This window comes from Oreochromis aureus, linkage group 14 (genome assembly GCF_013358895.1).
Source record: "Oreochromis aureus strain Israel breed Guangdong linkage group 14, ZZ_aureus, whole genome shotgun sequence".
In the NCBI taxonomy this organism is placed as follows: Eukaryota; Metazoa; Chordata; class Actinopteri; order Cichliformes; family Cichlidae; genus Oreochromis; species Oreochromis aureus.
In genome coordinates, this window is record NC_052955.1 from 6,730,612 (window position 1) to 6,853,979 (window position 123,368).

The 123,368-nt window shown below is 39.3% G+C and overlaps 9 protein-coding genes across 11 annotated transcripts; 4 read left to right on the plus strand and 5 right to left on the minus strand.

Moving 5' to 3' along the window:
- The first annotated feature begins 1,972 nt into the window (after nucleotides 1-1,972).
- On the plus strand, nucleotides 1,973-16,106 carry rasgrp4 (RAS guanyl releasing protein 4). The gene is made up of 17 exons (XM_031760385.2): nucleotides 1,973-2,471; nucleotides 8,175-8,350; nucleotides 8,949-9,060; nucleotides 9,264-9,326; nucleotides 9,433-9,564; nucleotides 9,721-9,862; nucleotides 10,743-10,916; nucleotides 11,056-11,172; nucleotides 11,750-12,025; nucleotides 12,119-12,199; nucleotides 12,470-12,574; nucleotides 12,704-12,813; nucleotides 12,924-13,074; nucleotides 13,180-13,216; nucleotides 13,571-13,702; nucleotides 13,815-14,008; nucleotides 14,492-16,106. Exons 1-17 carry the CDS (start codon nucleotides 2,455-2,457, stop codon nucleotides 14,597-14,599), a joined length of 2,127 nt encoding a protein of 708 aa, XP_031616245.1. The 5' UTR covers nucleotides 1,973-2,454; the 3' UTR covers nucleotides 14,600-16,106.
- Nucleotides 15,569-24,927, minus strand: hnrnpul1 (heterogeneous nuclear ribonucleoprotein U-like 1). Its single transcript, XM_031760384.2, has 16 exons — nucleotides 24,796-24,927; nucleotides 24,039-24,318; nucleotides 23,523-23,813; nucleotides 22,987-23,197; nucleotides 22,814-22,887; nucleotides 22,363-22,502; nucleotides 21,826-21,925; nucleotides 21,627-21,739; nucleotides 21,177-21,443; nucleotides 20,879-21,001; nucleotides 20,634-20,762; nucleotides 18,432-18,600; nucleotides 17,433-17,696; nucleotides 17,070-17,218; nucleotides 16,774-16,980; nucleotides 15,569-16,463 (listed from the first exon to the last, which is right to left on the minus strand). The coding sequence occupies exons 2-16, from the start codon at nucleotides 24,274-24,276 to the stop codon at nucleotides 16,347-16,349; spliced, it is 2,592 nt and encodes an 863-aa protein (XP_031616244.2). The 5' UTR covers nucleotides 24,277-24,318; nucleotides 24,796-24,927; the 3' UTR covers nucleotides 15,569-16,346.
- A 300-nt stretch (nucleotides 24,928-25,227) lies between these two features.
- On the minus strand, nucleotides 25,228-28,728 carry opa3 (outer mitochondrial membrane lipid metabolism regulator OPA3). Its single transcript, XM_031760382.2, has 2 exons — nucleotides 28,557-28,728; nucleotides 25,228-26,163 (listed from the first exon to the last, which is right to left on the minus strand). Exons 1-2 carry the CDS (start codon nucleotides 28,696-28,698, stop codon nucleotides 25,835-25,837), a joined length of 471 nt encoding a protein of 156 aa, XP_031616242.1. The 5' UTR covers nucleotides 28,699-28,728; the 3' UTR covers nucleotides 25,228-25,834.
- On the plus strand, nucleotides 28,083-44,500 carry ppp1r13l (protein phosphatase 1, regulatory subunit 13 like). 2 transcript variants are annotated; one of them, XM_039622774.1, is made up of 14 exons: nucleotides 28,083-28,578; nucleotides 29,425-29,675; nucleotides 35,530-35,593; nucleotides 35,704-35,825; nucleotides 36,215-36,770; nucleotides 37,498-37,590; nucleotides 37,703-37,791; nucleotides 38,166-38,526; nucleotides 38,612-39,078; nucleotides 39,209-39,346; nucleotides 40,023-40,156; nucleotides 42,330-42,496; nucleotides 43,049-43,242; nucleotides 43,369-44,500. In XM_039622774.1, the coding sequence occupies exons 3-14, from the start codon at nucleotides 35,557-35,559 to the stop codon at nucleotides 43,402-43,404; spliced, it is 2,394 nt and encodes a 797-aa protein (XP_039478708.1). In that variant the 5' UTR covers nucleotides 28,083-28,578; nucleotides 29,425-29,675; nucleotides 35,530-35,556; the 3' UTR covers nucleotides 43,405-44,500. The 2 variants fall into 2 exon arrangements, with proteins under 2 accessions (XP_039478708.1, XP_031616243.2); XM_031760383.2 differs by having other exon boundaries at nucleotides 28,084-28,578; nucleotides 35,513-35,593.
- Nucleotides 44,501-58,313: 13,813 nt separating this feature from the next.
- tmem91 (transmembrane protein 91) lies at nucleotides 58,314-73,011 on the plus strand. The gene is made up of 4 exons (XM_031760375.2): nucleotides 58,314-58,831; nucleotides 64,957-66,570; nucleotides 68,660-68,806; nucleotides 70,741-73,011. The coding sequence occupies exons 2-4, from the start codon at nucleotides 66,133-66,135 to the stop codon at nucleotides 70,894-70,896; spliced, it is 741 nt and encodes a 246-aa protein (XP_031616235.1). The 5' UTR covers nucleotides 58,314-58,831; nucleotides 64,957-66,132; the 3' UTR covers nucleotides 70,897-73,011.
- Nucleotides 72,651-78,629, minus strand: exosc5 (exosome component 5). The gene is made up of 6 exons (XM_031760406.2): nucleotides 78,495-78,629; nucleotides 75,981-76,094; nucleotides 75,637-75,758; nucleotides 75,388-75,528; nucleotides 74,303-74,392; nucleotides 72,651-73,305 (listed from the first exon to the last, which is right to left on the minus strand). The coding sequence occupies exons 1-6, from the start codon at nucleotides 78,589-78,591 to the stop codon at nucleotides 73,210-73,212; spliced, it is 660 nt and encodes a 219-aa protein (XP_031616266.1). The 5' UTR covers nucleotides 78,592-78,629; the 3' UTR covers nucleotides 72,651-73,209.
- Nucleotides 78,630-80,163: 1,534 nt separating this feature from the next.
- bckdha (branched chain keto acid dehydrogenase E1 subunit alpha) lies at nucleotides 80,164-87,012 on the plus strand. The gene is made up of 8 exons (XM_031760395.2): nucleotides 80,164-80,461; nucleotides 82,070-82,246; nucleotides 82,354-82,440; nucleotides 83,057-83,165; nucleotides 83,938-84,099; nucleotides 84,227-84,433; nucleotides 84,534-84,675; nucleotides 86,064-87,012. Exons 1-8 carry the CDS (start codon nucleotides 80,348-80,350, stop codon nucleotides 86,404-86,406), a joined length of 1,341 nt encoding a protein of 446 aa, XP_031616255.1. The 5' UTR covers nucleotides 80,164-80,347; the 3' UTR covers nucleotides 86,407-87,012.
- Nucleotides 87,013-87,131: 119 nt separating this feature from the next.
- Nucleotides 87,132-91,294, minus strand: b3gnt2l (UDP-GlcNAc:betaGal beta-1,3-N-acetylglucosaminyltransferase 2, like). Of its 2 annotated transcripts, none has more exons than XM_031760397.2 (2): nucleotides 91,097-91,294; nucleotides 87,132-88,691 (listed from the first exon to the last, which is right to left on the minus strand). In XM_031760397.2, the coding sequence occupies exon 2, from the start codon at nucleotides 88,606-88,608 to the stop codon at nucleotides 87,343-87,345; it is 1,266 nt and encodes a 421-aa protein (XP_031616257.2). In that variant the 5' UTR covers nucleotides 88,609-88,691; nucleotides 91,097-91,294; the 3' UTR covers nucleotides 87,132-87,342. The 2 variants fall into 2 exon arrangements, with proteins under 2 accessions (XP_031616257.2, XP_031616256.2); XM_031760396.2 differs by having other exon boundaries at nucleotides 91,085-91,294.
- Nucleotides 91,295-112,310: 21,016 nt separating this feature from the next.
- Nucleotides 112,311-121,389, minus strand: napab (N-ethylmaleimide-sensitive factor attachment protein, alpha b). Its single transcript, XM_031760407.2, has 11 exons — nucleotides 121,154-121,389; nucleotides 119,641-119,720; nucleotides 119,415-119,531; nucleotides 117,329-117,375; nucleotides 117,105-117,182; nucleotides 116,916-116,971; nucleotides 116,239-116,323; nucleotides 116,025-116,129; nucleotides 115,864-115,932; nucleotides 115,399-115,449; nucleotides 112,311-113,509 (listed from the first exon to the last, which is right to left on the minus strand). Exons 1-11 carry the CDS (start codon nucleotides 121,249-121,251, stop codon nucleotides 113,408-113,410), a joined length of 888 nt encoding a protein of 295 aa, XP_031616267.2. The 5' UTR covers nucleotides 121,252-121,389; the 3' UTR covers nucleotides 112,311-113,407.
- Nucleotides 121,390-123,368: the final 1,979 nt, after the last annotated feature.

The window sequence follows — 123,368 nt, forward strand, 5'->3', positions numbered from 1 at the left end:
ACACAATGTTGTCAGCTGCCTCTACTGTGAATCAACTATGTAGGCCTCCCAAAAAATATTTTTTGCATTACACAAACTTGCCCCGGAAAAGCCATCTTTTCAGAAAATCAACAGTTGCTTTTGATTGAAACAGTGGATCTGCAGGAGCGTCCGTGGCACACCCCTCCTGACAGGCAGCAGGGATGCACCAGACAATAAATCTGGAAGTCTGAGTGCTGGGGGGTAGAAAAGCGCATCACACTCTCACAGCAACGGTGACCAGCCTTCAGACACTGTGCTCATGCACACATCCCTACCTCCCCTGTCTCCATCTGGCATCCTTGAGCATGCTTTCTTTCTCATCCATCTCCCACTGCAACCGCAGCTGGCAGCGGAAAAGCTGTTTCAGGACGCTGCTCGCCGGGACACAACTCCTTCCAGCGGATAACGGAGAGCAGGAGGAAAAGAGGCGGAGAAGAAGGCAATACGCCACTGAGGCGGAACTAACATGAATTCTGGGAGTATGAGTCTTGATTCAGAAGTAACCTGCTGACTCCCGTTTTCTGCCAACTCACGAATCGTGCTGGCTTTATGTGCAGTTGCTGCGGTACGCCTGAAGGGGGCAATATAATACAGAGAACTGATGGGACAAGGCTTTACAGGTGTCTCTCAAGCTAAATAATTAATTAACAATATATATTAGAGGTCATGACAGTATTACAGTTAAATTAAGGTAGGTGTTGTTTAAAGGAATTGATTAATTAACTCAAATGGAGTTATTTTACTGATTTATTGAAACCTGGTTAAAGCAAAGGGAGGAATCCCCTGCAAACGTGAAGTAATGAAACTTTCAGTTCTTCCACGTAACAGGACGGCTGCTCTGTAGACTGTAAGCATCACGTTTGGTGTTTTTGCTGTATATTTTCAAAATATGTACTTTGCAAACATAATAGATACAAAAAATATATAAAAATATACGCAGTGGTTACGACAAAAGTCTTATGGGGGCTTTAAAACTCGCACTGGATGTCCTGCAGGTAACGTCGCCGTGCCAGCATGTTGAGTTATAGTAAAATGGCACTAGCTGTTCTTTTGTCCAATGTTCTTCACCAGCTGAGTGGCGCTTCCTGTTTTAAAGAAGCATTGCTTAAGATTACAGTAAGTTTACCACATTGTCCGGAAATGGCGTGTTGTGTCTTTCTGCAACATGTGCATGAACTCCCCTGGAGCTCTTCAATAATCTAACTTCTCAGCGAAATCCAAAAGCATGTTAGGTGTTTTTGACTTGGCATGCAAGGTCTGCGGGAGCCCTGTGCATCTCTCTTTGCTTTTGAATGCCGTGTCGCCCACTCACTGTCTCTGCCAGCCACTCAGCTTCCTGCAGCAAAGAAGCCACCTCTGCAGACTTGGGGACATTAATGTCCCCTGTTTGGTTGCCTCTTCCTCCTGGGGTGTTAAAACAAGGATTCCTTTGAGCCTCCCTGTCCAGCTGCACAGCGACATTCACAAGCACAAACACTACCTCCCTGTGTAATCACTTGCTACCCTGAGAAATGACAGCGGCAGTTTAAAAAAAGAAGAAAAGGGAGAAATCAGGAAGATAGACGTGATGTGGGGGACCCTGGAGATCCAGTGGGGAGACACGTGTCCGGTTTCAACAGTGTCACCAGCCCCTTGATGATTCCTCCTTAGTAACTTAATTTTTTTGCCAGGATTTGATAGTGACACAGAAAACTGTATCAGAAAGAGGCTTTAAGGTGTGGCCTATTTTTTTTTTCCTGTGTTGACACTTAAAAAGAACCCGAGAGTTCCCCTCTTGAAGTACACTGATGCTCATATGATTGCTCATCACTATCTCTCTCTAACTCTCCTCCTCCTTCCTCTATTGGTACTCCATTTGTGTTCACAATTCTAACTCTCTCTCTCTCACTCGCTCTCCCCTCCCCCTTGCACACGGCCACACACACACACAAACACACACAAGCACACACACAGAAACTGATGTGAGTTCCCCTATCTATCAGAGCCAGTTCCTCCATTTAAGATGCTGACTTGTTTATGTTGAGGGGACGAGTGAATGACTGTTGCGAGTTTTTGCACTCTACTTCGAGGCTTCTTTGGGGCATTTTGTCTTGGCATGTCTGCTTTGTTGCAGGAAATGGAGGCATGAAGTCTGTTTTGTTACTGATTTGTGGTTGACAGATAAAGCGAGAAGGAGGTTAACTCACTCATAGAGTTGTTTGATAAGCAGGACTTAGGCGCGGAGTTTAGTCGATGAGTATAGGTGAGCAGCCTTCGACCTCTAGCAGCCCTCCCTGCTGTGCCTGCTCTTGCTGTCCAGTGCACAGTAACACATAGAGGACACAGAGGAGATAAAGGAGGAGCAAGGCCAACCATGGAGCTGTAGAGACGTGCTCAAATGCCTGTACGGATCACCAGTGGAGGAGGAGTGTTGCTGAGGAGAAGAACTCTGCAATGAACAAGAACAAAAGGTAATTAAATAAGAAAAAAGAGACAGTGCGTTAAAACTAAGAGTTTGCTGCGCTCAGAACCATTTGCACCTCAGTTTCTTAACAAGTGTAAGTCTAAGTATGTGTCAGCAGCAAGTGTTTTGAGTGCAGCAGTGATGTGTGAACATTGAGGTTGTAACTGAGATGTGGTGTGGTTTGTGCAAAGGCTCTTGACAAAGTCAAAGAGAAACAAGGACATTTATTTCTGCATCTAGTGTATGCCTCTTCTGCCATTTATTGTCATATTCAACACTGTGCACATGGAGGCTTTGGGTTAAAATAAAGGCTGCAGCTAATGTTTTGACCTGCATATCAGTGAAGACTATCAACTTCTCAAATTATTTGTGTGTACTGCACACAAGTGAGAGCCAACATTCAACAGTTGTGCGTGCCTGTGGAGAGCTGCCTGCTTGCCTTTCCATGGAAATGTGTTCTGCTTTTCTGTTCTGTCCAGTAATCTCCTTTTTCACGTCAGTGCAGTGACGTTTTTTGCATTAGATTTTAGATACAGCAGAGAACCTATATGTTTGTGTTTTCAGAGGCACTTTTTTACTGCTGCAGTTGTGACCACAGATCTTATCAGATTACCTGGAATGAAGGGTTGTATGTTAAATGTTGAGGTAGCCAAATGTGAGTTTTGTCCAATTAGTTACCTGACTTTGAGGGTATAGAGTTTCCCCTTCAGTGGCAGGGCTTTCTAGAACAGTCACATAAGGTCAGCATTGGATTTTAATCAGTTATGCATATGAGTTTAACAGTATGTAAGAAAATAAATAACACGTTCCTGAAACGTAGAAATCTTTGTAAAATCTCTAAAAAACCCCAAAGAGAAGCATGCAACAAACTCAACGTGGAACTAAATTGCAATAGTGGAAATTAGGGAAGTAAGTCACATTAGAATTATTGTTATAGGTTAAATATACATCTGTTTTTTACCAGAGAGAGAATTTCCAAAAATGGGAGAGAACATAGTGTAGTGCTTAGTTGAACAGGTACAGTACTGAGTAAAAGTCTTGAGCCACTCCTTATTTCTTGATATTTTGCTTCCAAACAGCCAGACTTTCTTGTAACTGTAAAGTGCTCTTGAACAGCGTCCTAAGGGTCTTTCAGCATTTTGGGGTTTTTTTGGATATTGGCTGTCTTTTACCTGAACATTTTCAGGGGAATATTTTGTTCTGTTTTTTGTTATTGTTATTTCTTCATTAAGCCACTTAACACCAACCTATGAATCATTCAAGTATAAAAAATGCACATAACCCAAGGAATGAATCCATTTTAAATTGTATATTTAGCCATTTTCCTATTAGCAGCCTGTCACCTCATCATTTATTCCCGTTTCTTTAGTTGAACTTTGACACACATAATATAGTATTTGTGCTTGATTCCCAAAGACCTAGTAAAAAAATGGCATGGATTGGCATTGGATTGGTTGCAATGTGTGCTTAGAAATTATGACAAATGGAGGACAAAAGAAAAAGTACCAGGACTAGCAAACTATCTACAGCAGATAAACATTATCTAAATGTCAAGTCCTTAAGAAATAGGAAGAAGAATTTTCAAAGATGTGATACAGGACATGAGAAACACATCTCACCCTTCAGTCAGTCAAGCTACTATCTGCTAAAGGTTCATCAGAAATGGTCTCAGTGGAAGGGTGGCTTTCAAGACACTATTCTTATGGAAGGAAACAGGGAGAACAGGCCAAATTACACAGGAACTGGAGTGAAAATTAGCTGAAGCAGGTCTTATGAAATCATGAATCCACATTTGAAAATTCTGGTTCAAATTGTCCTCAGTATTCACAGAGAAGGTCAGGAGAGAGGTACAACAGTCAGTGTCTATAGCCATCTGTAAAACACAGTGGCGGCTCTGTCATGGTGTGACGCTGCCTTTCTGGTAGTGGTGTTGGAGGTCTTGCCATTAATGACTTTTTAATACACAAAAGTACTGTCAGATTTTGATTGAGCATGCAAAGCATCTGAATATCAGGTGTTTCATTTTTCAATGTGACAATGATCCCAAACACACTGCCAATTCATTAAAAACATACCTGGATTGAAAGCACATAACAGAACACTATAGGTCATGGATTGGCCTCCCCAGAGCTCAGAGCGCAACATTATTGAGGGAGCATTGGAAGATCTTGACAGAGAACAGAACAAAAGGCAGCCAGCATCCAAAAATGAACTTTGAATGTTCTTGAAGAGGCTGCGTGACCTCTTCCTGAGGACTATTTAAAGGAATTACAGGAAAGCTTGCCTACTCATTATAATTGAAAAAACAGTGTTTCTACACTGTATCTCCACACACACTTGAATGTTTTAGTGAATGGCTGCCCCTAGCTCACATTTTCCTAGCAAAATATAAAGAATTTGGGGATGTCTCAAAACTTTTGCACAGGACTATATGATTGCACTATATACCGTACTGAGGGGGGGTCAATAGCTCCTTGCAGAAGATGCATCCTCTTGATGCAGAGGGGAACAAGAACATGGGTTGGGAGAGGGGAGAGCAGGGGAAAAGAGCAGTACACAAACAAGGCCTTCAAAGGGCCTGGGGTTCAATTAATCAATTAAGGAAAGAAAGAGAGGAATTTGCATATCCCCCCGCCAGTGTGAGAGCAAGAGCAGGAGCAAGGGGAGGGGGTTACTGGATCTTTAGCCAGGAGTCTCAACACAGATGGGAAAGAGAGTGAGGGGGATTTCCAGAGAGAAAAGGAGAAGCTGTTTCCTGAATGGAATGAATAGAACAAGGATGAAGGAAGAGGAAAAAAGTGAGCAAAGTAGGAGTTGGTGAGGAAAATGAGGAATGGAAGGTCTTCCTAAAAAACGAGTCAGTGATGCAATGGAGCAGGATCCAAGTTAATAAGTACGTCATGTCATGTCATGCGCACAAGGATTTTTTTTTTCAACACAAAAGGTGTTCCTATAGATGACCTGCTAAATAAAGGGAGTTCTTTTTATGCAAGTTGCCCTATGCTTTGGAAAAAGTCAATGCAAATTCCCAAACAGTAACTGTGTTCTAATTTGCATCCATATCCACTACACTCTATTTTCAAATAGCTCTCTGTCTTTGAAGGTGGTCAGTGTCACTACACAGACAACATATCTTTGACTGATGTTTTCTGTGTTACCTACTCAGCACTCGGGGGAAATTCCCTGAATAACGTTATGACATCAACAACATTTCCCCGTCAGCATTTCTGTTTGTAGTTGCCGTGTCTCACGTATGTGCAAGTGCTTTGACAGCAGGTGAATTCACTGAGTTAAAGAGAAAGGTGATATGTTGCAAAGGACATTGAGATTAGAAAACCACTGAGTTTTGTTTTTAAATTTACAAAATTAGTGTACATACTTCAATCCAAACATGTAAAAGAAATGACAGACTTTGAAACACTTGAGAACATAGAATAGGTATTGTCATAATTTATTGAGACTGTTAATGAATTAGGGGATTATTGGTTCATTTTCAATCTGGGTCAGGTAATACGTTGTTCATACTTTTAAGTCAGTGTTATCTGTATAGTCAAAATCACAAATTGCATTGTTTTTTAATCGATGGACTTCACAGTCTCTACAGAATGTAACAACTTAAAGCAAAGACTTTATCCAGCATGAGATATAAGTTTCACAGTACACCTTTGTATAAACCTAAAAGGCAGCTAAGTATAGATAAAATGACAGAGGCATCTTGATTTCACAAGCTTTCCTCTCCTTAAAATATATTAGTTCACAATGGTGCATGCTGTGCTGTTAATGTCAGTGTTTTGAATTCAGTAGCCAGACTGTGTAATGAGGCAGAGGGGAGGAGCACGAGAGGCAGATCTTTGTTGCCCAGCAGGTTTCCAAACCAGCCACCTGGAGCCTGAGTACGAGGAAGAAGAGAGATGGAGACTGGTTCATCACTGACATCCCCCTAATGTTTTGAGTCTAGATGTCTCTGTGAGCGAAATATGTTGCGTGATGACTAGATGGAACAGCACGTACAGGCAGCTTGTGGTATAAATAGATAAGTGAATGTCACCACATGTTCCTGTGTATCTATAAGTGTTCTGCCATTTAATATTTTTTTGAGTGTCTGGACAGTGGGTGCAGGTGTATGCTTAGTAATGCATAAACTATATGAGAATGTACCCATGTGGTGAGTGGGTTGGGGAAATAAGCTGAGTGCTTAGGTTAAGAGAAGGGGATGTAGGTCTGGTCATTCAGGGAACTTGTCACCAGTTCTCTGAACTCACAGTTGTTTCCTGGCAATTTCATCATATTATCTGCAGTATAGACTGACAGTTTCATATTGGTTACATACTACTCAGTGTTTGCTCAGATGCATGAGTACAAAATGTCTTAAGTGCAACACAAAGCTTTTAAAAAAATGACAGACACTCTTAATGGGCAGGTTTGTTGCAAAATGTAGTTTCATTAATGTTTGGTAATTGTGGATCTAGACTTCTCTTAAGTCTCTTGCAAAACTGAGGTAACTATACCAGTTAAAATGTAGATGAAAAAGCAAAGAATAGAAACCAATAAAAAAGTTAAGAATTTCACTGGCTATTGTGAAACACGGTCAGATATTGCACAACCGAGCCACTGATCTGAAGAGGAAGCATCAACATAATCATGAAACAGAAAACTGTTGTGTTTAAGCATAAAATGTAGTATCTCTCCCTTATCTTTGTTGTCTAAAAAGTTATTTTTGTCACCCTACTCGCACTCAGCATCAGTCCAGCTTCAGCGTAAAGTATGCACAAAGGGATGGCCTATATGCTATGACTAGGCTGGATTCTCCTCAGTTGCAAACTTCCATTGAAGGCCAAAAAAGGGAAAATTAGCATCAACGTTCTGCCACATCAGTAGCAGGACACCAGTCATCAGTGTATGATTACTAAAACAAATGGGTCTTGTGGTTACATACTGTATCTATAGGCTGCGAGGTGAATCAAAGAGAGATCTTCCGTTCTTGCCTGGTTTACTTGTGAGATGTGGTAAATCTATTTTGTATTCGACAACAAGAAAGCATAATTTCAGTGTCTTATGAACACTGATGGGTGATGTATTTTTATACTAACAGCATCCAAATATGTTTTAATGTTTTACTTTTTCAGACTTCTAGATTTTTTTGTAACTTCAGTAGCACTTATCAAAAACATAAGGACTTATAGCAGTCACTGTGCCTTATTTAATCTCTCATATTGTCTGTTCCAGATTTTCCGTGACATTAATAGGAGTTTAAAAATAAAAATTGCTCTGGCCTATGTCACCATTAGCACCTGCGGTTAAAGAAAAAAAAAACAAAAACCCATCAAAACTACTTCTTATAAAGTTTCTAAAAGCACAGGAGTAAAAATACAGTACAACATTTAAATGTGTGACACGACTGGCCACCTATCTAATGTCTGTAATGAAAAGTCCCCCACTGCTCCAAGTCTTTTACCTATTTGACAAATTTAGAGAAACGTCTGAGCTGTTGCGTGCAGTTAGTCTGCTTGTGCGTGATGGCTCAGACAGCAGCAGAGCTGTAGCAGAGCTTATCAGATGTGGGGAGCTGTGTTTCCTCTAATGCTGGCTTGAACTATCTCGTCACACATTGTTCTACTTTTTTAGGCTACTTATGCTCCCCTTTTCTCTCCCTCTCTTGCTCTCGCTTTCACTCTGTCTATCTGCCTTTCTGTCTGTCTCACTTTCTTAGGAAGTCCAATGTGGAGAGTCCTGGTGTGCTGAAGGGCAAAAAGCTGGTCCACCGGAGGAGGAATACATGTCCCAGTCCTCAGGACATCACCCGGGCCCTGCAGAGCCCCAGTTCTGCTCCCAGTGCCAGTGCTGCCAGCCTGGATGACCTCATACAGCGCTGCCTAAACTGCTTTGGTCAGTCTCTGTTTGCCATGTGGTTTTACACTTTAACAACAACAAGGTTATATAATTGAGGGATGAGGGAAAGTGTGGGGGGTGGGGGTGAGAGAAACTGACAGGGTGGGATGGAGAGAGACAAAGAGCAGTCTCATACAATCAAGCTTTGTTCTGTTGGGTTACAGAAGCTAGCCAGTCATTCCCATGCAATGTTAAACTATACAAATCTCTCTATCGCCTCCTCTGTTGGTGTATCAGTCAGTTCATTAAAATTACACAAATACATGTTTTGGTATCAAATGAAGATAAGTTGCAGGTCCTTTTGGATATCAACTGTTAAACTCAAAATAATGATCTAGTTAACTGGCATAAAATAAAGCTTTCCTAGGGAAATGTTAGGATAAAATAAAACTAGGTAGTTTGGTTGTACTGAACCTTTAAATTATAATTAATATATATTTCTGTTGATAAAACAGGCATACCTGGAGAAAGTCTGAAATCTCCATTCTACCTGAGCTGCTTGGTGTAACATAAACTCATTGCCTATTGCACTGTTTGTTGTTTTTAATCACATTAATCCTCCTCCTGTGAATCCACTGCTCCATTTTGCTTGCAGATTCAGAGGGCAAGACTTCCAGCCCAAGAGGGACCCAGTTGGTCCACATGACCCTGATGATGCACAGCTGGGTTGTGCCATCTGAGGCATTTGCCCAGAAACTTCTCACTCTATATCCTCCACTGCCACTCAGTGTAATACTCTGGTTCCACTGGTGCACTGCTCCCAATCACATGCCCATGTTAATTAATCAGATCAGGAAACAAGCATGGCTTTGTTTTGCACTCCATGTTTGCAAAGCAGATTTCAAGTATATATCCCTACTGTTTGGAATAATTTGCACAGTGTGTTTAGATCCTTGACTATTATTCTTACTTATAAGGACTGTCCCTCCGACAAGAGAGGACTCAGGCGGACACAGATCCGCCACCTTGCCAGGTGAGTAAGGACACTCAAGACCGTTGAATGATGGAGTGTGACGGAACTGGTTATCCTGCTCTATTTGCGAGTAGTAAACATGTTTTGTGTTTTGCTTTGTGGCAAGGCAGTGGATCAGCCAGTTCCCAGCGGTATTTGAGGTGGACCCCCACCTTGAACAGACCATGGGGGACCTGTGGGCACTGGTCCGGTCAGATGGAGAGGAGAAACACTCGCAGCTCATTGAAAACTCCTGCTTGTGAGTCATGTTTCTGTTTGATTTACCGTTGTACCCTGAAAAAACTGCATATATATAAATATGTCTAAAAACAGTTAAAAATATATATATAAACAATGAACAATTCTATAAATAGAATGACTATTTTTGTCCTGTTGCCTGGCTTCCCTTTCCTAGAAGCCCTCACCTGAACATATCACAGGCACCCTCACCTTCTGTGAAGAAGAGGAAGGTATCTTTAATATTCGATCACATGGAGCCAGACGAGATGGCTGAGCATCTCAGCTACCTTGAGTTTAAGAACTTCTGTAATGTATCAGTAAGTTCACCAAACAACTTCTCCCTATTTCTTAAATTTTTCACCCGATGAGACACCATCATGTTGCCATGACTCACAGAGATGTTCCTAGTCCTGAAATAAGCACTCAGAGTTGATGAATATGCATAGACAAGTTTTACTTTTGGTATTATTATTAGTAGCAGTACATTATGTGGTTATGATAATTAGTCCTCTAGTAAAAATGTTATTATAAGCTAGTAGCAAAATTAATGGATAAAACATAAAATGATCTAAGATTCAAGCTAAAGCTCTTTAGTTAATCATTCTTTGTCAGCATTTGAGTTTTTTTGCTAAACAGTGTAGTTTAATGGCATTTTCATTCATTCTAGACACAGCTGAGCATGAAGTATGTTAAAGTAAAAATATTATACTGTAAAAATGTTAAAGGTTCACAGTATTTTTGACAGACAGTTTAAATGGTGACACTTCCCATGAACATTGGTCATTTTGTTTTAATCACACTATCAGTAATATGTTACTTGTAAGAATAAGTTTTTCTGCCACATTCTGAGTAATCCTGTTGTGTAACTTGCACTGTAGTTGATGGCATTTCTAACTTTCAATAGGAAGTGTGAACACTTTATGGGAAATGGTTTCAGTGTATCAATTCACCTAATAGTACCTACATCTCAGTCCCTTTACAAAGTATTAGTAAATGGTGCCAAACAGTGGATAGTGGTCACCGTATCTTTTGGTTTTACTGACAATCGGGCTCCCTCCAGATGTTCCAGATGGTTTGTGAAATTGCAAAGTTGTGCCACAACTTTTTCTTTTACTCTGAGGTCACAATCAGAGGCTAAAATATTGCTTTATTTTTATGAATAACCTTTATTGCTTGAACTCTTTTCTAATCGGACAGTTCTTGGACTACCGCAGTTATGTAGTACGAGGTTCAGTCCGGGACAATCCTGCTTTGGAGCGTTCAGTGATGATGTGTAATGGAGTCTCCCAGTGGGTCCAGCTGATGATTCTTAGCAGACACACAGCCCAGCAGAGAGCCCAGGTCTTCACCAAGTTCATTCATGTGGCTCAGGTAAAGTACCTGGGGAGGAAACATCACAAGAACTGGAGAAAAGAGCTAAGACGCATTTTGGTTTGGCTGCCAAGAGGTCTACTGTTTCAGGTGCACATTTTCTAATTTACAGTTATTTCTTATGCTTTTTTCCCTTTAGAAACTTCGATCTCTGCAAAACTTTAACACTCTCATGGCCGTAACTGGAGGCCTCTGTCACAGTTCAATCTCCCGCCTCAAAGACACTTCTAACCTGCTGCCTCCTGATGTCACTAAGGTATTTTAAATATTGCGTGTAATCATGAGTCAGTGTTAGTGCCTGTCACGCCACAAGGGTGTGAATGTTTAGACATTGCTTTGCTTAATCATTGTAATGTCTGTTTCTTCACCTGCTAACCCAGTAAGTGGTGTTTCTGGTAATTCTTTATGCTTTGTTAGATACGGTGGCATTCAAAAACTGATTTTTGCATGTCCTACACATCGATTAAACTTACTGTACGTATGAGGAAGAATGTTTTGGGGCGTAACATTAACTCAGAGAAGTGTTTGGTACACATCACATTTTTACCTCTTGTTTTCCTGTGTGGGACAACACCTTCAACTGCCCTCTTGGGGTTGCTTTGTCATATCCTGACAAGATTTTTATAGATTTTTACATTTTTAGCTGTATGGTCTCATCACAGCTAGCCAGCTGTTTCTAGACAAACTGGACAAACGTGTGCATAGGTTTGCCATATCTTAGATTACCCTTAGACGATTCACTGTTTGCCACTTAAACAAAAAAAAGGCTTAATTCAATATTTTAAAAACATATATTTTTTAATCACCATTTGTCAATCTTTATTTTCTGCCAGGCTCTCAGTGAAATGACAGAGCTGCTCTCGTCGCGGAGTAATTACAGCAACTACCGTCGGGTTTACAATGAGTGCACCGGCTTCAAGGTTCCCATTTTGGGTGTCCATCTAAAGGATCTGATCTCGCTGAATGAGGCCTTGCCGGACTACATAGATGAGGAAAAGATCAACCTGAGCAAGCTGCAGCACCTCTATAGCAACATTAACGACCTGCTGGCCCTCCACAGCTGTACACCACCCTTTGAGGCCAACAAAGACCTGCTGCATCTGCTCACGGTACTAGAACAAGAAACTAGATGGGGATTTTTACAAAGTTAGATAGCACAAAGTCACAAACATCTAAAATTCTGTTCTGTGTTAATGTTTCAGCTCTCCCTAGATTTATACTACACTGAGGATGAGATATATGAACTCTCATATGCCAAGGAACCCAAGAACCCCAAGGTTCAGGTCAGTAGAGCTGAAGTGAACAATGCTCTTTGTAACGGTACACAGGTTCACACTTACTTCAACCTCTTCTTATAAGCGGGTGGACATTTGTGCACTTTCTGTGGGTGTAACATGTTCTTCAAAACAAAAGCAGAGACGCAGTGCTTAAATACATCAAAGTTAGCCACATCAAAGCGCTGTACGTTAGGGAAGTGTATTATGTGGTGGGTGTGTGCTTTCTTGCTTGTCTGACAGTCTTTGTGTCTCATTGCTGCATCTGTTTGTCCACAGCCTGTAGCTCCAGTTAAACCCCCAGTAGTGGCAGAGTGGGGTTCGGGAGTCACCCCCAGGCTCGACCCTGACACCATATCTAAACACGTCAAACAGATGGTGGATGTGAGTATGTGACTCTGCAACAACCTGCTGTCTCTCACTTCCTTATTACTTGGCAGCCTAAAGCAGAACTAGCAAACTGTTCCTTGACAAGTGGAACTAAATATCTGATCGCTCTGTTGCCCCCTGCAGTCCATAATGAAGAATTATGACCACAATCAGGATGGCTACATTTCACTGGAGGAATTTGAAAAAATAGCAGCCAACTTCCCCTTCTCCTTCTGTACTCAAGAAACTGACAGGTGAGGAAGCTGCAGCTCACACACGGGCCTCTTGTCATGACCTAAATGCAAATCAGAGAAAGGACAACTTACTTACATCTATGTTGTACTTTGGAAAATTTTCTGCCTAGGGAGGGACAAATCAGCCGTGAAGAAATCACCTCTTACTTCATGAGGGGAATGTCCGTATGTGCCAAGTTGGGGTACAACTTCAATGACGCGCATAACTTCCATGAAACCACATACAAACGACCAACATTCTGTGATATATGTAGAGGCTTTGTGAGTGTCATTAGCTTTGTTTGTTGTTTTTTGTTTCTTTCTTTCTTCTTGTTCTTTTGGGTTTTGTAGAAATTTAGTCAAATTGTAATTTTTCATATCTTGCAGCTATGGGGTGTCACCAAACAGGGCTACCACTGTAAAGGTAGGCTCAGAAACACAAAAATAAACCTCTAAGATCACAGATCTTAACCTTTAATCAACTGTCAAGAGTAATCAGCTTGATCTGAGCAAGAATTTGCCCAATAGAAAAAGACAGAGTTTAAGAGGACAATTCTCTGAACATGTGGCTTCTTGACATTTCATCTGCTATTGAAGTAATTTAGTTTGTAGCGCTAAAAGCATTACAAAATTACACGTCAAAACTGAAATAGGCTATGTTGTTCCAGAAACAATGGTCTGATTACTCTGGATAATCCACAAATGTTTTTGTAATCTGAGTGAACGAATCCTTAAAGTGGTAGTGCTTCAAAAGCTCAACATTTTCTCTGTGTTCCAGACTGTGGGATAAACTGCCACAGACACTGTAGAGATCTGGTGGGAATTGAGTGCTTGAAAAAACACAAAAACACGACCGGGTCCTGTCCATGCACCCCCGCACCTGATTTAAGAACCAAGGGCAACAGCTGGAGTGCGTCCTTTCTTCTTCATATACAGTCCGCAGAGCACACATTGTTCTCTGTCAGTAAAAAGTCTCTAAACTTAATTAATTATTTATTCATTTATTTATTTATTTTTGTCAGGTTCAGAAGAGGAGACCTTTGTTTTTCCCCCGAGTAATGAAACAGAGCACCACAAGGGTACATTGGACTGGAAAAGTAACACCAGTGAATCAGTACTGTCGGACCGCTCCACTCAGACGGATCCTGGAATTTGGACACCTGAGAAGAAGGACAAAAAGGGAAACCACCTTCACTCTCGTCCATCACTGAGAAAGGTGAGAAATGGTGCAAGTTCCTGCAAAGTGATTATTCAGAAAGGAAGGGTTTCTTAACCTTTTCTTCTCTGTTATCCTGTTTTTATGTCGAAAATGCCATGATTACATAAAATGAGCAAATATCAATATCCCTCTGCACAATAAAATATTCCAGCAATGATTCATTTAAGATTAAAAACTGAGTTGCTACCAGACACAGTACAAAATGATAACTCAATTAAGAATACTGTGAGCTTGGATATGTACAACTTTAAATGACTCCCTCTACTGTCGTTTTCATGCACGTTGTTATAAAACAGCAAAATAATTTGTGTCCAGCTTGTCCATCTGACTGCTGAGACTTTACGACCTCATATTTTAGGTACTACTTTCGGAGTTAAAGCATTACAAGTGCAGTTTAAAACACTTTGCAAGATTTTGTGAAATGAGAAAAAACAAACAGTGACTAGTTTCTTTATGATTAATTTGACATTTGTTTTTCAGGTCAGCACTCTACCACACAGAACCCGCTGCTCCATGCCTGTTTCCTTCCTGCAGGAGAAGATGGAGGAGCTGCATCTGTACAAAGACAAAAGCAGGGAGCCAGACTGAGCACTCATTTCCCCACATGGACAAAGCACAGACACAAACACATTTTTTGGACAAAGCCGTGTCTGACTCGTGTTGAACTGATACTATTTACTGGCCACTTATTTTAGAAGGCCAGCAAAGGACACATTTGTGTTTCAAGCATGGTTGTGTGATGTTTTTCATTTGATCTTTGTCACTCCTATTTTATTGGTTATCAGGCTCAGAAACATGGATTTTCCTACTGAGGAACACCTCGTATTGTTTTGAACTGGTGCCTTGGTTTTCTGGTGCTAAACCACCTTACTTCCTAATTTATGCCAACCTATAGGCAGGCTTTTCCTGATCATACAATATATACACATGCAGGGTAGGAAATTAACACTAACCTCAACAAAACTGTGGTTAATTTTAACACTGGCAGCTATATGACAACTCGTCAATTTGGAAAGAATGGAAAACTATTTTAACTGTTATTTATTTGGCTGTCGATTGGATACTTCATATACAAACAGCTAATGTATCAATTTATCATGTGTCAAAAAGTTATATTATTGAGTTTTACCTTAGCATCTGTTAGCCCAGTTGGTAATAGAGTTTTGCACATCAAATTCTATAATGGCAATATTGGATTTCATATGTTTTTTACTCAATTAAGCTGTCAGAAAAGGTTAGTTAAAAATCACAAAGTATTTGTTATTGAAACTTCATCATCTATATTGTCCACTTGAATAGCAAAAGGAGCTTGTTAAGCCTAATCGGCCATCATGACTACAACTTCAAATGTTCATTTCCTTCCCAATGTTTATGACTGCACATGCATATGGTCCAAACTTGGCGTATGATTTTTAGCTAAACGCTTCCTTTTGTTATGTCCATGATTTACAATTGTTGGGAAAAAAGAAGTTGAAAAACATATCAATGATTATTAAGACAGTATGTGTTGTGTCTGACTTCACTGAAGGGGGGAAAAAAAGGACATTAACAACTACAGGCATATACAACTGCATTTATTGTATAAAGACAAGAAGACAGTTTGCATAACTGATCAAAATCTGATTTTCATTTTCAGGTAGAAAACAAATGGTTTGAAAAGAACAGGATTAAACTACAAGACAAAATGCGCAATCACAAAGGGATGGAAAAAAAAACAAAAAAAAAACCCTGCACATAGAACTAGTCAACAAGAGTGGCAAAATATTTTTCTCAATCAAAGACTGGATTAAATACTACAGCATCAACACCTATTTAAAAAATGTGTTTCATAATGCTTGGTGTCTATTGCAGTAAATAAAATGTAAAATCGGTAACTGAAAATTAAAAAGCAAGACAGGACAGGGTCATGGATGTAAAAAGCATGCATTTTGTTCTTCTCAAAGCAAGCAAAAGTATTCAGGGTTTGCTGTACTTTTCCTGCCTTCTTCACACTATGAAATGTACAATTACCTCTTCAATCTGTAGTAAATGTGGATTTCATACATCCACACTGAATGCATTATCAATAACATTCATTAAATGTCTTGATACCTATCATCTACCACTTCACGGTCACTGCTTAGAATAAGACTTAATTCAGTAAAAATAATGAAAAGACATCAAACTGTATGTAATTTAGGTGTACACTGATTGGTGGCAAATGAAGGCTACTGTGTTAAATCAGATGGATGTTATGGTTGGAGACACAATGTGGGACTGTACAAAAATCAATCTTCTGCAGTTATCAGAGGTGTTCAGGACACAGGTGGATGCAGGTACAGATGCAGGAGGGAAGCTACTGGGAACCAGAAGATGAGCCTTGGCTGCCTTGTCCAGGATAGCTGCCATACTGGCTGTAATATTGATTCCACTGGTTCTGATTCTGGTAGTACTGCTGCCACTGCTGAGCATACTGTAAATCAAAGCAAGAAGCATTTAGAGGAGTTAAAAGTATGTTTACAAGTTTGAGATACTTCATCATCATCGTCATTAAACCCTTCCCAAAGCCTTAAAGGTGGAGAAAAAAAAAAAAAAAAGGCTGAACACCGTTTTTAAAGTTGTAAACTTTGTGATTCAGTTTTTCTACAGTGAAAACTTTGGATAAAACTCGGCCACCATCAGATCTATTACTACTAAAGTGAATTCATTAGGATTTCTGCCACTGAGCTCTATTAAAGTAACGGCCCGACTTCAAAGAACAATAAAATGGACGTTAGTGGTACCTGCTGATACTGCTGGTTGTAGTTCTGCTGTGGCTGCTGTTGTGGTTGCTGCTGTGGTTGCTGCTGCTGGTGGTGGTTGTACGTCTGACCAGTGGCAGGTGTCTGGCTGTAGCTCTGACTGTATCCTGGGTACTGACTGTAGTTGCTGTAGTAATTCTGGTTGTAGCTTCCCTGGTTGTACCCTTGATTGTAGCTCTGGCTGTAGCCCTGAGGGTGAAGAAGAATACAATGATATAATTTTTTCCTCCATTTTATAATTTATGGTGTTTTATGCATAAATGAATCGTATTAAGTACCTGGTTGTATCCTCCTTTGTTGTAAGGGGATGCGGTTCTGTAGCTTCCCCCTGACTGCTGACTGCGGTTATATCCACTTCGTGCATCAGAGCCTCCGTCACGGTAGCTGTTGCCCCACCTGCTCTGGTTATAGCTGCCACGATTGTAGCCTGTAAAACACAAAAAGATTAAATATCCTCAGAAATTTATTGAATAATTTTGTTTTGCAAAAATGTTGTGCCAATGTAAAAGCCAAAGGAAGAAAGCAGGCGCAACATTTGTTAAGCTGAGATCATTAAGCGTTCAGAAACATATTTTAACCTGAATGTTCCAACTTTCTAGCTTGAAATTATCAAAAAATAAATAATATTTAAGAGTTCTTACCTCCTCTGTATCCACTGCCTCCATCTCCACTGCGGTTCTGGTAGCCACCACGAGCTCCATCACGGTTGTCATACCGCTGGAAGCTACCACCTCCGCGGCCACGGAACCCACCAGACCTGTTATCGAAGCGTTTCTCAGGGGGTGGGCCAGCTTTGCGGCCCTCCTCATTGTACTGCTTCATCAACTTTTCAGCCTCGTCACGCTGCAGCTCAGCGTACGTCACGGCTTCCAGGAAGTCGCAAGGCTCAGGGAGAGTAAAGTTGGCTTCAAGAGTGGCAGTGATGACCACAGGAGAGGAAAGAGACAGCCCATCCAGCAAAAAAAAGGATGGGAGAGAGAGAAAGAGGGGTAGGGGGTTGTAGTGAAGACCGAAGCAGCCACACCACCGGAAGACAAAATGAAAACTAATTACTATTGTACAGGGGAAAAGTACGTCAGAGAAACTAAGAGCAGATAATGAGGCAGATGGTAGGGTAAAGGGAACAAAAATTACCTCCAGGGGAACATGGAGGAAACATTTGTTTAAACAGACACAGGAGAGGAGGGAGACTTCAGTAGAGGTGGGGAGGGGGACAAAGGACAACTAAAAAGTTGGTGAGAAGAGGAAACAGCTCTGCAAACCAAGGACAGCTGATGTAAGAGTGTTACAAATTAACTTACAGACACATATGCATGTCACTGCTTGTAAATGTGTCATTTGGAAACGTTCGTTTCATGGAAGCCAATTGCGCAGTATTGGTTCTACTATCACAAAGCCGAAATCTCAGTTTGCAGGGCATCAGAAGTAACTGAATGGCAAGTGGTAGATACAGGGCAAAAAATAAGAATCAAATTCATGTTGACTTTTTTAAAAATATCCAGGTCTGATATCTGGCCAAAGGCTATGATGAGGGAAGGGGGGAGGGGGCATCTTCCAAGTTTGATTTTAGAGACAACACATAGAAAAAAAGTAAAAAAGTAGATCTGGTGTTTTATTTATTGTTTCCACAGCATTCCTACCTTTCATTTCTAACACAGCATGATCGGGCACATCCTTCCCCTGCTCATTGGTTTGCTTTAATGTTCGTTCTTTTAAATCCTCGTCCGTGGGACAAATTACAATAGCCTTGCGTTGAAAACCTTCAAAAGGACGCATTTTTCGTCTCCTTGCTGATCCATAAACATTTGTCTAGCAATGGTGACAAGAAAGAAGTAGAAGCTTGTTTGTTATTGTTTATTTGTAATGGCTTTCCACTGGAAGGAAGCTGGAACCCTGCAATAATGAAGTGAGAGAGGTTTGGCTTGGACGTCAGTCTACGTTTTTACTCAGGTACTATTGGCCTCTCGTCACTCCACAGACTTACCTCGCGGTCTGTGTGTCCAGGTACCCAGTGACTGCTAAAGAAAGTTATTGTAAATAGAGGGACCCCACATTGACTAAACTGTCTGCTTTGTCAGCTTCATGACAAAGTCAAGATGCGCGCACTCAATTATGTTTTCATTCGATGACTATGTGCTGATTGTAAATATGCTTCAAAAGCACTGCTACAGTTACGCAGAGCAGTAACTGAGAGAAGATGTGAGGATTTTGTATTCACCTCAAACATTAAAGAACTTAAATATGCCCCAGATGAACAGTTACAATGATAAAACCAAAGGGCAATAATATTACAGTTACCATTTCGATTGACTGAATTGAAAATCAATTCAATTATTGTTCTATTACGATGTAGCGATTATAAATGTAGATAGTTTGCAGTAGTCACCAGGTGGAATAGCAAATACATAAATATTTCATATCTTGCTCTGAACAACCTAATTTCATTATTATACACTAAAAAAAGTTACATTGTTCTTCCATAACATTCCATAAAAATGATCTGCAGGAACGACTCATGGTTAAATTTCGCTTTGATGAATGTGCCAACTGTCAAATGTAGCCACACTATAAATCACATCTTCTTCATAATCCTTGCAGCATGTGTAAGAACTCAAAACCGAATGAAAACACTTCACAAATCCAAATTTCAAATCAGGACTTAATAATTACACTTTATCTAAATTAGGCTTATAGGTGACATTAAAACTGCCAAAGCACAACTATCAAACTGACCCATGCTATGACATTCAAATAGAAGACTTGCAGTTAAGACACTTTATTACTCTGTTTCTGGCAAACAGCTCACAGCATTAACTTCAAACAATCTCTCTGTTCATCCAGCAGAACTCAAGTGTGTTCTCCACTGACCAACAAACAAAGTAATGCCAATGTCAGTTAAATTTGTAATGAATATGATCTCACAATTTAACAGTGAGAAACTTATACAAGTTTTTATTAGTAACCAATTTACCTTTAAATATATGCCAAAAGCTAAAAATAAAAAATAGGATTTTTGTTCCTTAATAAATACACAAAGAAATCACATACCTCAAAGAAAAGATTCTGTGTCTAAAGTACCAGCTTTACAACTTTTATCGAGTATAAACATGTCAGAAACGCACCATTTACCAGAGCATGCTACTTCAAAAACAGCTTGCTAGTCTCACGGGTCCCTCAGACTTACCTTTACTCACCTTTTCTTCATACGAGCTCTCGTCCCATTCCAGACAACACATATATAACCTACCTGCAAATACTCACAGTTTCCAAGAAAAGCCACAGTCCACCATCAGACCCACCTACCTTTTTTTCCCACATTTCCTGAGCTCAAAGATCTGAAAATCTAAAAGGCTGTTAGTCAGTACTTACCTTCGGGGTCAATTTATTTAAAAACACACTCAAAAGTTCCATATATCTCACTTAAAAAATAGCTTTTAAAAAGCTATCAACTCTGTCTTATTAAATTAGCAACAGAAGGTGTTTTTCTTACTCACCAGTCAGAGCTTACTTGTTTCTCAACATCTTTACAAAGTCATGGTTTACTTGTACATTGTTGAAATTCACAAGACAAACAGTACTGTATTATGACAGGGAATAGCAAGTGCAATATACTGCGGGATGAAAACATAACATATTCTGTCACTTATGAGAGCCATTAATCATTTTCTTTTACAATCATGACAAGCAAGTGACAAGAGGGAGATCAATGCTTCTTCTACTCTATTATACACAGAGACCCCCTGAAAGATAAATAAATAGTCCATTAGAGAGAGAGTGATCATCAGGGCACATTGACTGACTGTGGTGAGTATTAAAGCAGAGTGTAACTGGAGGGGCAGTACCTGATCAAGAATGTAGTTGCGTCTCTTGCGGGCGGCGATCTCAATCAGCCGGTTCAGACACTGAGTCGCCTGCTGTATCAGAACATCCCAGCGCCCGGCGTAGTTCCTCTGGCGGCGCAGACCCATGACCTGCAGAAAAAGCGATAAATTTTAAAATCTTTGTTTGAAAATAAATAAAGACTTTGAACAGAACCAGCATTCACAATGTAATGAGAAAAAAAACCCCCACAACAAGCAAAACCAACCTTCATCTTGTCCATGATAGCATTTGTGCCCAGGATGTTGTACTTCTTCTCCGGGTTACTCTCTGCATGCTTTGCAGCCCAAGTGGTTTTTCCACAGGCAGGGAGGCCAACCATCATCAAAATCTGAAACAAAACTCTGATCAGTGCTGCATCAATTTTTACTTTTTGGTTACAATTAAATTAACAAATTGTGGCTAACTTACAATTAACAGTCAAGCATTTAGTCACCCCAAAACAACAACAAATGTGGGGGCAAAAACCTCATGTACTATATAGTACAATTTAACAGCCAACTTACCTCACATTCAGACTTGCTGGCAGGTCCTTTAGTACCTCTGATCTTGTCCTCCATGTCCAGATTGTGGATGAAGGTGTATCCTTCTTGTGGGGGGAAGTAAGGCTCTTGCTTCTGTCCAAAGTTGAACTCAACTGCACAATTCTTAACCAGGACGTGAGGGAACAGGGCACGGCCTGCCAAGGCTTCTTTGGTTGTCCGGAAAGCCACACCCAAATACACTCCATTCTTAGAGAAGCCCATCTCCACCTCGTCACCACTGTCAAAGTCCTTAAAGTGATAAAGCAAAGAAAACATCTCAACTTGTAAAATATGCAAAATGCGAGCATTATGATAAATTACTACCATAATTACTGAATAAAAACACAATAACTAAAATAAAGAATACATTATTAAAGAAATGTGTGAAATTCTCATGTGATAAGCTTTAGAGATAATTAATCGATTACTTACAATGTAACAACCGATGACATCATTTTCGCCAAACTTCTCACCAAAGTCTGAAAATTTACAGTCAACGGATTTTTTTCCTGTTCCTCCATATCCAAAGGAAAATGGCTCCTCACCTAAAACATTGCAGGATAAAAACAATTGTTTTATTATTTGACCAAGCAAACATCATGTTGAGTATTGTGACAGATGCTTCACTCACCAAGCTGAGTGCTGCAGTGGTTGAGAGACCACCCAATTCTGACCACATGGGGATCAGGCTCACTGCTGGGGAGGTGCTTCACAGGAATTTCTTCATTGATCTTTAAAAAACAAAAAAGTCAAACACAAGTTTCTCTTAAAGAGTAAGATTTCTGTTTGCCTAATACATATATGTGTGTGTGTGTGTGTGTGTATGTGTGTGTGTGTGTGAGAGAACCAGAAGGATTACTTGACATTAGTTAAAAAAAACCAAAACAAAAACAAAACAAAAGTTAACTAGAGCTTCTATAAAAATGGTGTTTTCAACTACATTGGTTTAAAGGCCAACAGGGTAATGCTATTCTTACATTTGACGATAATGCTTGTTAATAGTAAAGTTTCCCCATCCACTATATCAATAATTAACACAAAGTTTTCATGTATCAGTAATCATTACACAACACCAAATTGGTAGCATTTCATAAAATAGGTCTGACCTCATCAGCACAAATGTCTAGTTTTAAAACTACTAAGCCTTTGGAGAAACGCATCCATCTACCTTCATCTCATAGCACACGCGTCCCTGGGTGACTCCATGAGTTGCTCGTGCCCCAGCCCAAAGGTAAGCAAAGCCTTCAATGGTCAGTGGATAACCACTGTAGCGATCTCGGGAAACTTTGAAGTGCAAATCACAATTGTCTGAAAACCAAAGAGTTAAGCACATTTAGATAAAACATCAAACACATCTATATCAGCCATAAGATGGTAGTCTACATCTAGTCCGCTTTTCTGCAGCTATAGTGTGCGCTCATGATCATTGTAGATTAGAGCAGAGCATACATATATTCAAAATGTTACAGGTAATCCATCAACAAAAGCATGTAGTCAATAACTGACTCTTTGTCTGCTACAACAGTCCAACTTCCCATAGTCTCTGGTATTTATAAACAACCATAGACAGCACACTGATACTAGTTTTTTCACACACTATTTAAATGTACCATACTTACATGTATCAATTGTAACAAGAGTGTCGTCTATGTTCTCCTCTTCATCTTCAGCAGGAGGCTGTGGTGTTCGGGATCTGTATAATAACACCAGAGTATTTATTGTAGTACACTTTGTGTTATCCATTCCGAGTGTAGACAGTTGTGTTAACTTAGAAAACCATGTAGAAGTTCACCTCTTCTCCTCACGGTGCTCATAATAGCTGTAGCCCCTGTTCTCCTCATATGGCCTCTTACGTCCATAGTGTCCACCTCTCTCAGCTTCAGTTTTGACTTGCTCTGGCTGGCCCGTGGTATCTTCCCCATGCGGCTGTTCGTGCTGATTATCTTGTTGCCTTTCACCTGCACCCTCAGATTCATCTTCCATTTTGACCTCTACTTTAACTTCTATAATTAGACATGAACACACATAACACCTTTTAGCATGAAAACAAGTTCATGAAATTTTTCTACTAGGTATGAGAGCAGTTTGAGTGTTTGGTTTACATGTCTTTACTGTATTGCCAAAGTCCACAAGGAAAATTTTACACTACCTTTAGCATCATTTAGTTTAAGCAGATCACTGGGTCATTGTGCCACCTCTGCATGTCGGCAGTAAGTAACAGTAAAACGTTTGAATCTCTGAAAAGCGTTTCTATTCTCAACCATTGCCATCAGAGATGAATACAAGACTATAAAAATCAACTGTGTAATAAAAGTAATGAAAAATTACCTTGTCTATTCTTTTCATTCTCCTCCTCTTCATTCTCCTCCTCCTCCACTTCTTCCTTTGTTGCAGGCTTGGTCTCTTCCTCAGACATCATGTCAGTTTTCTGAATATCCTCATCTGCTGTGAAGTCAGGCACATTGTGGCCTGAGTCTGAAGGAGTCTGACTTTCATACGGGTTACCTTCTGCCTCCTCTTCTTCATAGTAACCACCTGAATCTCGGCCCTCATCTTCATCTTGAGGGGCATCACCTTCAGCTTCATCACCACCACCATAGTCCTCAGCTGCTTCTGAATCTGGAAAGGTAAAATTTTAAACTTAGTTTAGGTTTAGGTGTTCTCTAGGTTGTAAAGTAAAGAGTTTGTTGACATTTCCCAACTTTGAAACTTTAATTTATACTCAAGCACAGTGAAGTGCTTAAAATGTAATGCCAGCAAAGGGCAGAAATTGGATCAAAGTCCAAAACAACGTAATAAAACTAGTTTCATGGAAGTGAAATGTTTAATGAAATAGTACTTTACCCTGCTGCTCTTGTGGATCCGTTTCATCTTCATTGTCTTGGTAGTCATCACCGTATTCCTCTTCCTGCTGCTGATCCCCTTTATCCTCTTGCTCACCAGCATCAGCCTTAGCTTCAGCCTCCAGAGCGGCTTTCAGCCTCTCTACGAGGTCTGCCTTCAGGCCTCTGGTGTCCAGGCCACGGCGCTGGAGCTCTTCTTTTAACTCATTGACTTTCAGTTTCTTCACGTCAACACTCATTGTGATTTTAGATGTCTACTCGGTGGCTGTTGTCTTTATTTGCTACAAAAAATGGGGGGGGGGAATGGTCAGGTACTTCTAAAAACACTGCCTTATAACTTTCAAATGTTATCTGCTGCGCGGCACCGTGTCCACAGCCTGGCTGCGTTAGCCGTTTAGCTAAGCTAGCAACGCTGGACAGATTCTGTAAGACTAAAGAGTGTTCCACTACACGTCTGTGAACCATTAAACTCGTGTTTTATTGCAGCCGTTACCAATATAACCATTTGCAAGACAAAACTATCCCTAAAATAGATGCTAATGCTATTACTCGTCTGAAGATCTCGCTGAGCAGCTAACGTTCTTAGCCTAGCATTAGCTAACGTACCGACAGCCGCTGCAAGGGAAGAAACTCAGACAATAAGCAAGCTGCAACCCATACTTTGTCTGCATGCAAGTCCAGGAGATAATGCACTGTGCACTCCGCTTATAGTTTAGTACTGAAACAGAATATATTTACGAAACAAGGTTGAGGCCTACCTCCTTTCACCCAAGTTGCGCGGGCAAGTCGTGTTAGAAGACTGAAAGAGTTGCTACCGCCCCCTGGCGCCACAAACCTGACCAAACTCAGAACCGGAAGTTAAGCAGAGCCGGTTGGTTGAATTTATTATTCTGCTGCAAATGTAAAACACTGGGGTGCACTTCTTTGAGCTACCAAATAGCGCGAGTTTACCATTAACTAATTTGTACCATATTAATAATAATTAATTACTTAGATGAAATCAAAGAGAACGATGTTTTGTATGTTACGCGTTAAGCACTTGGAGCGTTCCAAAGTAGGAAGTGTTACATTGACGTCATCTTGGGTACTGTAGTTTTACAGTAATGTGAAGAAACGCGGGACATCATCCACTCTGGAGGTGCTTTCAGTTTTTATTCGCTTGTTTCGTATTAAACATGACAAAAACGCTATCAACAGCCAGCATATCATTTTATTTCAATTTTTTTTTTCCAATTGTCACCATACATCCAATTACAAACCAGCAATTACAACATGGAATTTTATGGACAGTACAGGGGCAGATTCTCTCAAAAACTAATCCACTGATATGAGCTGATTTTGTTTTTTGGTGTTTATATTTTTTTCCATTAATAGTAACTCATAATTAGTATTTTAAAAAAAAAATCATATAATTCAGCATTTCCAAAGTGATTAAGGTCTACGAGGATCACTGAATTACAAAGAAAGGAATATGCTGAAGCTGTTAAAAATATATATGTATATATCAACTTTAAGGTCACCACTTTAGTTTTTATATACACTCAGTCAACTTTACAATGAACATGCAAGGTCAGCCAGTGAAATTCACTATGAATATCATAGCAATTCCTTTTTTTTACAACTAGTTGCTCAGAACATGAGCAAATGACAGTACCCAAATCCACATTGCAGTGATATACTTATATCAACCTCTTCCACCCAGCTCAAAGCTATGAGGCTGTACATATACACGTGCACTCACTCCTTCACCCCACAACCCGACATTATGCCTTGCTGTATAGCAAACAACTAAATTTGTTACTTTTTGGTGGGAACAGGAAATGACAGCAGTTGCCTGTTGACCTCTCTCAGCTGCGCACTTAGAGTCTCTGTCGTTAGGGATAATTCTGCCAGTTGCGTCTGTAGGCTTATGAGGGTCTCGTTCAGCTCCTCCTCTTTACGGCGAGAGTTAGCCGCCTGCCTGCTGTACTCTAACACCATGCATCCACCACCAATGAGGAAGATGATTGCCTCCCCCAGTAACTCGGCGCCCAGCTCTGCTGCCGATTCCTCGTTCAGCGGCTTAATGGTGGCTCCCCTGAAGCCCATGATCCGCATCTTTGTTCTCATCTCAATCCAGTGATAAACTGTTGGAACAAGGAGCATACAGTATATAAGGAAAGAGTTGTTAGACTTTGAATATGTTTGGGTCCTGTTCACTTTTTCATTAAAAGGATCAGATAATCTGGTCAAAAGTTGTGAATACAGGAGAAACTGCATTTATGGTTTAAGATGCATGTCATCATTGCACTATAATTTATTATAATCTTCTACCCAGCTGAGATTCACGGTCTAGGCAGCACTACGTTTTCAGGAGGCTTTGTAACTTCAGGTGATGGACAATTGCAATCACTGAAATAATAATAAAGTAAAATGTATTTCAAGATGTTTTAGAGGAGAATTTCAGCCCAGCAGTCCATACCCTGAAGCACGGGAGAGGTTGTGTAATGCTATGTACAAGACAATAACCTAAAGGAGATCCACGACCTTAACCCTAGTGAGATGCTGTGGCTGAAAAGGGCCGTTCAACTAAAGCATCACATAAATCCTGAACTAAAACAGGTTTTGCTGGGAGTTGTCCAAAATTCTCCTTCATTGTTGTGCAACTCTTATAAGCAATTAAATAACATGCATACCAGAGACTGTGGCTGCTAAAAAGGTTTGTATGAGGAATTATATTTACATCTTCACTTACTGTTCTAGCTGCAACTGAACTTTTGTGCAATGAATAAAGACAACAAAGAAGTTGAAGAGTTTATCATTTTATGTAGGTTATATTTGTCTTCAATTGTGACATAACCTCCTAGGACCCAGCAATTACTTTTTTATTCAGTGTCCTTTCTAGTGGACAGAAGACTTACTACCTCTCATTCTGCTACCACACTTCAGGAAGCAAAGAGTAGGATGAGGCAGACAGGATTTTATTGAGAACTGCAGAAGGGGAGTCAGTCTTATTGCCGTGAGGAGATGAGCTGGGGGAATGCCAGACATCAGAGCCGAAAGTTGAAAGCTCAGAGGAACACATTTCAGTTTTTGAGGAGCCTGGTTGAAATAGGGTTAAAAAATTTTTAGAATGAAAAGAGGACAACGCTGCACACAACCACCAAACAGGTGATCCTCTGATTAAATCAAACAGAAAACAATGTCAGTGCTCAAAAACCAGAAGGTGGTGGTCATCTCTGAAGGGAAAGTAGCATTAATACCTTACTGAAATTGGGTTGAAATTGTTTTTAGCATAAAACATGAAAACAGGAAAGCACTGTCCAAAACCACTAAATCAGTGGTGCTCTTAATACATTACACAGAAATTAGGCAACCAGGTTTCTTTTTTCTTTTTTTTCAGGGCACAAACAAGAGGGAGATGCTCATTTTTGAATGTAGCATTAAAACTGAAACATTCTTCAGCATATCTGTGGTCACCACCTAACTTGGGATCCAAATTTACTGGTTAATAGTTCAAGATTCAGCAGTCCATCAAAGAGAAACATTTTCTTGATGCCAGTGATAAGTGGGAAAAGAATAAAGCCCCATGGAAAGTGAGAAGTCTCTTAAACAGAATGCAAGAAGGCTGCCATGTAAAGAGGAATCCCTTCACACTCACGGGTGTCCTGTATGGCAACTGAGAGGCCAAATCCCTCAGAGCCTTAGCTTACATAATATTTCTTGTCCATAACAAATTTTGTGTGTTGTCATTTTGCCCCTGCTCAGACTCCTCAAAAGCTGGTGTACTTTCACCTTATTGCTCTAATGTCTTTTCCCCCCTTCACCTCCTGACAGCTCTAAGTATGACTACACTTTCACAGTTTGGAGTAAAATCCTTTCTGCTTCACTCAGCCATCATATATGAAGACAAGACTACCTTTTAATAGTAATCAAACCTTTTATTGCATTTTATCTACTCGGTCAACAAATAATACCATGCCATTTTTTCCTCCAGCACCTTTTCATAAAAGCTCGATTTGATCCATTAATTTACTTAAAATTTCTATCTTTAACGAAAAACTGTAGCTTCTTTTTTATTTGTAGCCTTTTTTATTATCTGAAAATGAATGATGGAGCACACAATTACAAACACAACATGATATACACAGTAAGCTTTACTTGCCGCCTGCGAAGTATTCTAAATGACTAACACAAACAAGAGTCAGATATGTCTAAACAATAGAGCTCAGTGTCCACTTAGCATATTTCTGTCTAATTAAAGTCAGTGTCACATTCTGAATAGGGTGTTAGGACTACAGTTGTCCTGCCGTGCCCTCATTGCAAAGGCTAACACAACCTGTTCAATGACGACAAGACCCGCCCTTTTAGAGCTTGCCTGGCTGCTATTGGTCGAAGATATAAATTCTTAAAGATGATTGGATAACAGTCATTTCAGGTTCATTGTCATTGGTTGTTGCGGCTCTCCATGCTTATCAACCGTCAGAGGTGACTGGACTGAACTCTAAGCCATTAGCAGCCGTTAGCTCAAATTACTCACGCTGTGCCGGCGGCAGGCAAATGTAAGTTTTAAAGAACTCGCTCCTCCGGGCTCCAGCTTTTATCCGGTTAGCCACAGGCTTGCTCATTTGCCTCACTCCGAGGTAAAGGAGCTTGGCGATAGGGAAGGCACCGACAACCATCTTGGCGGAAACGCTTCTCAATGGGGCGGAGTGCGTAGAGGTTACGTGATGACGTTTATGATTGACAAGCCCAGTCACAAATCCGTCCACGTGTCCAAGTCTCGTGAAGTGAAACGCCCTGATTTCCTTACTTATTTGGTTATTTATTTATCTACGTATTTGTTTGTATTTGTTATCTTGTTTTGCTATTAGTTAGAACTCACTTAATGATAAACGTCCCGTCTTTCCCAATTTAAATAACAGCATTGATGTTTGACATTAATTTTCTCTTTAAAAATGAACTAAATAGGTAATTAATTAAATTAATAAAATGACAAACTACTTTTTACGTGGCATCATATTGCATTGCTGCATGTTAGATCATTTCCACACTGCACAACCATTATAAACTACAGTAAGATACTATTTTATGGTTTTATTTTTTTTTTTAAATGAGAGAGACTGGTGTATCGGAAGTTATATGCTAATGTATGTAGGCCCAACGAATTAAAACACAGTTATGTCTTTTTAAAAATACATAATTGTGTTTGTAAAACAATAGTCTATTATTATACATGTAACGTAGGCTATATATGGTAGCATATATATGCATATATATATTTCACACAGTTCATAAACTGAAAAAATATATGTATTTCTATTTAAAAGTGAGGGTGTGAATAAAAAAAAAAATCAACAGTTACCTGTCTGTGTGATACTAAATAATACGCAACTCCTCCCTCACAGATTATATACTTCACCTGGAACAGCTGTGGTAGAAACACCTGGCTCGGGTTACAGCAGTGAAGAAAGCCGAGGGGCTGGACTATCAGCCAAAATAACTCAACTCAGTACGCAGCTATGACTAAATGTCTGGAGCCGCCGCCACAAGAGAGCGACTGAGGCTGATCCCAACTTCAGGAAGACAAAAAGGGTTGGACGCAACGGATTCTCTTCTCTTGAGTTTAGGACAAAAGGACAGGCTCTGATTTTTTGAGGTATGAACTTTTAATTTGTTCCGTAATGCAAGTTTGCCCGTCTTAATGGTCGAAAACTTTAAGTTGCGTTTTAAGATGGTGCCTGGATTACGGTTTGTGTAACGTCGGATTAGTTGTCTGTTCGCAGCTCAACTGAAGTTGTGAAAACTCTTTTTCACATCGTATCTCCTTTAACTTCTAGTTGATTGCGAGGTTTCTTATATTTGAGGAGGAGCGTGTACTGTAATGAAAATCAGATGTTACCAACCGTGCCTGGCATGCCCCTCTGTCCAAAACCACAACGAAAAGCTGAAGTGCAAAAGCGAGCTGCTGACTGGACATTGATGTCCAACCAGTAAAACAATCGTTTATTTACAGTTTTATATATATATATATATATATATATATATATATATATATATATATATATATATATATATATATATATATATATATATATATATATATATATATATATATGTAGTCTAATACAGTTATACAGCCATGTAGAAACACAATATCCAGGGTGGCTTTTCTATCAGGACTTGTGAGGATTTGTGCTTTTATTCTTTTTAGTTTTTGATGTGCATTATTATTGGACTGTTCCACACTGGGTCCTGCCATGGATGAAATGTATTAATTGTTATTTTTAGTGTTAGGATAAGCAAGAAATTCATTCATAACTTTAAGTGTTAGTGTAACCACTGTTTCAGTCAATTTTACATCACAAATTCAAATGTGCCAATTTTTCTTTAATTGAACTGCATGTTGGATCTATACACAACTCTAACTTACAAGCAAAGCAAACCTTCCTGTTGGAACAGGGACGAAATGGCATTTATCCAGCATGTGTGCTTTAGATGGTTTCTCTATCAAAACAAGTTTGGCTGCATTTGTTGCACTTGCTGTAACCTGTTGCAAAAAATTGTTAAAACCAAGCAGAATTCACCAATTTAAAAAAAAAATTGTGGTCAAATTCATGTATGTACGCATATACCAGCTGATATTTACTTGGTAATGGCACTGCTTTGCACCACAGCTCAAGGATGTTACAAAGCAGGCATCGGATGGATGGATCTGGCATGTAACGTCCCAGAAATGTCATATAGCACTGAGAGATTCCTGTGTCATATGCTGTGGAGAACAGCATTATGCTAGAAGTGAAGTGAATAAGGAAGGAAAGTTATAGTCTTGTTCTGGATTAGTAATTGTCAACTCAGCATGTCTCTGGTCTATCCATAGTTTATGTGCTCTTGTGTCTGCAGTGACTGGCTTTTATCCCAAGCTTGAGAAGTATAATAGTCATGTATTGTGTAAAGTCTTTGGAAGTGACAGTTGCTATCGTGAATAGAGCGTATTAGTGTGAACGCTTGTTTGTGTAATTATGTAGGTTTGGCTTTCAGTGACTAACTAGGTCAGCAGTGCAGGTGAAAGCACTGTAAAAAAAACAAAAAAAAAAACAGAGTTCTTTGGGTGGGGTTTTTGCAACTCATTATCTTGTCCAAGTAGATGCCATGTTTTAATCAATGAGCCATTTACGATTAGTCTAATGTCAGCATGGGTTCATAGTCAAATTTAACTAAACTTCTCATGTAGCTAGGTCAGCACACCGTCATAGCAGTTTTTTTAATTAGTTTTACAAGCCTTGACATGACCTTTCACATAAACTGCTCATGTGTTGCTAGTATCTGTTGAGGCAATGATACTGATACTAATGATAAAGCCTATCAGTGCATGATGATCTCAGAATTCTGCAACACAGATTCCTGGTCATTCACACAGTAATTACACGGTGCCTCCCACATGGATCTGCATAATTATCCTTGGGTTTATTCTCCTTTCTCACCATGTTTTCAAACATTCTTACTACATGAAACAGTGATGAGCCAGTGTAAACATTATACTGGATGTTGGACTTTGGACTCTTGGTGTTTAAAATCTTACTATGCAAGACCAATTGAAAAAGCTTGAGTTGTCTTCCCCTGGAAGCTGACAAAGAAATCCTGTAGAGTAGTTCTGGAATATTGGCAGAAAGTTTTTATTTAGTTTGTGTTGCCTGTATGATGACTTACAGGTAAAGTTTGCTTTAGGACTCTATGATAAACAAAAATGAGAAGCAGGCCACAAAGGGAAGTTGTATAAAGGGAATGCTTTATCATGCTGTTGCAAGTTTTCTGCCAGCACAAAGCCAAAGTTCTGGAGGAAGGATATGAAGGAGGGACCGACAATTGTGAAAGAGAACAGTCAGGAAATTAATACCTAGATAGAAATATGTAGTTAGGATGAAACTAGAGAATTGGATGTGTAATCATGAACTTCTAGCGAAAGACATAAAAGGAGTGGGAAAGGGAGAGACTGCTTGTAGTCTTGGTTAGACACACCCTAGCATTTTGCAAAGCTAATGATTATTGTCTTTAATCTCTAAATTTCCATTGTGCTTCCCATAGTTTCTCTCTGTTTTTCAGAGTGTCCTAACAGAATTTTAACATTTTGCGCTGCCAGTAGTTTTGGGGACAGTAGTTTTGTCAAGTGCCATTTTATATTTTATTCCTGTGGCTTTTATGTTGGCTTCACCACTTGAAAGAGCTAATTGTTGCTATATTGTACTACATTCTAGTCTAAGCACTGGCAAGAAAATCAAAATGTGGTTTTCCAAGAAACTAACCGTGACAAAGCCAGAAATAGATGACAGCACCGCTGCAGTAGCCACAAGCTGTCAGTTCACTTTAAACGTTTAGATGATTGATGTTTTTTCACTTCTATATTTACATATGCTTCTATCTTTATTTACTGTAGCACATGTCTATTAAAATGTGTAACAACTGCTTCAAGAGATATTATATGTGATAACTGAAAGGATATTGGCTGTTCCAACAAACAAAGTTATTCACTATATACCTCTGTCTTCACTTGTAGAAACTTTTTTTTCTTTACACAGAGTTGTCTAGATTTTTTAGTATTTGTTTTAGATTCATACACTTGCATAAGACAAAAGTGATAAGTAAACAAAGGAAACATATTGTGATTAAAAAACAAAACAAACAAGGACAAATAAATTAAAGAGATTATCTCAAAATTAACACTAAAATAGCACAAAAACAAAGGCAAATCCAGAATCTAAATGTTATTATGATAGGTTTGTAATGGAAGATGATAGAACACAAAATAAAAGTAAAGTGAAAGGAGAGAAATAATTCAATATTGTCATTATATTAACCCCAGTAATGTGCTTTATTAGTTTGCAATAAACTAAGTTATAAGAAAAGTTAACATCATAAACACAACCAAAAGAGTCATTTAAATCATTTTAAAACACTGTTAAAAAAAACTGCTTATCCTTGCTTGTTTTCACTTCTAGTCGAGCAGCGTACCCTGGCTTTTCTCTACAAATACAGTCTTGTTTACTTTGTCTTTTTGGATCATTTTATGTATGTTTGTTGTTGATTTAGTGACAGATTTGTCCAGTGTATATTTTCTGTAACCTTGTACAGCACTTAGGTCAGCTAAGGTTGTTCTATATGGGCTAGAGAAATAAACTTTAACTTGACTTGTCTTCTTACATGCATCTAAAAATAAATTAAGTAACATCTAATTTTGATGCCGTTCTAGTTTTGGTGAAGTTAAAGTGTTCCGGTAACACAAAGCCAAAATTGTCGGAACCAAGAGAAAATAGCAAAGGTGCCAAACGGCATGCAGAGGAGTTTCACAGGAAGAAAAAGGGTGGGGTGAATAAAACTGGGCAGTAAAGAGAGAGTTCAGTGAATGGGTGATCAGCCTGACCTTTGTGAGTCACCGAGAGTGTAATCTCTTTATGTGTGAGCTGCTGTTGACAGTGGTAAGTGTTTCAGTGTGCGAATGTGTGAGAATGTCTCACTGGGAGGAGTAAGGAATGTGAGCCTGCACCCAGGCCTGACTGAGATGTGACAAGTTCTTGCTACAGAACAGCATGACAAATAGTATGAATAACACTTATCTGATTCTGCTGTAAATTTAGTATTTGTTACTTCATATAACCCTCGTTTGCTCTGGCCAGGGCTAATTTTCAGTTGGTATTCTAATTTGGTATATCAGAATTATGTAGAGCAGGATGTGCATTACCAGTGCTGGTTGAGATTGGTCCAGACAAGGTTTCTTTATATACAAACACAACAATATTAAACAACCGGGGGCCACGAAGATCAATCTCACATCACTCTTCATGCCTAGTTGAAGTGGCTTGGCTCCTTTAAACCACTAAAAGTGAACTGAGGAACCTTTCCAAAAATGTTTTATATTTTTTCCTAGACATTATATGTATTAAATTCATTTTCATTGTCATTGTCATGTACATGTGTAATCTGTATCTAGTCTAACACAATAAAAATCAAAGTATCAGGAAACAGCATCTAAGTGAAAGTGAGGAGATTCAATAAATCTGTCCTCTGTCACAACTTTTTTCCCCCATTACATCTAAACTAGGGATGTCGCAATAAACTGAATATAGGACGGTAAGGACAGGTAAAACTGGGTGGTTTGCAGTATAGTGTTACAGTCTACAGTGCTGTTGCACTGCCTGCAGGGCAAACTGGGTTCCATGGTCATAACTCTTGTAGGTCCTGGATAGCAGGAGAGACTTTTGCAACAGCAAAGATGTTGGTAGAAATGTATTGAGCATTGAAATGAAAGCTGATTTATATAATACTTCAAAATAAATGTCCAAACAAGCGCCCAGATGTTCTTTGGTAGGCTGCTTACTGAGAGGACTTGCTTCTTGAAGGTGTCACTAATTTGAATATACTGTAAGCCAGTTTGAACAATGTTCTTTAGTAACATCAAATTCCACCTTCATTCTAACTTTGTACTAGCTATGCGTTGGAAAGCAGCCATTGCGGCTCATGTAACATCTACTTGTCTACTGCAGAACATAGTTGGTTAACTATACAAAGAACAGTAAACCACAAAGGAAATCTGCTGGCACTCACAATAGCAATTATTAGATAAGGGTGATAAGTTAAGCTTTCAACATGACAGAGTTACTTTTAGAAATGTCATGAACTAAATGGTCTTCATAAGATTTCTACTACATAAACAATATTTACTGGACCTAAAGGCTGAAGATGCACTATAAATTTATATTTTAAGTTTACTCAGAAACGAGCAGTGGTGACTCTCAGCTTTTTATAGTGCATTCAAATGTATACACAAAAAAGCCTTTGCAAAGGCTTCTATGCAAAGTGGTTATTACTGTGCAGCTCATTGTTCATATTTTTTTATTGGCTTAAATTCATTAACAGAACAGCCCAGCCTGCATCGGTGTCTCTCTGGAGTGTTAGTATTACTATAATTTGTCACACACTTGAAGCTGTACTGCACCTGTCTGTCTGGCCTGTCTGTCTGAAACTGACACTCAAACATAAGTCATAAGTGATGTTAAGCTTGAGCACCTGGTATCTCAGATAACTTGGTTGAGTCAGTAGGTATGATGAACACCTGCAACCAGCACTTAAAAGGGTGCTCAAATGTCTATAATGTCACTATAAATGTTTGCAATTGTACACTATGTCATATTTTTGTTTTTGCACTTTCAGTAATCATGAAATTGTGGCTTGTTTAGACATGACAGGCATTTGGGTTATTTGGAAATTGCCTGAAGGCAATTTCAGCTTGCAGCTGAAAGGGAAGAGCTTTGCAAAGTAAATCTTGCATGAAATCCAACTTTCAAGGTTGATTTAAAGTGAATTAGGATTCGTGGAAGTCTGTCTGTGGTTCAGTATTAGGAGAAACATTTCCTGTAAAATGTTAATTCTTCTAAACAGATGATAAAGAGATTGTTAGCTGATGAAAGTGTTTTGTTTTTTGGGGGGGTTCTGTCCTAACAGGTGGCGTTTGTTTTCAGGAGCAAGTTATTGCTACCTGATGAGTCATGAGTTCTCAAACAAGCTTTGGGAGCAGCATGCTGTGTGAGTTTCCACTAATGTTTGACTTTTCCACTTGGCTCAGTGTATATTTGTACATGTGGGAATAATATCCTCTGCTAATGGAGTTTTGTACATTTGCGGTTTATATTCAGTCCAGACCATGAATGATGATCTGAGTGCATCACTCGCTACAGCAGACGAGTTATCCAAAGAGTTTAACTCCCTGCTGCAGGAGGCCTCCTCCAGCAACAACAACACAGCGTCTAAGTCACAGGTACTCACTCATACACACACACGTAGTACTAGCTTCCCTCTTTTAGCTGTTAATTTGCACTAGTTTATAACAGTTACATTTTGTAGTCCTTCAAAGTGTGCAACATGGGTGGAAATATCAAGCTTGCCACCAGCAGTGGTTGATTTATTTATTTTTTCCTTTCCTCTGTTTCTAAATTAAATTGTGCCCGTGAGGAGGTTTCCTTGTCCTGATTTTTCGTAAATTTGTGAACACAGACCAAAGTAAAAACTTACATTCAAATTCACTTGCACTCTTTCAAACACACCCTTGTTCAGATGTAGTTGAATACCAACAAAAACATGTTAATGTGTTTGTGTTTACAAACAAAATACAAAACTCCGTGATATCCATATCTCTTTTTTCTGAAGGCCACCTCCAGTATCTCCAGAGAGCAGCCTCAGTCCAGTTTGTATTCCAGCACTTCCACTACTAAACAGGCATCCGGTGGCAACAGTAATGGATCCTCCAGCTCTTCAGCTTACTCCACAAGCTCAGCATCCTTCCGTCCCATTGACTCTGTCAGTTCTAACAATAATAATACTAGATCGTCCCCCGTATTCCCCTCAAGCCCACTATCATCCCCAAAGCTCCAAAGAAGTCCACATGCTCCAGTCCGAGCTGGATCTGACATCGTCCACCATAGTTACAGCCATTCAGCTCAAAACATAAAGTATAATTCTTTGCCTCATTATGACAAGAGCCCACGAAGCTCAGTTAGCTCCACTGATAGAAGCCCTGCTCCAAACCCAAAGGCTGTTACTTTGGAACCATCTGCTTCAGCCCATTCCAATTTGCTCAGACCTTATGACAACAGCCAGATGGGTCCAAGGTCGCCTCGATTCGAGAGAAGCCCTTCTCCGTTGTCTGTCAATTATCCAATGTCCAGCACGCTTCCCAGAAATTTTAGCAGTTCCAGGCAACAAGGTAAAGGTTTTCATTTTCAGGACATTTAAACTTAATTATCATGAAATTCATTTTATTTTATTCCCTTTGTAGTAATTTTAATACATTTTATTAGGAAACTAGGTAAGCAACTACCCAACAAGTCAAATTAAATGATGTCAACATATCTGGATATAGTCAGGTTTTGAGATGTAGCAATTAAAATATTATCTGGATTAAATAAAGTGGTGAGTTGGGTAGAGATGTCATTAAAGTGTGGCTTAAAAAACTGCTACTCAATCAGCAAGATAAAATGCACTTAAAAAGTATGACTAAACGTAATTCTGTAAATACACAACTACTGGATTCAACTCATTTGTAAATAAATGAGTTTTTGCATTGCTAAACATGGTATTTTAGTAATGGTACATTATAAGTGCAGCTGCAGTCATGTCGTTCATACGTAGTCAAATGTTGATGCAACCAGGAACTTGACAAAAACAAACAGTATTACTAACAGTTTGATATTAGTATATAATAGTGTTTCATTTGTGATAGAAAATTAAGTACCCTCACTTTCTGAACATGAAAACAAATCTAAAAGTAGACGTTTCACAGTGTTCTTTCAGTTATAAAAAAGAAACTCATGAAGATAAGCTATTATAAAAAATAATACTGGTCCGTAAGCTAATTAACTTTCTAGCACACTTTCTCTATTTTTGTCTTTCCTTTGCTCATATGTTTGTTGCTTTATCTCCCACAATCTCAGACGAGGCTGTGCAATGGCAGAAGAGTCCTGGCAAGTGGAATGAGACAGATCTGGACATGTCTTATGAAAGGAAGCCTCACCACACTTATGACAGTTAGTGGTTTTATGACAATTTAAAGTGAATTTCTGGAATGAGTCTCTGCCAGTAATCTAAGCAAGTTTTTTTTGTTGTTGTTCTTTTTGTTTTTTAACCTTCCTGTTGCAGAGACAGAGTGGTTGCGGTCGACTATGCCGAATAGCAATTGGAGAGAATCCAACCTCGATGGCCCTTCTCCAGCTCCAAGCCCCATAAAGGTATATTAGTAGTACTAGTTGAAACTTGTTTGTGTGGCTTTTGTGTATCGCAACACTTTATTTCCAAGGAATCTGCTTCCAGACTCCCTGCAGTTCATGAGAAACTTCAGATATGCAAATTACTCTGTTTCCTTGTTTTTCCACAGAAAAGAAAAAGTTGATTGGAACATTAGTGAACAAGATGCACCTTTCCTAAAAATCTTGATCTCAATTCAGAGCATGTCTTTTGTAATACTGCATTTTTTGTCTTCTGTGGCACAGAAAAATGTCCAGTTTAATGAAAAAGAAATGCAACACAAAAAAACTAATTACTTCTTACATTGAAATAAAAGGGGAAAAAAAAGTATGTCCCTTTTTTGTTTCTTCTGTTACAGGATCGTCACTCTAATACTCTTCAGTTTTCCAGTGGATCACTCCCCCGCAATGCACGTATTGCAGTACCACCATCCCAGTCTCACTCCCCTTACCAGTCTCAGCCCATCTCCCGTATTTCTATTCCTCCCAATTCAACTCAGTCCCGCCAGCATAAACCCATTCCTCTTTCTGTCATCATGCGCCTTCAAAATCCTTATTGGGCAGCAATGATAGCCCCCCAACCCAGAGTGGTTGGAGGACAAAGTGACATGTCACCTTACCAACCTGCTGTGCCCATCCCAAAGGAATTCTTCCAGCCGCCTGCAGTTCAGCCACAGCTGAAGCCACCTGAGCTGTGGCAGCCAGCTCTATACAGTGACGGTAAAACACATTTAACATTAGCAAACACTTCCACACTATGGTTTATGAATCTTTGTGTTATAAATGGTGGTTTTTATCCATGTAGTGCTGAACCCAGCGGATATAGATGCAGAGTTAGAGCGGTTGGTGTCTGCTCAGCAGACCCCTGTAAATTTGGAGAATCCTGCCATGTCAGAGGGTAGTGTGGAGACCGAGGGCACCAATCAGCAACCTCCTCGACCCCTAAGCCCCACCACACTGCAACCAGTGGTGGCACCTGATGCCCAGAGCCATGTGACCCCTGTCATAGAGGAGGTCCTGCGCATCAGGGCAGAAATTCCCAGAGCCCTGAAGAGGCGGGGCTCTGTGAACCTTTCAAAGCCCCTGAAGAGGCCCTCGCATTACCAACCAAACCAGTACAAACATCTTATCAACAAGCTCTTTCGCAAGGAATACCATCACAAGGCGGACAAAGGTAGTGAGAGTAGCAGCTCATCAGATGGGGAGGACGCTGCTTTACCCCCTCCCCCTCCACCTGTGCCTAAGACATCCACTCTCATTAAAACTGACAAAGTAAGTATTTAACAACAATAACAATATAACAATTATAACAATAGCTTCTAATGTTTTAAAAGGTGGAATGCAATCTTCTGCAGCCAAGTGTTTTGCTTTATACAAACTGGTATTCTGTTTTTCCGTGCAGAATTACCGTTCAATTTTGCGCCTGCCTAATCGGAAGCGCAAAATTTCTGGCAGGCGGGCTCGGCTTAGCCCGCTGGTGCTTGTGCTTGATGGAGCTTTAGCTGGAGACCTGGAGACAGTGCAGAAAGCTGTCCAGGAGGTATGTATACTAGCTCTATCTCGCTATTGTTAGCTTAATTATGTTAAGAATTTAAAGAGAACTTCAGTTAGCAAAGTCCAGTCATGAACTGTGCAGGCTGCAAGGTTTGGATGTATTTCAAGAAAATAGCATGATCTCTGAGGACTGTCCATAATAGTTCTATAAAATCAAGGGCAACATCAAGTGAACAGAGTAATGTTGGTTCACACATTTAATACAAGTAAAATAAACTTTTCATTTGCCTTGAGTTTGGCCTAGTTTTTTATTACATCAGCAGCCTTTATAAATACAGTTTATTGACTGCAACAGTGAAATGACAGACTTCCTGCTCCAGTGCTGTATTTAGACATTAAGCAGTACTGAAAATTGTGAAAAAATGTTTTATGTTTAAGTTAAGATTTCTGAAGGAACACATGCTGAGTATGCGTTCTGTTGTTCAGCTCATCCCTGAGTCTTCCAGTCAGCACAATAGCTTCAACTTCTATTTTAGTAGTCGTGATAACAGGCTTGCTGAAAGAAATGCTGGCAGTCATGCTAAACGAATGTCAGAGTGGATAAACTGGTTACAACAGATGCAAATCTTATTTGTTTTATGTCTCCAATTCGTTTAAATGAGGGGTGGAAATGAATCACATTTTATCTGACAAATCTACTGTGTGTAAAATGCTTTCCCAAGATGAGTGATCCCAGCCAACCAAATGAAGAAGGCATCACTGCCCTTCATAATGCCGTCTGCTTTAGGCATCACGATATTGTGGACTTCCTGGTTCGCATTGGAGTTAATGTCAGTGCATCTGACAGCCATGGCTGGTAAATATTTGTTTACTGTTTTATACATCCTCTTTCTCTTATTTCCTCTTATGTTTGCCTCTTTTGTAAAGCCGTATTTGTGTAACCAGTTGCACAGTCATGTGGAAATAAAGTATAACCTATTTCAATTCAATTAACAATTTTATTTCAGATCACACAAAACATTACTCCTTGTTTGCACAGTCATGTGGAAATGGCGACAGTGGAAGAAAACTCCCTTTAACAGGAAGAAACCTCTCCGCAGAATAACCTATTTCAGTTGAAAGAAGAAAAAAGGATAAAGACATCAAGCCATAAAACGGGTCTTAAAGTGAGTGAGAAAGGTGACTAAAACTCAATGCATCATATTACATGCAGCAGGGAGATTGTTGTTAACTATTGATTTATTTTTAATCTTGAAAGTAGAAAACTCAACCAAAAATGCAGAAGCTGAGTTCAAAAACAAAGATTTATACACACCCTTAAAATTGGATAAATAATATTTCCATGCAGAAGGGCTTTAAGATGGCTTAAGATGGTAAGTAGCCCCCAGGAGCTGCTGATAAAATACATTTGATTAAGTGTGACCACCTCTATAAAAGCAGAGGTTTTGGCAGTTTGCAGGTCTGGTGCATTCAGGTGCGTGCAAGCCCATTCTCCTTACCGGAGTGTGCACCAATGATCTCAGCGAAGCAATTATTGTTTCCTACTGTTCTGGAAAGGGTTATGAAGCTATTTCCAAACAAGATGAAATCCATCATTCTACTAGGAGAAAGATTATTCGCAAAAGGAAAACATTAAAGACAGCTGCCAGTAAATGTTCCAGTACATTCACCCCAACATCAATGTTCAGACAAATTAAAATTGAAATATAAAAACAGCACCATTCAAAATACACCAGTCCTCAGCATGTTAAATGTTACATTTCATTCCTCAGCATGTTAAATGTTACAGTTCATGGCAGTACAATTGGACAAAGACTGAACAAGTATGATTGTTTTGAAGGGTTGCCAAGAGAAAGCCTGTTCTCTCTAAAAATAACATGGCAGCATGGCTTAGGTTTGAAAACCTGCATCTGAACAAATCACAAGGCCTCTGGAACAATGGTTCTCATTTAGTAACAATGCCTGCACACAAATTCATTCAAACATATCATGCCAGATCAGTCTTTTATACCAAATTGGTTCATAATTTATGAACACAGTTAGAACAAAATGATGAAGGCCTAACTTTGGAAAGCTTTTTCAACTTTTCTGGCTTTCTCTTTGGGTGCAATTGTTTCCATTTTCAGTTGGCCCTGCTTTCTTGCCATAGACGTGCAGACGTCTGTCTTGAAACATCGACCACCTTTCTCATGTTTAATAAATTCCATATTAATTTTGTGTATACACACAATTTTTGCACAAAAGAAATGTGTACTTGAACATTTTCATGCACATGTTAGTAAATAGCTGTCTAAAGAATATCTTTAGACAGACATGCTTAAAGTGGAGATGCACTGCCTCACACAAACACCTCATACCAACTGTCAAGCACAGTGATGGAGGGGTAATGTCTGGGCTGGTTTTGCAGCTACAGGACCAAGGCAACATGTAGTTTTTGAGTGTACTGTAAACTTCTTTATATACAAAAGTATTCTAGAATCAGATGTGAAGCATTTTTGACTAAACTTGGTCATCCGTCCTACAGGGCACAGATTCTAAGCATACTGGTAAATCGACAACAGACTGGTTGAAAAAGAAAAGAATTAAGGCCTTGCATTGGCCACAGCCTCACTGAAATGCTGTGGTGGAACCGTAAGTGAACTGTGCATAAATGAATGCCTGCAAAGCTCAATGAACTCAAGCAACGTTGCTAAAAAAAAGTGGGCCATAGTTCGACCATAATGATATGAGAGTCTGATAATACAGAAAAAGGTTAACATGTGGTGTGCTTAACTTTTCTTTTTTTGCATTTTGGTTTTGTTCTTATTAAATAAATATTTCCCTTTGACTGTGCTGACAAGGATAAAAGTTTTTCATACTACGTTATCATTTGATGAAGTTGATCTGAAGGACTTGCAAAGGTGTAGATGTTTTATTTGTTTAATATAATGTTATATCCTGGTACGCAAGCCCTGGAACTGGAAGACAGTGTACGGATATATCTATATCTATAAATACAACATAATAAAAGCTCTCTATGTGGCCCACAGGACTCCTCTTCATTGTGCAGCCTCTTGCAATGACCGTCCTCTTTGTGAGTTTTTGGTGAGGAGTGGGGCTGCTGTCATGGCCGTTACAGAAAGAGACAGAGCTACTGCCTCCCAGAAGTGTGACCCTTATGCTCCTGGATATGAGGAGTGCGAAACCTTCCTGAGGGGTGAGACAACAACTCCCACACGTAAACTGTACTATGAACTGTTTAATTAGTCAAATAGTACTTATAACTTATCATATTTTCTTATCATGTAATATTTTCTACTGACGAAATCTACTGCATGTTTAACCTCAGTGTCATTTGTTTTGTTAAGTAGCATTCAGCCATTCACAGACATGTACAGAATATGTATATATCATATGTTGTAATATAAATAATAGTAAGAAAAAAATAATAAATAGTTTTGTTCAAATTCTACACCCACAGAAATGTTAAGAGGACATAAATGTTGTCCTTGTTACACAAGGAGGCACTATAATTACAAGCTTTCTTTATTCTTTCTTTCTTTTTTTAAATTTAATTTAAGAATACAAAGTAGGAAAACTTTAAGAAGGGATTTTTAAATAAAGCTGTAGTGAACTATAATTTCTTTAATGATTATGAAATCCGAAGCAAATATAGTGACTTCTAGCCTCTCAATGAATACTATTCCAAACTACTGCTTTCTGGTACAGCAGTCTTTATATTTTTATGTATCCTGTTTTCTTTCTTCAGCTGCGGAGGAAGCCATGGGGGTGGACAACAGCGGAGTGCTTTATGCCCTGTGGAGCTACCCAGCTCAGGCAGCAGATGAACTGAGCTTTAAAGACGGAGACATGGTCACCATCCTCCAGAAACCTGAGGGGTCAGACTGGTGGTGGGCCTCACTGTGTGGCAGGGAAGGCTTCGTTCCAAACAACTACTTTGGGGTAAGACACCACTTTCTAAATAAAGAAAACATCAATTCAGTCCTTTTCTCCTGATTTCATGATTTTCATTTTGCAACAAAACATGACTTTTAATTGTTGTCATGTTTGTCTTTTTTCTTTTTCTAGCTTTTCCCGAAGGTTCGGCCGAAATCTCTGTGTTAAATGGCATCCTGATTATCAGGTTTGGTCAAACTGATGCAGGGATTATTCTCAGATGCTTTATAGCTTCAGGCCTTTAGTTGAACATACTGTGTCTGTACAACAATAAAAAGACTGCAGACCTAAATTTGTTTTGATCTGTCAGGGAAGGAGAGGCAAAGGGGAAGTCTCTATATTCCTTTTGGCTGTAATGACAAGGATAAATCTTTTTACGTTTGTACCGGCTCGGCTGTAGAATAATTATCTATGTTACAACTCTATAACAGATAGTCAAGTTTTGTTGTCTATCCAAATGTTACAAAGGGGTGAACGTCCATGTTGTTCTGATTACTTAGTCTTCAGTCAAAGGTTGACCATACAATGAGTAAAAAGTTGGTAAGGTTACTAATCAGAATGCAAACACTGGCTTTTGATGTTCAGTCAACTTATCAGCAAAGTCATTGCAGGTGTGTGAAATCTTGTGACTGCTCACTTTTGAAATGCTTTGCTTCAATCAAACTAAAATCTAAAATTTCATTCCTGGAAAAGTTTGCAGAAAGGAAGCACCACAGTAAAAGAGAGCAGTTAGCATGGAATGTTTCACTTTACATAATATTTCAGAAATGTACTCAGATATCACAGTCTTTGCAAATAGTTTCTCAGATATTAGTACTAGTATTCAACTGTAACTTTTTCTGGCTACAGTGGCTGTTAAATCCTAATAGCAACAATATTCTTGAAATATGTGTGATTTTTGAATGTCAGGAGTTGTGTTCTCCTATCAGTACGGAGGTAGTAGGTTTACCATAGTATTTTAAACCTCAGTATTTTCTCTTTGCCTTCAGTTTTGTGTTGTATGTTTATGCTCACTAAATAAGTGGGTCTTTTCTGAAAGTGTTTTCTGGGTGGATGTGCTTCTGTGTGTGTACTCACAGTGGTGTAGTGAATGTGATTTATTTTTTTCCTCCTGGTGACAAAAACTGATTTTATTATATTGTTTTTTTTGTTTCCACACAAGTTTCACTTGTGTTACTTGGGCCCTCTGTGCATCTAACCTTTAGGTTTCTATGGAGCACATAGTGATCAAATATTTGAATACTGAATAAAAAGATGAATATCATGTTTTTGTTTTTGCCTTTTCTTTAAAATGTGCTGTAGTTGCAGGTTTGTTACTTGAAAATAACATTTTGAAATGTCCCTTACCAACCAACAGATGGCACTGTATTATCAAGTATTTCAACAGCTGCATGTTTTGCAAGCAAAAACTGTATATAGTAACATATGAAAAAGCACCATTCAAGGCTGTTCTGCAGCATTATCCCACACTGTAAATTATACATGGAAAAAGATCTGCTAAATTATTTTATTTCTTCTTATTTGAAGTTGCGTTCATTTCCCTGATCTTTTTCAGTCTTTTTGCTTTTACACCACAGAGCACCCACAGGACTGCTGTGATATTTAATTAATCAGTTAACTGTACTATTATGGATAAGTGTAATTACCAAAAAAGCTACATGCACATTTTTTTAAAATTAACTCTGATTTGCATCTTTTGATCTACAGACTATCTGCACTGATATTAACACCAACGCTTGTATTTTTCAACACAATCCCTGAGGACAATTAGTGCCAACGCTGATTGAAGCTGACTGCTGTTCTCTTTAAATGTTTCATGTTATGCAGATTATACAAACATGATAATAATGACATACAGAAAAGTGGATATACGGCAACACTGTTAACTCACACACACACACTGGTGTGTAGCTGTGATGAACTAATGCTGTGTGTCTGGTGAATAATTCAGGTGATTTAAGTGAACTGAAATGTCCAGTGGCCTGTGGCAGAATACATAATGTTTCACTGAAATAGATCTTCGACTCAGCTAGAAGGCCGTGGTATAGAGCAGGAACACATGATGCAGTGGAAAATCATTTTGTCTTAAATTAAAAAATAAGAAACTATGTAAGTCAGCAACTCAATGAGGTAAGATGTTGTTTGAGCTGTTTCACTCTTTTGGTTTCTAGAAAGATAAAATTTCAGGATGCTGATGAGCAAGGTGAGCCACTTAATCAGTTTTATCATCAAGGTTTTGTTTTGTTTTTTTACAATTAAAATTGATACTGCTATTTTATAAATAATGAGTTCTTGTCACATAAACTAATAGTCCCCATCATTGTTAAAGCCAGCACGGTTCAGTGTAGTAATAATAATCTGAAAGTTTGAACCTAATGGTTAAACACCGTCTTCCTCTGCAGCCAATGCTTTGGTTTACAAAGCATAACATTTTCTGCAGTAATTTCTGTTTCTGAAGAGTCTCAAAACCCTTATTTTTTTTTTTGCATATAATCACAAGTCTTCAGTCAAACCCCACATCTCTTTGCAAGACCTGCACTGGTAAAAGAACTGCATCTGAAGTTGTGAAGAGTTCTTTGCAGAACAGTAATTCTCTTCAAGCAGAACTCATTTGCTGCCTCATTTAAACCCCATTATAACCACGATGGACCAAAATGAACTGTTAGTGGCGTGGCCTGCTGTCAGTGTGGTTACCTGCCCAGTCTGCATTGTCAGTGCACATTTTCATTTTTCTTCCATTTCCTCACACTGCATTCAACTCTGACTCAGACCCCCAACCATACCACACCTGCACACACACACATAATGGTTTCAGACAAGCTGGCAATTCTCAGACAGCATATTTCCCAATCGTGTCTGGCAACGCTACTTGACACAGCAGGCTGGCCCTTTACTGCTGTAGACATATAAGAATGTAATCACACAGAGAGAAAGTGAGCTTTGCTGTCATAAAATGACGTAGAAAGCTGAAGGGAATCTACTAAAAAATAGGGAAAATAAATGTTATAACTGGATGAGAAAATTAAATGAAGAGCCATAAAAGGTGTAAAACAACACAGCAGGCAGTTTTCTGTTTGCGGAGAAATGTAGCGATTATCTATAAACCAACTAGCCATGAAAAATGCGATTCATTACGCCTACCCTGAGTGATTGAGAGTATGTTGAATCAACAGATATGTCCAAAAGAGAAAAATATATGGAATAAATGTAAATTATTATTAGTAGTTGGTATTATTTTTGGTATAAAATCATTTATAAGAACACACATACCCACAAACATACAGTTTTCAACCAGAGCAACCAGTTGACCCAAAGGGGCATCAATATTATATGTTTTTACCTTTTAGGTATTAATCTGATGTCCTTCTTGGTTAGCGGGGGAACGCTTTGCTTCATTATTTAAGAACAACAAACGAGTATACATTTGCTTTTCTAGCACTACAGTGCAGCAACAAATATGCATATCTGTTTTTCAGCTATCAGAACTATACTGATGTCTTCTCGTATTCTGTGAATATTATGTGTGACAGCCAGCAAACTGCCTTCAAGGGACATCATGTTAGTGTCTGTTGGCATGTGGATTTGTTTGCACGCATGCACATGTGCCTGTATTTCTGCATTCATGCTCCTTTCTCAATCAGACACTGAGGTGAGCAGACAGATCCATGCAAATATGTCCACTCCGCCTTTTTCTTTCATTCTTTTCCCTACCACATCCATTCTTCCTGTGTTCCCACTCTGTGCTCCTGTGGTGTAATGAATAATAGAGGAGTGCTTGTCCTCCCTTGCTCCCCTAGTTAATCAGAGCTCGCCTGGCTGCCCTCTTCTCTGCCACTCCTCACTTTAATAAATCATTCAGGCCTTCAGGACGACAAGTACGTCAGAGGAGGCTATAAGCAAGGGTTGCAATGGTAAAAACCCTCTCGTACAACAACCTATATCTCCTTTGCTCCAAACCAGGAACAACCCTTTCTCACCATCATCTCTCTTACCTCTGTTTGTCCTTTATTTTTTCAGTCACCCCATCCCTTCTCTCACATTTTTTTTTTAAATTTTTTATTTACAAGACAAGCAAGTCCTCTTTTCACTTTCTCTCTCCCACGGGGAACCATTTCACTTAAGCTCTCACTCCAGCGGGGTCCAACCTAACACATAATGTTCTCATTCCTCATCTCTTTCCTCCTCCTTCTTCCTCCGTTCCCTTTGTCTGCCCTCACTGCCTGAGCAGAAATTCCCTTCTGGCATGACGTCACATGAATATGTATCCAGTGGTAATTCTGCATAAAGGGCATAAATGGAATGGATAAAAAAAAAAGAAAACAACAACAAGACAATCATGAATTGCAGGATGGGCAGTAAAAGTGTAATATCCCTTTTCATATTAAATATCCAATCACATGATGCAGTTGAGAAAAACTGATTTGGGAAGGTGCTTGTTGGACTCCATTATAGGAAGAAGTTGTGATTACTTGAGTTAGTGAATATTTTCAGCCGCATTAGCTCCTCAGATGTGTTTTGATAAAACATCTGTTGGGACTCTGTTATCAAAAAGAAGGAAGGTAGGTGAGAAGTGTGACTTAATGCTGAGAAAGAGCATTACAGATCTGATGTCTGCTTTGTACGGAGCCCCTCTGATGACATGGTCCAAAAAATAAATTAATTGTGGCCACAAAATACTACTTCGTAGTAGTATACCTATTTTGTGCCCTCGAAATAGTATAACGTGCCCACGAAATACTTATTTGTGCCCACGAACTACTATTTCGAGGGCACGAAGTAGGTATAACGTGCACACGAAATGCTAATTTGTGGGCACGAAACACTTGACCGATAACCGTGATCCTTCCCAGGCCCTTGCAGTTGGTTGACAATAAAATCTATCCCGGCGTCCAGGTCGTACTTACGTCTGAAAAGTAACTGGGCTCTCAATATCCTGTTTAAATGTCTCTCCGTAATAATGGTTCCTTGCATTGCCAGGCTTTTCAAAATGCATTTGTAGCTCATTCCCAGCCTAAAATAAAACTCAATCATACTGTCTCTGTCCATGGTCTATAGGTTTATCCTACTCTTATGCTTATGTCTCTACGCAGCTGTCCAGAAATTGTATCAATATGATGTGCGCACGTTATCTATTTCGTTGCCACAAATGCGTAATTCGTTGCCACGTTATACCCAATTCGTGCCCACAAATTAGGATTTCCTGCGCACGTTATACCTATTTCGTGCCCTCGAAATAGTGTTTCATGGCCACAAATAAGTATTTCGTGGGCACGTTATACTATTTCGAGGGCACGAAGTAGTATTTTGTGGCCACAATTTATTTACTTTTTGGACCATGTCATCAGAGGGGCTCCGTAGCTTTGAGAGTGTTGATGGAGAAGTATAGAGAAGGTCACAGTTGCACTGTGTCTTTATGGATCTAGAGAAAACATATAATAGGGTGCCAAGAGAGGAACGGAGTGGCAGAGAAGTAACTGAGGGTGATACAGAACATGTATGAGGGCAGCTAGACAGTGGTGGGGTGTGTACAAGTAACATATGGGTTCAAAGTGAGACCCTTGTTGGCTGCAGTGGTGATGAGCAGACTGACAGGTGAGGTCAGTCAGAGAGGCAAGGCTGTGAGTGTTTGGACATGTGTAGAGGAGGGATAGTAGATTAACTGGATAGAGGATGTTGAAGATAGAGCTGCTGGGGAAGAGGAAAAAAGACAGAATACAGAGAAAATTCATGGATTTAATGAAAGAAGACATGCAGAAGGTAGATGTGACAGAGGAGAATGCTAGGGATAGGATGAGATGGAGGCAGCTGATTTGCTGTGGCCTCCCTAAGGAGACAAGCATGAAAGAAGAAGAGTCAGGATAACATCACCAACTAGCCTGGAGCACACTCAGATTACATCCATTAATCCACTGGGATTGATTCTGCTCTGAATACAACAAGTAAAACTAAGAGTCAAGCAGTTGATTCAGTGCATAAACTAATTTCTACTGAAACCTTAAGGCCTCTCCACTGCTTACCGACTTTCTGCAATGTATAGATGGAAATATAATAAAAACAAAACTGGAAAAGAAGTGGAGAGCCTGAATGTTATCGCTGTAAATAACACTACTGATGAGTGTATTTTGTTAGCCTGATGCTTTGACAAGAAGGTGCACTCAGGTGTTGGATCTGGTGCTCATTAAGGGGCATCAAGAACAAATGCCAGAATGGATTTGTGAGGGGAAAAAACATAAACTTCCACAAAAGCTTCTGTTAGCCCCTTCTATTTATCATTGTTCTGTCATTTTATATTTCTCAATTTTCCTCTTCCATCAGGATACACAGGGAGCTTCTAGGTATCACAACTTTATGTGAACAATCTTTGCATCTAACCCTGTCTCTTCTAGGTGTTCTCAGCCTCTTTTAGTCCTTTACAGACAGACTGTCTGAGCAACAATTATTCTTAATCTGACTCCATTAACCAAACACCCCCCATTCCCATCAGTTCCTCGGCAGGAGGATATTAATCACTTTAATTGCCAAAAGACCTCAGACCTGAGGCTCCTATCCAATCCCCCATCTCTCATCTTGTCTGTTTGGATGTTTCTGTCTTTGTCTGCTTTTATCTTTATTTGCTCTTCCTCTGTATTAACCCCACACCCACACACACACACACACACACACACACACACACACCCCTCCCCCTTTCCCATCATGATGTCACATGCATAAAAATGACAAAACAAAAAAGAAAAAGCTTTTTCTTTATTCAGCCTACCCTCTCAAGTAAATCTATTACTCTTGAATTGCCACTTAAGCATTTATTTCATTACTTACCACAATTTCATTACACTAAAAGAAATCCAGCCAAAATTCCCCAAAAGTAGTGTATATGTGCACATGTGCGCGCATGCAGGGATGAGTGTGTACTGAACATTTCTTGGCATGTGTGCATGCTCTGGTATTTATTTGCTGTCTGATCTGATTAGTGGCTCTTACACTGTCCCTTTCAAATGTTCATAATGAGGTGCTGTTTCAGTTCACCGCAAGGTTAATGAATAAAAGGAGGAAGATGTGGGAAAATTTGCTGCATCTGGGAAAATATATCACAGTGCACCACAGAAGATGAGAAACAGAGAAAGAGAGAGAGAGAGAGAGAGAAAGTGCCAAGCAGGGTTGTGTAATATCATTTTGTGTGGTGACCTCTGTTAAATAGTGCAGGCTTCCGTATAGCTGTGAAGCACTCTTCGGGGAGCTCTGCCCATGGCTGCCCACTGAGTGCTTCAGATGAAGTATGTGTTTATGACACATTTTGATATATTTGATATATTTGTAATTTTGTTCAACAAAGCATGGTTGCTGTAGACTCTTCACAGAAATAGAAAGCCACAGGAATAATACTGTAAGGCACTAGGCATGGTGGGGCTTCAGGTGCACGTTCATATGTGTCTTTAATTGACAATGATCTTTTACCCTGGAGCAGCAGCCGATTGCACTTTTTTTTTTTTTTTTTCCAAAATCTGTCCACAGATAGTCCGGCTGTCAGGCAAACACCCACAAAAGTGCTCAAAACCACCTTTGATATATTTCCCACTACAACAGCTAGATGTCTCTAAGACCACATTTTGCTGTGATGACACACACAAGCACACATACAGAGACTCACAAGGTGAACAATACCACCTATATTGGGAAACTATATCTGATATTGAAAAGCATAAAGAAACTTGTGCACATATTTGGTCATAAAAATTGGGCTATATACAGTATTGCGTACTGTTAACATTCATAAACCACTTCTGGGTCTTAATGAAATGAGATATCTGACACACCAAAAGGTACTCTACAGCTTTAGGTTTGTCTCCCATTTTATAGTGTAATTTTGTTCCAAGTTAATGTGCTTTACATTCCTCCTGAGGACGGATGCTACAGAGTCATGAAAATGACAATGAGAAAATGAGTCAAAGAGAAGAAGGACAGAGGAATAATTCTTTAGAAGCTCAGTCGTGTTTTGCATGATCGAGATGTTGAAGCAGTAACAGTTAGCTTAGACAGTTGTGCTGTCACATCAATAAAGTGGAGAGGACTCTTTCCTCTTTGGGTGGTCATTTTGCTCAGCACCCCTCATATCTCAGTCTCTGCCTAACCTTTAACAAAGTTTATAGTTTTCCTGAGTACTGATCTTCCGAAAGTGACTGTCATATACTATGTGATCTATGATAGATTTTGTAGACTTATTCTTGAATGGTTAGCTTAAATGATGCATTACAATTGATTCCAAGTTCTGAAAAAATGTTTATATTTTCATTAAAGTATTTTCAAAGACCATTGCTTTCTGTGTTCTGTCACATTTAATTGCTCTGTGGTTCTCTGCAAATGTCTTACTGACTCTCTCCTAGAGTTTATCTGATCTCCAACGGACCTGAAGTCATAACATTTGTAAAAATGTCCTAGTGATGTTCCCAGATTTGTAACTTGGACACTGTGAAAAATCACTTTTTAAAAGCAATTTTATTGTTGTTCTTGTTACATTAACACTGTTGAAAAAACTGGCAGCCAGGATAACTCTCTAATGGTTTTGCTACAGCTTCACCACTGAGATTCATACTTTGACATGCAAATAACTGTTATTCTCTGAGGGGCATTTTAGCATATTCAGGCTGCAGTGCCTGCATTTTCTCCTGAATAAAAAGTTACCAGATTTAAAGGAGGAGTTCAAATTTTTTTTAAAATTTGGGAAGTTGAGTGATGCACTGTGACAGTTAACGTCACACTTGGCTGGATTTTATTTTTAATATGATCATTTTTACTTTAAACTAGATCTTTTATATAACATTGACCCTGTATTAAAATGACTTTCTGATATAAGACTGTCTTGATAATAGACCTAAACCCAGAAGGTCATGTTGCTAAGGGTTTAATAAGATTAAAAAGTGTAAAGTTGGATGATTTTTTTTTCTTAAGATCTCACTAATACTAGAAATTCTAACTGTAATAAAATGTGCTTTTTAATGTGTCAAAGGTGACAAAGAACTGGAGTTCACTGGCTTGACTTGAGAAACATGGAAATTGGGATGTATGCACATGTAGGCAGGGAGTTTAAATTTAACTGGCATAGGCCTGATGATGGCTTCGATCTCATATACTCCAATGTAGCGTGGAGCAAGCTTGCAGAAGAGTGATTTGAGAAGGATGTCAGCAAGCCATACCTTTTGTGTCTGAGGCATCTACCTCTACAACGAATGGTTTCGTGGTATCGGGGTGGACCAGAACAGGTGCATAGGTGAATTGTTGTTTTGATTTAAGGAAGGCTGCTTTGGCTTCTGGGGACCAGATGAATAGAATCTTAGTGGAGGTGAGGTGAGTGAGTGGCGCACCTACCTGGCTGTAATTCAGAATAAAATGTCGGTAGAAGTTTGCAAAACCGAGAAACAGGTGAAGGTGTTTCCGTGATGTGGGAGTTGGCCCATGTCTTGCACCTACTGGGGAGGAGGATGGACGGATGATGCCGACTGCCAATGACTTAAGGATATATTTTTCCACTGCCCTCCTCTTGGGCCTAGACAGGTTGTAAAGTCTGCTAGAGGGTAATGGGGCACTAGGAAGGAGCTCAATGGCGCTATCATAAGCCCTGTGAGATGGAAGAAACAACACCTTGTCCTTACTAAAGACCTCCTTGAGGTCATGATATTCGTTGGGAACTGAGGAAAGGTCCAGTGGTGGAGAAATGGCAGGTGATGATTCTGGTGTTCCTGGGGGTAGAGGCAGTTAGTGAAGCAGAATAGACTCCAGCTAGTAAGCTGGTGACCTGACCAGTCAATGTATGGATTGTGTTTTCTTAGCCATAGATACCCGAAGACTAAGGGCACATCAGGGTTACGTGAGTTTGGTTTCGGGAGTGATTAGAGCAAAACATTTGATTTAGCACAGTGGCCAGTATGGAAGGGTTGAGCGGAATGAGTGGCAGTTTTGCCAGCTTGGTGTCAATCAAATTCTGCATGGAATCAGTGAAGGCATGAAGAGAATGAGTTATCTGGTTTGCACTAAGTTACACTGGTGATAATAAACAGGGCTTTGAGTCAGTCAGAGATCCGCCTATCCCGAAATTACCAGCAGGCCGAACCTTTTGGCCAAACCGGACAAGTCACAAGAAAATGATCAGATGTTCTGCAATTAAATAATTTGTGGGAGCAAAAAAAACAGGAGCGGAAGTTGACATCGGATGTGGAACGGTAAAAGCACAGTGAGCCGCCGAACACTAGAGAACACTGCAATAGGACCGACTGAGTTCCCCGAGAAGGGTTCAGGTGCCAGGGAGACTGCATTGAAAAACACCAGCTTGATTTGCAGAGATGAGGCAGTGGCAAGGTCAGAATGACTCCCTCTGGAGCAGGGAGAGGCGGTGGCAAGGAAAAACCAGGTGACCAATTGGAACCAGGGGCAAAATCAGACCTGAGCTCCAATACAGTAGCTAGAACTTCCTCTTGTGTATCATAATGGTTTTACATTGTTAGAAATTGTAAAGTCTGTTCATGTTCGCCAAGAATCGCCTCTTACTTGGAAATCGCAGTCCATATTGGGTCCATACTGGGTCTTTTGCTTGGCCAGTTCACACTGTCAAGGGGGCCCAAAGGCCGGTATGTGGGTGTGGACCCAAACGCAGAAAAAAACAGAAGCAGGGATATGATTTTAACAAGCTTTATTGTGTGCACAAAGATTCAATAGAAACAAGACGAGGGAACATAGCTGGAATCTCTGACTTGGAGGCACTGAAACAGAGGGAAAGTGAGATTAGGTTCTGAGCAAGGTGAACTATTACTGGAGAGAAGATGGTTGCTGTATTTGGAGGCTTACTCACAGGTGGAGATCGTGAAGCTCCAGGGTTGGCAGCCAAGTGAGCGTCCTTGAGGACTGTTATTGAGTTACATTCCAACCTTATCTTTCCAGTAATTCAGGGAGACAGCAGGCACAATATAACAGGCATTCCAAGAGATAGGTTGCAGTGGGTTGAAGAGAATCTTGCTGAGGTGACCAGCGTCCAGAGTATTAAGCTGCAGGTGAGTTCAGCAATGACTTGATGAGGTAACGAAGGCACAGGGAAATCATGGTCAATACAAAAGCATAGACGTGAAGACAAGAAGCAATGAGGCTTGGTTACCACCATGAGGTAGCTGACGAATGCTGATTGCCGTCAATGGATAGCAGGTGAGCAGAACAGGTGAGAAACCAGAGCTCTGCACACAAGATGGACACAGGAAAACACAGGATGCCAGGGGGGAAAAAAACGATGCTCACCAGTATCATGACAAAATGTGTCATGAGTGATGAAACTTCCATCCTATCAGAACAGTTTACATCACGACAAGCTGCTATGTTAAACTACTGATCACTGAGCTCTCCTCAATGCAAAGCAACACTGCATCAATTTTTGCTCCCCTCAAAGCTCAACATGAAACATTAATCTGTGTTCCCGAGAAGTCACTCACTCATCCAATCAAAAAACCTAAAATTATGAGCACGATAATACTTAATACTACCGCTAAAGCATGTGTCCATATTCAAATTATGTTTATCATAAATATGCCTGCATTTGTGTGAGTGTGTTTGTGCCACATGCTGAGCCCCATTTTTATTGTCGTTGTATCCCTAAGCAATTCTTTCCTTATGTAACATAAATAATTTAGCCCTCCAGAGGCAGAGAGTGGAGCACCAACATTCATGGAAAGAAATGAGAGTCATGAGCGCCAACTTTCTTCATGTATTGTCTTGCATGGAGGGATGGATGTACAAGGGCTGCATTTCTCCTCTGGTGGTGTGTAAAACCCAGCAGTACTGCAGCGCATGCACACACAAATCATCCCTCATCAGCTGTGTGCAGCCCTGATGGAAGATTGAGCTGCTGCATTTGCATTTCGCCCAAAGTGCTTGGCACACAAACAGCATCTCTTGTTAGCCTTTTTTCTGTAACGAGGATAATAGATTACATCTTGCTAAAATATCAATATGTCCCCTAGAGCTCTTTCAAAGCAAAAATAACAGCAGGCTTGAGCGAAGACCATCCTGATCCCTCCTGCTCATGCCCTTTATATTGGAAAAGGCAATCTAATGCTGTAAGCCACCAGTGCAGACAAAACATGTTCCGTCAATAATTATGTTTTTGAAATCTACAGTGATGTGGTTTTCCCTCCTCAGGGAGTATTAGTTTTGCCGTGTTTTCCCTATTGTGCTACTTACCACCTCAGGCTCTCTGCTAATACTACACTCCTCCTTCTCTCCCTCCTTTATTCTCCCTTACAGGTTTTGCTGAGGTGGCTAACTCTGTAGCGCTGTTGCTGCCACAGCGCTTCTAAAGGAGAAAAACAAACTAATTTAAAATACCAAGCCTAGCTCTATTTGTTTGCATCTTTTTTCTTCTTATTACAAAATGTAGTAATTGAACTGCATTGCTGAAAACACTGCTGTATATGTAAATATGCTGCTGCTGCTGTGGTCATGGCCTTCTCATCTGGAAGTTGTCTTAATCCACTGTTAGCTCATTACTTGCAAGGCTGCTTGTTAAAAGTGACAGGTTGGGTGATAAGGGCTTTATCCTCGGATACTGGTATGCAACTGACACATACAAAACCAGTCACACTGTAAAAGTCGGGGTGAATTGTAGTGCAGTGCAGAGAAGCTGATATCATTTTTTAAATGCTTAAATATTTGTGGGGCAACACAGTGGTGTTGTGGTTAGCGCCAGTGCTTCGGAGATAGAAGATCTTAGGTTTGAATCCACCAGCCACATCAGGCCTTTCTTTGGAGTTTGCAAGATCTCTCTGTGTCTGTTTGGGTTCTTTCTGGGTACACCAGCTTCCTCCAACAGTCCAAAGCCATGTACACTAGGTTAATTGGTGACTCTAAATCCATGGTGTACCCTGCCTCTCGCCCTATGATAGCTGGGATAGGCTCCAGCCCCCCATAACCCTGATAAGGATAAGCGGAAGAAGAATAAGAATGGATGGACAATGGATGAATAAATATTTGTAAGAAGAAATAGTAATCAAGCTTTTAGAAAGAATTTGTTCTGTGCGTGCGTGCGTGCGTGCGTGTGTGTGTGTGTGTGCTTGTATCCATATTTGCCATGTTGACCTGTTTAACATACTGTGTTTGCCTTAAATGTCAACGTGTTGTTCTTGTTTGTCTTTCTTTGTTCAGAATTTTGGTTAAAATTGTATTATTTAAAGATCCCGATGCCATTATTTTTTCAAGTGTTTCCAAATTCTCACATGAGCTGCAACTATATAGTGCTTTTGCAATCTTTTCTTTACTTCCACTGGTAAAAAGAATTTGTCTCTTTGGTCTGTGTAAGATGTGAGTACAGAAATAATATCACTTCAGGCTAAAGTCACTGATATCTGATATTTTAAGCCAAAATTTCAAATCCCATTAATTTTACTGAACATTGTGAGTATTCAGTGAGGACAGGATCCAAGCACTGAACACTAGAAACCAGGTTAGTCCAAAATCTAAGTCTTTAATCCACAAGCTTGGGGTCATGCATGGAAACCAGTCTGTAAAGCAAACAAATGAGTTAAGGGTAGAGGCACACAGAGGCCAACCAGAATCATGAGAAACTTGGAAAAACAAAATGCACAATAATAGAAAAATTAAGAACCTTGTTCTTCTCCTCCTTCTGCTTCTTCTTCTTTTTAGGCAGTTAGCATCCAAATGGAAGTGATGGGAAAAAAATCAAACAAAAAAACAAAACAAAACTGTGATAAAAACATTAAATTTTGTTGTGTAGCTGTTTTCAAACTGTCATATTAAAGGTTATAAGCTTATTATCATTTAACACGATCAAAACACACACTGGTTTCCAGTAGTAACTGTATGTATCTCCTTGCCTACCTTGTCTACCCTGAAACCTTATCTCTGCATATTTCAGCTAAAATAGAGCAGAAGATGGAAAAAGATGATGAGAGAAAACTAAAGCAGGAAGAGAGAAGGAATGGTGGAATAAAGGAAAAGCAGGAAAATAGAGCGAATGTGCGAGGATGTGCTCAGACTAAGGAGAGCATATTGATCTCTATTTCATGATGGACTGGACTGAGAGGATGCTTGTCACGCTGACAGGCAAAGATAAACGAAGCATCGGATGGGCAGCATTGTGGCTATGCTGACTGCCTGGAAAGAACCAAACAGCAAGAACAAAAACAAAAAACAACTAAAAGGTTAAACCATTTTAGGGGGAGGGGGATTCGAGCTAAGAGCAGCGTACCTCATTAAATACTCAGCGTAAGCCCTGTGGATTTCATTGATTCCTGGTGTCCAGAAATGCCTGAGCCTTATCCTGCATGGCCTCCCCTGAAAAAGGCAAAATAGGCAAAAAGGCAAAATAAGCATGGCCCAAAGCAGGAATGTCTGTTTTTGCATCTTGAGACTATTTCTGACTGGAGATCTTAATATGAGCTGGCCTGGGTGACTAAAGTGGGTCACAGGGTGAAGCCAACATTAAAGGACTGACACAAAGTGGAGTCATCCTTGCTGGAGGGCATCTCACTGCCTCCACTCTGGAATAGCACATATATACATAGGCCTAAAGAAAGCAACTGCATAATAACCAACCGCCCTCTGGCTCCCCCTCCCTCAGTTTTTGTTCCCTCTCTGTTTTGATTGCTGCCTCTGTCCACTTTTGTGTTTGCTACATGCAGCAACATAAATGGGATTTTTCGTCTCATACTTGCACCTTGCCTGCGGGTACTGTATTTTCAGCATGTCCAGAATGCTCAAATCAAATGGCATCCCAAAGGACACATACATTTGTTTTGCTAAGGCTAACCTTAAACCTCCCTGCTAGATCCCTGGTCTTAACCCAAATCCTAATTCCAACCCAAAATCAAGTCTTGACCCTGGTAATCCTCTTAAAGTAGTAAGAAAAGGCAAATGTCCTCACTTTGCATGTGCACGTTTCTCTTACTATGCTTAAGAGGGCCTGAGAGTAATTGAAACACATCAAATACAGGGTGAGGAGGAGGACCAACAGGCTTTAGGACCCAGTTTTTCCGCTATAATATGGTAGCAGAAGCGCTGAGAAAAGACAATAAGGAGAGGGAGAAGACAGAGGGGGTGGAGGAGCAGAAGAGAGAGAGAAGAAGATGCTTCTATGTGGAAAGTCAGAGAAAAGCTGAGTGTGGCAGAAGAAAGTTGACGTGGTGTAACTGCAGCAAGGCCCTTCTTATCTCCGTGCGAGGGGAGAGATTGAGCGGGATGCGAGAGGAAATGTATTGGGAAAACGGGAGCCTTTGACTAAGCATGCACGTTTAATGCTGCCAGGTTGCACAGGTGTATTAACAGCTACATCCACATGCATTCACAGCCGCATAGGAACCGCTGATGGGATACTGACAAGTTTGACTGTAACTCCGCGCACACGTCCCACTCCCACACAAACACGAGTGCTCGTATTTAGCTATACGCTGAAATGTACACGCTTTCTGCACCCTCCCACGTGAAAAGGCGAGCAGAACAGCGCAGGATCCCTGTGTAACAGCATCCAGCCCTGTGGACTTGTTAAAACTGGGACACTGGATTCCACCGGGACTCACCTCGAGGACAGGACGCAGTTTCCGACGTTAAGGTGAGAAAATATTCAAAGAAAATCCCGGTGTTACTTACAGTCAGCCCCCACTTTTTAAAGTCAGAGGATGAAAAGACAGAAAGATAGATAGATAAAAACGATCGAAACAATAATAATATGTTAATATTCTAGTTCATTTATGTAAAAAAAAATAGGGGAAAAAAAAACTTTAAGTCGCCCGTATGGGGCTCGTATTAGATAAGAGCAATTTATTAAGAGGATTTATGTTTCTCCTGTTAACAGTATGTATGTAATTCTCTGAAGAACAGGCTGATAGTATTTCAACCACAGTGGGAGCTCGTTATATATATGTGTGTATATGTGCAAACACAGCAGGCTCTGCTCCATCGTTAACGTTTGTTTTGCTATTTATCGCTGTACAGCCTACTGTGCAGTATTGAACACCGTAGCATACTCACGGAGACAACCTGATAAAAGCCACTTCCTTTTTGTTTTTAGTTTTTAATTTAGGTAGTACACCTGACACTCTTTCAGCCTTCAGCCAGTATCTGAATTGGCAGATCAGTTTAAGTGTTAAATGTAAAATGTCCAGTGGGAAACTGCTTAAAAAACGCAGCCCAAGTGCTTTCAAAAGACATGCAGGGTGTTTTTGCTTGCCAGCAGTCCTAATTAAGAGCAGGTCTTTTCTCTGCGGGGGGTAGGCGGTGGGTGTGGGTGGTGCACACACCATGCCCTCGGTCTGTGATTATGATGATAATGAAACTATGTAAGAAACAGTGCTGCTCATCTGCAAGAAACTAATTTTCTAATCAAGTCATTATTGCATTGCAACACACTGATTTATATTTGTTCCCCAAAGGCTTACATTAGCGCTTAATCATAAACATTCCAGCAAGTACAGTATGACAAGCCAAGTCCTGAAAGCTTTACTTTGTGTGAACAAGCTTTTTCTCTACATTTTTAAGGTGGATCCTGACAGAATTTTGTGACCACATTGAGATTAACAATAGTATACATACACACACCACAGATAAAAATACAGGTGTACAGGTCATTACACTGAAGGACAGCTGATGTAAACAAAGTGTGAATGACATCTGTGCAGACTTGTTTAGTACACACATTTGCACAGGCATAGCTAAAATGAAACTTGCTTTTCTGAACAAAAGCCGGTCAGACACTATTTCAGTGGTTTTAGGAATTCAAGAGATCAGAAATACTACTTTGGAGTGTAAAAATATTATTTAATACTTTTATGCTAGTCTTACTGGCTGTTAGGTGTACGCTTTAATTGTTGTCTATTACTACAATGTTTTGAGGTCCTTTATTGTATAAATTAAGAAATTTTTTTACATTGTATTTAAAGCAACAGGACACAGGAATCTTAAATTAATGTGTTGGATTCGAGTTTTGTTGTTTTGCATCTTTAGTAAGTGGTTTACAGCTGAAACTGCAGATTTGTTTAAAATTTTCTCTAATCATCTCCCTGTAGTGCAGCGTTCCACTGTGTGTGTTTTCTAATGCTCTTACATCAGATTTTCACATTTTATTTTACATGACAAGTACCAAAATTACTGCAAACTACTAGCATACACTGTTTGATATGTAATTGCTGAGCAAGCAAAAACAAGCAACATTATCTTAAATGGTCAAATGTTATTACACAGTAACATTAACATAAACCATTATCCATTTATTCATGTAGAAAGCATTCCCACAAACAACACAAACTATATACACATTTACCACAAATAACAGAAAACTGAGAAATACAGCTCATCTCTGTGCAATGTGTCCTATGATGCCTTCAGATTCATATTGCAGATGACTGACTACAACATACTACATATTCCGCAGAGATGCTGGAGCAATGTGCAACATAGTACAGATGGGTAACTTCTCATTTCTTGGGCCTCATTGCACATGAGCACCAGCTGTGCGAGCAGTGCGTGTATGTGCGTGAAAAGAGACAATTTGTGTATGGTGCATGCAGCTGTGTACATGAACATGTGGGATGCTGGCATGGATTGCTTCAAAGGGTTTGTTTTTGTGTGTCTAAAAGGGCAAGGTGATGCAAGGGTGCAACGGACTGCAAAGTGTGTTTGTGAATGCATGCATTGTGAGGCAAACTAAATGACTGTGTGTGTGTGTGTGTGTGTGTGTGTGTGTGTTAGAGCAGGACATGCCATGGACCGATTAATGAGCTCACGCTGTCATACACACATTCTGCGCAGGGGGTTCAAGTATTCCCAGTGTCTGGCATGACTGCACTCATTTGTTATTACGGAGTGATTCTGTGGAAATTATCTATCTTTTGCACTCTAAAATGACAGTTACATTTTTACTGGAAGGCACAGTAATGCTGGAATTATCCCATCCAGTTATTATCAAGCCAAGCAGAGGAACAGTACTGAAATGGCAAATTAGCCTCTGCTTCATTTATCCTGCAGTGAGCACTCCACTCCATGGTGAATGTGTTTCCATAGGAACATGGTGTTACTTTGAGCTTCATGAGCTGTGCGACGCTCTTGACGTTCCTGCCTGTTTTTTGCTTATCTTTTCTGTTCAGCTTCCTCTCCTCTCCTCAGTCATTCTGTACAGATCAAGGAAGAGCGAAAGGGAGAAAAAGAGTTTGGAAATGAAATCAATAGGGCCATTTAACCACCGCTTGCGTTTTCAGAATTTCGTTTGGCATATCTCAGAGCCTGCTTTGGCCTTATCAGCCTGACATCGCTGTTCTTCAGGATGCCTTTTTATTACAGTCTGCAAGCGTTTACAGCTCCAATTTCCTACAGCCACTATGCTATTTCTTTCCCATGAGTGTGTTCACTGTATCTGCATCTTGATCTGTATCGGATGAAATATTCCAGCCGTTACTTCCAGTGAGAATGTGAATGTATGCTGAGAGACAGAGAGTCAGTGCGTGTCAAAAAGACTGCAGAGTCGCTGAAAATCTGTGTAAGAGTCAGCAGCAACAGTTCTCTACTTTCACGACAGGGGTTTAAGGCAATATTTCACTTTAGTTGCATATTTCGATGTCTTAAGAACAAGCTGTCTTTTCACGTAGTAAGTGGAAATGCTACTCAAAGAGACAAGTTTTAAGTTTAGTACAGTGGCTTTGCCAAAAGTATTGGCTGGATTATAAAAAAGGAACAGAGTCAGATCAAAGAAAAGGAAGAGGGATATGGAGGAGCTGAGAAGATGCGTGCTTGTATATGTGTATGACAAAACACCAGACTAAAAGGACAGAGATAGGGAGAGAGAGAAGAGGATCTCTTGTAAAAGTGTCGCCAGTGATATACAGCAGCGTCCTTGCAACCTTCCTTCTACCTGACTGGATGTTTTATGAGCGTTGCAGAATCAGAAAAGGAGGCAGGCTTATAATACAGCTGACAGAAGTCTTTTTATGGTGGATGGGCAGAGGTGGAGGAGGGAGGGAGAGGGTGTAATAAAGCTGAGTGCATCTCTCCTGGAATGAAGCTGCAGCAATTGGGAGGGGGCAGAAGGGAGAGGGGAGGCTGGTGAAGTGCTACAAATATTAGTGTTACATGAGCGTGTGTGCAAAATGCACCATATGTCCAGATGTGTGCGTATGTGTTAGGAGAGGAAGGCAGTTTGCACAGAGCTTTTGCTGACGTCACTCTGTTGAACAATCACTCAGCCTCCATAAGGCAAGCAGAAAATGGAGCCCTCAGCATACGCCAGCCCAAAGACACCCAATTAATCCATTTTTTTTCCCCTGTGTGGTGCGGTGAAGCGTGCAGTGAGTCACAGAATTGATCTCGAGCCTGTGAAGTACTATACCATGCAGAATGAATACTTACTGATGAGATATTATGTTGTTTGTTGAAATGACACTTTGTTATTCTGCCGGGAATGAAAAGACTCTTAACACACAATACAAAGACTGTTTTTCTTTTCATCGTTTCCTACTTGTCACCTGACAGTAGCAAACCTTGACCATTCAATTATGATTGATTAATTTTAGATATTCTTACTTTAGAAAATGCAAAGTCAGTTTTACATGAGCTTTATTTCTTCATTTCAGACAACTAAACTAACAGTTTACATATTACATATTAATTGATAATGATGTAGGGATATCAGATCATGCATTGCAGTCCATTGTATAAAGATCTCCAGTGTCGCTAAAATGTGTGAACAGTTGAAAAATTTCCGAATCGCTTCTATTTCATCCAATTTCTCTTGGAAAAAAAACAAGCTTACCTTCAGGCACGGAATGTGACAGCTCTGAGCTTGTGATTTCCCACAAAATATAGTCACCAGTAACTTAAAATATATGTTATTATATGTTATTTACACCTGATTAACTGCTTGCTAATGAAAATATATAATCAGCCAGTCACATGGAAGCAGCTCAGTGGATTTAAGCATGTAATCACTGTCAAGAGTTCAAGTGTTATTGCCAAAGTTCAAACTGAGAATCAGAATAAGTGACATGAATGTGGCATGGTTGCTGGTTTCAGACGGCTGGTCTGATTGTTTCCAAAACTGCTAATCTAATGTGATTTTCCCATACAACTTCCTCTGTTTACAGATAATGGTCCAAAAAAAGAAAAGAAAAGAAAAGAAAATGCCCAATGAGCAGCAGTTATCAGGGTGACAATACCTTGTTTATGCCAGGGGTCAGAGGAGAATGGCCAGATGGCTTCAAGCTGGTGGTGATGGTGTAATGGTGTGGGATATATTTTCTTTGACCATTTTGTGCCCATAGTACCAACTGAACGTTGTTTTAATGGCACAACCTACCTGAGTTGTTACCATGTCCATCCCTTTATGCCTACAATGTACCCATCTTCTGCTGGCTGCTTCCAGTAGGATAAAGTGCCATAGCACAAAATATCATCATCTCAAACCAGCTCACTGGTTTCTTAACCATGATCAGGTTTAAACATGACTCACTGAACTCAAATGGCCTCTTCCCTGGGGGCTCCAGTTATCAGATCTCATTGCGATAGAGCACGTTTGGCATGTGGTGAAAAGGGAGATTCCCTTCATGGATGTGCAGCTTACAGATCTGCATCAGCAACTGTTTGATGTTATCATGTCAATACTGACCAAAATCTCTGAGGAAGATTTCCAGCACCTTGTGACTTTATGCCAAGAAGATTTAAGACAGTTCTGAAGGCAAAGGCGGTTCCGCCCAGTAATAGCGACTGAATGCATGGCACAGATAGAAAATGGGGAGTAATAAATAATCGTTTCTCTGGAAATAGATGTTGAGATGGTGGAGTTTTCAATAGCATGCAATGACATGTTAAAGAGGAAGACTGGAAAGTTTGCAGTTTAAATAGACCAACATATTGGGACATGTCTTGTGTGAATGACGCAGCACAGCTTGAGTTGTTTACCTGAACAAGCTCATAGGCTTTGTTACATCATTATCCACACTGCTACACGTTGATGAATTCACAGTTTTTACATTGTGTAGCTGTATCAAAATACATAAATACAGTGACAGCAGCTGTGCCCCTCCATCAGCAACAGTTGAAAGTGTCTAACTGATGTTTACATATTTATAATATTGACTAAATCTTTGGAAAAGTACTGGAAAGTTACGAGCTCAGGCTCCACAGTGGGCCAGAATGGAGCAGAAAATAAGTACTTTCACTCCTCGCTATTTTACTCACAATTTAACCATAAGGAATTTTTAGCTTTTTGGACTGAGATTTTATATATGGCTAAAACTGGTATAAAACTCTGGTTCATGTTAGAGTAAAAATCCTATAAGAAAGACAACATTTCCTCATCCATACCTGCTGCAATTCATAAAAATACAGATATATACACAATATAAAAAATCCCTATGTAACCACCAGAAAGACTCCTCTTTTATTAACTAAGTGCATAAGGGAAAGGTTCATTTTCATAGGCAACCTTTCAAATCATGCTAATCCTCTGCTCTACTGGGAGCTTATTAAGTAAATCGATCAAGACGCACAGTCTCACAGTAAGATTCTTTTTTACTGGAGTAAAAAAAGGGTTGATATATAATAAGAGTGCAGCTTTTTTTCTGTATGAAGTTATGTGCGTGCATGTGAATCAGGAGTTTAAATAGCTTGAGCCCACAACCCTCGCAAACTAAATATGAGTAAAAGTGGAGAGTATAAATATTTTGTGTGACCTTGTTCTTCTCTTAACAGACATCAACGTCCTCACTGGCGATCTGGATAGAGAGATTCCTCGTCCTTATCTATCCTGAATGAAACCCTCTTAAGGTGGATGCTAAGCATTAAAATTGCATGTCCCAGTGGAGAGCTGCCATACCAAGTAGCCAACCCGCAGCAATAAATCAACACTAGAGGACTTTTATTTCTTCATTATCGCTTCCTGCAGCAACAACAAAGGAACAGGCATGTTCACAGGCCTGTTGACCTGCGGATGTGCGCCATAGGATTCTATTTTTGGAGCCTCATTGCTTTTACAGATTAACTGCCCTCAAATATGGCCCCAATCCGTTTGTTGCTCCACTAGTTTGACTGCTGCCGGAGGTTGTGTATATTCATGCTTCAGAACGCCCCACTGTGTGACAGTTTAGTCATCTGAAGGGGCATTGCCATTTACTTCTTTTTGAAAGCAGTTTCAGTCCATTTTTTTCACACCCTTCAAAGGAACAAACACTTTGCTGTATGTAATGTAATGAAAGCTTTTAAGTTATTCTTGTCAACTCCTAACTAATTGCCCTCTTTCATTGTGTAACTGAGGAAAGATTGACATCTGAAGCTTTTACACCATTGCCAAGTCAGTGTGCTTAGATTAGTGCTTCATATTTTATTGAAAGAGTTTTTCAATCACACTACAATCACACTGAATTTCCATTGCACGTTATTTTTATTAACCTGTCTAGGACTAATCGAGATCTTTCATCGTCAGATTTGAGATTTTCATAGTGCGTGAACGCAAAAGTAGCTACCGTTAGCAAATACGAACTGACTCGGTCATGTGAAATGGAAGACACAGGCCAAAGCCTGAACCATCAAGTCCTTAAAGAATTGTTTATGACATGTGAAGAGAGGACATTTTTGAATTATCCAGCATCACTCCAGCTGAACATTTCACAGGACAAAGCTACCACTGCTTGTTTCACTCTGACATAAATCTGGCATGCTTTGTTGGCCCCAGGGCCAAGCCCTATAACAAGAGAAAAATTAAAGAATAGGATTAAAGATGGATTATCACTGAAATACTAAAGCCAGCAAAGCAGCTGCCTTTGCATACTGTAAGCCCATTGGACTCTCTTCAGGGAGAAGCTCTGCAGACCGATTTGTAGATTGCATTTGGTTGTTGATGTGGTCACCTATTGGGTGGCTGGTATTAAAATGATGGAGAATCTAGATGAGCTGGAGCACCCTCTTCTGGGAGAAAGTGCCAATAACAACTGGGGACCAGGGCCGGGGCTGGGACCTGGAACTGGACAGGCCCCAGGTGGGCTGTTCAAGGGAATCTTGGTTAAGTGTGAGGAGGACAGGGCCTACCCTCCATTAGCATGGAGGGGCTATTGTGGACATCCCCCTGAGCTTCAGCAACAGCAACTACTGGATCCTTGCTCCTTACCACGCACACTGGAGTCCTTTTACCCAGCAGCCCCCATTTGGGGCCATACAGATGCCCTGCTCAACAAAGACTACTTGGAGACCACGTTTGTGGATATTCGGCCAGGCTCAACACTGGAGAGGAAGCTGCTGGCTGAGACGCAAGACTTCCACAGTGCATCCTACAGCATGGACGATGAGGATGACCTGCTCCCTGACTCTGATGTAAGACACTTAAAAATGTCTTCTTTTTCTTCTTTTGCACTGACAACAGAGCTTGTGCAGGTCAACAGATTTTCCTGCTATTGTTCAAACAGAGGATTCGGGAATATTTAGATAGGTCTGAAATTAAGTATTAGTTTCTCAATTAGTCCTCTGTTTGCCTGTTAAGTTTCAGAAGTAACAAACCCGAAAGTTTGCATGTAGATGCCCATATTAGTTTTATCAAATCATTCTCGTCCTCATCTCAACCAGATCCTCTTCATTCCTAAAAAGAGCTACAGAAAAAGCAATGGAGCCTCATACTGTCAGTGCAGGTTCTGGAAACCAAAGAGGAACTTAAAATAGACATGCGAGCAAAGCAGCAATTGAATGCTTACTGTCAAAAAGCCAGATTACATAAAGCTGCTCTCCTGCTGCAGAACAGGTAATGACACCACAGTGCTGATAGAGGATGCCAGTTCTATTTCATAGACCACCGAGCAAAGCCCATCATGAAGTAAAATATAAATTAGCTACGAGATGCCAACAGCAGTCAACAAAATAATACATACTCTAAATGTCACCAATAAATAATGTTAGTGTTTGTACTGTTTAGTCTCACATCAAGGTCAAGTAAAAGCTTTCTAAATAACTGGAACTAAAAGGCTAAGGGATGTTTAATGATTATTACTTTGATTAAGAACGCAAGTAAAAGCACAAATACACAGTAGCACTACACACCGTTAAAATCGACAGCAGCTGGGTGCCACAAAGTTTAGGTAAGAGTTTGTTCCCCAAGGACAAAAGGAGAGCTTGTGTAAAATATTTTTTTAAGCTCATTCTGAATGCTGGCAGTAGTGCAGTGATGCAGAGTCCTGAGCCTGTGGGAATAAAACCTTGCAGTGACCTCAAAGTGGCACAAGACAACATCTTCTACTTTGCTTCACTTCAATTTTTTTATAAAAGAACTTAAACTGGCACATGAAACTCACTCCATGCTCCATGATCAACATTATAGACAAATAAGTGTCCCATCCTGATTGATTTTACATGTGAGCACAGGCTATAACTGACTTTTGCTTAAATTGATTTCCCTGCTTCTCATCAACACAAAAAGGATTTTATGTCTATAAAAATACTTCCCAACTATAGAAAGATTTTGTTTTTTTGACCAATAGAACAGACATAATAGCAATAGCCCTGTAATCCAAGCTTTAAATGAATTATCTTGTTTAGTAAAAAAAACCCACTTTATGTCCATGTTTGCTGCTGGTTTACAGAACAGTTGCTAAAATATAACAAAAGCCTTTTTTGGAATTGTACAACTATTTCTTACACAAAGTAAAATAACCAAAGTGGTATGACAGGGTCATTGTGAGAGAGCAAGTCAGACTCAATATGCAGCTGTTTCAAAAAAGATGCATGAGTCATAAAGTGCCCCGCGGTCAGCAGAGCTAGTGCATATCCAAACTAACCCCATTCAGTCACATTATCTTTCAGACACTAGCAAAGTTTTTAGTTGTTGTGGATGACTTGAATATAAGAGAAACAGCGTGTTTCACTTAATGTTGGAGTAGATCATCTTTGTATGTTTAAGACAACAAGAAGTATCTTTGTTAGCTGGACACAAAGGGGTAGATTACAGAAATGACAAAAAAGCAAGGTTGGTTTTTACTTATGCACCTGTGTACTGGCACCTTGATGAAATAAACTGAAGGAAGTTGACAGGGCTGCAGCAGTACTGATCCATGAAATGGATCTTCAGGAATATATATTCTCTAGAAACAGAGTCTCAGTTTTTCTCTTAACCCACAAATTTTATTGAGAGTCATTTTGAAACAAACTTCTTTGAGTCAAAAGGTTTTTTTAATTCACTTGACACACCGTCCTTGCACAGTACCTTACACTCGAAAAGTTTCAGCGTAATTTTCAGTTGCTGGAAAATGAAATTAATATAATACCTACTGCATTGTTGTGAAGGCAGAAATCTCACAGACAAATATCTGAAAATGTGCCCAAACAAAAACAAATCTCCCTAAAAGTATTTCTTTATAATGTATGTTATCGCTTTCTATCCTGAACTCAACCTAAACGCAATCTGTTTGAATCCCAGGACTCATCCATCGATGATTTTAGTGATACAGACAGTGAGAACAACTTCCCCCTGATGATCCCTCAGGACTACCTGGGTCTGGCCTTTTTCTCCATGCTCTGCTGCTTCTGGCCCCTGGGCATCGCTGCCTTCTATCTTTCACAGAAGGTATACGAACACACACACACACACACACACACTCAGTCCTGAGCAGACAAGATACAACTTGGCTCTATCGTTCACAGCTGGGGGTGAATTTTTACCCTCTGCAGTACGTGTGGACGGTCAGCGAGTCCAGTTCTTTAGTGTTGTGCAAGTGAAGGATTTATGGAGGAGAGCTGTGACAAGGAGATTACACCTGGGTTTGCAGAATCACACTTCTGAAATAGTACAAAGCTGAAAACTTTAGATAAAACACTTAGATCACATCCGAATCACAGTTGTCTATAATATGGTCTCTGTTGGTATCATAACTCAGATTTCTTTACATTGATTTCTTGAAGACAATACTGACATATGCACGCCCATTAAATTAAGCAACACATAATGAAAAAGATACATAACAACAGAGGTCAGTGGGGTTTTTCAAGCTTATGTGACAAGATATATTTACAACCTTTGCATCAAGCAATACATAGAGCCATGAGAAAACTAAGAAGAAGAAGAAATGATAATATTCCTGTACTTGGGTTTTGTCTTTAAATCAATATTTACATAAATATTTCATTGCGGCGCATAAAAACTGCTCGCTGGAGCTCACTGGTTTAAACAACATGCTAAAGAGCAGATACTGTGTTTTGCCTACATTTACATGAATAATAAAGTCACTCTTTCTACCATATGTATACTATAATATGTATAATGCTTGCCTTTCAATATGCATATATCCAGTCCTTGTGGAAGATGTATAGGGACGAAATCTAACAGGATACCACATTAAATAATGAATCAACTTAAACTCAATATAACTACAAATGTGCTGTTCTAAGCAAACTATACTATTCATACACATCTTTGTCCTATAGGTGTTCAGCATCTGCACACCACATATTTAATGACAATTTAATTAACAGATACAAAATGTAAACAGAAAAAAAAACTTGAATCAAAAAGGACTGGCGATCTGTGCGGGGTGTACCCTCCCTCTGAAGGCTATTTCCAGGATTAAATGTGCTTATTATGTTAAATGGCACTTTTTAGAATCACATTTTGCAGTTATTGATTGATGTAATTGCTTGATGTATAATGATGCAATTTCTTTGCAGAATCAGAGTAACTAAATCGGGTATGAAGTTCAGAGAATTCGAGTAGAAGTAGAACATAGCATAATGTGGAAATATTTAAATAAAGTACTGTGTGTTAGTAAAGCGCTTAAGTAAATGTACAAGGCTATCTTTCTACTCGTCCTATCCATGCGCTCATCTGGCCAACACCTCTGGCCTCTCGCCCTATCACAGCTGGGACAGGCTCCAGCCCCAACGCGACAATGAATTGGATAAACAGAAGAAAAAGGATAAAATTATTAAATCTGATTATTCAGAAGTCAGATGACTGGTCACCCAAAAGTCAGAATTGATAGTCAAAAAAGAACTTACCAGCCACAATTACCAATGGTAGTATTAAAATACCCCTAACACAAATATCTCTAGACTCCCTTATTTTATAAAGGCATCCCTCCAGCAGTGCAGGGGAGAAAGAAATCCCATTAACACTTTTGCAAAGCTAACTGGCAGCATGCTGCAAAGGCCTTTTGATCAGATCAATGGCCTTCGTTAAGGTTTAATTAGAGTCATAACAAGAAACCTCAAGGTGATAGATTTCCAATATTGTTGAGTGCTGCCTAAAACAGGGGTCAGAGTCAAAGGCAAGGACTAGAGGGAGAGAGGAAGGAAGGAAGGAAGGAGGAGAAAATGATGAATGAGCTGCAATCGCTGGGTGTGATTTGGAGATGGAACATAATATGGGCTTAGCGTGAGATTGGAATGAGTGGAAGAGGAAAGTGTAGGCCAGGGAGGACATTGACAAATGATGATAAATGCTGTTCTCTCCTATTTTTTTCACTCTAATCTTTATCTCAGTGTCTCGTCTCCTCTTTTACTCAGACCAACAAGGCATCGGCTCAGGGGGATTTTCAGGGGGCCAACGCAGCGTCTCGCCAGGCTCTCTGGCTCTCGGTGCTCTCCATCGTGTTTGGAATCATAACGTACATCTGTGCCATCGCTGCGTTGATTTCCTACCTGTCTGCAAAACCACCATAAAAGCAACTCTTTCACACGGACACGCATACAAAAGACTGACCTCTCACATATTTCATGAAGATCAACACATGCCAACATATCACCGTTAAATGTCAAATAATCACAGTGTTTGTCTGTCGACTTGTCTGAACTCATGTTTCATCTACACCAAGCTGAAAAGCTGCGAGGTGGGACACTGAAAACAGAAGCTGGGAGCTGGTGTGTCGTTTATAATCGCTTTGGGATTATAAAAAGAAAAATCAGCTCAAAGGATGTTCTGAGCACATGAAGAAAAATCATTGAAAAAGCAGTCTGTTACTTGTTTAGTGATTTGAAGACTTAAGTTACCTTCTGTTAAATCTGTGCTGTAGTTGTCATCATATGTGAAGCATTACTGAAGTAAAAAAAAGAAAAGAAAAACAGAAATTCACATTTTTCCACAGCACTGTAGATATCAGCGTTACAAACAATGGATGAATAATAAGAAGCAGAGGGGATATGTGTCATTGTCTGCCTGGGAGGAGCTAAGTGGAGGGCAGTATACGATTAGATGGAGTCTGCAGATTTATGAGAGGTCACAGCAAGGACGTGGCAGCAGATAAATCCCAATGGACACTGTGGGAGGGCCTGAGCCAGCACTGTCACTTGAGGGGTGAAAGCTGGTGATGATGTTTTAAAGCATACGATGAGCCAGAAGCAATAGTCCTCGGGAGAGCCCAGAGTTCCTCGCTGACGTGAGGGACCCCCGAGGGAAATACTACACGTGAACATCGATAAGCTCATCCTGGTTTCACACTGCTTCAGTCACTGTTTACTGACAGAAAGGACTGCCTCTGCTTTGTTTATACCAAGCTGAATCATTATCTTCATGTTGAAATACACAAAACACTAAATAACTAACGCACAGAGTGTAGTTGCTGGTATAAGAATATACGTTCACGACTTTTAAAATTAAATGCAAAACTCTGAGGTAGAAAATGGACTCAAGATATAGACATTAAATTTTATCCTCTATATATACACAGGGTTAAGAAACCATAACATATACAGCGGAGTGAAGAGCTGGAAAAAGTGCCAAAAATATAGAAGAAACTCTGAGGATGATCCTTTTATCAGCTATTCCATTATTAGAAGCAGCCAGGCTGTTCACACCCTGCTCCTCAAATATAGATTCTGCTATTTTCTCCACCAAAAATAGAACTGACATCTTCAGGAGCTTGCTTCTAGCAGTATGACTGACTTTTAAAAAGAAAAAGTCTACTCAAAACCTATGTTCAAAAACACACAAACGCTTTATTTAAATGGGCCAAAAAAAGTTGCAAAAGTTGTGATGCATGTGTCAATAACATCCCACGTTTGGTCATAAGAAAACCCTGCATGGTGAGCTTGTTGGTTTCCTGCTGCAAACTTTGTTTCCTTCAATTGGATCAATAGTGTTGCAAAAAGAGCTTGGATTGACTGGAAAAGCTCTGAGCCTTTAACTACATAGTAAATGGGGTGTATCCAAGTAAATGTAAAGAAATGACTAAGGTGAAAGCTGACATTTTCTATTTAGATAAACAGTTTTATAGAGTACACAGCTCAAGTACATATAAAATACTATGTTTACTGCAATCCCAGTGTTGTATGAAAGCTGATAATAGATCACTTTTAACTGATTTTAGTAGACAAACCTCTGGTATCTCCGTGTCTTGCCCTTGTCAGCTCTCTCATTGTCGATGCACTGTGATTCAGCTGCTCACAACAATTCTGACAATCCTGAACTACCGTCTGTCTCCACTGTACCCTCATTTTAATAGAAGAAAAAACAAACCACAACTTGTTGTTACAGCTGAGTTACATCAATTATTGATTTATATGGAGGCATTTAACGTGGATTGCTCCGAACGATGAGGCTGTCATGCGACAGGCTCTGCTCAGGTTTGACTCGCTTTGCGTCACTCGTAGGGATAGTAAGCCGACACAGTTAACAAGTCGTGCGAGTCGATGAAGTTCAAAGGTTGCAGCAAATGGATTTATTACTACAAGAAATATTCAGGGTTTTTCTTTTCCCCAGGTCACATTCTTGTATTAAATGTATATATTAAAGTGAAAGAAAATCAGCAAATCCCAATAAATGCACTTGTTTGACATTCATCTTTCCTCCTTTCATTTCTGATCTCTCACAAATGTGCTCATATAAGCCTTCCCACCATAAAGCACAGCTGACTACAACTGAAGTGAAGAAATTGTAGCCCACAGGGGTTTCTAAATATTTTATTACAACATCAGTGTTTGCATGCATTGTTAAAATAAAAATAAAAAAAGACTAGGCAAAAGAAAGCTCCATGTTTCTCATCGGCTTTTGGAGTATCGCCGCTTGACAGAGTCTCTGTAGAACTGGAAGATCTTCTCTGATGCTTTCTGACTGACTGCTATGCACTGCTGCAGCTGTGAGAGAAGAAAAACAACTGAGGATCAGACAAAATATGAAATTCAACAACAACTGATTTAAGTCACATCAGACCTGAGGCAGAGAGGAGAAAGCAGAAATAAGCTGTTTTCAAAAAGTCACACATGAAGCAGAATCACAAATCGAAACTTAACAACGTTGTAGTGTTTCTTTTTAAACTTTGGCAGGGAGTGTTTTATGTCTTTATTCTGATGGGACAGTAGAGAGCAGACAGGAAAGTAAGGAGAATATGACCCTCCAGTCTTTTCAGCATACTGGTTCCCTGTAGGTGGGCCATAGTGAACCCCATATTATAGTGTTTCTGGAATAATACTTGTTATTCAGTCCAAAAAAAGGGTATCCCATTTGATTTTTCCATTCAATTCCCTTTTAAAGTTTCCTTAAAGTGGTAAGGTTTCGATCTATGGGATCGTCTCCAGGAAAAAGAAGCAAAAGACTCGGTATTTCTTATAGAGGCAACATTTATTATCATTTCTGTCATCCGCTGATCAAAAGGGAATCCAGGATCCCACAGGACAGTTTCATTGAGTCCAGTCTTCCTGTTTTATGCAAATTGTCTAACCACATCAGCTGATGATTTATAGCTTGCATTTAGATAAATGCAATCCCTCTTTTAGTCTCCATATAGATAGCTGCATGCAACCAAAGGCTGCTCAACATGATTGATCAATAGAAATATAAAATAAAACCCCCTGAAATTTCCAGAAACTATGGTCCTTTCGGGTAACAGGAGAAAAACAAAATACTCCATGATATTGTTATCAAGACTGCAGAAACTCCAAAATGGTTTTTAGGATGTATTCTTGATTTGGCAACATCTACAAACAGCCTCTACAAGAGAGGCCCAGTCTTTTCTCTTTGAAGCACGCTCTAGTGAAGTCTGTTTGTAACTTCAGGCCTTTTTGGCTTGGCTTTTACAGTTTTGTTTGTTTGAAATGGTGCACACTCTTTTTTTCCTGTCAATAATCCACTGACCTCGTGCACTGAAAACGATCCTTTGGTCGACGACATCAAAACGCTGTGTTTTGCGCTGTCGATCGCAAAAGTCATCAAAGCTCGACTTTCCTTTTGAGAGAGAAAACAAGACAACGGCGCACCATGAAATTCAGCAAGCAAATAAAGACAATATCAATCTGTCCAGTTAGGAAGCAAAACCATTACGACTGGTACAAATGGAAGTGACAACAAATGTGCTGGAGAGACAACAATAAGATATTCCGAAAAAGGGAATAGTTTAGCTGGTGGTGACTACAGATCATTGTGCTCGCCTTATACTTCTGACTGATTTTTCTCTAGTTTTGTTTTTCTTCGTCGTTTAACTCAATTCAATTCAGTTTTATTTATATAATTTCCTCAACAGTTGCCTCAAGTAGTGCAGCATTCAGGAGAACATCCCAAAAATTACATAACAGCAATCTCAAACATATGGGCCAGGGGCCAGAGTTGGCCCCAGTATACCTTGTTTGTTTTCTTCTGACCATCTCACAGCATGACTATTATGCAATTTCTTCTTCATTTTCTTCTGTTTTACTGGCAGTTGGCAACCGATTTAATTAGAGCAGGTGGTTGTACTGCCCTCTACTGGAAGAGAATGTAATTGTTCTGCCCGTTACACCGATCGCTTGGAGTACCAATCAGGTGGAACCAGATAATCTTCCACGCACAGTGGTTGGGAAACACTGAAATAGGTAATGTGTAGTTTTAAACATTTATTTGTTACAATTTAAGCCCTTACAGTTTATTTCTATTTAAGAGTCATACTGAAGAATGTCCTTCAGTAACTACAACAGCTTTTCTTTATCGTTTTATGTAGAAAAACTGAAACGTACTGTTAAAATAAAATTTCTTTTCCTTATATTAAGATATTTCAAAGGATTGAACTTCCTGATAGAAAAGAGAGTTTTAGTGGTATGGCCCACTTAATATCAAAGTGGGATGGAAAAGATCTACATTTTCTGTGACATTTGTTTGAGAAGTTCTTAGGAAATTTGGCAAAAGCCACTTTCAGAGTGTTTTGGGATCAATTTGGTCACCCAACATTATAAAAGCCTTAGATTTACCTTTTCCTGAGCTGCAGTGGGATCTGTGATGATTTGCCCATCTGTGCTGATGGCACAAGTCACTCCACAGAAGAGGCAACTCATGGGCAATCCTGCATCCATAAGAGCCATACATGCAGCATTCAAACAGCAAGACAGCAGCTGAGGAACAGGTAAGGAAGAACACTCACAGGAAACATCTCAATTTTAGAACCCTACTTGCAGATTGGATATAAACCCCAAAGCTTGCAGAGTTTTACAGAAGGATACTGAACCATCATCATGCAGGACCTGAAGAATGAGAGTGAGCGAGGAGCGTGGATGGAGCGTCAGGAGCAGAGAAGCCTCACAGGTTTCTCGCACACACTGCTCTTGCGATCGTTCCCTTACACCTACAAAACAAACAAATCGAGGTATAAAAAAACTTAATGTGAGCAGAAAGCTCATGTACCCCACCCTGTGGTGAGCTGTGGCATAGCAGCTTTTTCCACAGCAGAAACCTCTGAAACATTCTTGTAGATATCAGGATGCAAAAAGTCTATTTCCCTAAAATAAAATAAGCAACGCTGCATAATGAAAATTTTTACCCCTAAAAAAAAAAAAAAAAAACTCACTTGGCAACCCCACTTTGGGCTGTACCAACACCTCCAGGGTCGCCCGGTCATAGATCTCCTTGCTGACTTTGACCTCAGCTGGTCCGTACACTCCAGCCATCACACTCGTGTCTCCTTCAAACAAGAACAAAAAGGAGCATTTTTCAATAAATAACACTGGAGCATTAATGATGTCTTTCCCCACATAAACAGACATCTAGGAGGGGAAAAGCAGTAACATCAAATCATTGAAAGCAGTACGACACCCAGTAAATATGCTCACAGCACATGTAGTTTTTAAAGAGGGGACTCAAACGCAGACACCCTATTTAGAACAAGCTTTTAATAAGAGAACTAAAGCTGATGTCACAAAGTCTCATCATGTAAATTTCACATTTATTCTTAAGACATTTTTTAAAGACACTGAATCAGCCCATCCATCCATTTCTGCTTATCATTATCAGCTATCATAGGGCGAGAGGCGGGGTACACTCTGGACAGGGTGCTGGGCTCATCTCTGAATCATTCTGGAGTAATAATCTGAATATTAAAGGTAAAAGTATAAACACAAATTACAGAAGGATACTGAGTCATTCCCATGCCCATGCCCTGAATCTTGGTCTTATTGTCCACATAGGTGTTACATTCTGTGACAGACATTATATATGTTTAAAATACATCAAATGCAGTAAGTATACACATTTCATATAAACATAGTCTGTAACTTTCTTATTTTCTTTAGCCCAAATAATTAAACATTTCAGTTACATAAAACATGTAAATTTTGATTTGATGTACTGTATAGCCTATATAATAAATAGGCATTTGGCCATTAAGTATAAAATACATAGAGGTACAAGACATGAGATGGTTCAGTTAGAAGTTCAGTTCAGTTAGTTTCACACTCTTTTTAAAATTAGAAATAATCAAATTGTTACAGGCTTAAATTTACACAAATTGCCAGAAGTCTGCGCTGTCATGAAAAAGTTTTCACCACAATTTTTCATGATTTATTAGGTTAACCCTCTGATGTCCAGGATATTATTGGCCATTTTTGACTACTTACTAATTTTACTTTTACATTTCACCTTTAAAAACTATTTGCCTTGTCTTGTTTGGTATCATTCTTTTCAGCACAATCTCACATGTCTGAATTTACATCCCCAAAAAAATCTGAGCAGGAAAAAGGTTTTACTGTAAAAAACAAAAAACAAAACAAATAAAACGCCAAAATGTTTCAGAATTGCAAATATAAATTGTAAATTTTAAAAACGCCTGCACAAATCTTGCAAAGAATAAAGATACATGCAACTATTTACCTAAAAATGCAGCCAATGCCTCAGACATTTTTGTACAACTACTAAAACTATAATTACAGAACAGGTGTCACAATAAGATGCCACACAAATTATTTGTGCCACTCCAAAAGAAAGTTTCTGTCCACCACAAGAAAGAGGAGCACATCACAGACCTGAAACCTGCAGGTCTAACAACAGGATGCGTATCACTGTTTTTCACCTGGAGACAGCGTTTACGCTGCAATCTGCCTTTGATGGCTTTTGGCAGCAACTGTGACAATCACTAGTGTCCTCATTGTTTTGACACATAAAAACAAAACAAAGAACTACACAACACACTAACTTTACATTAACTACACACTCCAAACACGTTAAATGTCACAAATCTCTCACATCCAATGACTGTAGAATTGCTCTCCCCTTTTCCCAAAAACACAAATGTCACATGTTGCCAGATAATTTTTTTTGATTGGTCAACATGGTACATTTTTCCACCAATAGGAAAGTGGTGGGGTTTTTTCGCGCTGTTAATAGAAAATGCAGTTTTTTAACTTTTCTTGGTATATAGTTTGAACTTTCAACAAAAATGAAAATTAAATGGAGACTGCATCTTGTTGCTATGTCATCTTAAATTGGTCATGTGACTTGGAAGCCTCCAAAGAAGTGTTGAAATCTGAAATGTCCATGGTGTTGATTCAAAATGTGCACAGTAGATCCGCCCCTGGAGGGGGGTTAACACTATGCACTAAATGTATTTTATTTTATTAATTAGTTGTAGCTAGGCTCAAAGTTAATGCTACCTTATTTTAATAAACAACATTGTCATATACAAAGGTAAGATGGCACATGCCACCCCATGCCACCCCATACCACCCCATACCACCACAATAGATGCGCCCCTGATTCTCATCGTTACATTATTTTGACAAATAGTTCAATATTTCTTATATTACATTTGCATAATCACATCGAAGCATGTTAAAACCCCGAGATAAAAATATGTATAAATAAGATTACCAGTTTTGCGAAAAGGTAAATATTATGCCTGATTAACAATACCGCCCCAGCATGTTTTACTTTTATTCTTATTCATAAAGGTAAAGAAATTCATGTCAGTAACTGAAGTGGCAGGTTAATTTCCAGAGATGTTCCCTAACATTTCTCCGTCTTTTAAGTCCAGTTTAGAGGTAAGAGGCAAATAAACGCCCAGATAAATAGTTTCTAAAATTAGTGTTACCTTGGACGAAGGAAGCAGAGCCATCAGGTCGAGACAGCAAGCTCTGTTCACAACCAAACTCTCTCAAAGAAACAGTCAGGGAGCCGCAGACCTCCATCGTGGAGAAAGCAGATTTGTCGCAGGCGGATGGCGTCATCTGTTTTCCCTCTAGTTTACGCTCCTTACTGATGACATCAGAATGAGAAAGAAATGTTAGCTTTAATAAATAGTTAATTCACAAGAAATGTGGATCTGTAATATATATCTATGACAACGAAGAAAAAAATAATATTTTTCATCATAATTCACGTTTTCCTGACGCAATCTGAAGCCCTACTTTGCGTTAATACGTTTAATGTATTTTGAAAGTACCGGAAGTGCACCATCCGTATAATAGTGTAAACTGTGAGTTTAACAATGTGTAGTTACTCACAATGACCGCCAGATGGCAGGCAGCAGCTGCATTTAAACACAACGGTGTCAACCTATTATTTTCTTCTCTTTTTTTTTCATTATTCGTCATAACCACCCACCGGAATTTTATCTACATCAGTTTATTTACTGCTTTCCACAGGTGAGCTTTCACTGGCATGATGTGAATTGCAATCACCATGTTGCAGCTCGCGCTATCACCACTAGATGGCGATAAATACTCGTGGCTGCAAAAATTGATTTATCTGCAGTCTGCATTTACAACATCAGTTAGCTCAGAACTGAAGCGAAGACATTTTCAGATTTTGACAAGTAGTTGAAATACTTTATTTTAATATGTCAACGCCTCTACCTGCGATATTACTTGGTTTATCATCGGGACTGGAAGTAATAATATTCTTTACTGTGCATGCCACTGACGTTGCTTTTGCTATTAATGCACTACTGCACTGTGACCACAAGATGGCAGCAGAGTAGGGTTTAATTTTTGGTAGGGTTGAAAGGACGTAGAAATCGTTCTTTTATGACTGTATTTAAGAACACTTGTGTTCATCAGTTTTTCCATACTGCTTACGGCTCTATCCTCCCTTCTCTCTTTTTCTTTCTTTCCTATTGCATATCTGCCCCTGACTCTCTAACTTAGGTATAACTGACATCTCAGGTAGAGTTCGTCCAGAGGAGAGCTGTTTTATTACAAACTGTTTCAGGCGTGTTACAGCTGATCTGTATGTCCAAAAAGACACATGCGCAATTTTTCATTCATTTTTTTTTTTTTTTTTTTACTTTTACTTCTTTTTGTAAGATGTATTATATATCACATTGTAATAACTGTCGTTTGTTGTTAATGTGACTGCGTTGCTGTGTCTGAACAGGCAATGTGTCTTAAAATAGGCAATACTGATTTTGATAAGTTAAAATCGCCCCAACTAAAAGGCCACCGGAAAACGACCAAGGCGCTTCGTGACGCATATAACATAGTGACAGTATTTTAATTAACAGGTCAGTATCACACAATGGACTTTCATCAGGTTAATTCCCCGACTGGGAGGGGGGCTTTAATTCATAAAACTGGCACTCTGCCTTTCTGGAAAACCCACGCATTATTTATTTATTTATTTATTATTGTTATTCTAACACAAAAGAGTGTTAAATCTCGACATCTTTAATCGCTCATTTCTTCAACTTATGAAATATGTAAAAACGGACAACTAAACTTAAGGTTTTATTTTGAAGGCCTGGCCGGATGTTGAGGATACTGTAGCCGGCTTTAATGGTGCAGTCAGTTTGCGGCTATCGGCCTATAAACTGTGGATATAAACAGGAAGGACAGCGAGCGGTGGTTATTAGCAGTTCCGTTGGCCAGATTTTTACATATCCACCACAGTGTAACTTCTCTAAACCGGTGTGCAGCGGCGGTTAAATCAAACAACTACTGAGTGCCGATGGCGGCTGTGAGCAGCATGAGCAAAATGTATGGGCTCTGTTTCCACGCTGTCCGCCAGACAGCAGGACTGAAGGCATCTCGACTGCTGCAGCGCAGAGGCTTCAGGGTCACTGTAAGTGAAAACTCCGATGCAGTGCTTGGATAGGGCGATGAATAAATTATGGGAAAAGTCGCTCCTGCGGAGTCTCGACTGGAGATAACGCTGCCATTGAGGGGCCGGGAAACATTTTTTATTTCACCATTCATTAACCGCACAGTTTTCTTTAAGCAAACAGTATTATTATAGTTCTTCATGATTGGGCCAAGTGTCCTCTTTTTTGGAATTCGAAATATTGTCACCCTATCTTTTAATAAGTTTTGGGGTTATGTCTTGTTTGCGCAAAGATTCTGGTTAGCTACGGAGCTGCTAGCATGGCTAACAACCTTGCTGAAATTCTATACCGATTCTCCAATGTATCAGTGAAAAGTCAAACTAACTCTCACATATTTACTGAATACATGTTTGACCTTTAATAAACAACTTTAGTTGCAATAAATACTAATTTTAATTGTTGTTGTTTTGACTCTCACACTTGACTAGTTAGCCAACCGGCTAAAGGCTTAGCTAGCTTCTTTTCCATTGGTCGAACCAAGGGGCGTGAAGGAGGAAATAGAATAGAATAGAATTCAACTTTATTGTCATTGCACATGTCACAGGTACAGGGCAACGAAATGCAGTTTGCATCCAAACTGCATTAAGCTTAAATCCGATGTCCTCGAATGCATCATTTTTTCAAAACAACTTTATTTAATAACTGTTGCTGCTCTATGGCCTTCGCTGCTATTTTATTTCCTTCGATCGCTCCAGCACTTAAATCTGTATGTAACTCTTTAAAAATAATCTAATTTATTTATTTATAGGTCCATCAATAATCATTTGGAGTGTCTAAAATCTGTATGGGAGGGAGATTTGGAAATGGTTGTTATAGTGGAGCAATGGAACTGCACTGTAAGAAGTACATACTTATTCATGATTTATAAGAGTATTGTATTGTCTTCAGCTTTCTGAAGTTAAGCTTTCTAAAATGTCTAAAGATTCAACGAGTGTTATTGTAGTTAACTAAAACAAAACTAAAAGCTTAAACTAGATGTTAAAAAGGTTACCTAAAATTAGAAACTAGCCTTTTGAAAAAAATAAAACTAAAACTAATAATCAATCAATGAAACTTAATTTTTAATTCCATTTTTATGCAGTTTATTAATTCAGTTCAAAGTGCTGGTGGACAAGCCCGTGGGGGGGAAAAAGAGCAAAATACAACGAAGCAACACAAATACAAAAAATATTATTAACAAAATAAATTCAGGTAAGTTGTTTGTGCACACCTCTCATAAGGTCCTACCACAGAATCTCAGTCAGGTTAAAGGTCACTGGGATGTTGGAACACCTTTTTTTCAACTATCCTGCTGTAGATTTGCTGCTCTGCTTAGTATTATCCAGTTGCATGACCCAGTGGTTGTCAGACACATGGCCTCACATTTGACTCTAGAATACTTTGGTATACAGAAGAGTTCACGGCTGTGTGGCTGCAAAAAAAGCTCAAATCACCCCTCCACCACCGTGCTTGACAGTTTGTATGAGTTTTGTGACCTGATATGCAGTGTTTTCTTTTCCTAGAGCCTTTTTTTTGCCACAGCCACAATGAGATTCTTAATAAATAATGATTGTAATCAATCTTTTCAGGTTGTTCAGCTGCAGCAGCCCTTTGACTCATCGCTGGAAAAGCCCCAGTTTCCAGGAGCCTCAGCCGAGTTTGTGGATCAGCTCGAGTTCATCCAGCCCAATGTCATTTCTGGGATCCCAGTGTACCGGGTGATGGACAGGCAGGGAAATATCATCAACCCCTCTCAAGACCCTCAGGTACAATCAGCCTGCCTGTGCTCCTGGTTCCCAAATGTGCCCCTAAGACCTCTGCAGTCTGTTGAGCCAAAGTTAATTTGTCAATTGTGTGTTTCTCTCCAACGCAGCTCTCCAAAGAGACAGTTTTGAACTTTTATCAGAAGATGACCCTGCTGAACACAATGGACCGCATTCTTTATGAGTCTCAAAGACAGGTATGTTTCCTCCTGCATCTCCTGGCTCAACCTGATTATTTAAAACACAACACCAGCAGTTTTTGAACTTAAAAATTGGTGTCTCAAAGGGCATTTTCTTTATCCATTCATTCATTCATTCATTCATTCATTTCCGCCTATCCGCTGTTTTAGGGCGAGAGGCAGGGTACACCCTGGACAGGTCGCCAGTCTGCTGCAGGACTCCTTTATATTAACTATAATTTAAAATTAAAAATGAATACATAAAAATGAGGAGTTCTGGAGGACACAGGACTAGGGAGTGTTTTTGACTGAAAGGCCAACTGTTGCTGATTACTGAACGAAATCCAGCGAGAGCCCTTCAGTGATCCTGTGACACAAGCAGGTAGTTTTATTTCCTCCAGATCTTTTAGTCATCTTGGCTTGAGCTGAACTAAACAGCAAGTGATTTTTAGTTTTTATGAAGGGAGAACACCAAACAGTTGTAAAAGACAGAGGTGCACTTGATTTATAACAGCAAAACACAAAGGTTTCAGGTAAAATTAATGGAAAAAGTAAATATTTTTTCGCCACTTATTTTGTTTTCATAATACTTGAGATTACAGTCTGATTAACCGCCCAGCCCTGTCGGTTACAGGGTCGTATCTCCTTCTACATGACTAACTATGGTGAGGAGGGGACACACATCGGCAGTGCTGCTGCTCTGGATCCAAACGATCTGGTTTTTGGGCAGTACAGAGAAGCTGGTAAGAATGAAATGTGGCTTTGTTTGGTCTGTGGTTATTGTTCATATGAATATTTTAATTGTAATCAAAACAGTTTGCCACTTCAGTGTTCATTTCTACATCTCTTTTTGTTGTTATCACAAGTATTTTCCTGATAACATTTGAAACTGAACAAATTACTTTGCAGTATGGTCAAATTATTACTACAGAACACTTGTTTATATGAGAATTTAACAAGAATATTTATTGCTTACAAACGGAGTTCAACTGGTTTCCAAAAATGAGTAAAATTTTGTAAAATGAATCAAATCCAGTGAGTCAAAAACTATTTGCCTCAGGGCCACACAGTAATACTAGCTGTAGCCTAACTGGCATCAGCAGTGCTTCCTCTCATAGTTTAAGGTTTTACTAAAGTAATATGACTCTTGCCTACCTTATAAAAAGATCAATGTTTGTATGTATAAAATGTTTGATTTTTGTATTTATCAGTGAGAGAATAACAATCATCACTTCAGTATAAGGAATAATAATCATAGAATCAATATAAGGATTCACAGATGTGAGCAAATTCTGAGAGGAAGGTTGCTGAAATTATCAGAATGGACACGAGGGAATGTTAAAAAAAAGTGGAAAGACTAGCAGGAAATGTTTTAGATCCCAAAAAAACTGACCACAACAAGGAAAGGGGACCCAAGCCTTGGCCTCCAGTCCTTATTTTGATATCCCCACTGTTTGCTCCAGTTGGTCTGGTTCTCTTGTCTTGTGAGTAATCGTGCGACACTTCCTATTACAGGAGTGCTGATGTACCGAGGCTTTCCTCTGGATCACTTCATGGCTCAGTGTTACGCCAATGCTGATGACCTCGGAAAGGGCCGGCAGATGCCCGTCCACTATGGCTCCAAAGATCTGAACTTTGTCACCATCTCATCTCCTCTGGCCACACAGATTCCTCAGGGTGAGCTCCATGCCTGTGTGTTTACCTCTGCTGCCTGGTGTAGGATACACACACACACACACACACACACACACACACACACACACACAGCTGTAAATATATGTTCATGCCTCTGTGTCTCTTTCAGCGGCTGGAGCTGCGTATGCAGTCAAGAGAGAGAACATAAACCGTGCTGTCATTTGCTATTTTGGAGAAGGGGCAGCTAGCGAAGGGGATGCACACGCCGGCTTCAACTTCTCTGCCACCCTTGAGTGCCCGCTGATATTTTTTTGCCGCAACAATGGCTACGCCATCTCTACCCCTACAAACGAACAGTACAGAGGTGATGGCATCGGTAAGGCTGCATGTGATTTTTTTTGCTACTTTTCTGCTGCTGTCTGATTGATGTTCCAGCTGCTCTTATCCACATACCTCTGGTTCTTTTTCTTGAACAGCTGCTCGTGGTCCTGGTTATGGTATGCTGTCCATCCGTGTTGATGGTAATGATGTCTTTGCCGTGTACAACGCTACAAAGGAAGCGAGGCGCAGGGCTGTGGCTGAGAACCAGCCATTCCTCATTGAGGCAATGACCTACAGGTTTGTTAATGTTTGAGTGATTTTGTATTTGTCTGCGTTTGAAAGGACATGTGGAGCAGCTTTTAGGCTGACAGCTCATCACTCTCTCATCACTGACATTTTCTTAACTCTTTCACTCATTATAAAAGTTTCATTTTACTACCGAAATTTAACACTTGAATAGACACTATGGAATAAATAAGCAAATACACTCAACAGAATGTCAGTTAGGTACACCTTGCTAGTAATAGGTTGGAGATGTTGGTCCATATTGACATGATTGCATCATGCAGTTTCTGCAGATTTGTCTGCTGCACCTCTATGATGTATATTTCCTGTTTCACCACATGCCAAAGGTGCGCTGTTGGACTGAGATCTGGTGACTGTGGAAGGTTGTTTGAGTACAGTGAACTCATTGTCATGTTTAAGAAACCAGTTTGAGGTGATTTGACCTTTGCAACATGACACACTATCCTGCTGGAAGCAGCCATAAAGGAGCATGGTCAGCAATAATATTCAATGCTCAGTTGATACTAACTGAAAATTTCCCCCACACCACTGAAACACCACCAACCTGAAATGTTCATATAAAGCAGGATGGATGGAGGTTTTCATGTTCATCTCAAATTCTGACACTGCCATCTGGTTGAGACTCAACAGTCTGATCGATTGTTGTGCAATTCTGGAAAATTAAGACTTCCCTGTTCTTGGCTGACAGGAGTGGCTCCCAGTGTAATCTTTGGTGCTGAAGCTCATCTACTTCAAGGTTTAAACAGGTTCATGTCATGTGCTCTGGCCATTCTTCTCAGACATTTGGAATCAGCAAGATTTTTTTGTTCAGAGAGCTCCCGCTCACTGTACATCTGCTTTTATTCAGGTCATCAACTGTAAACCAAAGAGATGGTTGTGTGGGGAAAACCCCAGTAGATCAGCAGTTTCTGAAATTGCTAGACTGGTCTGTCTGGTATTAGCAAACATCCCATATTCAGAGTTGTTAAATAATCTTTCTTCCTTGTTCTGATGCTCAGTTTGAAGGTCATATGGAACATACATATTTTAGTATTATCCAATGCCTTTACCAGAATGCAAGGTTTTTTACCAGTAAGCTGTAAAAGCCTCATTGGATATTGCCATCACCCCACAGGGTGGGTGGGCAGGCAGGAAGTAAAGTGAAACTATGTTTGATCATTTAAATATTACTGACAGTTTACAGTTAGAAACCTTTAACATTTTAAATGTTAAAGATTTTATGTTGTTATAATCAAAATTGTTGTAATTTGGTGTAGAATTTTAAAAGTACATTTTTGGGTTGTAGTTGTAGAGCACTGTACACCAAAGATGTACTCATCCTGAAACAGGTAAAGTATGAAAAGTCATGTTAAGAAAAATGTATTTTGTTGATTCTTCAGAATTGGCCACCACAGCACCAGTGATGACAGCTCGGCGTACCGTTCGGTGGACGAAGTGAACTATTGGGACAAACAGGACCATCCCATTTCCAGGCTGAGACATTACATGACAGCCCGCGGATGGTGGAGTGAAGATGACGAGAGGAGCTGGCGAAAACAATCACGCAAGACGGTGATGGAGGCGTTTGAGAGGGCCGAAAGGCGCCTCAAACCTAATCCGGAACTGCTGTTCACCGACGTGTACCAGGAGATGACACCCAGCCTGAACAAGCAGAGAGAGTCCCTGTGGAGACATGTGCAGCAGTACAAAGAGCACTACCCACTAGACCTGTATGAAAAATAACTTTACTGGTATGGGGCAAAACAAGTTGAAATTTGGTTAATAAATAGACTGTTGCACACTTTTTGCTGTATTCATAAAAGGTAGTTTTGATACTTGCCATTTCTTTCTGCATAACAGTGGGGAGGAAGATTGTGTTTGCAAAACAAAACTCCAAGCTCTTCATGTCTCTGGGTTTGATGCCTTAAGTTAATAAGATTTACTATCAGCAGTAAAGCTTCTCAAATTTAAACTGACACCTTTATTTCACATTAATTCCAGGTTCTGTAATATTCTGCAAGTACAGAAGAATCAGCTGCTGCAGCGTGAATGCATTACAATATAAACACAACGGGCAAAAAAAAAAAGGAAGTTCACTTTGTGCTGTGTGTTTCTTCTCTTCTTACTCTCCTGTTCAGTGATGTCTAAGCAGTTTCCATGTGTATCACTGAGGTAACCGGTTTAACTTGTGTCACTGAACTGTATTTAAATGCTTCTTAGTATACACACCCAAATTTTAGATGGGATGGTATGCTGTGGTGATGTTACACACTGTTCTAAATCCCAGAACTGTACACTTAACCTAGCTCATGATTGGTGTTTTGTGGAAAATAAACTGAGGAACACTCATTCTTGTTTTGTTTTTATTTAATTTCAGTTGTATGGCAGGTTTGTGAATCATCAAAAACAGGTCTGTTTCACCTGCATGTGAGTTAGTGCCTGAATGGGCAATCAAATGTCTTTCCATGATCACATCCAGTTCGTTAACAAAATCAAGCTGCTTTATGGCAACTTAATTTTGTTCACAATACATTTTTTTGCTTGCAAGATGTTCTATAGATTATCAAAACCCCTTAATTTCAATCCCTTGTGCAAAACCATGAATAGGACATTAGTGAAAGCACAAAGTTTTATTATGTAAGTGCAGTCACTATTTGACATCTTCACAACCGGTCCAGTTTAACAAGCCAACAAGGAGCTGTTAATCCCCTTCCACAAATTTTTTATCTCCTGTGGGGACCGCTGGTGAACCAGAATAAGGTTTTTATATGCACAGAGATCCTCACGATCTTCTGCTCTGATATCAAATGTCTGAAATCCTGAGTGTGCTTCGGGAGAAATCCCTAAAGCCATGAAACACATCCCAATGTAAGCATCATCAATGGGGAAGAAAGGAATTACGTGTAAAACTGAATAGAGGGATTCCAGCAAAGCTCCAGACATAAGATAGCCACCTCCACCAGCATAAGGAGGGTATGGGCCATCGTAGAAGCTCATAGGGATGTAGTATTTGCTTTTTGAGTCCCTGAGGGGACTTCCAACACTTATAACATGACCAGCATACAAACTAGATACTTTAGAAGCCTCAAGAGACTCTATGTACCTGGCCAGTGCTGGGGTGTTGACAAATACATCATCATCCCCACTAAAGACAAAGGAGACATGAGGACAGTTTTTCAATGTCCAGTCGAGCAACATGTTCATTTTGAGCGTCAGGTTTAGAAATGTTTCATGGAAGTCCCACTGCAGGATATCGCCATAGTGTTTTGCTTCAAATGACAGCAGTGGGCTCAGGTCAGGATCTTGCGGTGGGGAGCTGCCCAGGAGGAACACCATACGCACTTTGAGTCCATTTGGATACACCATCTCTTGACCCCACGTCTCTCGCACCGCCTGCCTCCGCTCAAAGTTTCTCGGAGATGACTTGATGGCAAAAAGCAACAAGGTGTGGCTCTCTGTTTCCCTTTTACCAAAAGCACATTTGTTGGGCTGATCAATCAGAATTGGGGCAGTCCTGCAGTTCATCCCCTCCAAAAAATCCCGAAATCGGGCAGGGTAGGAGTTGAAGTCATGCATGTTGATTTGCAGAAACTCTTGATTTGTCATCCTGCAGTTAGACCAGTTAGAGCGTCGATTGAAGGGGTTTCCTCCCTTATCCAGATTCACCAGGGATGAGTACAGTAAACGGTTCCAGTAAGCTCTACTTTCAGGGATGGCCTGTCTGAAGCCAGCTGAAACTGATACATTGTGTAAATGATCTTTCCTGGTAATGTCCTTCTGTTTGGAAAATTGTGTTCTTACACTCCGTAAACTGTGGATGGTATCCACCGGGACAGTCATGAGGAAGAAGATCAGAAATAAAGAGGCAAAAAGAACCATAGCAATGAATGTCTGAACACGCGTCATTGACTTGAGGTAAGTAAGCAAAGCTGTGACTTGTGCCATTCTAGATATGAGTCATCTTTCAGGGGGGCTGGTCAATGTGCGGTCTTCCAGGTTACACCAACTCAGCAGGTTACAAACTGGACCTGTCAACAGGGGGCGAAACAAAAAAGGCAACATTACATCAGAAACTGAAGAGGGCCCAACCTCAAAAGAAATGCATTCACTTTTTAAAAGTAGAAATGTATACAGGGTAGCTTATTTGATTTTTTTAAAAGGCCAATTTTGAATAAAACACACAAAAATGTTAAACTAGAAATCGAGTGGAAGATTATGACGGAAGTCTTGCTCTAATCTTGATAACACATCTTAAATGCTGAGGTGACACAACAGGATCGTTAGGCTGACAGTGACACAATTGCTAATTACACGTCTGTCAGCAACTTATTACTTATTAGAGTTAACGATTACAGCATCATGATGCTGCTGGCAAGTCTTTAAAGAAAATAAATCAAATAAATTGGGGGTGAAACTGTGTAGTTTTACTAAATTAAAAATTCATTAATTATACAGCAGAGATTCACAAAAACAGTCACCTCCATGTTTGTTTGTTTTTTGTTTTTCCATAGGCCTACCTCTATAGGACTATCAAAAAGTGTGATAGGCTAGAGGCTGGGGCCATAAGATCATTAGTAATCTAATGCAGTTTCTGTAATACGATGAACTCTTAATCCTGCATAAAACACTTCAAATAAATTCCTCTGCAGATTATCCCAAATTATGCATTCGTGAATAAGTTGGAGCCACAACACTGATGCTCTTTACAGGAAGGGTCAGAGCAGACTCTACCTGCTGAGGCGGCTGAGGTCATTTGGAGTACAGGGAGTGCTTTTAAAGACCTTCTATGACTCTGTGGTGGCATCTGTCATTTTTTACAGTGTGGTATGTTGGAGCAGCAGTTTATCAGCAGCTGAGAGGAAGAGGTTGGATAAACTCATCAGGAAGGCCAGCTCTGTTCTGGGATGCATCCTGGACCCAGTGCAGGTGGTGGGAGACAGAAGGACTCTGGCCAAAATATCATCTCTGATGGACAGAGTCTCCCACCCCATGCATGTAAATGTTGCTGAACTGCAGAGCTCCTTCAGTGACAGACTGCTGCATCCTAGATGCATGAAGGAGCGTTTCCGCAGGTCCTTCCTCCCTGCAGCTGTCACACTGTACAATCAGAACTGCTCCCAACAGACATAGATGTTTACATCTGCGCTGTAACTGCAATAAGTTAATCAACCGAGTCGCACTACAACCTGGTTTGCCTCTTATCTGTAGTTATTTATATTTAATTTAATAACTGTACAGTACTCTGTTTATAGTAACCATTGTCCTTAATGTAAATATGTAAGAAAAATTGTGTATGTTTCTGTTCTGTGTACTGTTTGTTTGTATATGTGTCTTTCTGGCTGCTGTTACAACCAAATTTCCCCTTGTGGGACAATTAAAGGACTATTCTATTCTATTCTAAGTTGAATGTGAAACTACCGCTCGTCTCCTATTTGCAACTCTGAAAGTCAACCTCGAGTTAATGATTCAAAATAACGACAGTGAACTTGGACAGCAGTAAAGCTGTACACTTTTAATGTGTACTGCCACCGTTGTGGATTGGTGACTGCACTGAACAGCCTGACCACTGCTGTTTTAAAGCGCAAAAATCAAGTATTGTGCTGTGTTAGCCGTGATGCATGAATGGCGCTTCCTCACTAATCCTGTTTTTCCTATTGTCTTTCAGCAGCGCCTCCCAAGTTCCTATGAATCCAACGCGGAAAGTTGAATTTGCAAACATTTCGTAGGATTTTTTTTAAACCCTTTTACAAGGAAGGATGAAAAGCGGCTTTTAATCAGTTAAGGCAGAACATTATATAACACATCTGCTGTTTCCCCCTGAATATATCTCTCTCTATATATACACATACGTTTTATTTTTCTCGTTAAAAATAATGTGTGTGTATCTAGTACTACTTCCTCATCGACTTACCAGTCTACACAGGTGGATAACCAATTAAACGCCAGTTAAATTAAGAAAACCTCTCCAATCCACGTATAATATCAGTGCAAATGTGTACTGTTAAAACAGATATTTCTAAGGAGTTATCCAACCTGCGCACAACTGACAAAGATAGAAAATAGCAGCTTGTAGCTGCAATCTGTTAAAATGCACCTGCGAACATCTTTGCTCGCCGGTGTTTAATTATAGGCAAGCAGACAAATAAAGGAGAAACGTCTCCATGGCTGAGGAGAGGGAAAACCTAACAATTAAAAATACGGTCTTCCTCTTTTTTTTCTTTCACGCGAGAGCCTTTGTTTCGTAAGCACAAGACTAACTTCGAACGTTTGAGATTTTTAAATTTTAATTTATGGATGATTTGGTTCAATTGTTATGTAACTGTGCGGACTTTACACCTAAGCGGAAGACAACCCCTTAAAAAAAAAAAAAAGTGAAACCAATGACAAATGAACTGCATCTGGAGTTGCGGAAAATACTTACTAATCCGATTACCTTTAAAGCAAGAGGAAAAAATCAAGATAGTTTCCAAGTGTCCTCGGGTGCCGCAAACAAATCTGCAGGAGCGCAAAACCTGATCATTTAGCTTTGCAACCCAATGTTTTCTGTTCAGCAGGCGAGGGAGAAATGCCACTTGTTACAGGTGCAGGACTGTATGAGATCAAGTGTTCCCTTCCCACAGGTGGAAACCACGCCCACGACGCGCTATTGAGACAGGTTTATTCAAACGTTTGACAGGAAGCATCACAAATAATTTAAGACCAATTGTTCACTGACAAAATCATCAGGATACATGAGCACAGTGTTCAGAACACTAGAGCTCTTTTTTTTTCTCTTTAATGTATTGCATCTTTGCAGGCGTTAAAAACTGGGTTTTTTCTGTTTGTTTGTTTTTGTTTTGTTTTTCCTTTTTAGCCTTACTTAAGACAGAAAAAGACAATGTAAACGTTAAGAAGGAAAAAAAACACACTCTTACGCTCCTACACAGATGGAAACCATGCAAATGTTCACAGAAGGGCATCTATCACCTTCTTTTATGGAAATTTTATGAAAAGCGCTTTTAATGAATATGATGACAACAATTAGCAAATTAATTACTTGTGCTTATAAAAGCATGTTTTATAAATCTTCATCAAATCAAGTCCAAATCCTGAGAAATTTGCATCATAAGGCAGAGGGGTTATATATTCAATGGAAAAACCTCAGACAGACACTCTTGGCCTCTGCAGCTGAGATCAAGCACTGTTTAATTAGAGGCGCCCTCCTTTGACAAAACAGTACACATATGCATTCAAAATCACCAAAGCAAGTTTGAGTGCCTTTATCAATATTGGCATTTTGGTTAGTTTATTCTAAAGCACATTTTAGAAATATATATATATGTAGTTGCTTGAAGTGTTAGTGACTTTGCGTCCTCTCATCTGTTCTCAATGAAATGAAGATAAAAACCAAAACCTTTATTATACAATTGTGCTGGTATGAGTTTTTGGTATTGCAGCCCAATCATGAATAACTGAACTATTACTGGGCCAATACCTGATTCATAATAATATACAATTTACATACTGTGTGAAGCCTGCACTCAGAAAGGTAGTGTTCATACCTAAAAGGACCATCATTTTTGGAGCACTGTATTGAGCGGATAGAATTTGAGAGAATACTGCAGGAAAGAAATGGTATCAGTGAATACAAGGGCTAATGGTCAAACAATTATGAATGCTGCTAGTATGGAAGTGAGAGGCTCAAGGCAAAAAAGAAGGATGCAAGTCATTTGTTTAGGACTTATAAGCAGGAGAGGCAAGTCAGCGAAGGTCGCTCTCTTCATCCTGTATGGTTTTCTTGATACGGAGAAGCATGGTGGTGAGCCACTGGTCCAACCGAGAAATGGTGTCAAATTCCTTCACCTGAGTAACAAGTAGTAAATATTAACACTTTTAATCCAGTTGCTATTAGGAATACTATTTTTTTGCTGTTCTCATTCTTTTGTTTTTTGTTTTTAATCGCACTAATGCACTAACGCTTTAACAGTTTGCATCAAGAAAGAGATCTTAATCTTTCAGATACAGTCATTCGGAAAGTATTCATGGCATTTCACTTGTTCCACATTTTCAAAAGAGTGTTTCGCACTTCCCATCCAACCGCATCCACCCTGAAGGAGCTGTAGAGGTTCTACAAAGGAGAATTTTAAACACTGACCAAAACTGACCATAGGTGTGCCACTATTATAGCAAAGACTTGTGGCTGAACTTGTTAGCAAATATGCTTAAAAAATGTTTTTATTCTATTTTGTGTAGTGCTTTATTCTATTGTATATAGTACTTTATTCTATTTTGTATAGTATGATATTGTATTTTATCTTGTCCTATTCTATAGTGTTTTTCTTAATTTTTACTGCTCTTAACTTGTACTTTCTGCCGTGACCAAAAAATTTCCCACATGTGGGACTAATAAAGGTTTATCTTATCTTGCCTTATTATTGTGGATGCTTAATCAGCATCCACAGTATTGTTCTTCGAATCTTTATTATTATCTATTCTGTACGTTTTTTGACTGCCATCTCCTTCCACACCGTTCAACTTAGTTCAAGGCTGTAACATGACAAACTGTGGAAAAAGTGAAGCACTGTGAATACTTTTCAGATGACTGTACAGAAACTGGCAAAGCAAGTTATTTATGGTCAGAGGATGGGTCTAATAACACTTGATATGATCACTGTGAAGTGACATCAGGGTACTGGGTACAGGATCTGTAAACTAATGCAAATAGACATGCCAGTCATGGCACACTTACAGACAAATCTGACCTGCGCTCATTTCCATTGCCATAATATCACTGTAAACTGTAGTAAGTTTTTTGGAAACATACTACAAATTCTGTTGCAAAGCATCTGAAGGTGGAAACTTAAGCTTTTCACTCAACTGGTGTCAGGTTAGAACAAAAAATTAAAACAAACAAACAAACAAACAAAAACAAAAAACAAACAAACACTGAAAAACACTTTTAAAGTACAGACATGGCTTACTTTACTTATTCAATCCAGATAACTGAAAACAAGCCTTAAATGAACTTAACCTAACCAAATACTGCTTATATACGCTTTTAGCTATTTTTAAGCATTTAGCTATAATCCGTGTTGACATCTGGTCTGGTTGTCTTTATAGGACGGAGTAAACCCACTGTCAAAAGCAAAAAGCATTGAAGCACTGCACATACTGGTGACAGTAAAAGGGAGGAGAAACTGACGAAACATATTTCGTGCCAGAGGACTGGTTTGATAACTTTTCATATGATCACTATGTACTGGCATCAGGGTACTGATACAAATAGACATTTCAGTCACAGGACACTTACAGACAAATCTGACCCACTGTACTCATTCTCATACCCATTATATTACTTGCTTTACTTGCTACTAGACAAAATTCTATGAAAAAAATGTATAAGGATGAAACAGAAATCTTCTCAGAGAAATTATCTTTTGTATCCTTCCTTAGGTCCTCAGTGTGTCACAACCTTGATTGTGCCCCTCCAGTTTCTACACCTGCTCAGCCTCCACCTTTGTACAGCAGTTTACGTAGCGGTGATTGATCATCCTGGAAGGCACCTTTTATAGCCTCTACCACCATAAAACAGGGATGGACAGCATGTGGCATAGGAGGATTGTTCTAGCAACTCAGTAACAACCAGAGCATAAATAGCACCGGGGCTTTCACATCAACAAGTTTTTCTCCCATAGTCAACCAGTGTTGGTCAAGACAAAAAAGTAATCAGTTACTAATTACTCCAGCTGACCCCAAAAGTAATGTTACTTTACTGGCTTATTTTCAAAAGTAATTAATTATTTAGTTACTTAGTTAGTTACTTTTTTGAAAAACACGATTTACAACCTGAATAGGTGATAAAGCGATAGATCTTTCAGCCCAATTATACTTTTTCTGCATAATCCATCATACAAAATGTAATCAAATGGAAACGTCTCTTTTAAAACTTTAAACTTTAAATCTTTTAACTTTATGCATCAAGCAAAACTTAATTATATGCAACATTCTCTGACTGGAAGAAATTTGTTTAACATTTAAACCTATTTTCTGCACATTCCAGCATAGAAAATAAAATATTTTTTTTGTGTTTACACTCACTCTTTCAAATAGATGAAGGTAAAACACAGCAGAAAATAAATAAAATCAAAGACTAGCGGTCCTGTTGCTCTATTTTCACCTGTAAAGCAGGACTGGGGTAGGCGGAGGTTTACCCTGGTGCAGGTGTGTTGCAGCGGTCAGTGGAAGAATCCGTGAGTTTCTCTGTGAATAGCACGTCGTAGTACAGTCGGTGCTTGCTTGTAAGTTTAGGGGAAGCTTTAAAAGTTTTTTCCACGCCCAACGGACACTAATGTTTTGTCACTTTTATGGAATCAAACTCAAAATAAGGTCAGTACTTCCACGCTTTAAAGCGCTGCATGCTACACTCTGTCCCGCACTCGATATATTATGATCTGCACACAACTGTTGTCACAAAGCGTCGCTCTCGCTACGTCACTGTCATGAGGCGTTCTCTCAAAAAATCACGGTTTAGTAGCGCAGTAACGCAGCGTTCCTACGTGAAAATAATAATCTAATTACCGTTTTTGCAATAGTAATCCCTTACATTACTCGTTACTTGAAAAGTAATCAGATTACAGTAACGCGTTACTGCCCATCTCTGTAGTCAACCACACCCGACAACAATGTGTAGACCCTCCAGCTGACCCCTCAAATGTTAATGGCTCAGGTGGGAATGGCTACTGAACAGCCCATTCTGGTTTTTCGACTTTGGTTAGAGCCGCAAATTTAAAAAGTCATGATTCATTTGCTGCACCCAAGGGACTCAAGCAAGAGACTGTTACCTGCAGAGAGTTTAACCCTGTTGTGGCTACTGGCTGCTGGTGCTAAATGCAGGGAGCAGCATACTGGGGTTTCTCTCTTGTTGTGCACATAGAAAGAACTGTTCAGTTGGTAGCGCTATCAATAATAGCACCTTTAGTTCTGTCAGAAGAGGAAGCTACAGCTATTCCAGCCCTTCAGGAAGTCCTTAAGACTAGGGATGGTTACCGGTGTTGTGCCAAAAAGCGACTGCCTGCCAAAAACTGATTTCCAATGTTTCCGTGTGTTTTTTATGTGTAATATCGTTACGTATGTTGCTAAATAGACTTTGGTGAACAGGTATTACAAAGCGGTTATATATAAAATTAAAAATTTACCTGTTTCTCAAGTATCTTTGTAACTGTGTTATTATACTTAGATTATAATCAATCAGGTCCCTTTTGTCCACTTAAAATATGTTTACAGAACTATTTTTGCATTTGTTGCAATTTCAGCTTGGCCAGATTACTCTTAAAAGACACATTTTAAGAGCAATCAGCAATCAGTTTTTGGCAAATACCGGAAATCAGTTTTTGGCAGACAATCACTTTTTGGCACAACACCGGTATCCGGTGGTAACCACACCGAAAAGCAGCGCACATTTCGGCGCTTTATTTCAGTGCTTTTTTTTTTTGAGATGTCCTATGGGCAGAAATCTGTGCCATCAGAAACTGAATTTGAATAAGTTAAATCTGAATTTGAATTGCTCAGATTGAATCTGAATTGTAACTTGAATAAATGCTTTTGAAAACTGAATTTGAATAAGTCTAATTTGAAATTGAATTTATGGTTTGAAAATGATCATCACTAAATTGAAATTGAATTTTATATATTGAAAATGAATTCATTTGCTTTGAAACTGCATTTTATCCTTTAAAAATTCAGCTCTCGAATAATTTCAGTTTCACTCTCACCATTCAGTTTCAGTTCTACAATTCAATTTCAGTTCCAAAATTCAGTTTTTTGGAACTTACATCCGGTTCCGGTTCAAGAGTAAACGAGCGCAGATTAATAGAACCACCATTTACTAGCGGACCGAAAGTGTTACTGACGGGAATCTACAGCGTCTTGAGCTGAATTAAGACTTCAGAAGTCATTCGTCATGTCGAATGACCAGCGGATAAACTCTCAGGTTGGTAATAAATGTATTACATGTATAAGAAGAAGCGTCATGTTAACAATTGACAGCCGTACAACTTTTATGCTTATTGTAGCTGTTAGCTAAAAACGCTAATTTAGCCTAGTTTGCCCTGGATTTAGCTTTGACAAACAAATATGATCGACTGTTTCCAGTAGAATTCCAAAATTGTCATCTTGTACCCTGTCAGAGCCCTGTATGCTTGCAGAGACCCCTACAGTAGGGAAACATGCAAAACAGTGTCCAAACCTTTGTATTTTAGCTTTATTTATGTCTTACACAGCATCCCAACTCTTTAGCTAACTTAATAACTTTAGCTAAAGTGAATAGTCAGGCTATGTCCACACGCATTCGGGTATTTTGAAAACGCAGATTTTTCTATGCGTTTGCACCTTTCATCCACACGTAAGCGGCGTTTTCGGTCAGTGAAAACGGAGATTTCTAAAAACTCCGGCCAGGGTGGATATTTTCTAAAACTCCGTTTTTGCATTTACGTGTGGACGAGAAAAGCGGAGAAAGCGCAGCGTCAAAGGTGTGCGCCTTTTGACGCGTCACAGTGTGCGCCACGTTGTTGTTTCGATGAAATGAATTTCTACAATACTGTTACTGTTAATTGTCCTCTCTGCAGTGTTTAAATGCTTACATATACACACACAGTTACTGTCCCTCCACACATACGACTCGGTTCTGCTTCTATGGCCCAGCTTTGTTTACTATTTCCCACCGAGGCTTCTAGACTTCTGATTGGCCAACATTTCTACACGGTTAGGAATATAGCGCCACCTGCTGCTTTGGCATGTTCTAGCAGCGTTTTCCTTCATTTCTGCCTTTGCACGTGTGGGACGGGATTACTTTTTTAAAAGCGAAAACGGAAAATCTCCGTTTTCAAAAATACCCGAAATGTACGTGTGGACATAGCCTCAGTCTAATTCATTAGTGCAGTATTACTGGATCTTCTAGCTAGCCAATCATTTTACCTTTGCAAGCGTAGTAGGCGGGCCCAGGTACGTACGTTCTTTTAGAGCAGAGCTACAGATTAAAAATGCCCAAGGTTTTCTTTTCTTTTAATTAATTAATTTATTTATTTGTTTAATTATTTATTTTTTGTCATTTCGGTCCACACTCCACATCAGTTGGTGGCGGTAATGCACCATTTTGCTGTTTGCCAACCGCCAATAAACCCTATATAGAAGAAGAAGAAGAAAAATGCCCAAGGCGAAGCGTTCAAAAGTCTGGCTGTACTTCACAGCAAAAGATGCAAACTCAGCAGCCTGCAACAAGTGCTTAGTACTGTGCTTATACTGTGCAAAGGAGGTAACTCCTCGAATCTGATGAAACACCTGGCGACGCATAGCGTTTTTTTGAAAGCCGAGAAATGCACCGTATTTGATAGCTTGCTGCGAGACCTCACGCCGTGCACATCTACTGTGGATGTGGTGCCTGTTATCGGACCCGGAGTTGGCAACATCCCCCAAGAACCCGAAAAGTAGAGTCCTGGCCCTAGCCCTGCCAGTGTAGCAGAAATGATGATGATGGCAGCAGCAGCCGTTCTTCTCTGCGTGAGTAGCTTAATGTTGTTCGTGTGTAATTTACGTTGAGTAGGCTAACCACGTTATTAAATTAATGCATGTAAGGTGAACTAGCAAACACCGTCGTAGTTACATGTGGCTGTCTTCTTGTTTGATGGCAGATACTCCTTCACCCTGGCCAAAAAGGCTAAAATGACCAAAGAAAAAGTGGAAAACAGTTAAACATGAGAGGTTTTTGGACAAAGTTTGTGTTTTTCCATTGTTTAAGCGCTGCTTCCAGCTAAGAGTGATACCATATATGCTCTATAGCTGCAGAAAAGGCTAACATTGTTATCTTTTTACAAAAAAACAGCTAAACATGAGAGGTTTTTGGACAAAGTGTGTGTTCTTCATTCTTTAAGCACCGGTTCGAGCACCGTTTAAGCACCGGCACCGTTTCAAAAGTACCGGTTTGGTACTGGTATCGGATAAAACCTAAACGATACCCATCCCTACTTAAGACACTGTGGGCTCAAGGTAAATATGATATAGACCTAATTGATTACCCCAAAGTATGATTATAGGCCTCACCAACAGCAATAGCCATTAAATTGCCCCCCATTCCCCCCATTTTTGAGTCTTTGAGGGAAGCAGGATTGATCGTTCCACAAGAGCAGTGCACACACCAATTTTCCAAATCCTTACACCATCTTTTCTCAGCTGTCTCCTGATGTTTGCTGGTTCTCTCTGGTTCTTTCTTTCTGTGACCCAGTATTCATTTACCTTTATCTTAAGGGGAAAGGTTACACACACACACTCGCCTTTGTCTTGGCTACTGTGAGGCTCCCACTTTTTATAATGATTTGAGTTCAGAATCACTGCAACTGATGAATGACAACTCACTTCAACTTTCTTGTTGTATATTGACAATTTAATCTGCAGCCCAAATAAAAAAAAAAACAATGCGATGTTGCCATTGTGAGGTTACAGAAGAGACACAAACCCTGTCTTTCTAGTCTTAAGCAACAGATCAATGTTTTGGGTCATGTGATCACAGCTAAGGGCAACTCCCTTTCACCCAACTGTGTTAAACGATTCATAAAATAGCAAAACCTATTAAGAAGAAGCAAGTGTTTTTTCTAGGAACGTGTTTCTACTCTCGCACATTCATCCCTAACTATGCTGTTTTGGAAACACCACTTTGCACACTATTGTGCATGGGAAACTGAGCAAGCTTTTTTTTTTTTGTTTAATTTAAAACTTGCTCTGCAGTCTGCACCCACCTTTGGTCTGCCTGACCCCACCAGGTCTTTCACACAGACAGTTAATGTGGTTGTATGACTTCTGTTTTGTTACAGCATCATGGAAACAGACGATCTCTGACCTATTTTTCAGCAAAGCTAGATCCTGTTGCAGCAGGACTGCCTCGTTGTATACAAGCTGTCATTGCAGATTAGAAGGACCTCATGTGATATTGTTGATTACTCTGGTCTGACCTGTCTTGTTCTCCATTCAGCTTCTCTTATTCTTTCAGAGCAGAAGTCCACAATTATGCCACTCTGTTGCCTGCTGCTGGAGAAGGGAAGTAGCATAATTGTGTTTCTGCGCTAAATGAAGTACGTTCTCCTTACCCAGTTCTCTCTGAAACACCTATTGCCTTTAAACCTGATTTTGTTCTCTTTGTAGATTGTTCACCATCTTGACATCCAGCCACTGGTCAGAATCCAGTGAGCTATGCAGTTTCCATACAATATGGAGTTTTTAAATCTGGTCTCTCTGCCTTCTCATTTAAGCCTTGCACGCTGCTGAGTTGGTTGCCCTACCTGAACCATGAAAACTGGCTAAAGGTAAAAGAGCTGCAATTTACACTGATTCAAGGTACACTTTTGATGTAGTGTAAACCTATTCAACACCATGGCAAAGTGGCTGTGCTGCTAGATCCTGTCCTTCTGCCAAAGGCTGTTGCTGTGTGGCACACTAGCAACCCTGACCCAGTTTCTACAGGGCGGATGTAGTTCCTCGAGCAGGAGGTGACACGTACACACACACAGACACACACACAAAACTCCTTGAAGAGCAACATACCTTCCTCGCTCACTGCTATGCAACAGGTTTCCACTGATGCAGAGAAACCGCTTTGGAAGAAAAAAACATGGCTGCACTTTTCAGGATGGTATCTGGCATGAACCTAATAACAAACCATCTATGCTTACACGTTTTTTCCTCCATTATGCTCAGTTATCCAGAGTGTTTGATTCGATTTAACAGAACTGATTCACCAAAGGCTTCACTACCAACGCTTCGCCAGTCTTTGTGCAACATATAATTCTAGGAGAGGCACACCACTAACTTAATCGGCACACCCAATTCTGAGAAACCATTTCGATATGTGACGACTGATCACTTGATTGTTTCTGTACTTGCACTTGTGTCAAATTTGGACACGGCTTGGTTCTCATGAAAGTTTACCTTCTTTAAGACCCATGCCCTGGTGTCCTACCATTCCAAAACACAGAAATTGTCAGGTAATGAGTTGGAATAAAGTTGAATAAAACCTTGAAACACAGAGATGGAAGATATTTTATACTTTATGCTTTATAAATAGTCAAACCAGATGGGGTCATTTTTGACTCCAGAGGACAACAGATGTGACTATTTGCTGCCAGTAAAAAAAGCTTGAAGTGTTTAAAAAAACAGCTTCTGTCTGTGATAATCTGTCAAAGCAACCGACTCTGGTTGTTAACTATAATCTCAATAACTGATGATTTGTTTGTTTGTTTTTTACCAGACTGCTGTTTTATCAGACTTAAATTTGAAATGGAATAAAAAAATAGTTTCAAAATATCTGTTGCATATTATTTAAGTATCAATAAAACCAGATGGGGTCCGTTTTGACCCCAGAGGACAGCAGGTGTGATTATTCTCATTAAAGTTCAACATGTAGCACTCTGTGGTTAGTCAAATAGTCAAAATAATCTAAAAATTTAAATATTTTATTGTCTCATTTTATTTTCACTCAAAAATAGGGTATACTTTTATGTAAACAAGGTCTGGTGGCCCTAAATTGCAAAATGAAGGGGAGATTTTGTGGTAATGTGTTGGTTTTAAGTAAAACTAAGGTGTAACACAGAATTGATTGATAATTTATACTATGTACTTTAAAAAGACTCTTGAGTGAGGTGGGGTCAATTTTGACCCCAGAGGACAAAAATAGTATGGCAAGGAGGACATTAACTGATCATTACTAATCTGGGAGTTAAAATGGATAGCAGATCTTAAGCTTGAAAGCCGGGTTAGAGCTGTTGTAAGATCTAGCTTTCTTTATTTGAGATGGTAAGCCAAAATAAAGCCTATTTTATCAAGGCAGCTATTTGAGACCTTAATCTATCCCTTTGTTACATCTAGGCTGGATTACTGTAACACGCTTTACTGTGGGTCATGCATCCATCAGGCATCTGCAGGTTGTGCAAAATGCTACTGGCACATAAAAAGTCTGAGCACATTACCTCCATTTTAATTTCACTCCACTGGCAACCTGTACAATTTAGGAATCTTTTTTTAAAGTTCTTTTATTTGTTTTTAAATGTCTTAATGGCATGAGACAGGATGATCATTAAAATTAAAGGATTGTATTACAGTGTCTGCATATTATCAGCAGATAAGAGTTCCATATTCAGGAGCGTACTGTCCATTGCATGGTTCCAACCTAAAAATCAAGAACCTCTAGTTCTCATTTGCAGTTCCATACTTTATTTATGTTGGACTTGGACTCCACTAGAGTAACTTTACATGATTCACAGTTCAAATTCATTCTTAGTTATCTTATACTGTGCACTGATGCATCCCCATATTTAATTGTCTACAATGACCAGTCTTAGGCCAACTTCCTTTTGATGGATTGCCACGCCTGAACAGAAAGTTGGAAGAGCTGGTGGGTGCAGCTGCGTGCAAAATATGACCAGATTAAAGATTTTTGCTCTCGTTGATGTCACGCAGAGCCAAATATTGGACCATCCCAGCCTTGCCGTAATGGTCCATTTGATTCACCTTTATTGTTTATTTTATTTTCACTTGCTGAATACGGGACAGACTTGACTGGGGAAGGAAAGGGGAGAAAGAAAGAGGGAAGAAAAACAGCGGGAAGAGGGACGGAAAAAGGGCAAAAAACCAAAACCAACAAAATAAGCAGACAAAAAATACATATATTGATCACCTGGATCACCTGTTGAGAAAGAAAGAAGAAAGCAAGCAGAAGAAAACGAGAGTAATAAACATCATCACAATGATCTATGGGAATATGTCAGTAAATACTAAATATTAAACATTAAAAACTAAGGTCTGAAACAGAGTATTTAGACCAGTCTGATGCATGAGCTACTTCCTATATAGATGTAACAAGGATTATTTGTACACATGCAAAAGAGCAGCCAGCATAGTGTCTTTACACATTTACATTCTTTACTTCCCTAAAAGCAAAAGATAACCGTGCTTATTTAAAACAGTTACCTGGTGGATTCTTCACCTCTGTAGTAATATGCTGCCTGTTCATAATGAGCAATGGCCTGAAAAAGAAATTACACAAACGTATACATGAATTGTAAACAGAGCTTATTATACTGTCATTTGACAATTAATAAGCGCATGATCTGATATCGCGTGTTGGTGTTGTTCCCAGATCATCATGAAAATGTTGTTCCAGGATCAACATTGCAAGTGACCAATCAGAATGCTGTGACGTCATAGTTTTGCCACTTCGGGAAAAACCGCCGTAAAACAAAAACTGTACTTAAGTCTGTTCCAGGAAGTACACCAGATGTCCCAGAGATAAGCGACAGCGAAAGGCGAGCTGAGAGGAAGCACCTGGCTTCGACGCCAAGAAACCGCCTCTGTCCGCCGATCAACGGACCCTGACCCTAATCCTAACCCTAACCCTTTAATAAAGCGGTAAGCAGAATTGATATTGTCCTTGCAACATTTGAATTTCATAAATGCAACGAATGGCAGAGCTTATTATACTGTTGGCGTGCAAAAGAATAACATCACAACATTCTGATTGGTCACTTGCAATGTTGATCCTGGAACAACATTTTCATGATGATCTGGGAACAACACCAACACGACTATATCAGATCATCCTTAATAAACACTGAAGACGGAGCTAAGACAGAACATTATATAAGCAACACAGCCACAGTTTTCCTTAAAAACATTTTTACAACAGGAACAAAACTCATGAAATACTACTTACTGCTTGACTTACCAGTCCAGGCAATTGTATACAGGTTGATAACTAATTAAACTTTAGCTGAATTATGAAAAACTCCAAAATCTAACATCTGTGCAGATGTGTATTATTAAACAGATGTTTTTACAATTTAAAAAACAGGCTTTATCCAAAGTGGCAGTGAATACATTATCGTTACATACATCTTTATATGGTTGACTGAACTTTTTTATTCACTACTTTTGAAACCAGACAAGAACCACATCTCAGGACACATCTGTCTTGCTGCTTCCACTTCACATGACTAGACATTAAGGTCAACTGTGATACAGCAGATGTCGTATGTAATATCTCTTGGAATGTAAAGAATTGCAACATACTTAGGAGTTAGCTGCCTTACACTGTACAGGCACAGACAAAAGGTTGTCACTGAACCAATGACTTATGCAACATTATCAGACGACAACCTACAACAGGATATGAAGTTGTAGGATATGAATAGAAGCTTGACGTCATGTTGGTTACGCATCCAAAGATAGTGTGTAAAGAATTGGAATTGTGCAAGGAAATGACCCTATTAATCGTCCTTCAGAAGACATAATGCAAGACGTCAGTGATCATACAGTGTTCCATTGCCCAGTCAGTTAGAATGAGCAAAGTTTAAGAAACCAACTTGACTTGAATTGTCACGGTCCTGGGACCCAGTGTTCTGTATCTTGAATTATTAGCAGTCTGGGATTTCTTTGTCATTTATAGTTTCAAGTCTCTTGGTTTCTGTTCTGTTTTCTGATGTTCCTGGTGTACATGTCTCTAGTGTCACGGTCCTGGGTCAGTGACCCAGTGTTTTGAGTTTGTATTATTTATTGAACTTTGAGTTTGTCAGTATTTATCATTCCTAGTATTTTGGTTTCAGTGTTCTTAGTATTCTGGTTTTTGTCTCTGTGTTCCATGGTGGTTCCCTCTCCCCTATCAGTTGTATCCCCTTGTCAAGGCTGTGTCTATGTGTTACGTTTCCTGATTTACTTTGTAGTCTGTGTCTCCTGTCAGTGTGTCTAGTTGGGTTTCCCCTGGTCTTGTTGTGTTTGATTACTCCCAGGTGTGCTCTCCTTCTGTGTCCCATTCCCTTGTTATCCCTCCGTGTATTTTAGCTCTCTGTTTCTGTCCATCTACGAGTCCTGCATTTGGGTCCTCCATCCTGTCTGCCACACAACGCACCATGAAAAAAAAAATAGCACAAAGTTGTAGAGAGTGTATCACAACTATTTGGAAAAAGTATTTAAATTCTTTATTTCTTTAAAGGTACATTTAAAAAAAATAATTAAAAAGTATAAGTCCTGATTCCCAACTCTAAGTCTATAACAAAATGGATTATCTAAAGCAAAAGAGCTTATTGTTTCATTTACACTAAATAGTGCATAACCCTGGCTTTGTTATAATTTTCATACAAAAATTAGACTTATTTCCCTTTTCTATAGGCATGTAGTTGGAATCCACATACTTGTGAGATGGAGGATTGTGTTCCATGGCTGCTTTCAGTAGGACTATCAACTACCTTGCTTGTCTAGACAACAACAGAGCAGTGTTTTGCCATTGTTCATTGGTGGTGTTTGGAACTTTGGAATACCCAGTGAGAGCACTTTGCAAAATAACACATTCTTATAATTTCACCCTCAGATGAGCCAAGCTACGACTGTCAGGGAAGGTGACGTCAGGTACAGAGCATGTGAGAGTGGTTAGGTTGATGTCTCTTGTCTAGATGAAGGCACAAGAGGGATCAATGGCAATGGCGATGAGAATTCAGTATCTTCAGTCTTCAGTGGACACTCCATTTCTGGCACAAAACACCTGTAAAGATGGTCGATTTACGACTGTCAGGAGGGTGACCCGACAACTTCAGCCTGTCAAACATAGCAATGGAGCAGTATGTTTGGACACTCCAAAAAACAAAACAACTAATTAAGCATGCAAACTCATGTACCCTAATGCAATTAAAATTATTATGATAGTTAGGATTTAGATAGCCACCACACGGAGGTGATCCAGTAACAAATAGTTAGCCTATCTCGGAGCTTTCACAGATTCAGTAATATTAGCAAGTGGTGGAAGCCAGCAGGTGGATGAGAGAAAGTGGAGGCAGAGGTGGAGAGAGTGGAGGCAGAGGAGAGACCTCAAGCGCCCCGTCCGAGTGTCAGGTGAACTGAACTTCAGGTAAGAAGTTATGACCTGCAGTCTATCGGAGTCAGATATAAACCAAGTTTAGGTGGAGTTTATTTTCGTTATGCTGACTTTTTCGTACTGCGTGCTAGCTAGCATGACGGAGTTTCTATACAGCTGTGTGGGTGCTATGTTACTGATGTTGAACTTTATTTTGTTCATAAGATTAATTATTAGAGTTGCCAACCGTCCCCTAAAAAACGGAATCGTCTCATATTCAGAGAAAATATTATGCGTTTCGTACTGAGCTGAGAAGGAACACAGTTTGTCCCGGACTTCAGCTACAATGAAAAAGACACAAAGCTGGAGTTATTCTGTCTGTACGCTGTCAGCTGCCTCTTCTCTCATTCTCCCCCCTCCCTCTCCTGTTCCTACTTCAATCATGAAACTGATCAATGATCAGCTGATCGGCTTTTCTGTCTTGTTTGATTATCGCCCACTTTGCGCCAGAAAGAGGAAACCAGCGGATGTCGCGTTAAACAAGAGCAGCACGTTTAAGCATGATCAGCTGTTATTAGAATTTATTTAATATTAATTTCTAGTATCAGCTGATGTTTGCTGGAGCCACAGCTGTAAAAGCTGCTCGTCATGATATTGGTTTGGATATGTGGTGAGAGGGAAACATGAAGATGAAACCAGGAGATGTCCTTACTGAATCTTCAGAGCTGAACAGCTGATGGAGAAACAGGTTTACCTTTTAGGTCACATGAATGAGTTGAAGTTATGAACTGTTTCTGAGAGACAAATAACACCAGGATCCTTTTCTATGTAGCTGACAGCTGGTAACTGTGCAGGGGCGGGTCTAGCAAAGTGATGCCAGGGGGCCAGGTAGGGCATTAACAGGGAAAGGGGGGCACAAAGAAATACTTTTCATTCTTATTCTCATTTAAAATATCTAGCTTTTAATAAATAATTATCTGAGTCTTACAACAAACAATTGATAGGTTGATATATACCATCAAGACAGTGTACATCACTGTCACAACAGTGTTTGTTTTCATTCAAAGGCTTTATGATTTTTCCTATAATGGCGGGCCGGTCTCTAGTCAAAATGCCCGGGTCGATTTTTTTGTCCCAGTTCAGCCCTGGATGCAGCTCATCTGCAGTCTGATGTTACCTACATCTTCCTATTCAGAAGGCAGAATTTCTGAGTTCTGAGTACAATCAAAAGCACCACGACTGCAGATTTTGTGTTGGATGTCAAAAGCGCACATGACGCTGTGACGTAGGCTAGAATCATGGCCGGCAGTCAACAATGGTCCAGGCGTGGGATTTCTCTCATGGAAGTATGCACATTATTTTTTCCTTTCTATTGGTAGGTGGCACAGTGCACTTGTGGCAAGTAAGCAAGCTAGAAGACTGGCAGTCTGGCTGGGTATCCAGTTACGGAAGCAACACATTAACAAGAGAAGTCTGAGTAAAACCAAAGTTACTTTCCCTAGTAACTAGTTACTTTTAAAGTAACGAGTAACTTGAAGTAACTGAGTTACTTTTGATGGAAGTAACTAGTAATGTAACTAAATTACTAATTTAAAGTAACTTACCCAACACTGCTAACTATTCACTTTAGCTAAAGTTATTAAGTTAGCTAAAGAGTTGGGATGCTGTGTAAGACATAAATAAAGCTAAAATACAAAGGTTTGGACACTGTTTTGCATGTTTCCCTACTTTAGGGGTCTCTGCAAGCATACAGGGCTCTGACAGGGTACAAGATGACAACTTTGGAATTCTACTAGAAACAGTCGATCATATTTGTTTGTCAAAGCTAAATCCAGGGCAAACTAGGCTAAATTAGCGTTTTTAGCTAACAGCTACAATAAGCATAAAAATTACTGTACGGCTATCAATTGTTAACATGACGCTTCTTCTTATACATGTAATACATTTATTACCAACCTGAGAGTTTATCTGCTGGTCATTCGACATGACAAATGACTTCTGAAGTCTTAATTCAGCTCAAGACGCTGTAGATTCCCGTCAGTAACACTTTGGGTCCGCTAGTAAATGGTGGTTCTATTAATCTGCGCGCGTTTACTCTTGAACCGAACCGGATGTAAGTTCCAAAAACTGAATTTTGGAACTGAAATTGAATTGTAGAACTGAAACTGAATGGTGAGAGTGAAACTGAAATTATTCGAGAGCTGAATTTTTAAAGGATAAAATGCAGTTTCAAAGCAAATGAATTCATTTTCAATATATAAAATTCAATTTCAATTTAGTGATGATCATTTTCAAACCATAAATTCAATTTCAAATTAGACTAATTCAAATTCAGCATTTTTCACAAAGATTCAATCTTTATTCAAGTTACAATTCAGATTCAATCTGAGCAATTCAAATTCAGTTTCTGATGGCACAGATTTCTGCCCATAGGACTGCTGTTTTGTTTGGTGCTATACAAATAAAATTTAATTGAATGATCTTTCATTTGAGGGTGGCACAGTGGTTAACACTGTTCCCTCACAGCAAGAATGTCCTGAGTTTGACTCCATCTGGTCAGGGCCTTTCTGTTTGCATGTTCTCCCCGTGTTTGTGTGGGTTCGCTCTGGTTACTCCAGCTTCCTCCCACAGTCCAAAGACATGCAATTAGTGGGGTTAGGTTAATTTGTTATTCTATATTGCCCAAAGGTGTAAATGTGAGTGCAAATGTTTGTTACTCTGGTGACCTCTCCAGGGAGCACCCTGCCTCTCACCCTATGGCAGCTGCGATAGGCTCCTTAAGCTCATATTATTTAAAACGTACAGAGTTTAGCATTCAGCCTTCTTGAATATACTGAAGGCTGCTAGGTTGCATTTCTTTTTTCTTATTTCAGACATACACTGAAGAAATTGGAAGTGAAGACAGGGGTTGTCTTTTCAATTTAAAATAAGGAAGACTCTCAGATCATTCATCCTTTTCTCCTCCACAGTGTTAGAGACATTGTAATAAAACTTGGATTTTTTGTTTTTTCTTAAGAGCTTGAAAAGAAGGCGACAGGACCTCTTCAGTAAAACGTCTTAAAAAAACTAAAACTAAAAAAAAAGTAGTCTATTCACATTCTTTTCCTAGCTCCTAGAGGCACTATAACCTGGGTGACTGAGAATTAAACAGGTTATGCTGCCACCACCTTTGTTAAACCGGTCTAGTGTTCAGAGGACAAGAATTTATGACCAACATTTATTTAAAACACAAAATCTTTATTTGAAATCAAGTGTATTAATTTATTTTTTAAACTTTAATAATAATAATAATGAAAAAATGAACCTTGACTTTACTAAGCAATCTACAATTTACAGGTCAGGTGAACAGCTCGCCCTTACTCTGCCTCAGCCCAACAAAACTCTTCTGGCTGTCTCTTCTCCCCCTCCTCAGCTTTTCTTCGTGAGCGCTTCTTTGTCCTCCCCACACAGGTAGCAACAATCCCAACAACCCGCAGCTCAAAGTGTAGCTTTGTGGACTACACTCCTGCCATCACCATTCACCACACAGTGTGATTGGTGTCTTCAAGCACGATTAAACTTCATCCCAAATATACAGAACAATTAAATTTGAAAAACAAACAAACGTCAAGGAAGGTGGTTAGGAAGCACTTTAGCTGAGTAGAAGGCAGGCATTTCAGATTTCAATTTGAGTTATTTATTTACAGTGAACTTAATATGAATGTAATGTTAACAAAACTTCCCCCAAAATCAATTCAATTAACAAAAACTCAACATAACATGGCTCTGGTAACACAGCTCACCTCTCCTCTCTCTTGATTCATGTAGAGACTGGCTTTAAATAGGGCCATCAATTTCTGACAATTGATCCAACAGTACCACACCACTCAACTGAGGGATGTAAAACTCTACACAAATGAAGAAAAACACAGAAACCTGCCACTTCGTCTAATATGACATTTACACAACTGGAAATGGCAATATTAACAAAAGAAAAACATTCAACAAATTCCTTTAAACCTTAACACAACGTGGCAAAAAAAGGAAGCATCTCTATTCAGGAAAAAGAAACCCTCCACCCTTGGTTTGACCCGCTGATGTCATGTGACATCATCAGGATTAAATAAATGAGGAAATGCCAGTAAACTGGACTCAGAGGAAAACACCTGAGCACCTCATAAAACTGAAGACACAAACAATTTAAGTATGAACAAATGACTTAATCTGCCAAAAATAATAAAATATAAAGAAACATAACTTGAGCGTTTGTCTTAATTTGCAGAATGTTTGATTTGCCGGCAACCGAACGCTTACACAAACAAACCCGGGATAGTGAGTGAAGCAATGTTACTTGACAAATAGCAAATCATAGCAAATACATAGAAACAGAATAATGTGTACAATGTGCAAAATAAAGTAAACACATATGGGACAAATGGAGAGCTTTACAACTGCTCCTCCACTTTGTCACAATCCCCAAAATACAGAACAATTAAATTTGAAAAAAAAAACAAAAAAACATTAGCCTACACTTTAGCTGAGTAGAAGAGTGTATTTAAATATAATTTATTTTTTATTTATTTTGATTTGACATGCGCGAGCACTGTGAGGGTCATGTCTTTTTACTTTTCCAGTGCTTTCAACACCATCAGGCCGACCCCCCTGGGTGATAAGTTAACAGCGATGCAGGTGGATGCTTCTCTGGTGTCCTGGATTGTTGATTACATGACAGGACGACCACAATATGTACGTCTCCCACAGTGTGTCTGACAAGGTGATCAGCAACACAGGGGCACCACAAGGGACTGTCCTCTCCCCCTTCCTCTTCACCCTATACACCACAGACTTCAGCCACTGCACAGAGACCTGCCATCTTCAGAAGTTTTCTGATGACTCTGCGGTGGTTGGATGTATCAGCAGGGATGATGAGACAGAGTACCGGGCTGTGGTCGACTCCTTTGTCACGTGGTGTGAGCAGAATAATCTGCAGCTCAACGTGGCAAAAGCCAAGGAATTGATCGTGGACTTCAGGAAGACCAGGAAACACTTGACCCCTGTTTCAATCCAGGGGGTCAATGTTGACATTGTGGAGGACTATAAATACCTTGGTTACACACTGACAATAAACTGGACTGGGCTAAAAACACCACAGCACTTTACAGAAAGGGCCAGAGTCGTCTCTATTTTTGAGGCGACTGAGGTCCTTCAACATCTGACAGAAAATGCTCAGGATTTTCTATGAGTCTGTTGTGGCCAGTGCAATCCTCTATGCTGTTGCATGCTGGGGGAGCAGGCTGAGGGTCGCAGATGCCAACAGACTCGATAAACTGATTCGTAAGGCCAGTAATGTTGTGGGGATGGAGCTGGACTCCCTCAAGGTGGTGTTGGAGAGGCGGATGTTGTCCAAGACAAAGACAATGTTGGATAACACCTCCCACCCACTCCATGACATGCTGGTCAGTCACAGGAGCACGTTCAGTGAGAGACTGAGATTACAGAAAAGCACCACTGAACGCACCAACGACGGAAATCATTCCTGCCTGTGGCCATCTCCTGTACAACTCATCCACTTAACACACTGTTTAGTGCAACAACTACACCCTTCTTGCACATGTTCTTTTTCAGCTATTTATTAATAAGTGACTTTTATGTATATATATGCCTGTATATATTGTGGTATTCTTAGTTAGTGTATTCTGTCTCTGTTAATGTTTGTTTATAATGGAGCACTGTAACGAAAAATAATTTCCCCTAGGGATCAATAAAGTATTCTGATTCTGACTTGGCGCTATATAAATAAAATTGACTTATTTCTCAAAGTGAGCACCAGAGGATGGCTTTAGTTGTTTCTAATGCGGACGTTTATCTGAAAGCATTAACTGAGGCTAAAACATTTTAAGTGGTGCCAAAGTGAATTACTAGATTTGCAAAGCACATTTATTATTCCGTAGCTACAGTTACCAGTTTTCTGGGTCCGATATCGCAAAGGCTTCAGTTTGACTTTGTGCAGACACCTGGCCCGTTTAAACTGCATGGGTATTACTAGGTCTTATAAAGTTCCCTCATCTCACTTCCCACCGTCCGTAACACTGGATGCAGATGAGCCGTCCTAGCTCCCCCAAGCGGCGAAGATATGAGTTTCAGGAGATGATGAAACAGTTTTCATAACCCCAGTAGGCTCATGATTGTAATAAAAATATTTGTATGAGACTGAACATATATAAATGTGTACATTAAAATACATGTATATGTGATCTTAATAATAACAATGTTAGAGTGTATTAAAAACACTATATATATTATATATGTTATTTTTATTGCCGCAAAATATGTATTTGAAAGAAGAACATACATGAAATAATTAATTTGGTCTTGCACGGCTATTTGCGTGCAGCTGTAGCCTGCTGATACACCTGGGAACACCTTTGTTCTCTGGTGTTTAATTAGAAGCCAAAAAACAAATAACGGAGAAACGTCTCGAGAGGCTGGGGCAAGGACGCAACAAATCAAAATCAGGGGGACTTCCTCTTTTTATTCTTACTTTCCCGATAGGGTTTGCACCTACTTTACACCTGAGCGGAAGATAAAACATTTTAAAAAGTCAAACCGATCGCAAATGAGTTGCATCTAAAGTGCAGAAATTAATAATAACCCGATTACTGTAAAGCAAGAGGAAAAATCAAAAGTGTCCTCGGGTACCGCAAACTAATCCGGAGCGCAAAACCTTATTTCGCTTTCCAACAGAAAGCGAGAAATGCCACTTCACACAGGTGCAGCTTTCCCAAAGGTGGAAACCACGCCCACGACGCGCTATTGAGACAGGTTTATTCAAACGTTTGACAGGAAACATCACAAATTATTTAAGACCAATTGTTCACTGACAAAATCATCAGGATACATAAGCACAGTGTTCAGATCAGTAAAGCTCTTTTTTTTCATTAATGTATTGCATCTCTGCAGGCGTTAAAAACTTTATTTTTTCAGCCTGGTTACTTAAGACAGGAAAACACAAATCAAAGATTAAGAAGGAAAAAAACAAAACACACACACACTCTTACACAGATGGAAAACAGCTGTTTTACATTTCTCATGTATTCCAAACCATGCAAATGTTCACAGAGGTGAAGGGCATCTATCACCTTCTTTTATAGAATAAAAGCACTTTTAATGGAAGTGATGACAACAATTAGCAAATTAATTACTTGTGCTTATAAAAGCATGTTTTATAAATCTTCATCAAATCAAGTCCAAATCCTGAGAAATTTGCATCATAAGGCAGAGGGGTTATATATTCAATGGAAAAACCTCAGACACTCTTGGCCTCTGCAGCTGAGATCAAGCACTGTTTAATTAGAGGCGCCCTCCTTTGACAAAACAGTACACATATGCATTCAAAATCACCAAAGCAAATTTGAGTGCCTTTATCAATATTGGCATTTTGGTTAGTTTATTCTAAAGCACATTTTAGAAATATATATATGTAGTTGCTTGAAGTGTTAGTGACTTTGCGTCCTCTCATCTGTTCTCATTGAAATGAAGATAAAAACAAAAACCTTTATTTTACAATTGTGCTGGTATGAGTTTTTGGTATTGCAGCCCAATTATGAATAACTTGAACTATTACTGGGCCAATACCTGATTCATAATAATATACAATTTACATACTGTGTGAAGCCTGCACTCAGAAAGGTAGTGTTCATACCTAAAAGGACCATCATTTTTGGAGCACTGTATTGAGCGGATAGAATTTGAGAGAATACTGCAGGAAAGAAATGGTATCTGTGAATACAAGGGGTAATGGTCAAACAATTAACAATGCTGCTAAATGGAAGTGAGAGGCTCAAGGCAAAAAAGAAGGATGCAAGTCATTTTTTTTAGGGCTTAAAGAATAGCAGGAGAGGCAAGTCAGCGAAGGTCGCTCTCTTCATCCTGTATGGTTTTCTTGATACGGAGAAGCATGGTGGTGAGCCACTGGTCCAACCGAGAAATGGTGTCAAATTCCTTCACCTAAGAAAGTAAGTATTAACACTTTTAATCCAGTTGCTATTAAACAATGCTAAAATTAAGGTATTTTTTAAACTCCATAAATGTACCTGTTGAGGCTTCAACACTTTGGATTAAGAAAGCGATCTTAATCTTTCAGATACAGACATCTGAAAAGTTTTCACAGCGTTTCACTTGTTCCACAATTCATCTAGTTTCAGCCTTACTGCAAATGGATTCAATTCAATTTTCACCTCCAATTCTATACATAACAGCCCATAATAACAAAGGGGGGGAGGGAGCTAAGTAGAGCTACCACTCCTCAGAAAAGAACAAAACCGCCCATCTGGAGTTTGTCAAAATGCACTGAAGGATTCTCAGATCACAAGAAATTAAGCAAAGAATGTGAATACTTATGAACATGTTCTATTTTTGTTTTGCTTTTATTTTTAATGCATTTAAAAGAATTTCAAGGAAACTTTTTCGCCACTTTGTCATTTTGGGAGATTGTGTGTAGAATTTTGAGGTAAAAATTAATTTAATACATTTTGAAAAAAATAAAAAGGCTAAAAAAGGCAAGCTCTGTAAATATATTTCAGATGTCTGTACAAGAAAGAAGAAACTGACACAGCAACTAATTTACTGTCAGAGGACTGTTCTAATAACACTTGATTCGATCACTATGTAGTAGAGCAGGGCGATATGACCAAAAATATTTATCATGATATACATTTGAAAATTTGCGATAACGATACAACTGACGATATAATTGACACTAGACAAAATACTTTACAACTCCACAACTTTATTAGTGCATAAAAAAAAAAAAAGCAGCCCAATGTATTTTCACTTAAACAAGCAGCTGTTTTTTATGTGCATTAAAGTTATATAAAAATTTAACAGTGCAAATGCAAATTCCTTGCTGACAGTTTAACCAAAAGGCATTTCCAGTGGAAATTGGCATTGACATATCCTCAGCATAACCATGTATAATATCCACAAAACAATACGGTAATATTATGTTGAAGCACAGTACGTATCACTCTGCAAGGCGCCTGCCTACAATAGCCGTAATGCTCCGACAATCCATCAAGCGGTGCGGCTTCGTAGCTTAGCAAAGTCGTACTAAAACATTTGACAGATTTTCGAGCGCCATGTACCACATAAAATCATTTCGAGGTCAGTAAACACAACCAGAATTCATACATAAGGCAAACGGGATTATAAGGGGCACTGTCGATTTTCAGAAAAATCAAAGGATTGATTTTAAGTGTGCTGTATTTTCCAAAAAACTGGGCCCCCGACGGCCCGCTAGCATGCTCTACCAAAAATAGTGCTTTGTTGTGTATCTGACGGACGAAAGCTAAACCAGTTCCACACCACTGAAGTTGCAGCATTTTTACAAACCAATTCTGGTTCATCCGTTTCATTCAACGATCCGCTTTCGCCCTTCTCATTCTCTGTCGCCGCCATGCTTTTCCGCCATGTGCGTATGCCCAACATTATACCGGTATTACCGTGAACGGTATGATATGGCCCAGCCCTAATATGTAGTGATATTGTAAGGTACTGATGCGAATCGATATTTCAGTCATGGGACCCATACAGAAAAATCTGACCTACTATTCTCATTTCCATCGCTATAATATTACTGCTGGACTCCAGTAGATTTTTGCAATCCAATTTCAACAGTTTGGATCACAAAATCATGAACAGAAAAGACTACACAATCTGTTGCCCACCATCTCAAGGTGGCATGTCTTTCAACCTGGAAACGGAAGCTACAGATTGCAAAGTCTTTCACTGAACTGGTGTCAGGTTAGAATTACAAAAAAAACAAAAAAAAAGACAGAAGTAAATTCTACATTTTTGTTACTTCCTCTATTCTGCTAAAAAAGCAACTGTTTACTCACTGCATCAGTATAGGCATCCACATTCTGCTCTTCCCAGGCATCTAGAAGTTTCTAAGTTAGGAAAAAGGAAAAAAAACAAAAAACAAACAAACAGAAAAACAAACAAAAAAAAAAGAATCAACCCACTTAAAAACACTTTTCAAGCACAGACAGGGCTTACTTATTCAACCCAGATAACTAAAAACAAGATTTAACTTAATTTAACCAAACCAAATAGGTTTCAATTCAATTTCAAGGTTATAGTCCAGTTATGTCTTCAATATTAGCATGTATATTAAACCCAGGTCAATCACATGTGATTAACACGAGTTTAATGGAGAGAAAGAGAACGGGAAAACAAAAAACAAACACAATAGTGGAAATAGGTGGAAAACAGTCTCTTATGTTAAACGGTACTCCAAGTCTTCAGGATTACTGAATGTGTCTTGATGAGCGATTTAGTTCCAAAATTACATCAAAGCCTACCTTCAACAGCTTGCACTCTCTCGAGTCTGAAAAGGCGGGAAACATTTCTTCATACTTCTGCACAGCAAGCTGGGAAAAGGCAGGGTGATTATTAAAATTAAAGGCTTGTATTGCAGTGTCTGCATATTATCAGCAGATAAGAGTTGTATGTGATGGCTTACTTTTGCATTAAGATGGTCTACGCAAAAGTGACAAAGCGCAGCTTTGAAAAAGTGATCCTTGGCACTGTATTTCAGGAGCGTACTGTCCATCGCATGGGTTCCAACCTAAAAATAAATGAATAAATCAAAAAGCACAATTTATGTTTACTTTCCAACTAAAGCTCCCGGAGGGATAAAACGTTGAAATAAAAGCTGCTGGGTGGCATTAACTCACCTGTTCGTAGATCTCAATAGCTTTTTGGTACTGCTCCAGCTGAGCTGCGTAGGTTGCTACTTTCAGAAGGCACTTGTTTGCTGAACTTTAAAAGGAAAAATCCAGCAATATGTCAGTCCACACACATTAACTGAATAGAGGGTCCTAAATTGAAAAGTAACGCTACAGCTGTAAAACAAGACATAATATTAATGTATCAGAAATTTTTGATGGCACCTCATGTGCTCATTTGCAGGTCCATACTTTAATTCTTGGACTCCATTAGAATAGCTTTACAAGATTCACAGTTCATTCTTAATTATCTTATACTGGGCACTAGTGCATTTTTTAATCGTCTACAATGAGCAATTTTAGGCCAACTTCTTTTTGGTGGATTGCCACTCCTGAACGGAAAGTTTGACGAACAGGTGGATGGATGCAGCTGTGTGTCAAATATGACCAGATTAAAAATTTTTGCTCTTGCTGATGTCACGCAGAGCCAAATATTGGAAAAAAACTAAGGTCTGAAACAGAGTATTTAGACCAGTCTGATACATGAGCTACTTGCTATATGAAAGTAATAGGGAATGTTAGTACAGATGTAAATGAGCAGCCAGCATAGTGTTTTTACACATTTACATTTACATTCTTTACTTCCCTAAAGGCAAAAGATAACCGTGCTTATTTAAAACAGTTACCTGGTGGATTCTTCACCTCTGTAGTAATCTGCTGCCTGTTCATAATGAGCAATGGCCTGGAAAAGAAATTACACAAACGTATACATGAACTGTAAACAGAGCTCACTATACTGTTGTTTGACAATTAATAAAAAGTAAACGTAATAAGGATTTAAATAAAAGGCAAGAACAAACAGTTTTTAACCCAACCTTGTCAACGTCCACAAGCTCTGTTTCATATATTTCAGCAATGCTGATATGGTGTTTGGCTGCAATGGTGAAACGTCCCTAAATATGATTTTTTTTTTTTTTTTTAAAGTAAGAAAAAACAAGAGAAAAAGAGAGAGAGAGAGAGAGATATTAGCTACCCTTCATTTTTTGCATCTGATTTCCTTAAAGATGCTCTTTAGAAATGAAACTGAAAAGAAACTCACCATATCCGTGTAAATCTCAATAGCTCGATTTAGGCAGTTAATTGCCTCTGTTGACAAATATATTCAAACAATTATTTTCAGAAAAAATTTACTCCAATTACTCAGTGAACTAATGTTAGCAACAAAAAAATTACTACATAATAAAATACAACAAAATTCAACAAATTAGAAGCTAAAGGTTCAAGGTGTGAGTAAATATAGAAGGATCCCACTGTAAAATGAATTTTTTTAATATGGACTCTTCTCCAGTCTATTTGTTCACATTCCCAATTAATAACTATATTGTACAGGTTCATTACAAGACCGAGATACTTTAGTTTGTGGCCTTTACCAGGATCATTCAGGATGCCCTTAGTGGTCTTTGTTTAGCACCACAGAAAACATTTAGGTTTTTTTCTTTTTTTTCAGATCCTTATCCATCACCCAATACTATCAGGAAGTTGTCTGATTCTGCCCAAATTCATTCTACCCAATGACAACAACCCCACACAGGAACAAGATGGGCTATGAAATGTGTACTATGATGCAGGACCGCAACGATTCATCGGGTAATTCGAATAATTTGATTGTTAAAAAAATTTAAAAAATCCTTAACACAAATTCAACAATTTCAATGCCTCATTTAATGTACAGCTCTATTCATCACCATGTAAACCCGAACAGAAGTGTTTCACCCACATTTGCAACTAAAAAAAGACCTGCAATACAAATGTATTTAGGGGCAGAGTGAATATGAAATTTAACACTAAACCTACGCAGTCCCCAGTTTTATGATGAAAAGACTGATAACACAACAGCAGCACTGATGCTAGCACAGTTTAACATGGAGCCTGAGTCCGTTCACACACTGCAAAAAAGAGGCAGCATCATTACAGAGATGATGAGCTCTCAGGTGGAGTCAAAGAAAATGTGTTTCTAGTATTCTAGTAAGCGCTGTTCCAGTAATCGACATTAAAACCTTTACTGGAAAATGTCTGGAAAGAGTCCTTCATCAAAGCACCTGATTAACAAACTGTGACATGAAGAAAAGCAAACTTTGTAGCTGCTCCATCCACTGCCGTTTGTTTTACATGGTGAAAAATCTACAGTAACAGGGAGAGTCTAAACTGGGGAATGGGGTGTACTAGACCATATTTATTTCATGGCTTTTGTAACATTTTTCAGACTGAAAGTGAAATAATATACAATACTGTGTTAATGAAACTGCATTAATAGTTAAAAATAAAAAACTTTTTTTCATTAAACTCTTAGCCACTGCCCTGTGGGTTGTTAGATAGGACACTGAATTATTATTATTAATATTAATTAATGTCTGCACTTTCATAACGCCCTGTTTTCAGCAGTACAAAAATTGGCATCAAAGCACAAGGAAAACTTTAGAATGCTGATATTTAAGTCTCATTTAAAGGCTTACAGACAAACTCACTGCACTACTCACGACTATGAAGTATCGTACGTCAAGTTTTTAATGCCACGTGGTGGCACTCTTTTAATATCTCTAAATCATAGCAGCTAAAATGAAATAATGAGATTAATTTTTTTTAAAAACAAAAAAAATAAAATAAAATTTACTCAAATTCTTTTCCGCTTTTCTTTTATTGATGCAGAACTTATGTGTAGCTGTCATGTGATAAATAAACAGCAGATAGATGGGTGCTCATTAAATAGTTAAATCAAATTAGGATTTATCAAAATTATCATTCTCCTGACATGATTACTCTCTTATCTGCAGCCAATCCTGCAGGTTTGTCAGGGGAAGCAGCTTAAACTCGATGAGTAATATCATAATAATCAAATGACTCATCAGACACCTCAGTTTATGGAAGGACAAGTGGAGCAGAAGGAAAGAAACCTCAACAGTACTTAAGTACTCAAAGAGTACCTCAAACATGCTCTCACTAATCAGGAATTTCACTGTTTATAGCATTTGTATGAAGTTAAAGATTTAATAAAATAAATAAAAGATTTAATAACATTTTTAAACCATTTTCACTTTCATTATCTAAAGCTTTTATATGAAAAGGTGTAAAACTTACAAGTGTACTTCATCTATATTATATACCCCAAAGTGATGTGTATAGTTTACCTTGTGGATCTGCTTTTTTGAAGGCATTTCCAGCATCTATGAAGTTGGTTGCTGCATCGTGTTTGCTTTGCATCTGCAGGTGAAGGTGAGCAGCTTGGGAGAATGCATTTCCTGCAGCTATTAAGAAGATAAATTGTTGCATTTTAAAATCACTGAAGCACATTGGAAAAAAAAAAAAAGAGGCATTCAATACATTTGTTGTGTTGAAATGTGACAATCATCTTACCACACCAATTCTTGGCCATTTTGTACATGTTGGCTGCCCTCACCAACATGTCACAGGCTTCTTCCAGCTTTGAGGAGCCACTGTGTGACAAAACATGTTGTTTTTTTTCTTAATAAGACATCCATCCATTGCAGATTATCACGGGATGATATAAACACTTCACTCGGTAAAATCCCTTTGGAAAGATGTATAATCAGCTGATTTTTTTTTTCTTTTTAGTATACTTACATGCAAAATTTTAGCACCATATTATGAATATTTTAAAAGCAATGGGCCAAAACTTTATTCCTTTTATTATTATTTTTTTTCCATTATTTTTTTCCTCATTACTTCACATGTACAGAAGCCCGCCTTCTGAAATTTTCAGGGCTAACAAACATATTTAAGTCCGTTTCAAAACAGCGACCAAATCAATTTTGAAACCCACTCTCACACCCAAGTCTCACAATCTAAAGCCAAAATCTAATTTTTGCTCATAACGATTATGGGATGTTATAATTTAAATAGTACAATTGCCTCAACTGAATGCCTATAACATAGAGGAAGAGGAACAAGGATTGGCATGCGAAATATTTGATCTACTTTTTTTTTTTTTTTTTTATAAACAAGTCACTGGTCGAAACAAGTTATAGCGGTCCTTTTCCCAGCCGGCACTCACTGATTTTTCATTGAGTGACGCCAAAAGACCATGTTTGCCTTCAGTGTGCAATCCTTTAAACTTTCTTTAAGTTACTATTTTATAGTGAGGAAAGGTTTGTAAAACCGTTTATTAGTAGAAATATAAAAGTGTTGACTCTGCTTGTGATTTCAGTCCCATTACCCACACACAACTATCTTGACAATTACATTTTCAAGTTTCGCCACAAACCCCTCGCGGATTTTACAGCCTCATACATAACACATAGCCTTTAACCTTGCACGTGAGCTCCTGCTACAATAAAAGAAAAAAATCCAACCTGAAAAATTAACCTGCATTTAGGTTGTTATATGCAAAGCCCGTTGTACAGGTTAGTGAGAGCTAGTCTTACATGCACTTTCGCTACATCACAAGTACGTTTTCTTCTTTTGCTGTAAACAAATGTGAATGACACGTGATTTGGACTGAGTGGCCTTCCGAAAATTGCCCAACAGACGGCGCTATAGGGGAGGCGCTGCCTTTACAATTAAGTGGAATTATCTTAAAATGTTAAACAATTCAGCTTTGGGTTCAACTGAATCTATTTCTAGCATGAAAGCTGCCTTAAAGCGGAGTCTAAAATGAGCATGTACCGACTATTTCCAGCCATCTTTCACACTAAACGCTTTCCAGTTATACGACGAGCCGAGAAAAGATAGCTATGCTAAACGACAGCCTTGAAAATAACCGCATAATAGTAACTACAACTTATAAAGGCAATCAACAGTTATTTAAAATCGTTTTGTCCTGGCTTTTAACCCTTGTGGTCAGCTCCCAACCTTCCGCATAGCTGTCTCCTTTAGCCAAACGTTAACGTTAGCTAGCTGACAGACTCACCCAAACAACGCTCCAAAAAACGACTGAGACGATTTCATTTTCTTTTCAGCCTCGGCCATCAAAGCATTTGCTTCCTTTTCTTTTCCGCTGTTATCCATTTTCAGGCAATCGGTCTGTTTCTGAGATAGAACGAATAAATGTAAAAGTCAACAAACTCGCTAACCACTGCTAGTGGCTGCAGGCTAACCTTGTCACATCACCAGCCGCAAAGTAACCATCACCTCTGTCACGTGACACAGGAGCACCGACGCACTACTGTTGCTGCTGGTGCATTCAAGTACTCTTTTGCTATCCAGTATATTAGTCATATCTGGTAACCGTTAAAAGTTTTTTTTTTTTAAAGTTACATTTAAATCTTCGTATGGTTTTAGTGTAGTTATTGACTTTGTTTCAGTAAACTGAGCTTTCCTTTTTCCAACTTTGCCAATAAGTCATTCTAATTTTTTTCTAACTTTGAATATCTGTTTATTGTCTGGTATGTCCGATGGGACTCTTGGTATGAAAATCTACCGATAGAACTGGAATATCTGTTTATTGTCTGGTATGAGCTGGTATGAAAATCTAGAACTGGATTATTCCATAGTCTATCCAGCTAACCAGCTAACAACTACATCTAGTGTTTCTAATCATCATTAATGTAAAGGAGAATACATCACAGCTGTACAGAGACTGCTGTAAAGTTAAGTGGTGTCATAACAGTAAATTTCTATTCATAAAACACAACCCTAAAAATGTATTAAATAGCCTCCTTCATTTTCTCTTTTGACTATAACTCAAACATACAGTATGAATACAAAATATGCATATGTAATCACAAATAGTTACATCAACAAGCTATAATATCCAGCACAATGGTTCTTGGTTTGTGATCAGCCTAAAAATAAATCGATGGATGGATAGTCAGTTCATTAGAACTGCATGTAACATTACATGTTAATTTTTATTAACACAGTAAAGTGTTAAAGTGATATCATGTGGTACTTCTCATGGTTTGCATATACCACTGATTTCTTAAATATGTTTTAAAAAAGTTTTAACAAAGAACAATCAAACAGTTCAACATACACAAAGCAATTAACACCACCCTCTTACCCCCACAAACACACACACACCTGACAATTTTACTACACAGTAAGACAATCAAGGCTTATTTAGAAAAATTAACTAATACATGAATAAAAAAAAACATAATTATTATGGTGGTAATGAGTAATTAAGTAAAACAAGTAAAAATAAAAACAGTTAACTGTTCCCCACAAATTCGAGTGCACTGCATGCATGTCTTTTCAGTGTAACCAGTCAGCAACTGCCATCAAGTTGTAACAGAGTTGAGGTTATTTTCTAGGGGCATACAATCTGAAAAGAAGTGACCACACACTGAGGAATAACTCTTCATTTCCTTTTATTTTCCTTCATTTCCATGCAAAAGGAGTGTTAAAAAATAGTGATAGTTGTGGTTTTATTTGTAGCAGCTTGTGACAAATTCTCCTGACATGATTACTCATGTGATTTGTGTCTTTTTTGTGTTTTTGCAATTACTTTTGGCTCTGTTTAGCAGTGCTCAAACAATATTATTGATATGGACCATATAGAAACGTTTGCACACTATAATGCTGAACAGCATACTTCAGGGTCACCACATTGACCAGGTGAGCAAACCTGATTAGCAGGTGTTGGCAGAACACTAAACATTGTTTGGAAAGTTAACATGCTACAATATGGCCTATCGCTTTTCAGTATAACTGTAGTATCCTAGTTGTATATATGAATATTGATTATCAGACAAATAATTCATATCAGATTTGTTGTGTAAACTGGTACACTATTTCTGCTTGCTTTGTGAGCTGTACTAGGCTACTTTGACTGATAAACACTTTATAGCATAGTCTGCGACTAATCCCCCTGTAGCAAAAATTTAATTTTAATGTATTTTATTTGAAATTATAATCCAATTATACTTACCCGCAAATACCTGAATGGAGGTACATTAGAATAAGGGAGTTACAAGACGAAGTTTTAGAGGACACAAATAATTAGTAGTGAAAAGCAATGCATAACTTCAGTTATTTTATATTAAAGGATGCACAAATTAGTAATTTTTAGTAGTGACCTGCAACTGTATCAGGGATGTGTCTTATCAGGCCTAGACGTTTCCAGGTATGTGCTATTTACTTCGTGTTTAAACATCAAGGGTTAGCTTTTCGCGCGATATCAG

Bases quoted from the DNA above. Each gene is read 5' to 3' on its own strand.
- rasgrp4 (XM_031760385.2), top strand. The intron at 11,173-11,749 runs GTATTTTAAATA...ATTTTCTGCCAG, and splicing joins TGCCTCCTGATGTCACTAAG to GCTCTCAGTGAAATGACAGA. The intron at 12,575-12,703 runs GTGAGTATGTGA...TGCCCCCTGCAG, and splicing joins ACGTCAAACAGATGGTGGAT to TCCATAATGAAGAATTATGA.
- b3gnt2l (XM_031760397.2), bottom strand. From the start codon at position 88,608: ATGGCACAAGTCACAGCTTTGCTTACTTACCTCAAGTCAATGACGCGT.
- opa3 (XM_031760382.2), bottom strand. From the start codon at position 28,698: ATGGTTGTCGGTGCCTTCCCTATCGCCAAGCTCCTTTACCTCGGAGTG. The intron at 26,164-28,556 runs GTGAGTAATTTG...TTGTTCCAACAG, and splicing joins TTGCCTGCCGCCGGCACAGC to TTTATCACTGGATTGAGATG.
- tmem91 (XM_031760375.2), top strand. From the start codon at position 66,133: ATGATGGAGAATCTAGATGAGCTGGAGCACCCTCTTCTGGGAGAAAGT. The intron at 66,571-68,659 runs GTAAGACACTTA...TTTGAATCCCAG, and splicing joins ACCTGCTCCCTGACTCTGAT to GACTCATCCATCGATGATTT. The intron at 68,807-70,740 runs GTATACGAACAC...TCTTTTACTCAG, and splicing joins CCTTCTATCTTTCACAGAAG to ACCAACAAGGCATCGGCTCA.
- ppp1r13l (XM_039622774.1), top strand. From the start codon at position 35,557: ATGAGTTCTCAAACAAGCTTTGGGAGCAGCATGCTGT. The intron at 39,079-39,208 runs GTAAGTATTTAA...TTTTCCGTGCAG, and splicing joins CTCTCATTAAAACTGACAAA to AATTACCGTTCAATTTTGCG. The intron at 39,347-40,022 runs GTATGTATACTA...TGCTTTCCCAAG, and splicing joins TGCAGAAAGCTGTCCAGGAG to ATGAGTGATCCCAGCCAACC.
- bckdha (XM_031760395.2), top strand. From the start codon at position 80,348: ATGGCGGCTGTGAGCAGCATGAGCAAAATGTATGGGCTCTGTTTCCAC. The intron at 82,247-82,353 runs GTACAATCAGCC...TCTCCAACGCAG, and splicing joins ACCCCTCTCAAGACCCTCAG to CTCTCCAAAGAGACAGTTTT. The intron at 82,441-83,056 runs GTATGTTTCCTC...TGTCGGTTACAG, and splicing joins TTTATGAGTCTCAAAGACAG to GGTCGTATCTCCTTCTACAT.
- exosc5 (XM_031760406.2), bottom strand. From the start codon at position 78,591: ATGGAGGTCTGCGGCTCCCTGACTGTTTCTTTGAGAGAGTTTGGTTGT. The intron at 75,759-75,980 runs GTGAGTTTTTTT...TTTGTTTTGTAG, and splicing joins GCCCAAAGTGGGGTTGCCAA to GTGTAAGGGAACGATCGCAA. The intron at 74,393-75,387 runs GTAAATCTAAGG...CTCTCTCAAAAG, and splicing joins CCACTGCAGCTCAGGAAAAG to GAAAGTCGAGCTTTGATGAC.
- hnrnpul1 (XM_031760384.2), bottom strand. From the start codon at position 24,276: ATGAGTGTTGACGTGAAGAAACTGAAAGTCAATGAGTTAAAAGAAGAG. The intron at 22,503-22,813 runs GTAAGTATGGTA...TTTGGTTTTCAG, and splicing joins TCTTGTTACAATTGATACAT to ACAATTGTGATTTGCACTTC. The intron at 21,444-21,626 runs GTAAGTAATCGA...TATCACTTTAAG, and splicing joins ATGTCATCGGTTGTTACATT to GACTTTGACAGTGGTGACGA.
- napab (XM_031760407.2), bottom strand. From the start codon at position 121,251: ATGGATAACAGCGGAAAAGAAAAGGAAGCAAATGCTTTGATGGCCGAG. The intron at 117,183-117,328 runs GTGAGTTTCTTT...AATCATATTTAG, and splicing joins TTGAGATTTACACGGATATG to GGACGTTTCACCATTGCAGC. The intron at 115,450-115,863 runs GTAGGCTTTGAT...TTCCTAACTTAG, and splicing joins GAGAGTGCAAGCTGTTGAAG to AAACTTCTAGATGCCTGGGA.